This window comes from Misgurnus anguillicaudatus, unplaced genomic scaffold (assembly GCF_027580225.2).
Source record: "Misgurnus anguillicaudatus unplaced genomic scaffold, ASM2758022v2 HiC_scaffold_29, whole genome shotgun sequence".
Taxonomy (NCBI): domain Eukaryota; kingdom Metazoa; phylum Chordata; class Actinopteri; order Cypriniformes; family Cobitidae; genus Misgurnus; species Misgurnus anguillicaudatus.
In genome coordinates, this window is record NW_027395279.1 from 6,269,393 (window position 1) to 6,413,571 (window position 144,179).

Consider the following 144,179-nt stretch of genomic DNA (forward strand, 5'->3'; position numbering starts at 1 on the left):
ACCCCAAACACCCAAACAATGAGGCAAAATATTGGTTCCAGACAAAAGGATTGAGGTAATGGAGTGTCCAGCTCAATCTCCTGATCTCAACCCCATTGAAAACTTCTGGGGTTACAATAAAAATGCAGTTTGTGATGCAAAACCTAAAAATTGACAGGAACTGTGGATCCTGGGCTGAAATATTTGGTGCCAGAAGTTGGTTGACTCGATTTGACACAGATGCAGTTATCAACAACAATGGTTATGCAACTAAATATTAGTAATTTAATAGCTTAAAGTGATGTTAAATCTGTGTCTAAAGAGAAAAATATTGAAACTGCTATTTTTTTAACAGCTTAATATTCATTTCTTTGATTCCATTTAAAAGAACAAGACAGACTTGATAAATTAGTTATGCTTTGAATGTGTAATGTTTTCAATACATTTGAAATAAGGAAATAAACTATAACAACATGTTTTGCAACACAAAAAATCTCTTATGATTTGTATAGTCACACCATGTACAAATAACAAGATCATATGAGACACAGCCATCTTTTAACAGTATACATACTGGAAACTATATTCTCAGAAGGTGAAGCACTGCTACTGCGGAGTGATTTGCACAACTCTGACCAAACTCTCTGCCCCTCACCAGGGGGCTTCTCGGGTGCTGCGAGCAAATCACTCCGCCCAAGAAGCAGTGTCTCATATGACCTTGTTATTTGTACACGGTGTGACTATACAAATAACAACACATAATTAGGAAAATGTTTGTGTTATTTTGTCACTTATTGGGAGCAGTATGCTAGCTGGAGCCATTTACCTCCAGTCTTTGTGCTAAGCTAAGCTAGCGGGGGCTGCTTCAGAGAGAGTTACAGCACGCACGGAGATGAGAAAGGTATATATGGACTTATCTAACTCTGGGGGATATGGTGAATAAGCTAAATTCCCAAAATGTTTTGCAGTGATAGTAATCCAGTAACTGTAAAGGGCTCGTTATAGTCGTTCGTAGGTCCTACGGCGTAGGTTCCGAGTCGGTTTTCATTTATACTTTTGCGTCATCGTCCGCATCGACGTGCAAACACGCGCGCAGGCCGCTGGTAGGCAGTAACCACGCGTGTAACCACAGTAGCAGCACGAACGCCAAAGAAGAAGAAACTTTGCAAGTTAAGCCACAAACGAAAAAGAAACAGCTACTTGTTGTGTATGATTTGATAAGACCAATGATGGATGTAAAAAACAGCGACTTTTGTTGCAGTTTGAGTTAAATCACTCCTCAACTTGTTTTCACCATCGCAAACGGAAATACCTATGACGCAGTTTTTTACCTGACGGGAGGGGTTCTGGTGGACCAATCACAGTGCTTGCGGTCCGCGTAGAACTGACGCACTGTTAAAAATTTTGCGAGGTGCGCGTCAGGCTACGCAGAGCTATGCACAGGCTACAGCGTAGAACCTACGCATGACTATAACTCGCCCTTAATTTATTCATTTGTGACAAGAGTATGCAGCAAACCTATCTTTTTTAATACATAAAATTAATACAATATTGCATTTTTTATTTGTTACAAATAAATGTAAACTGCTATAAAAAAATATATATTTTCACCTACTGATACTTCCGTAAAAAAAAACGTTTTAAGTGTCTTCTTTAAAATAAGACCAAATTTAGGCTTCTAGACAAGAAAAATGCCAGAGGTATATTAATTTGAAAGTGTATATTATCTTTTCACCACCCCCACTCAAAAAGGGCTGCGCCGGTTAAAGGGTTAAGGTTATTTTTACTTCTGAAACTTTTTTTACACTCATGGTTTGTGAACAGTTTCTCTCTGATGTGAATACTTGTATGTATGTTAAGGCTACTTTTATCTCTGAAACTCTTTCCACACAAATCACATGTATAATGTTTCTCTCCAGTGTGAATTCTAAAATGTTTCTTAAGCGTATCTGAGGTTGTAAACCAGTTTCCACACTCATGGCACGCGTGTGGTTTCTCTCCGGTGTGAATTCTTGCGTGTCTCGTAAGGCCACTTGAAGATATAAAACTCTTTCCACACAGATTACATGTGTAAAGTTTCTCTCCAGTGTGAATTCTCATGTGTGTCTTAAGGCTAAATTCAACTGTGAAACTCTTTCCACACAGAATACATGTGAATGGTTTCTCTCCGGTGTGAAATCTCAAATGTTTCTTAAGGGTACCTGAGGTTGTAAACCGGTTTCCACACTCATGGCACGCGTGTGGTTTCTCTCCGGTGTGAATTCTTGTGTGTCTCGTAAGGTCACCTGAAGATTTAAAACTCTTTCCACACTGAAGACATGTGTAAGGTTTCTCTCCAGTGTGAATTCTCATATGTGTCTTAAGGCTAAATTCAACTGCGAAACTCTTTCCACACAGTGGACACTTGTAAGGTTTCTCTCCAGTGTGAGTTCTCATGTGAATCTCAAGTTTACTTTTAACTCTAAAACTCTTTTCACACAGATGACATGTGAATGGCTTCTCCTCGCTGTGAGTCTTCTTGTGATCCTCAGGGCGTCCATCTTTACTGAAACTCTTTTCACACTTTATGTCTTTTGTTCTGAGAGTTCCTTTCTGTGAAACATTATGGTTTATTTTTACAATCTGATGTTTCTCATCCACTTCATCGTGACTCTCCTTTTTCACTTCTATCATGTCTAAAATGAAGACAGTAAAGAGTTACAATTAATAAACCAGAGTGACAAAACACTTTTAAGATTGTATGACAAAAGCAGCGTGTCATGTATCTGTTGTGTGTTATCTTTCATGTGAAGTACATTATGTCATTTTTATTGTCAATTTCTGCTCTTGTAGTTTAACTGTAGTAGAGCATTGCATGGAGAACACAGTCATTCAATCCACTGAAGGTTGCTTTGAATACATTTTTTTACCAGGGGCCCGTTCTTTGTACGTCGCTTATTACATCCGAGATGTTTAGATCTCGCTAATTATGATCTCGCTTATTTGGTTGTTGGAACACAGTATGGCAGGATTGAATTATCTGAGATCACTGCGCACCCATTTTTTAACCCCTGCAGTCTGAGAGCTATTGATGGAAGGTAGTGAACTTTTTGTGTGACTGAATTTAAAAACCCAGTTAAAGCTACTTTAGTACACAAATCACCATAAATAAATGTAACATTTTCTGTAAAAATATAATCTTGATATCTTTACTATGATTGTCTAAGATTGAAATTAATGATTGTAATTAAAATTTGATGCTCTTAAAGTACTTTAAGACTCTTTAAAAAACAGTTAAATGCTATTTTGTCTGTTTGTAATAGCAACTTAAAAAGCAGAATAAAAAACACAGGGGGTAGTCCTGCATCTTCATATAATGTGCTGGCAGGAGTAATGTCTCTAAACTGACAATGATTTAAAGATAAAACAGATAGAAATTACTAAACGAAAACCCTTTCATGCATGACATTGTAAGCTACTTGACAATCTAAAGACAAAATTAAAATATGAGATTATTTTATTCTAATGAAAATTATTTCACACTGAGTAATAGTCTTTATTGTACATAACATCTATTAGTGCTGGGTATGATTGATTGCTGTTTTTATTAAGGAAAATTCAAACAAATTTAAAATGAATGTGATCAGCATGTTTGTCTTCTCATTCGTTTAATAATAATAATAATCAAAACACATGTTACACAAAAACAAGTTGCACAAGTTCAGAAAAAGAATATTTGTTATATTATATATTTTTTAAATAACATCGCTAAAAGATTTAATTAATCTATCCTTTTTTTATTATGTGTTGAATTTGAAAAGCTCTTTATATTAATCATGCATCTTACGCAGATTGCGCTCGTATAATGGAGAATACGCGACTGCGTCAGACTTTCCTTATCACATCCTCTTAAAAAGGTGCAAACTAATCTTGTTTACATTAAATAAGCCTGCTCCCAGGCAGGTTGACAGCAAGTCTAGCAACAGGTCTAGGATGAGCTTCGAAGAACCAAATAATCCAAGATCATGCCAAATCGTCAACAATCAAATCCAGCTAACCGAGTTAGCGACATACGAAGAACGGGCCCCTGATGTTTCAATCTAATTCTACTGAAACTATTATGGATGCAGAAAGTTATCATCTCATGGATTTATGTTTCTCAATACCAATATTTTACGATTATTCTTAATCCATGAATAATAAAGATTGAAAAACAGACACCAACCTATTTGTTCTTCGGTTCCTCCATCTTTATTCTGCACGGTTGTGGATCTTTCATCTTCTCGAGCTCCTCTGAGATTTCAGTTGTCACACATGAAGTGATTTCTCTGTGTGTTATTGGTGGATAGTTGTAGGAGGAGCTTCACTGAAAGTCTCAATCACTTTATGGGTGTGGCTGGAAATTTAGAAAGACTTTGTCAGTAAAACATTCATAGAGAGATCTGTTTCAGGATTTAATGTTTATGTCAGATACACTGTTAAAAACTTAAACTTATCCCTAGTCAAGATAAAAAATAAAACAAATTAAATGACTTGTTGATTATAAGTTAATTAAGAATTTAAGTGCAAAAGGTGTAAATATTCATCTACTTATTTCTTTAACTGTATCATAAGAGAATCTGAATATGTGAAAAGTCTTAGACACCAAAATTAATGTAACAATGTTTCATAAAACAACTTTAAAGTGTAATCAAATTGAAGTTGTTTTTAGTCATAAAATTGAATGTGAAACATTCTAGATTTCAAAACTTGTTTTTACACCTGTGTGAACACGAGATGAACCGACATACGTTTAATGAAAGGCACCAAGTCATAAAACAGTTCATTAAATGTATTCTAGCAGGATCTATTTGTTTCACGTGTTTTAAACTTTAGCGTATCAAAATTGATTTAAAATTTCACCAGAGATGTAAAGTAATGAAGTACTTTTACTCACTATTCCTGCACTATATCAACGTGTATGAAATGTAGTGGCTTTTAAAGTATTGTGTTATATTATTATATATTATAAAACGGTTAGTTCCAATCCTTGATTCTGATTGGTCAATAGGTGTACTTTATTCACAATAAAACACTGCTATGACCGCTTCACCCAACGGTTCTATTTAATATCACTGCGCCCTCGGCAACACCCTTAGCAACACATAAACATATAATGAGACAAAGTCTGAGAACAGTTTGTTGTTTTTATTTGAGCTTCAATGTTGTTGTTTGCATTCAGGGACTATTTTTTCTAGCGGAAGGAATGCTTTTATTGATTTAACTTCATGAAAGTTGCACTAATATTTTTTTTACTTTAATATTGTGTGGTAACCGTTTTATAAAAGCAATAAGGTACTCGAGGCAAGTGCTGTATCGTGAATAAGTAACGGCTGAAGGGGTTGCAGGCACTCCGCTTCGCGTCGTGCCTAACAACGCCCTTCAGCCGTTACTTATTCACGATACAGCACAGCCTCTCGTACCTTATTGCTTAAGTAAAGTAAAAGTAAAACGCAAAATAGATACTTGAAAATATCCTTTTAAAAGCAATAGTAAGTTACATCTGCATTTTACAAGCCTCATCCTATTCAAATCACAAACATTTGTGTAGCTCTTATCCTCCAAACTTACATGAAACAGTCCGAAGAAATAACAAACAACCTCCTCGGGGTAAAAATACAGGCTGTACTTCTGATTGCAGCAAGATTCTATTTTTAAACACTCAAAGAAACGCTAAAATCGCGTATTTTCTCCCCATACATTTCTATCCCCATACATTTCTATCGTCTTGGCTCGTCTTCTTTTGTGGGTTTACTGGCGGGTTGCAAACCAACTTTAAAGGTGCACACCGCCACCTACTGTACTGGAGTGTGACAATGATAATCTGCATGATACTGGTGGTTATCTATTACAGTTTTTCTCAACTGCTAAAACACAAGTTCTGAAACCTTGCTCCATTTTCTGAAAACATTAAACACAAAACCATCTTCAAACACTATTTGCAAAACCTCTGATTCCTCTTGAAAAATGAAACTTTCACCCCAAAACAGTTTTACCGTGTTCAAAATCAAACACTGTTCTCAATCCATAAACAAAGTAATCATAATGATATACAGTGAGTAAAGACTACACCAAAAAATAGAAAACACATTGTTGAAAACATATAGCTCTCCAGGAGAAGTACATTTTACAGTTTAATTGCCATTGACTGGACAAACTGCAAATGCATTAATACAATCAAGCAGATGATTATGTACAATTGTCTGCTGTTTTCTACATTTTCTATTTTAATTTTCAATTGAATTTTCATGAAAATACATTATACTGGTTTCTGTTGAATAGTCTCACATTTAGGAATTAGTTCATCGTGCAGGACATGTCATGCAAAATTGTGTTCATATGTGTCATAATCTGTTACTGTATGCATGAATCATGTATTATATGTTTTTTTTTAATGTGAACTAAATTGATAAATTCCTGTCAAGTGAATCCTGAAATTTGGAATATTTTTTGTAATTTTTTTATTTGTACTGTAAACATTTTTTTTTCAAATTATGTGTAATTTGTTTATAGAAAGAAAGGTGAAAATGTAAACTCATCCACAGTTTACATAAAAAAATACTGACACATTTTGTACACGTGTACACTTGGTATATTGACAGCATGGCAACATTTCGACTGTCTTGTTCATGAACAATGACACAAGGACTTGCCATTTTGATGGGACTGACATGTTCAATGATGTGAAAATGAACTTTTGAGAGATGATCTAATGATTTTTATCCTTATTTTTACAGTACTGTACCCTGCATCCAAACAGGGTAACATCACATCATTTGAAACAGGTTAAATCCATTTTGAGTGGTTGTGTTTAATCAATGACATGTGCTCTATTTGTATTTGATTGTTGCCGCTTGTGTTTAGCAATATGCATGACATGTGCATTGAGTGCAGATTGTGTTTCGAAAATAAGTATGTGTTTGGAGTTTTGCTAAAAAGTCTAAGTGAGAAGAATCTCAAATTGTGTTTTATCATGTGAAATGTTTTAAGGTACAGTATTGACAACAGACTGCACAATTAGATAAATGAGTTCAGGCAACTGAAAACTTTGTTCAGCCAATGGGTTTTAGTATTTTAGCAATTGAGAAAAACTGTAATTAACGCAGTGTTTTTTAATAACCTCATCATTGCTATTATATTAACATATCTGTTTTTGTCCCTTTATTTAAAATATTACCCATTGTGAATTCTGTAATACCTACAGGATGTCTTGTTCTTCTCTAATATATGATATTCTTTCCTGCTGATACCTCATGCTCCACTGTATTGTGTTTACCTATTTACCTATCCTCAATCCATTGAAGAGCCAGTTTCTGCAGTGTACACTGACGTTGCATTATTTAATCTCCCTTTGTTTCCATACTTAAACTCTTGGACATAAAAGGTTGCACCAGTGACCCCTGAGTTTTTTGACCCATCGGTATAAATGTGAAAAGATGAATAATGAACAGTTTTGATTTGTTCTATTGCCATTGATTTTATATCCCCTCCATTTTCTCCCTTTTGCATTTTTTCATGTATTGTGAGGTTTATTTGTGGTTCACTAAAAAACCAAAGCAGAATTGTTGATATTGTGATAGTTGGTCCATACTTTCTTATATCCAGGTTAATTTCTTTTGCCTATGGTTTTCCATGAAAAATCTGATCCCTTTATCTGTCTAGTTTTCCAAATTTCTTCTAGAATTTTTCTAGCTAAATTATCTTTATTATGATCCATTTAATTAATCCAATATGCCATATACAATGCACCCATAGTCTAATATGGAACGAAACAGAGCATAATAAACTCCCATCAATGCTTGTCTATCTGCTCCCCACTCCTGCCCAACCTCATATCTCATTAGGCTAAGAACCTGGTTATACTTCTTTTCAATATGTTCTATATGACTTTTCATATTTATTTACAGTCCATCCATAGGCCTAAATACAAAAAAAACTTTTTGCAGTAGATGTCTATATAAATATACCTGCACATTTGGGTCTATTTTCTTCCCAGTGATAAACTGACAGCAAGATTTTGAAATACAAAATTTACAACCTCACTCAAGTGCCCAACTGTTCAACATTCACTATTGCTTTTTTATTTTTTTGAACAATAAAACCACAATCAGTATATGTCAAACGTCACGTGACCATAAAAACTGTGTCGATCGCTTTCGGTTGCTTACGTTCTGGTGAGGGAAGTTTACAGTTGCTTTGAAGAACCGGACTCCACTCGTTCACTCTCTCCTGCGTGTTTGTGCTCCTCTTATCCTCAAACAAGGTCAGAGCAAGCGTCCTCTTTTTAAAGTTTCTGCTAATATGACAGTTAACAGCAAAATAGTGCTCACGCTTAAATATTTGATTGACAAGACAGCTTACTCTGTGGTTGCTTAGCAGTATAAAAATGAAAAAAGGCAGTGTGTCGCGCCTTGCGTTTCCAAGCGTTTCCAAGCGTTTAAAGCGCTTTTGGTGTGATTAGCCCCTTATTCTGTGTAATTGCAAAGTTTTGTCAGTGAGCCTTCATTAAAAAACATCCATTAGAATGAGTATTGTGTTCTACAAAGGTGGGATGGTTTAGTAATGTTAAGAAAGACAATGTCTGGCCATATGACAATGTCCACAGACTACTGGTTGTTTGGCAAGTTGTTAGGGTCACTGTTAAGGCCAAATGAGTTCAATTTAAGCTGATAATAGTTAGTTTTACTGGCGTTTTACGCAGCAGATGCTATGAAAACCATGTTTTGCCACTCAACAGGGCAAGCTCCGGCGTGGTCATGTGGAAAAGTTACGTTGTTGCATACCCTGAGTTACTCATGTAACTGAAGGGTGTGTGTTTTATATTTTTTCTTAATGCATTATAATGGTATGGTTTTTTAAGGAATGTGATGCTGATGTATGTGTGACGGTTGGAAAACATGGCTTTCAAATAGTTGTTTTAACAATGGTACTTATCTCCTAATAGCTAGCTTGTACAACCTAATAAATAAATAAATTAATGAATAAATTAAAACCTTTTTTTTCGTCAACACTTCAAAGCATGGTAAATCTCATTAATACTCTTTAGTAATATGCTGAAACTTTGAATTGGTTTTCGATTGAGTCTTAACTGCCAAATATGGCCGGCTTGCAATTTTGGCCTCTTCCCATGACCTTAAAATAGTATGTCATACAGAACCGTTTGCCACTGTACGTTAGTATTAACGACGGCAGTGGGGCCTCTGGCCTTAGTCAAACGAGTTCTGTTTCCGTTTCTAAAATCATCAACTATATGTAATACACTTAACCAGCAATAGTTAGCCTGTCCGGAACCTAGCTGACTAAAACCACACTACTGTGTGACACTTGTTTTCTATGTGAACGGCCCCTACGCTAATAAGATTTTGTTTCTCTCTCCCTGTCTCGTCCTTGATCCCGAGGACGAGACAAACAGATCCAGTTCCGGTACATGTGAAAGTCGGCACACAACTGATCTACTAGCTGTTCTTCAACGTGATGTCCAGCTGATGCCTGACCAAAGACCACCGGCAGAACCCGCTTAATCTCCGCTTAATCTCCGCTTAATCCCCTTCCTTTTCAATGTGTATATATATATACCTCCCAAGGGTTTTTTCCTCCTATGACTTTTTTTTACTTCCCCGGCTAAAATTCCGGGGTTTTTTTCTCCTAGGGGGTTTTTCAACCCGGGGAGGCAGCCTTTTTGGGCTTAACTTCTATACGTTACATTAGTAATACGTTTGCTTATAATGTTGATTTATAGCCGTAGCAAATGTAACTGCTTGTGCTATCGTTTATTATGCTGTGCTATCTGTCGATTTTCTGTGCTTTTCACTGCATCTATTATGTAAAGCTGCTTTGATACAATTACCAAATTGTGAAAAGCGCTATATAAATAAAATTGAATTGAATTGAATTGAATTGTGAGTTTTTTGGAGCAGTTTTCTCTTGTCCAAAATAAAAATTATGATTACAGCACAGCAGTGTCAATCTGTGTTTTAATTCTGCTTTTGGTTCTTTATCATCTGTTCTCTGAGTCTAATTTGTGGAATGAACCTCAAGGGCCAAAAAACTAAATCTGCTTAATGTTGGATGTCGACAAATCACGTTTGAGTCTTAACACAGAACCAGACAAACCTGACTGATGAGTTATCAGACACAATAATGTTTCCAAAGAACTTAGAAAATAATTTCACACGGGTTAAAGATAATAAGTTACATTGAATGCTCTGAATAATAAACATATTTGTGACCTGAATAACTAAGACCACCTTTACACCTGCATTGGTGTAAAGATTCAGGTGTGTCAGGTTACCCAATCTCAGGTGTAAATATGATAAAACTGTTTTATATTTAAATCACAAAAATCACATCTGAGAAAGGCTCTATAGTACTTCATTGCTGCTGAAAATATAAATTTGTCCTGATGAGTGAGGCAGTAAAGGACCACCACCCACTTACCTGTCAGTCAATCACTGAGCAAAAACATTTAACCATTTAATCAGAAACAGAGCATTTACAAGATTGTGGGCCCTATTTTAACGATCTAAGCGCATGGTCTAAAAGGGTGTGTCCAAACCATTTTTGCTTTTTTACATATCAAAGAACTGTGGTCATATAATCACTATACTAAAATACTTTATTGATAAAGGGATAGTTCACCCAAAAACGCTCTCTCTCAGGGGTTTTAAAGCTCCCGTGAAGACACGGAGAGAGAGAGAAAGTCTGAATGCTAAGACTTTGTACTGATACCTGCCCCTCCAACGCTAAGCAAAGAAACGGTCTGTGTCGGCCGGGGAAGTATGGAGACATGAACTCGCCGCTTTCTTGGGTACAATGAAGTAAGGGCTGTAAAACCCTGACCTCATCTTGGCTGAATGGAGCGGCTCAATCGCGTCCTTCACCACTAGGACAGCAATCTCTGCACGTAGTACGTGCGCGTTGGGGGCTATCACCATAGTGAAGCTCACAAATTTGGGGGGAGCCGGGCAGGTTGAGGCGGCGAAATAGTGGAAAGGGCTGGGCTCCGACGTGGCATGATGGTCAGCTTTTGGGCGGCCGAGAACTTTGTATGAGGCTCTCGACCACATAGCCGAAATGGCTGGTCTAGGAAACCGGAGCATTCAAAAGACGATCCTTGTCGACCTCCTTCATGCCCGCAAGACACAGCAAAAGATGACATTCCTGGACCACCAAGGGTGGACATCGCACGTCTGACAGCTTGTGTGGTGACCTTGGTCACACGTGGTGCCAGGTCAGTGACCGCACAGTGTCTGAAAGACTGCCGAATCGTGACCTCTCTTGTGCAGGTCCCTCCGTGCCCTAGCCTGGAGAATCTGCAGAAACGCCATGGCATGTAGGGCAGAAGCCTCCTCCCCACAAGACTCGTGGCCCGTGACGGAAGGGTGTCTGGTCCCTTGGGATGCCAACGTAACCCTTTAGCAGCTCCACCGTCAAGAGAGGTCAGAGGAGATGGCTGAATGGTCGGTTCCGGGAGAAAAACTGTTTTTCAATGGCCGCGTCAACCATCATGATCCTTGGGAAAGAGAGGTACAGGTGGGAGCTGTCTTTGCGGTCCCCAAAACCAATCATTGACGTGAGATGGATCGGTGGGAGAAGAGCTCTTCACTCCAGTCGACCGTCTGCGCAGTCCAAGCGAACATGGCCGGCATCTTGGAGTCGAACATGGGCTCCGAATCCCTACCAGCAGGAGGGAGCAGATCCGAGTCGCCATGCAATATAGACGCCCCCCTCTCTCCGATGCTGGGACAGACACAGAATCCTCGTGAGGACCGATAGAGAATGAGAGCGACGTAGAAAACGCGCCACCAGTTTTCAACAGGACCTCTGGCTATGGATCAGGGTGCTGAGAGCCACTCGACAAACCAGCAGACTGATTCACCACTGTTATATGGAGATCTTCTTTCTGGAGTTTTGCCACCGCACCTTTAACTGGGCTCCACCACAGAGGGGGGGGGGTGATGTTCCCGGATGCACGAAACCCTTCTCCACAAATCTAAGAGGGTCATGTTCACGCGTGCGGAACACTAACCCTCCATGAACCCTCAGACACGAGAGACAACAATCGTGGCCATATCGGTGAACCATACATCTGCCACATCCAGAATTACACGGACAAAATTACATCTTTAAAAAGACGCACTCGCTGTGACACGAGAGAATGGCTGTCTTTAAAAGACACAAATTCAACTCGTGCTGCTCTTTTAAGGAAATCACTCTTTAATGCTGTGCTGAGTTGATGAAGCACACAGGGGATTGCAACGTGCACACTCAGACTCAAGTTTAAAACGGAAGGTAAATAGGTGGAAGTCTGCGCGCCTCCGCTGAAGTGCTCTTTCTCCAACAACCCCAGCATGCAGCGTATCCAACGAGCAGAGAGAGAGCTTCTCAATAGCAGATGATCTGCCGGCTTTCGAAGCGAAAAATAGTGATTTGATATTCGCACCTGCCTCTTGTTAAATACTCGCATGGCGGTGCGGCGCCGGATGCAAATACCTGCATGCCAAGTTCATTGGCGTTTTTAAAAGTAGATTCCAATTCGTCGGTCACAACGTGACGTCGTAGTGACCGACTGAAAGGGAACTCATGAAACTAAAGGCTGTGTGTTTTATATTTTCTCTTTTTGGTTATGCACTATAATGAGATTGTTTCTAAAGGAATTTGATGCTGATGTATGTGTGACGGTTGGAAAACATGATGTCTGTATGTTGTTGAGTTTCTTTGCAGCAGTTTTTCTCTTGTCTAAAATAAAATTATGATTACAGCACAGCGGTGTCGATCTGTGTTTTAATTCTGCTTTTGGTTCTTTATCATCTGTTCTCTGAATCTATTGTGGAATGAACCTCAAGGGCCAAAAACTAAATCTGCTTATGATGGATGTCAACAAATCACATTTGAGTCTTAACACAGAACCAGACAAACCTGACTGATGAGTTATCAGACACAATAATGTTTCCAAGGAACTTATAAAATAACTTCACACGTGTTAAAGATAATAAGTTACATTGAATGCGCTGAATAATGAACATATTTGTGACCTGAATAACTAAGACCATTTACACCTGCACTGGGGTAAAGATTCAGGTGTGTCAGGTTCCCCAATCTCAGGTGTAAATATGATAAAATTGTTTTATATTTAACATACTGAGAAGGGCTCTATAGTACTTAATTGCTGCTGAAAATATAAATTTGTCCTGATGAGTGAGGCAGTAAAGGACCGCCACCCACTTACCTGTCAGTCAATCACTGAGCAAAAACATTTAACCATTTAATCAGAAACAGAGCATTTACAAGATTGTGGGCCCTATTTTAACAATCTAGCGCATGATCTAAAAGTGTCCAAACCATTTTTGCTTTTTTACATATCAAAGAACTGTGGTCATATAATCACTATACTAAAATACTTTATTGATAAAGGGATAGTTCACCCAAAAATGAAAATAATGTCATTAATGATTCACCCTCTTGTCATTCCAAACCTGTAAGACCTCCATTCATCTCTGTTTTAGATTTAGTCTGATAGCTTGCTGACCCTTCATTGAACATGTATGAACGTATACTGTCCGTGTCCAGAAAGGTAATAAAAACATCATCAAAGTAGTCCAGGTGACATCAGTGGGTTAGTTAGAATATGTTGAAGCATCGAAAATACATTTTGGTCCAAAAATAACAAAAAATATGACTTTATTCAGCATTGTCTTCTCTTCCAGGTCTGTTGTGAACCGCGTGCACGATACTATAGTGACGCTGCTGATGTACTATGCTGCTGACGTGTTATCTGCTGCGCCCAAGCTTTTTTTGCGCTCGAGCTTCGTTTACAGTCTGAGGGACACTGTAAGTTTGAAGAAAAAAAATCGTCAGCAGCGTTGTATATCAACAGAGTCACTGTGCACGTGCATTTGCAACAGACCCGGAAGAGAAGACAATTCTGAATAAAGTTTGTTTTTGTAATTTTTGAGCCAAAATGTATTTTCAAGTTTAGATATTTACAAAACTCATGCATGTCTTTTGCAAAACACTAAACACAATCCGCAAAAGTTAAACACAGTTATTGTCAAGTAAACACAACATAAGATTGTGCTTTTGAGTCAACTCAATACGGATGTGTTTTAAACTGCGGTTCATCGACTGGCCGCTAGAGGCTAGCTCCAAAAGGCAGTAAATTCCGACATCAGGCACCGCCTACTTTAAGCTTCAAAAACGATCTTCAGAAATCGTCCATCTTTTTTTACAGTCTATTGTCAAAACAGATACAGGATGGTAAAAGGTCGGAAGACCAAATCCTATCCAGATAGGAAATGTTTTCCGTCTTGTTTACAGAAATGTTTCGCGATGTCCAGCTGGGATTAGAACACAACGCATCTATTTCCGCTAATATCTGATTCATGAACGACTCATTTTAATTTTAATTAACGATTGAAACTACTGATTAGTACAACACTGAAATCATGAGATGTCTGTCAATCAGTCACTCAAAGCCAAATAATTACAGCTTTTTTTGCAAAGAGGGCAAGAAATGATAACAGCGAGAGTGACAGGTATTTGTGTCGTATAAATTTATGACCTATTTATAATGTGGTGGAGGTTGTAAAACTCTTTATTGGTATCTAAAATGCTTCTCATTTTATTATCTACACAAAGAAGGATAAAAGAGAAACCAGAGAGTATGTGCTCATATACAACATGTGTTTTGTTATCACATTTATTTTTAAAATAATCTGTAAAATAGTTGCACACTTAAATACACTTTGTCATTATCTGTCCTGAGCTTCTACTTTTAAAGATACAGTATGTATTAATTTAGTTAATAACAAAACCAGCAGTAATCCTGCATTCTATTAATTATGCAATGTAATAAATTTGTTTATACATTCATAGTCTTACAAATTCGACCGGCCCTTTAAGAGCAACCATAATGCTGATGTGGCCCGGGATGAAATTGAGTTTGACACCCCTGAGGAAGAGTATGAGGAAGATGTGATGGATGAGGAGTGTGAGAAAATGTGGTGGATAAAAAAGAAGAGTATGAATAAGAGGTGGTGGATGAAGAGGAAGAGTATGAGGAAGATGTGGTGGATGAAGAGGAAGTGTATGAATAAGAGGTGGTGGATGTAGAGGATAAGTATGAGAAAAATGTGGTGAATGAAAAGAAAGAGTATGAGAAAGAGGTGATGAATAAAGAAGAATAAGATTCTTTCATGAGGATTCATGACTGCAGACATAAAAAAATGTGCAGAATGATGGGTGGAGCCACGTAAACACTTCAGGTGTATAAGATCATAAGTGAAAGTTTTTGTTCAATCATCTGTCAAACTCTCATGAACTGAATTTATTGAGATACTTTAGATGATTCTGAACAAACCTCATTTTGAGCTGAAGGTAAGAATGATGAATTAACTGAGCCTGTTTAACATTAGTGTTAAAGTTTAATACTATTACAAATGATGATGAAGATTGGAATCACTGTATGTGTCCATTGTGAAAAACATGTTTGCATTACAGGAAGATAAGAAAAGACTATATTTTTCTGAGGAGGTAGTAGAAAGATTTCATTACATGAATATGCGCTTTTGTGTTTAGCAAGCAAACCTTTAAATTGTTTGCTCATTTATCGTAAAGCTCTGTACTGTATGTGTAGCCTGGTCCCACTGTTAATACGTAACTTGAAAAAACAAGTTTTTGTTTGTTTAATAGATGCTGAAGCATACAGTGTTGGTGTTTTGATAGCTACAAATGTGAAACATTTACAAATCTTTCATACCATAACAACTGCTGTATAATTTCCCTTTAACCATTTAATATATATATATATATATATATATATATATATATATATATATATATATATATATATATATATATATGTATATATATTAAACAGACAGAGAAGCGTAATCACAATAATTTATTTATTGTGAAATTTCGAAAGCAGACGATGTGTTGCAGCCACAGTCCTCTCTGGAGTTTATAAAGTAACAGAGAAGTATAAAAGTTATTAATCCACAAATATGTTATTTCAGCTTCTCTCTGTCAAGGCGCACATTTCAAATTTCAAAAGTACCTCGAGTAAAAGGTGGCAATGTCCAGATGTCGCAAATCTGTGATGTAGTACACAAGATCCAATGAGCGTTTGATATCCCTGCTGTAAAACAATGTGTGTCGTAAAGCATCTTGAGGCAATTTATTTGAATTTGAATTTATAGGAAACATCAAACATGATATTTGACATTACGGTCACTGATGAGAATTGACATCAAGATCGCTGAATAAATTGCTGAATTACTGTTCCTTGCAATCGTATACAATTTAAAGATGTGGATTACAGCAAATGAATAAAATGAACATCTTTTGTGTATTGGTGTAATTATTGTTGCATAGGAGAAAGCACATTTTGTGTGTCATGGGAAACAAACTAAATATTGCCAATTGGTTAAATAACAGAAATGTTATTCATTTTAAAGTTTTAAAGTGTAGTATTTAATGGGGTGGTTTCCCGGACAGGGATTAGACTAGTCCTAGACTAAAACATTTTTAAGAGCTGTCCAAATTAAAAACAACTTGCACTGGCATACCTTAAAATACATCACTGCCCTTTGCTTTGTCTCAAAATACACACAGGTAATGTTTTTAGTAAGGCATGTTTGTTAAAACTAGTTATATTTCCTGATTAAACTAAGGCCTAGTCCTGGATTAAGCTAATCCCTGTCCGGGAAACCGCCCCTATATTGTGTAATTCTCTGAAAGTCATTAGATAAATTATGAATAGTAATACGTAAAAAACAATGGCTTCTCTTCTGAAATTTGTGTTTGTCTGAAAACATTTATTTTTTGTTTTGTTATATTTTTAACAGTTTTGGAGTGATGGGGTTCATTTGTGTGACTCTGATGATTATTATTGGAATCATAGATATAAAAGCAGGTAAATATTCACACATTACAACAAACCAATGGGAGGAAGTTGTGACTTAGTGGTTAGAGAGTCTGGCTTGTAGCCTGATGGTTGCTGGTTCAGTTCCATGGCCAGCAGGAAATGATTGAGGTGCAGAAATTACAGAATGCTTATAATGATCATTGTTCTAGACAAGGCCTATTTAATTAGGCTCATAGGGTTGAAACCCTATTTTATTTGTATGGAATTTTATTTTTATAATTTTTCTTCATCCGTGAAACAGATCGTGCAGACCAAACAGTTAGGCCTAGAGACTTGAGACTTGGCCAAATGGTAGGTCTCATTTGTGCGGAAAGTTGACAGAGTGTCACCCCAATCAGCCTATAGGGGGCGCTACAGCGATGGCAAACGTGTTGATGCTCATAACTTCCACAATTCTTGTCCGATTTCATTTCCGTCATGAAAAATGTTCCGCTATTTTCGATTTTGTCGAAAAAATAAAAACGAACTAGTCCTAGTTTTTTTGCTCGATCGGAATCGTTTCAGTGCTAAAATGTTTCTTGGAGTTCGAATATCAATAATTATTAAAAAAAGTTTAACTTTCGACTCACAGTCGACATGCTACGCCCAAACGTCTGAATTGTGCGCAGCCACTTGGACTTTATTGGCTATAACTGTGGACAGAAATGAAGTATCAACATGACACTTTGTACTTGTGATGAAAGTCATACCCTGAGGTTGCGTGGCTCATTTTGTCACAGCGCCACCTAGTGGTCAGACGAATCATTTAAATGCTTATAACTTAGGCTGAGTTTGACGTATTTTCATGCGACTTTTTTCCTTAGAGTTTTGAATTGTTGCCGAGTCCAACGATACCAAACATGCCAGGTTTCGCCTTACAGTTAGCCCTGTGCAGCAAATAACACAACGCAAATAACTCCCCAAGGGTTATTCCGATCGACTCTAAACGACCATAGGAAGAATAATGCATTACCTTCTGAACAAAAAGTTCTATTGGTGTTATGTTAAAATTTCCATCAGAAATGGCAGATATTCCCCCCCCCAAAAAAACCCAAAAATTACATTAATTTTTTTTGTGTTTTTTAGATATAAATACTTATAACTCGGCAACAAAATGACATTTTTTCACCAAATTTGATACGCTGATGTCTGAGGCAATACAAAAAAATGTATGCCTGCACCACTAGTTGGCCTCATAATTGAACAAAACCTTTGAGATTGAGTAAGCCCAATGGTCATACAACTGTTTCTTTACTAAAGTGAATAGCCGTGATACTAGCTAGATGTAACACACTCATGACCTGAGGTTGCATGCATGAGTTTGTCATAGCGCCACCTAGTGGTTATTTGTTATTTTCACTTAAAAATATTGCAACCTTACATCTAAAATCATGAGTCATCATGGATTATGCCTTTCATGGCTTGGAGTATAATCATTGGTGGATTGCAATTCACTCCAAAGCAACCAATGAGAATATCCTAGCAACCATTTAGCAAGAGCTGTATCTCTGTATCAGAACATCGTAGAGACATGGGGTTCAGCTCTTTTGACTCATTAACACTATTTTAACATTTTGTGACCTGAGTTTTGCCACTGCAAGCACCACAAACATTTCCTTCAGTGTTCTGTTTGTCAATGTTCTGTGATAAGAGGGGGAGACATTTCACTGAATGATAGCACATTTTTTGCTGATAACTTTGAACATGTGTGTTTGGTAGCTTATTTTTCATCATTTATTTTTTACAATGCAGCAAATCTACACGGGCATGCCCTTAAAGGTCTTAAGGTCCCAAATCGCTTGAACCCAGGTAATCGCTGCTTGCAGATATATTTTTCACTCTTTTGACTCATTAACACTATTTAAAAAAACTTTTGACCCGAGTTTTGCCACTGCAAGCCAGGGGCGTAGGCAGAAATTGTATTTTGGGCGGGCTGGGGCAAAAGTGAGTGGGCCTATAGTTTATATTAGAATAAAATTACTTGAATAATAATTAAACCTTAGAGTAGAAAAAAAAGAATAGACAAACTGCAAAGCAGTGACATCTTTACTTTGCAATTTTCGGCAAAGGAAATAATAAAACACTGTCTAAACATGTTCAACCAACACAGAGCTCAATAAAGGCTGGAGAAACCAGGCCAGCATAGACAATAAACTGTCTTATTCAGGCTAATCAGCAGTGCAAAAACAGTTCACCTGAAATAAAGTAGGCTAAAAGTAACAGAAAATTGAAAAAATGAAAACTCTCAGCAGAGCACGGTTTGAAATAAATAAACTCATAGCAACTCATTTAAATTAAACAATGTAAGTTAACCTATAAGGCGTACATCTATACACAACACACTACTTAGTTAAATCACTTCAGGAGCAAAAATAAGGAAACGAGTTAAACAACAGGCCTACCTTTGTTGTTTTCATTCTACAAAACAAGATGCAAGCGGTTTAATGTTGAAAACAGAAATGATCTCATTATAGGGAATGTTAATGTACGTCACCGCAGTGTTGCATTATGGGACGTGGGCGCCATGTTTAGAGGCACCGCGCGACCGCTATGCCATTTAATTGTGGGCATGTTAAGCTAAAACTAGGTAAAATTAAAGAAGAACGGAAGAAATCGAGAAGTTGAAAGAAAAAGAGAAGGGACCCTATCGGGAGAAACTAAATGCTACTGCCAAAAAACTTTATTTGGACAAATAAACAACATAGATCCATATGATTTAGCAGCCCAAGACTGGATTACGGATCCAGACGCACCACCTCCGCTTACATATCTGGTCAATTACCTTGTTTTTGCAGGACTTTATTTACACTTTGCAGGAGTTTAAGAGCTATAAATCCCTTCAAGCTTATAGTAAGGTGACACTTCTTCTTTTGGAGTCACCAGCTATTTACTGACAATGTGTTAATACCTACGTATCTTAATGATTCTATAAAATAATTTCTCCGTTGTATTCTGTGCGATGAATCAACCTTAGAGTAGTGCCGCCCTGGCCCATTACTGGCTACGCCCCTGCTGTAAGCACCACAAACATTTCCTTCAGTGTTCTGTTTGTCAATGTTCTGTGATAAGTGGGGGAGACATTTCACTGAATGATAGCAACTTTTTTGCTGATAACTTTGAACCAGGGGCGTAGCCAGTAATGGGCCAGGGCGGCACTGGCCCGCCCACTTAACTCCCTGGCCCGCCCAGGAAAGTTTCATCAAAATACACTTTTAGTTTATTTTTATTATTCAAATGTATTTAAGAAAATATATTAATATAAACCTGATTTATCGTTGACTGGTGTGTGTTTAATTTGCTTTCTAAATAAAATGGAATTGTTGAAGCAAGTTGTAGGAAGCCGCCGGAACGTAATTGGTTGCTAGGGGTTCTTCTGACAGGTACTGTAGACTTTGTGGAAGCGGCGGGCTTAGGCAGCCAGCCAGCTAACTTTGCTAACTGCGTTTTTTAGCTAATATTATTAACATTGCCACAATAATGGCTAAAGTTTCTTTAATGTGTTATTTAAAAACGCAAGTGTTGAGGAAGAAGATACGCCACTGCCTCCATCTGCCGAGTCCTACCAGCGCAGTTCTTCAGACTCATTAACCCACAAGAAGGCTAGTCAGGCACTGGTTGTGCCGGTTGCCGCTTGCTCCCTGGCGGCAGTTCCAGTGCTCTCTCCCGGTCAGCCTGACACAGGTTTACCCGCCGATCTAACGGCAATTGATAAACCACCCTCACAACCCAATTTGAATCCATGACTCGATTACTCGCCTCAAAAACCTGTGCCTTTTGTTTTTTGAGAAAAAAGTCTGTGACTCTTTGGAATATAGGGAATGTGGAGTTGACGTCACGCGGTGTTGCATTATGTGTAATCCGCCATATTTGCAGGCACGCGTCCTATCCCGCTGTATTTGAGTTCATGTGTTGGAGGTTGTTTTTGTATTTTCTGTCGAGATTTTAATAAACTTCGATATGTTTGGTCAGTTCTGCTCGATCAAGCAGGTCAAGCGATCGTTCAGGGAGGAAACTGAACAACGGAATACGTTTTTCCAGCTTTTATTCGTGGAAAAAACAAAGGAAGCCGGTGCAGGAGCTGACGAAAAGACGCCGGATCGCGTGGTTTGCCTGCTGCAATCAGGAGAAAAACCTTTACTTTTCAAAAAAAATCCCTGCATCAGCGAGAGTGTGTTCGCTGCATTTTCAGTCATTCAGTAATTTGTGATTAATAAAAGCAGAACCACTTAAATTGTCTTGTTTTTATGCTAACACTGTCAAACTAACTTGCAAATGTAAGTTATTGATTGATTCATTCATTTATTTCTGATCACCCTAACCACATGAGTTATAAAAATAAATATTTAGACAATTTTGACGATTGTAACACATATTTTTTATTAAATGCAACTGCTCAAACCCACTGCTTGTGACTCTTTAAATAACAACGTTAGCTAAATATTTAGCATTTTGTTTGTTTTAATAACTTGGCCAAAACAGAAGTGCCATCTTTTGAACATGTGTTGATTCATCGCACAGAATACAACGGAGAAATTATTTTATAGAATCATTAAGATACGTAGGTATTAACACATTGTCAGTAAATAGCTGGTGACTCCAAAAGAAGAAGTGTCACCTTACTATAAGCTTGAAGGGATTTATAGCTCTTAAACTCCTGCAAAGTGTAAATAAAGTCCTGCAAAAACAAGGTAATTGACCAGATATGTAAGCGGAGGTGGTGCGTCTGGATCCGTAATCCAGTCTTGGGCTGCTAAATCATATGGATCTATGTTGTTTATTTGTCCAAATAAAGTTTTTTGGCAGTAGCATTTAGTTTCTCCCGATAGGGTCCCTTCTCTTTTTCTTTCAACTTCTCGATTTCTTCCGTTCTTCTTTAATTTTACCTAGTTTTAGCTTAACATGCCCACAATTAAATGGCATAGCGGTCGCGCGGTGCCTCTAAACATGGCGCCCACGTCCCATATTGCAACACTGCGGTGACGTACATTAACATTCCCTATAATGAGATCATTTCTGTTTTCAACATTAAACCGCTTGCATCTTGTTTTGTAGAATGAAAACAACAAAGGTAGGCCTGTTGTTTAACTCGTTTCCTTATTTTTGCTCCTGAAGTGATTTAACTAAGTAGTGTGTTGTGTATAGATGTACGCCTTATAGGTTAACTTACATTGTTTAATTTAAATGAGTTGCTATGAGTTTATTTATTTCAAACCGTGCTCTGCTGAGAGTTTTCATTTTTTCAATTTTCTGTTACTTTTAGCCTACTTTATTTCAGGTGAACTGTTTTTGCACTGCTAATTAGCCTGAATAAGACAGTTTATTGTCTATGCTGGCCTGGTTTCTCCAGCCTTTATTGAGCTCTGTGTTGGTTGAACATGTTTAGACAGTGTTTTATTATTTCCTTTGCCGAAAATTGCAAAGTAAAGATGTCACTGCTTTGCAGTTTGTCTATTCTTTTTTTTCTACTCTAAGGTTTAATTATTATTCAAGTAATTTTATTCTAATATAAACTATAGGCCCACTCACTTTTGCCCCGGCCCGCCCAAAATAGAATTTCTGCCTACGCCCCTGCTTTGAACACGTGTGTTTGGTAGCTTATTTTTCATCATTTATTTTGAACAATGCAGCAAATATACACAGGCAAGCCCCTAAGGATCTTAAGGTCCCAAATCGCTTGAACCCAGGTAATCGCTGCTTGCAGCTATATTTTTGCATATTGTTTTTTTTAGGAATAAATTTAACATGCTGAAACCACCCAAAACATCAGCAGTTCAGATCTGTTTTCTGTCTGTTACAGATCAGTTTGATGTTGTGGGACCTGTAGCTCCTCTCCTCGCTATAGTTGGTGAAGATGTGATTCTGCCCTGTTCTCTCAAACCCCAAATCAGTGCTGTAAACATGAGAGTCGAGTGGTTTAGACTCGATCTCAAAGTAGTTCATCTCTATGAAGATCATGAAGACAAAAACACAAATCAGCTTCAGTCGTACAGAGGAAGAACTGAAGTGTTTAAAGATGAACTACAGAAAGGAAACACATCACTCAAACTCTCAAGAGTTCAGATCTCTGATGAAGGATTTTATACGTGTTCCATTCAGTCCAAAACTTGGTATGATGACATCACTTTTGATCTCAAAGTTAAAGGTGAGCAAACCACAGAAAACTAAAATTAAAGTCCCACTGTGGGGTGGGGAAAATCAGGTTTTTATTGTTGTTTATACAATATGCCTATGTGGTGTTTTTTTTAAAGCAATAAGCCCCAAGAAGCAGTGGCTTACCGGTAACACTTTACAATAACAGTACATGAATAATCATGTACTAATACAAAGACGCTATTCTTTCTAAATTTAAATCAGTGTTAGCCTACAGAAGATGGTTATTGTGTGAACTGGCTTGTCTTATTATCGAAATGCACATAAAGTATCTGTCTTGTGTTCTTGTTCGTCTTTTAAGCCATTATTACCCCTTCCAAATGTCTTCACAATTTTTACATTTGTCCCTCTCCTTTAATAATACCCATGCTGGTCCATGCTGGTTTTTCAGCAGGGCTGTGAGACTGTGGGCGAGCCCCCTGCTGTCATTCAAACGCGAGCGGGAGTAATTATGAGTTTATATGGACGCGAACTAATATTATCTCCGCTTAATCTCTGCTTAATCCCCTTATCCGTTTATATGTGTATATATATGTTTATATATCTCCCAAGGGTTTTTCCCTCCTAGGACTTTTTTTTATTTCCTCGGCTAAAAAGCCAGTGTTTTTTTCTCCTAGGGGGTTTTTTAACCCGGGGAGGCAGCCTTCTTGGGCTTAACTTAGCTTCCTCTTCTAGACGTTAAATTAGTAATACGCTCGCTTATAATGTTGAGTCATAGCCGCAGCAAATTTAACTGCTTATCCTATCGTGTATTATGTTGTGCTATCTGTCGCTTTTCTGTGCTTTTCACCGTTTCTATTAATGTAAAGCTGCTTTGAAACAATTAACAATTGTGAAAAGCGCTATATAAATAAAATTGAATTGAATTGAATTATGTCGGAGTCGCTGCTTGTTTAGCAAGTAAACATGCTGCACAGTGTTTTGTACGTGTATATGTAAGAACATTCTCTGAATTATCAGAGCAATTCGTGAAATAAGATTGCGCAACTTTCACGCCCTTTCAAAATGAAACTACGGAGATCAGCCGCTTTAATTTTATCAATGAAAGGCTAAAAATAGCGCTGCTCACCGTGTGTTCGCGCCAGAAGTCAGAAAAGACGTAAAACATTGTGTTCAGTACCTCAGATTAGATAAATGGGGCGGAGAGAAGGAGGTCCACATGTGGCTCCACATGTGTGTTTACACTACAAAAGCAATCCGATCGAAAGTGTTTTTGACTATCTTTGAATGCGGTTGAAAGTGGTCGAAAGTGGACGAGCTCAAAAAGTTTTAAACACCGTTTACACCTGGCATTAACGTCGTCCACTTGTGATCCGATCGATTAAACCGCATGTTGCCAAGTGTAAACAGGCTCTCTGTTTCTCAATGAATTGGGTGCGACGCGAAGCTGTCACATTGTATCCTTCCATGTTTCTGAACTTAAGCAGAGTTTTACCATTAGAGGTCTTCACGGAGGACGCGGTTTATCTTTTGAAATGGTCAGTCGGGTCCAGGTCGGTCCTAGTTTAATTACTTCGCATCTCAAGTCTGATTAATATTGTGTGGAAAACTCTAGTCGATTGGAGAAGGGCAAGATGATCAAATCTGCTGTTAAGTTCACTGCTTATAGTGTCAACGATAACATAAAACACTCTTTGTTTGAAATTGAGTTGGACGTCCGCGTCTTGGTCATTTGGTTCGCCAGTGTATAATTCATCATGAAATGATTTGCCTTTTCTGTTGCGTTTCTGTACAAACTCTGTGGAAGAATCAAACTCTGTCGCTAAAAGACGAGCAACAGACACAGCCTTTTCAAACCCATCCTCTCTGTACTGGGAGATTAACTTTTTTCAGTTTGTCAATCAACAAAATAGCTGTATCTAGCGAAATCTCGGCAGACTGCATGGCGATGCTGGCGCATGTGATTTCTGTCAGCATGTCATTCCAAATAACAAGACACTCCATAAACTCCATAGTATGTATTTCATTAGACAGAGCATGTGCCTCTGAAGAAATGTTGCCATCTTTACACTCTTGCTCAAGGCTTTCCAAAGCGCCAAGTACGCCACCGAGCTGATACCTCAGAGCTTTAACCGAGTCCAGCTTTGCTTCCCATTTCGTATCGCTAAGGGGTTTCAATGTTATGTCAATGAACCGTTTCACTGAATGTCCCAGCATTTCACTGATGATGCAAATATAGTGTACAATCTTTGGACAGTTCAGAAAAAAATTCAAACAGGCTATTTTGGAAGAGGCAACATCGCATAATAGCAAATTGAGACTGTGACTCGCACATGGCATAAACAATGCATTTGAATTTTTTCTAGAATCAAAGCCTGTACCCCTTGATGAATCTCTCGCATATTTGATCTATTATCATAACTCTGGCCCTGACAATTCAGAAGGTCAAGCCCTAAGTTTTCCAGAGTTGCAATTAAACTCTTCGGAATGTTTTGCATATTAGACTCAAAGGTTGTGGCCTCCCTCTCGTTAACCTGTAGTCCGGTTCTTTTGAGATCAACTCCGCTCATTCTGTAAATGTCTTGAATGCTGTTCTGTTTCTTCCATGCAGATTTTCAGTTGTTTGTCGCTAATCTGCTGCCCTCCCACAGTGCTAACATCCTAACTGAGACAATCGCGATTGTCATATATTTCCTGCCTGTTCCCGCCGACCTCACCAATATTTGGTTTATTTTTCAAAAAGACACAATTTTTAAGAGAGTTTTTAAATTTTTTTTATCTCTTTATCCTGACTTTTTTGATTTTTCGTTTTTGGGCGCCTGACAAATGCTTCTTTCGGTCCAACGTTACATTTTGTGTCAACGTCATGGTGCTGGTTGAAGAGGGTCACGCTCATGCAGCACTTTAATTAACAATAGTTTAATTTTATTTACAGGGAATTTATTTTATTTCACCACAGTGTTATTATTTAGAATATATGTATGTATGTACGATTAAAAAAAAAACTAATTGGAAAAATTTTAATTGATGATTGTGGGGCCCCCTAGCATTCTCTTGGGCCCATATGCCTTGCATACTCTGCACCATTGCCTCATTGTCACTTTATTAATATATGTTAAGATTTCTGACTCAATAATGACAATGTATTTGCACACACATGTGTGACCCGTCATGGAAACCAGTGACACAAGTCGGCAGCACAAGTTTCGAGATAATGAGAAACTTTTTTTTTCAAAATTTGTGATTTTCGTTTTATTGCAGAATTTGTTAGTTGAGATCCCGAAGAAGCCTCTCCATGTTTGAGATAGCAGTTTTTGTATATTTAAAAGCGTACATTTTGCGGTTGAAATAGGCTTGTTTTTCCGGAGATTCTAGCGTGCAGAGGGGGGCGTCATTGTCTGTGTGTATTTACTTACTGGATAAGTGGCTTGTGTTTTCACCCCCGTTATAAAAATCTTTGGAACACAGTTTAAGATGTTTTAACATTAGATTTAGTCGAGAGCTATGTCTCCTCCATTGAAAATCTATGTACAGTTTCCATGTCTATTTCCACATCTCTAAAGGACTTCACATTTTCGACGGCGGTGTTTGGATTTCCTTTTATACTACCTCCTTTGAAGGCGGGTTCATGTGTTTAATGGAACGTAAATTACCGGAGTTTAATCTCATATACCCTTACATGTTACGATGTAAATAGTCATCAGATTGTATATTATATTCTATTACCAGATGGTCATGCGAAATCTGATGGAAACAATAGACTATATATCTATATTTCATGGATTATACGCATTTGTGGACAAAAAATGGTCATTGGATGATTCACACATCTCACACGTCATCATCTTCCTTTATTACAACATGTTACAGTATTTGCTTAGGTTTTTATATGCTATGGAATAAAACCCTCATGTAAGTTATATATCTATGATGAAAATGTCGAATTTGATTAAAGGAGGCATTTTAAACATCCAAAAAACAGTAACTAACATGTTTATGATCCTGTGAGCGCAACTTATCAAACAAGCTAAGCGCTAATGATTCAAGAGCAGGTAAATATTCACACATTACAACCAACCCATGGGGGGAAAGTTGTTACTTAGTGAATAGAGAGTCTGGCTTGTAACCTGATGGTTACTGGTTCAGTTCCATGATTAATGTGCAGATATTACAAAATGCATATAATGGTCATTTTCTAGACAAGGCATATTTATTTTGGTATATTGTTTTTTAAGAATAAATTTAACATGATGAAACCATCAAAAACCTCAGCAGATTTCAGATCTGTTTTCTGTCTCTTACAGGTCAGTTTGATGTTGTTGGACCTGCAGCTCCTCTCCTCGCTAGAGTTGGTGAAGATGTGATTCTGCCCTGTTCTCTCAAACCCCAAATCAGTGCTGTAAACATGAGAGTCGAGTGGTTTAGACTTGATCTCAAAGTAGTTCATCTCTATGAAAAACATAAAGATAAAAACACAAATCAGCTTCAGTCATACAGAGGAAGAACTGAATTGTTTAAAGATGAACTACAGAAAGGAAACACATCACTCAAACTCTCAAGAGTTCAGTTCTCCGATGAAGGATACTATACGTGTTTCATTCAGTCCAAAACCTGGTATGATGACATCACTTTTGATCTCAAAGTTGAAGGTAAGCAAACCACTAAAACTAAAATTAAAGTCCCACTGTGGGGAAAATCAGTATTTTATTGTTTTTTATACAGTATGTCTATGTGGTGTTTTTAATATGTTTTAAGACAAGCCATGTGAAAATTCATCATTCAACACCACTGCTGAGCATGGGTGTTGTAATGCACATTTGGTCCCCCTTCCCAAATTCCCAAATAACCCCCCCCCCCCCGAAAAATGTTGTGTTAGCTCCATGAATGTACAAGGATTCTTGATTGTTTTAGTCTCCTTTAAATTTTTATATACAGCATGACTTTGACTGTACCCCCCCTTTTGATAGCGTTTAGCCCATCTGTGCAATATATAAGGTAGCGGAGCTAGAAGGGGTGTCCAAATTTAATGCTAATTTCATTCCCTGTTAATCAACGCATTTGTTTCAATGTGAGGCAGCACAGCACATTATTAAAAACAAATATTAAGAGAATGTTAACATTCGTTGCAATTTTTACATAATGATTTTATTGTAGGCTTGAAGAAGAGGGTGCATATTTGTCTTTCTCTGGACTGATTAAAGTCCATGTTTATAGATTGGGCTTTTTCTCTTTATACTGTTTTACAACAAAACTCCATGCCATGTTTTTATTTTTGAAGTTATTTTTTTGTATGAAGATGAAGACTGTATTGGACTGGACACCCGCCATGAACTTGAAAACGCAACAAGCATCGTGTGCGCGTCACAGTCAACAGTTCCGACCCAACAATAGCTCACGCACAGAGCTAAATACCCTTCGAGATGAGCCACAGATCAAGTTATAAAAATCCACATGGGTGGCTTTGTAATTAGCAGACAACAAGTGTAAAAAGAAGTAGATAAACGTATGCTTTCATTGTCAGTTGTGCTCCTTTATATGTCTGGCAACCCGAAAGGGGGGGACCGTCTCCAATATTTTGAATTTAGACTGCGATACCAAGGCTAAAATACTTTTTTGCCAAATAATAAAATAATTTAGTGTTAAGTGTTAATTCATAGAATTTAGATTTCCTTAATAACTATTACTAATGATAAAATAATGCAGCTAACACTAGATGTTTTGTTTCATTTAACAGACAGTAAATTACACTTTAAAAAACATTGGGTTAAAAATAACGCAATTTGGCCCATCAAAATCCAAACTGGGTTGTTTTAAGCCCAATGACTGTGTAAATATAGGACAGAGTGTGCGCTGGGCTAACTTGACCCATCAAGTTGGGTTGTTAGTTTTAACCTATTGGTTTTGTTTTAAGGATAGTTTCATTTTTATTTAAACTATGGGTTAATTTTACTTTATAGAGTATTTTTTTATTTTTTACTTTATTTCAGTAAAAAAAATTACTTTATTGCAGGTGTCAAATGCAACGCATTAGAAACACATGCCAACATGCTATCCTCTTTACTTTTTTCTTAATAACATTACATTTGCTGTAAAACAGTTTACCTCAATCAAACCTATATAAGAACTAAAACGAAAACACAATAAAAATACATCTATAAACATTTATTTCACCAAAAAACAAACATTTAGTGTATTCTCTTGAGAAGTGCTGACTGGAGTCTGTAATGATGATGGTCCAAATAGCCTGCTGCAGATAACTTAACAGTGGGGTTGATTGGACTCAGTTGAGGTGCAGGATAAGCAACTTTTAACTTTTTACCTGCACACAAGATGTTCAGAAATGTATCGCGAGAGCTGCTTAAGCAGGTTATGCAATGGATAAAAACTTTATTTTTAATTATCTATAATTATCTGCTATTACAAAGCAGATTATGTACGTTTACATGTGATTAATCGCATCACGCGACCATAATGACCATAGCCGTGCATGTAATAACTTTTTATGTCATGTAAACTGGACTGTTGTTACACATTTGCTTTTTCTAGTAAACAGTAATGGTTTTATGGATAAATATATTAATACCAACCATGTTTATCCACATAAATCTGTCTGTGTAAAACCGCAGCCTCTCCACACCTGAAGTGAATTCAAACAGCACCAGCATTTGGGTTGATGCGTCACGGGCGGGGTGCAATCATTCAACTGTCAGTGAAAACAACCCAAATATTAACCCAACTGAATGGGTTACACCAAACTACCCAAACAACAACCTAGTCTATCTAGTAGTCTAGAGTTTTTTCACATAAAACAATATATTGATTTAGAAATTGTAAGACACTTTTTGTTTAGAGGTGTCGTATGCGAGAAGGATTAATTGACAGCTGAGCAACAAAAGGCTTGCATAATGAGCTGCATAATGAGCCTTTAGGCAGGAATCTGAGAGTGAACTACAGTAAAGAATGTGAGGAAAAATGTATACATGTTTATTTGAGGTTTATTAAAAAGTTAACAATATAATCAAAATAGAAATGAAGGTCAAAGTGGGACATTTTTAGTTTATTTGGAAACAAACCCTATTCAAAAACTTAACTTGTATAAACTAAGAAACTGATAAACAACAGATCTGTAAACTTCATGTGGCTCATGTTACCATATAACTTTATGTCCAAAAAGTGTGAATATGTTTTTCCACTTTATAGTATGTAGTGATGAGAGGGATGCAGACCTGCAAGAGAATTATAAACAGCTGTTAGCATAAATTGTCCACAGAAATACCCTTACACACATGATGTGTAAATATCACTGATAGGACTACATTCAGATAAACTATCATGTACCTAAACTAAATTCAGAACATCTCAGATAAACATCTGCAGTGATTAGTTTTATAAAAATCTGTTTTCAGATGCCCATCGCCTGATCGTCTAGATTCTGTTTTTAACACGTTTCTGTAAGCGCGTATGAACTTTAAAAACACAATGCATATGATGTCCATGTGCACGAGCTCGCGCCTCCGCGTAAACAACGCGGCACTTGTAAAAAACAGTGTCGCGTGTAAAGCGCAATGTATGGATTTGCGTTGCATGTAAACAATATATGGAATCATATTACAGCACACACTTAAAAGATCCTGCAGTGCAGCCTTACTGAAAGTTGCCATGAAGGATACGAAAGTGAATTACTGTGTCTAACACTGTACGGGATGTAACAGTTATCCGCCATTAAGTGACTTCACGTGTCCTTGTTTGTAAACAATGTGAAAGTTTTTCTATCCGAAAAGTGCAGTCTGCTGAGGTCACTTATGTAGGCTGAACTGCACAAGCCATAAGCATATTACATGATAGCAAATATAAATGACATACAGTTACTTCAGGAATCCTCCTCCATTGCGTATTCCATTGTTCTTCTTCTTAGGTAGCTCAATGTCCAGAAATAAATGAAGATATTCCTTACATGTGTGTATAAAGTTAATCATCCAAACATGCGGTAAAGTCTTTAAATCTGATAAAACTTTACGCTTTGGTTGTCATTGTTTGAACTGTTCGTCTGTTCATTATCACCGCATTAGAGATAATGAAGTCAGCCAGGAAAAACAGTACTCTCTTTACTTCAATGCAGATTATATAAACAGGAAATATTTGTTTTCGATTATATTTAGCTTGTTTAAAAGTAGACATTTCAGGCTTTTTTTGGACATGTATATCATGTTTGTGTGATGAGTATTCACTGAGTTTCAATTGATTTTTATAACGTGTTTTGAGAGACAGCTGGCGGAGACAGAAATGTCTGGATGCGCACCCTGTTTATTTTCTTTATTTGACAAAAACACAAAGATCTGTTGTTATTGTGAATGTACACAAACTAAAGAAGACCCTTCACAGTTTTAAATTATGTCAAACACGTAAGTGTATGATTATTAATGATGGAGTATTTTAAGTTGATTCTGCCATGATAAGGAGAAAACACGTCAAAACGCAGCGCCATGAAACTGTACAGCTGTGTTTAAAGACAGGGGTCTGTTTTAAGATGATCATATTTAACATCAAGAACGTTTGACAGTCTCAGTTCTGCTGTACAGTTTTGTTGTAGTGAAACATCATTTGCACAGTATTTGAGCTAAACTATACTGTATCTTTATTATTGTTTATATTTATGATCAAATATTAAGATATTTTTGATTCTTAACAATCAGCCATTTTATAAACAAAACAAACACAACAGTTTTGTTTTACAGGTGAATTGTTTAGGTCTGGGAAGACACCAGTGATCTGGATTTTATTTGCTGTTTTGATCGTGGTAATCGCTGTTTTAATCTACTGTTGCAAAGGTAACATTCACATTTGTTTTTCTATATATCTGTTACAATTGTTTAAACATTAGGAATGCTGTGTACAATTCATATTAAAGTTTTTGAATAAATGATTTTAGTATTTTTTAACTAGTATAATTGGCTGTATTCTTGCTTAAAATTTTAACATGATTAACATTTTTGTTACAAGTTCTCAATAATTTAAGTTTAAAAAACATTTTCCCCCTTATTTCAGTTTTTTATTTCGGTTTTTATAAGTAATCATCTCATACGTTTGTTCTGTAATTTCAGATATCCCTTCATCAATGTAGTTAACAGACTTATTTTTATATATGTACATCACATAAAAATGATAAAAAATGTTTTAGCAAATACCATTCACTTAAGCATACTATATCAGTGTTTTATGTAAGCAATAAGGTACACTGTAAAAAAAATCCGTTGAATTCGCAGCTGGGTTGCCGGTAAATTACCATAGAATTAAATACATGTTTTTTCCTGGCAACATTTTGTTCAAAGTTAAATGAACATAAAACATTTACAAGTTTTTGTCTTTACAGAGTAAAACTAAAAAAAACAGCATCAAGCAAAACATGCTGGGAAAAAAAATCTGAAGCAAAAAAACAGAAAAAGGTTGATGATGATTTCTGGTTCCCAGAATGCTTTGCATGAGGCTGTTATTGTATTGTTTTATTCTGTAAAGATAAAGACTTGTTAATATTTAAAATGTATTTAACTTTAAAAAAACTCTTGCCAGTAAATAACATAAATTTAAATCTACGGTAAATTACCGGCAACCCAGCTGCAATAACATTGTAATTTCTACTGAATTTTTTTACAGTGTACGAGAGGCTGTGCTGTATCGTGAATAAGTAACGGCTGAAGGGCCGCTTCGCGTCGTGCCTAACAACGCCCTTCAGCCGTTACTTATTCACGATACAGCACTTGCCTCGAGTACCTTATTGCTTTTATAAAACGGTTACCACACAATATTAAAGTAAAAAAAAATTAGTGCAACTTTCATGAAGTTAAATCAATAAAAGCATTCCTTCCGCTAGAAAAAATAGTCCCTGACTGCGAACAACAACATGAAAGCTCAAATAAAAACAACAAACTGTTCTCAGACTTTGTCTCATTATATGCTTATGTGTTGCTAAGGGTGTTGCTAAGGGCGCAGTGATATTAAATAGAACCGTTGGGTGAAGCGGTCATAGCAGTGTTTTATCGTAAATAAAGCACACCTATTGACCAATCAGAATCAAGGATTGGAACTAACTATAAATTTAAGCTACAGAAATTAGATTTTATTTATTTTTAATTAAATACAGTTAATTGCTGTTATTGGTTGCAGTGCTTGCTTCAAATGACACAAACATATATTGTTAAAATCTATGTAAAGATCAATAAGCAATACATTTCAACAAAATAGATTTAACCAGATATTATAAAATTTTCACAGTTTTCATTAACACATTTTTTTTTATAAACATTTGTACAACATAAGTGCACAATTTCATTTAAAAGACCACAAGGAGGTTAAAAGAATAAACAGAACTCAAAATAACAAAAGACAGGATTAACTTAACTCATTCCCCGCCAGCCTTTTTCTAAGAGTTGCCTGCCAGCATTTTTTTTGTAATTTTCACAAAAGTTTCAAAATGCCTTCCAGGAAAATGTTCTTCTATAAATATATAAACATACAATACATCGTATAAAAGAACAGATCATCTGCTTTCACCCAAACAAACAAAATGATGAAAAATTTTCGTCCTATCTTCATTTGTTCTCTTTTTATAACCTCTTAAATATGAGTAGGTTTCTTAAAAAAATATCAAATTTTGAGCATAAAGCTGAGGTAAATGGCTTTTGATAGAGATCACATTCATAACGATTATCAAAACATATATAACATTTTCTATGCTGTTGAAATGAGTTCAGCTTTTTAGGTAGTTTTAGTTTGTTAGGTAAGTACGCCACCAAGTGGATAATAGCAAAATTTAGATTACCATAGAAAACCCAATGCTGATCTCTTGAACACCTGTCCTACGTACACAAACACTTAGTTGCAATATTTATCAGCTTGTAAAAACCCGTCAGGCTTTCATTTTTTTGAACTGTTATGTTGATCCTTTAAACTTATCAGTGAAATAAGGCATTGATGGTAAGGATTACGCTATATGTACAAGTTCTGAGTCTATGAGATGCTTTGTACATATAATTATATTTCCTGATCATATTGCAATGTGATTGCTCTGAGGTATAATATAGTGTTTTTCTGATGGTTTAATAAAGTCTGTTAAAGTCTCTTTTTCTCTCTCTCTCACTCTCATTAGGCAAGTGTTGTTGAGCTCCTCCAACACCGTCGGCACCCAGATATGGCGGAGCAACTGGCACCAGGCCTTAGTTGTTTAATTCTTGAAAACTTATGTTAGTCTGGGCACCCATATGTTATTATATAGTGTTAGTATTGTATCAACCTCATTACTGTATTTTATATTCACTTCACTGTTGATGGTGAAAAGATCTGTATACAGTCATGCCAATAGACAGCAACATACATTTACATGAGTTGTTCCCTTTCAAAAGCTACTCTCAATGCTGCGCTGCTAAGCGCTATGGGGAAACACCTTTATCGTTGACCCGCTGAATATAGTGTGCAAACACGTCAATGAAATTGACCCGGAGGTATTATAGCCTCGGTTGATGATGACATCAAAGCGCACGTGACGCGAGGCTATAAATAAATGAACACCAGCTGTGTCTCGTCAGGTCCTTTGTTTTCAGACCGCTACTGATGTGTGTGTGCATAACATTGAACAATCTCTCTTACCTTTTGAACTCCACTCGAGATCTTTGTTAGGAGTTAGTTTCCAACGAGATAGAGTGCAGAGTTTTCTCTCTTTCCGATATCAGAAGAGTTTAAGCTAAAAGATGAGTAAGAAGAGCCACAAGAGCCACAAGCAGTCTAAGTTGTGTGTTTGTTCTCGCGCTATCGCTAAGGACGACACACACACTTACTGCTTTGTGTGTTTGGGGGAGGAGCATGCGGTCACGGCTTTACAAACAGATGAGTGCGAGCATTGCGAGTCATTTTCCATCAAGATGCTTCGTGCTCGCCGTGATTACTTTATATCCGCACCTAAAAACTTAAAATCATGGGGCTCCCAGATGGATTTGGCTGACGAGCAAGAGACGGGCGAGTCCTCTTCTTTTGCTTTGTCACCAGATCCATGTATTCCTTCACATGATCCCGAAGCGCACTCCGGTGCCTCTTCGGTTCATGTGGGGGATGATAACGATGATGATGATGATTTCTCTCTCGGTTCTGCGGATTTTGATAAGCCAGCCTCCGAGCGTTCCTCGCGCGATCATGGGTCGGTCGAGGAGCTTCTCGAGGTGGTAACCCGTGCGGTGGCCAGATTACAGATTGACTGGCCTCGCGAGCCAGAGACACCCAAACGAAGCAAATTAGGCGATAGGTTTCTGTCTACTGACAAAGGGGAGAGGACGAAACATGAGCCTCTCCCCTTCTTTGAAGATCTCCACGGTGAGCTAAATAAATCGTGGAAGAGACCATACACTTCGCGTGTTTTCGTGCCTTCGACGTCGGTTTATTCGACTATCGTGGGTGCGAAGACGCGCGGGTATACAGAGATGCCTCAGGTTGAAGAGACGCTCGCGAGTTATCTCTCGCCTGGCTCGGCATCGTCTTTGAAAAAACCTATCCTGCCCACGAAGCCGTGTAGAATAACTTCATCATTGGTAGGGAAAGCTTATCAAGCTGCGGGTCAGGCTGGTGCTGCGCTGCATACGATGGCGGTATTACAGGCGTACCAGGCTGATTTATTAAAAGATTTGAGTGGGGGCGAGACCATTGATAGAGAGGCATTCGATGAATTACGCAGGGCTACAGATCTGTCTCTCCGTGCTACCAAGCAAACGGCTCGCGCTATCGGCCGTTCAATGTCTGCTTTGGTTAGCACGGAGAGGCACTTATGGTTAAATCTGTCTGGAATAAAAGAGAAAGATAGAGTGTTTCTCTTAGATGCCCCTGTTTCCCCATCGGGTCTGTTTGGTGATGCGGTTGATTCTGTGGTCACTAAATTTACAGAAGTTAAAAAGCATGAGGAGGCTTTTACGCAGTTTTTGCCTTGCCGCACACAAAGGGAGGGGTTATCTGTCACGGTATCCCGACCTCTTCCCGGTCCCTCGAGACCCAGGGACGCAAAGAAAGAGAGCGTGGCGAGTCGTGCTCCCCCGCGAAGAGCTTGGGGATCGACTCGCCGCCCTCAACAGCCCCCCAGAGCAGACCTCAGGACTGTTATTAACAGGAAAAAGCAGTCCTGACGGTTGCATTCACTCGCTAGAGCTCACTCACGGGTCGGGGCGTATCATATTACATCCGATCGCCCCGTCTCGCTGCCCTTACGAAACCTCTCCACCTCCGCCGCCTCTGGGTTTGCGGGGGGAGGCGGTTTCCAGCCAAATGTTAAAGGCCCCCTGTTCTCCCAGCCAAGTGTTAAAGGCCCCCTGTTCTCCCATTCCCAATCAGAAAGCAGGTCTTTTAACATCCCCCCAAGACAAAGTATTGAAACTAATACCATTATCAGAAAGTCTGGCAGCGTGGAAACTTCTGCCAGGTATTTCTGGTTGGGTAATAAGCACAGTACACTTAGGATACAGAATCCAGTTTATTCGTCGTCCTCCGCGTTTCAACGGCGTGATATTCACTTCCGTGAGACCGGAGCGAACACAAATACTGTTGCAAGAGATTCAATCTCTGTTGATGAAAGGGGCCATAGAACACGTTCCCCTCCCAGAGAGAGAGTCAGGTTATTACAGCAGATACTTCCTGGTTCCCAAAAAGGATGGGGGGTTGCGTCCAATCTTAGATCTTCGAGCTTTAAACAAAGCAGTGAAAGCTCTCAAGTTCAAGATGCTAACGGTCAAGACGGTTGTGGCACAAATTCAACATTACGATTGGTTTGTCACAATCGACTTAAAGGATGCATATTTTCACATAGAAATATTGCCACAACACAGGAAGTTCCTGAGGTTCGCTTTTGCAGGCGAAGCATACCAGTTTCGGGTTCTTCCATTCGGCCTAGCCTTATCACCCCGCACATACACAAAATGCATGGATGCAGCACTGGCTCCGTTGAGACTCCGGGGAATCCGCATTTTAAATTACATAGACGATTGGCTAATACTAGCGAGATCACGAGAAGTGGCGCTCCAACACAGGGATGTTGTGTTAGCACATCTGCTTTCTCTAGGGTTGAGGCTCAACGCCAAGAAAAGCGTTCTTTCTCCTGCCCAGAGAACGACTTATCTGGGGATAGTTTGGGATTCGATTACGATGCGGGCACATCTGTCTCCCGCACGAATCGCGACCATTCAACATTCCCTGAGCAGACTCAGGCTAGGCCAGGACCTCACTGTAAAACAGTATCAACGGATCTTAGGACTCATGGCGTCGGCATCCACGGTGATTCCTTTGGGGCTGTTGCACATGAGGCCATTTCAGTTGTGGCTCAGAGCCAAAGGGTTTCATCCAAGGGCCAACCCTCAAAGGCTAATAAAAGTGACGCGCCGCGGGCTTCGTGCACTGACTATGTGGATAAGACCCCGGTTTCTTGCCTTGGGTCCCACACTAGGGGCGACTTGTCGTCGCAGGTTGCTAACGACAGACGCCTCCCTGACAGGCTGGGGTGCGATCTTAGATGGTCGTCCAGCTCAAGGGGAATGGGAGGGTCATCAGCTCAGTTGGCACATCAATTGCCTGGAGCTGATGGCTGTATTTCTGGCCCTGAAATATTTTCTCCCTCAACTGAGAGGCTGTCATGTCCTAGTGCGGGTGGACAACACAGCGACAGTCTCGTACATAAATCACCAGGGAGGTCTGCGCTCGCGCAATTTGAACAGGTTAGCGAGGCAGATTTTTCTCTGGGCTCAGGACAAGATCCTGTCGCTCAGAGCAGTGTACATACCGGGGAACCTGAATGTGGAAGCGGATTTACTTTCCAGACAGACGTTATTGACTGGGGAATGGAGACTCCACCCAGACATAGTTTCTCAGATATGGACCAGATTTTACAGAGCGGAAGTGGACCTCTTCGCCTCTTTTCAGACAGCGCAATGTCCCCTCTACTTCTCTCTGAGTCCCCCAGCCCCCCTGGGTCTGGACGCAATGGCGCACACATGGCCCAACAAGCGCCTATATGCATTCCCCCCAGTTGCACTGCTCCCACAGGTGCTAGCCAGAGTTCGCCAACAAGGTTCTTGCCTCTTACTGATAGCACCACGTTGGCCGAACAGAGTATGGTTCTCGGAGATGATATCTCTCCTCAACGGCTCGCCGTGGGCGATTCCGGAGAGGAGGGACCTTCTGTCTCAGGCGGGGGGCACGATATTTCATCCCAGGCCCGACCTGTGGAATCTTCATGTTTGGCCCCTGAAGGGTACCAACTGAGGGGCACAGGGCTGTCACCTGATGTTATTGAGACCATTTTAAGTGCTAGGGCCTCCGGCACTAGGAAGTGTTATGCCCTTAAATGGGGTGTCTTTGAAGCTTGGTGCACGGCACATAATGCAGATCCTGTTAACTGCCAGATTGCTACAGTTCTGAGTTTTCTGCAGGAAAAGTTGTCAGCGGGCTTATCCCCAACCACTCTTAGAGTATATGTGGCCGCTTTGTCGGCTTGCCACGCTTTAGTGGACGAGGCGCCGCTCGGGAGGCATCCACTGCTCGCTCGCTTTATTCGAGGGGCGAAACGATTGAGGCCTCCAACAAGAACTAAGATTCCCTCTTGGGACCTGGCTATAGTCCTTGAGGGTCTGGTTCTGATGAGAAATATGTTTTTTGTGTACACAGAAAAAGTCTTATATCTTTGAGTTCAGCTCATAAAAATGGGGGCAAAAACAAAAGTGTTGTGTTTATATTTTTGTTCAGTCTATATATATATATATATATATATATATATATATATATATATATATATATATATATATATATATATATATATATATATATATATATAATTGCCAGATCTTCATAATCTTTTAACCGTACTTAATTTTTTAAGTTGATGTTAAATACATAAAAGATTAATTTATAAATAAAATAAGCAATTCTTAACATGTTAAAAACGAAAAAGATTTGTTCTTTGGTAAGCCGATACTTTGAAAAATGCTTTTCCTTTAGGAATGTTTACAATCATCCTGCATTTATGAGATGCAAAGGGGGGTTTGAAAGGATAATAAGCAGAAATTGCGTGGGCCAATCAAAACGTCCTCCTCTTCTCGGCTTTGGCACAGAGGTCTGCCATAAAAGCTGCTGGTCAGTTGTCTTATCTGATTGAACTGGACACCTGTTTATGTTAACCCACCAAAATCAACTCCAAATGTAGCAATAGGGGAGGGGTCTGGAATGCTTTGTTGTACACTGTCCACTACATATATAAGTTATTTATTATCAGACCCGTGGTTGTCAGATTGGTTTCTTTTTATAAAACCATTGTGAAGAAAGTACCCTTTAAATTTCAAGTTAAGCGCTTTCTTGTGGTTTTTCTATGGGAGGAAAACGCTTAATGTGTGTTTATATTCTCATCCGCTTGGCTTTAACTGTTACCTAAATTATACGTTATTTATAAGGTGTATACTGAGTTTTATCTTTCACATTTGTTAAACTACGTCAAGCATTTTAGAAAGTCCCATCTGAACACAAGGAGCTGACAGGAACTTCCAGGAACTCTTGAGAAGCTTCATGAACTGACATTGCTTAAAAAAACTGTTTCATTGGAGTGAATGGAGATGACGCGACGCTCTTCCTAAAGGACACTGATCCTTTCTAACCAAAACCTACAAAATCATCTTAAGAAGTGCGACTTTCCTGTAGGCCTGTATTAAAAACATCCAATAGGGGCATTGTTTCTGTGGAAATGTGTCTGTGTTTTTTAAATAGAGGTGAAAATTTAATCAATATTATTGACTCTCTTCTCTGTACTGTAAATTAACACAGGCAACCCTTACGAAAATTGACCCTCATAAGCCCCAATTTTCCTGTTTACATTAGAGGTTCGCGGGGTCAAAATGACCCCAGAAATTGAAAGAGTGATTGTAAAAAATATATACATTTTTTATGTTACAAATAATATACATTTTTTTTTACTTCCCATCTATACATAAATGCTGTGTTTAGGAAGGTATGAAGTACTTTTGTACCTGTTTACCCCTAAATTCCTCAACTACACCATTTGCTTGCATGTAAAATATAATTTTTTTATTAAAAATTCACATAAATTATGATCTAAATTTGATTTAAATTGTTTTGAGATATTGATCTAGATCAGGGCTATTCAAATCACCCTGGAGAACCAAAGCAGAGTTTAGCTCCAACCCTGATCAAACACGCCTGAGCAAGCTAATCAAGGTCTTCATGATCACTAGACAATCACAGGTGGTTAAGTTGGATTAGGGTTGGAGCTAAACTATGTAGTGCTCGGCCCTCCAGGGTAAGATTTGAATAGCCCAGGGGCCATTTCAGTAAGGAGGTTCAACCAACTCCGAGTTTAAACTTGAATTCTGAGTTGAATTACTCTGAGATGGGAAACGCTGAGTTATTGGTTAGAGGATCCTCTATAAAAGTACATGACATTTTAGTCACTAGGCGTCTCGGCACCTAAGTATTAATTTCATATTAGCTTTACAAGTCATTTCAATTTACTGTTTTACATTTTTAGTTGAAAGTTTAGTGTAATATACAAAAAATATAAAGTATATAAAGTAAGTTAAAATGGTTTGCACTGGCAATTTGATTTGATTTAAAGAGAGCTACTTTTTTACAGTGCATAATAAAAATCAATGCCATGAATGAATATACTAAAAGAACTAATGAGATAGTTAAACAGGGGAGGAGACTGACAGAAACTCAGAGTTTACCAAATAAAACCTGCTCCAGACCAGATTAGGTTCAGAGAGTAAGTTACCATGGAAACAGTTACCTCTCCTTTTGAAACAGGCTTGACTTACCCCGCTGTCTTAGGTTTAACCTACCTCCAATTTTAAAAAGGAAAAGAGTTTCCCTCATTTCAGGGTTAACATACTCAGAGTTTTCACTTAACTACCTTTCTGAAACGGGCCCCTGATCTAGATGTTATGTGTTGAACTTGTCTATCTGCTGGTTAGAAAAAACATAAAAGAATTACAGTTTGGGAAATAAATCATTTTGACCAGCAGAGGGCCATAGAGACCCATTAATTTCACTGGATGTGGCTAAAGGCTCACATTACAACTTTAGTGATACATTTTGTGAATTTGTGTATATATAAACATTAGAAAGGACATTAAAAATAAATGTATTTTTTTCTACTAGAATTTATTCTGTTTTTACAAAATGCCACAGAAATTTGACTGAATGTAAGTGTGTGTGTGTGTGCACCTGTGTGAGCATTAGAGCCCACCACTTTACATATTTGTTCTGTATCTATGGCTGTTTTTTGCCAAATTCTATAAAATGCTCTCTGTGGCAGTCATATCTTTGTGTGTGTGTGTGTGTGTGTGTGTGTGTTTAACATAAAACAATGTGTTAAACATCAACACATCCTTTCCCCCCAAAAAAAGTGCAGATGGGAGAGGTAATATCTGCAGGTTATTTACTAAAAGCACAAATTAAATAACACAGGTGCAACAGCTCATTTCCATAATGACCAACGCAATCTACTGAAAAGCAGTGCAAATTAGTTCAGGACCACAGACATCACAGTGGACAATTTGGGGTGTGTAATCTCAGCTAAAGAAGCCATAGTACACTGAAAAGAACTGGAGGACAACAGTTTAGAAGAAGGTTTGAAACACCTGCTATTGAGTAGGGAACCCTCTGGGTCCTGGGGGGTCACTGTCCTGCAGAGTTTAGTACCAATCCAATCAAACAAAATGTTATTTAACTCTGGCCCTCCAGGACCAGAGTTCCCCACCCCTGTCCTAGTGACTCATATTTACTTTAGGAAATAATAAATAACTTGGCTTGAAAAACAATATTTTTGAATAATATGTTCCTCTGGCATTCCAAATAAACTGTTTCATGTTAAAACAGTCATCTGCATTGTTTCACACACTCTCTCCTTACGCAGCCATTTCAAGAGCAAAGTAATTTAAGACTTGCTTTTTTTGGCATAACACAGTCATAGCACAAACACAAACATTAGTAAATCATTTAAATTGCCAATTTGCTTCTGAAAGGGAAACCCCTAGAAATGCATATGCAATAAGATCAGTCGCAAAAATAACTAAACCACACCTTTTCATTGCTTATTATCCACTGTGCGTCTTTAGTAAATCCAGATACTTTTATTATACATTTTATTTTTTTATTTGTCCTTAAGAGAGAGAGGAGGGACGGCTCTCACGTCTCATTGCATTCACAGGTCGAGAAAGTTTTAACAGCACTATGAACTGATAGCAATATATGGACTTTAAACGTATCAGCCACACCTACTTTACACTCTTCAATGCTTTTAACAGATTATATCTCTACTTCATGATATTATATAATATATATACTTCACAAAAACCTTCATGACTTGTCTTTCGGTGTGAATATGGCACTCCTTCAGGATTACAGCACAGCTGTGTTGATCTGGGTTTAAATCCTGCTTTTGGTTCTTTACCATCCGTTCTGTGGGCCTAACTCAAGAAATGAACCTTCAGGGCGAAAACCATTGTCACTACTAGGAAATCTGCTAATGCTGGATGTCAACAAACCATATTTGAGTCTCTGTGAGGTGAGTTAACACAGAACCAGACAAATCTGATTGATAAGATAACAGACACAATACTGTTTTCAAGGAACTTATACAACTATTTCACACGGGTTAAAGATCTTAAGTTACAATGAATGCTCTGAATCATGAACATATTTGGAGTATCTGAAGATGAACTGAATCTAACTCCAGCTGTGGACTTTACCCTGAATCCATTACCACACAAAATGTTTACAGTAAAAAGGTTTGATATCTGTGGCACTGAAAATGAAACAGCCACTGTCAAGATATCTGAATTTAAATAAAGAAAATGTAAGACCGCACACAATCTTCTGAAAAATTCTTCATTTACTTTATGCCAAATATAATTAATGTTATTTTTATATATGCTAGTCTGGTGTTTTCTGTCTAGTCTAGTCTAGTCTGGTGTTTTCAGTCTAGTCTAGTCTGGTGTTTTCTGTCTAGTCTAGTCTAGTCTAGCACCATCTCGCGGCCCCCAGAACCCCTGCTATAGAAACCCTGAAAGCTTAAAGATTTCAGTCATGAAATCACATGGAGAGAAAATTAACTCAGCTTCCTGTCTATCAGAACGATGGGAGGAGCTGTGTGAGCACTTTAGGTGTAGATCATAAGTGAAAGTAAAATTAAACACGGGCGGTTCTAGGATTTCATTCGTAGGAGTGCATAATTAGCCCTCAGTGATGGTGTGACAAGAGCATTGCGATGCCTTTTTTTGAATTTGGAAAAGTATTATTATATTTATTGGTATTTATATATTAAATTCATATACAAAAACTACTCTTCTATACAGTTCCAAGCCCTCGTGTTTTTTATTTATTTATCTTAAGTCAAAAATTAAAACAATTACACCATTGTTGTATCAATGACCAAAACTCTTAAACAGCTATAAAGGTATAAAGTTATTCATTACTATTATTTATTATTGCATCAAAATTTATACTATATGTTTAGTCAAAGTTTACCGTAGGAATACTACCAATTTATATGAAAACTGACTATTTTCTCATCATACATTATATAAATCATATATTTTACTTTCCAGTTAAATCTGAACATACTGTAGCATGCATAACCTGATTCTAAATATGACTGAAATAAATTATACATGACTCATTTAGTTCCTGATTAAAAAAATTAAAGAACAACATAAGTGTAAGTAAATAATGTAATGATGTTTATTTTAGGGGCTAATAACCTTTATCATGACTATGAAACTTAACTTCACTTTATTCATCACCTCTTACCTGTCTCTCACCCCTTCAGTCTCTCTTTTTCTCCACCTGTTTGCTCTCCATGTACTTTTCAGCATTTAATAATGTTATATATCCATTTATAAAAAGCAAACATAACTAAATGTTGCTTATAGGTAATATATCGGATTTGTGTATACCATATACAACATTTGTGAGTGCACTAGGTTACATGTGTGTGTGTTGATGACGGTTGTTTACAGACATTTTGTGGGGTTAACTTAGAAAATATAAATTAATGGCAAATTTCTCAATGGCACATTCAAAAACGTTATTGTTAGCAGCATATTATTGACAGAAAAACTAGAAAAAGGCAAAAAATATAGACCTTGTATTTCAAAATGTGTCTTTATGGAGGTAAACGGAAACGCATTTGCTTCAGTTTGCAAAGCATGAGCAAGTAATCTTGATGTAACAAGGGGGTGCTTACACAAAGCAAGGGAGAGCAAGAGAATCAAATGCAGAGAAGTTTATTTAAATCCACTTAGACAGGCAAACACATCCAAAAGAGTAATCCACAAGCGTAATCCAAAGTACAGGCAAAGGGCCGAAACCATGAACAAGAATACATGAAAACAAGAAACTAAATACAATGACTATTGTTAGATCAGGTGTCCACACCACAAACAAAATAAAAAAAGGATCCAGCCCCAGACGCCAGATTACGTCAGAAAATATATATTTACTTGTTTAACAGGCTACTGTCAGTTAAAAGGTTGATCAATTGTTGCTAGAGGAGAGCACAAGCAGAGGACATGATCAAATAAAACAGAGTTTTATTGATGGACAGCTTGCATATGTCTCAATGTTCAAACCTCGTTCAACCCATGTTTAACAAGCATGAATTCAACAATACCAAAATGCTTATTTGCAACATCCCACAAACCTTGAGCTTCCATAAACATTCTCTTTATCTATCTCTGTTTACCCTACTGAAAAATCCAGCTAAAACCAGCTTCCTACACTAGCAAAACCAGCTTAAACCAAGCTGGGGACCAGCTAAAACCAGCTCACCAGCTTATGCTGGTCTTAGCTGGATTTTTCAGTAGGGTACAGAGAGACAGGACAGCTCATGAAACCTCACAAATGTGAGACAACTATTAGACTGAACAACAATGAAATCAATAAGACATATGAAATATAGAAATGTAATGAATGAATGACTGAATGAATAATATAAGAAAATCTGAAAATAAAATGAATAAATGAACTAATAAATGAAAAGACAATATAAATGAATGATAAAAATGATAATAATGAAATGGATAATAATAAAACTAATATTGAATAATCAAATAAATATTTATATGGATGATTATAAAATGATTATGATGATAAATGATTAGGAATAAACTGAAAAACACAATAATAAAAACATTTTGCACATAAAGTTCTAAGGTAGGATCCCTCACTATGAACTCTAAAGATTGCAGCTATTACACTAAACAGTACTTAGCAATGAGTGAGAGTGACTGAACAGGCTTTATACAAACAAACAGGAAGATAAGAGAGACATGACATAATTTCAAAATAAAAGACCAAACCAAACAGAACACAAGACAAAACCCTTACAGAACCCCCCCCCCCCTAAAGGGCAACTCCTGGAGCCAACAAAACACAAGACAAAATTCATAAATACATAAAGTCCAATAACAGAGTCCATGGGTGAGCCAGGACCTTGAGGCAGAGGCATGGCCAAGCAGGAGAGCAGAGGTGGTCCCGGACCGTGAAGCACAGACTTTCCTGGGTAATGAGGTTCAGACGGGCCTGGGTCGTGTGGCCAGGACGGACCATGATCACGGGCCAGAAGAGGACCATGATCACGGGGCAGCAGAGGACCTGAATCATGGGGCAAATGTCGACCTGGATCGTGAGGCAGATATGGACGATTAGACACCTCTTCCACGTCCTCGCCTTCTACATGCATCTGGGTAATACCCCCCCCAAAAAAATACTAAGGGGAGTTCCAGCCATCATGGGAACAGGCACCGAAGGTATTTGAAACCAGGGTGGCGCTGGTGGTGCTGTGGACCTGGAGACAGAAATAGCAGAAAGAGAGGCTGGCATAGCAAAGTTATTAGACAATATATACATAAATACAATAAATTCCATAAGTACATGAATGTCCATCTTGGGCCAGGCAAAGAGTTCATAGAGTTCATGATCGGCCATCTCGAAATAGGCAGAGAGTTCAGGGTTGGCCATCTTAAACAGGGCAAAAAGTTCAGAGTTTACCATCTTAGGCAGGGCAAAGAGTCTATAGGAGTCATGCACGGCCATTTGTTAAGGGCAGAAAGTCTATGGAGCTTGGGAATGACCATGCTAGCGGACCTACAGGATACAGGGAATTCAGGGGTAACCATCTTGGCCTCTATATGAAATTCAGGAAACTTAGAAACAGGCCTTATGGTCATGACAGGAAATTCAGGAAAGTTAGGCTCAGCAGACTTGGTTGAGACAAAAAGTTCAGGGGACTCGGGTGAACCAGGCAAACCAGGCGATTCAGGCAAGCTAGGTGATTCAGGTGAGCCAGGCTATTCAGACAAGCCAGGCAATTTAGGCGAGCCAGGCATTTCACTAGTGACAGAACGTGCATGAGGCTCAGGTTCGGACCTTCTAGTCGTGATTGCAAATGCAGGAGACACAAGTTTGGACCTTCTAGCCATGACAGGAGGTGTATCAAATGACTTGGATGATTCAGTTTCAGGGGCTTGAGAAACATCACAGGAAACAGAAGAGCAGAAAGCAGATCACACACACCAGAGGCCCATGGCAAATACAGGAAGCACAGAATTCAAAGAACATACCTCTGTTGCCATAGGGACTATTGAACTGGACATAACTGGACTTGAATCCTACCTGTCCGTACAGACATCAACTGGGTATCTAGCACATTTGACATCAACTGTTGGGTCTTTGTATGAACTGGAAAGGTTGGTGAGGCAGCCATTTTGTGAAGTGGCTGAGGTGCGGCGGACATTTTGTGTACAGGCTCGGGTGCCGTAGCCATCTTGAGATCAGGTGTGGACTTCTTTGAGTAGGGTGTCTTTCTGATTGCCATATTGGACATAGACACAGGCATGGTGGTGGCCATCTTGGTAACAGAAACAGGCATGGTGGCGGCTATCTTGGCAGCAGAGACAGGCTTGGCTTGAACTGGCTTTTGCAAAACAATCATGATTTTAGCTGGCTGTGGTAAAACAGATGTAACATGATCTTTGGTTTACCAGACATGACTTGCATGTTTTTAGGTTTGGTAGCTACTGTGGGATTACGGTTCTCTTCATCAACAGCACCCACAGTGAAGGGAGAGCCACATAACCACAAAGCACGGTCTATGTACATTTCTAAAGTCCAAAGTGGTGTATTGAGTGGCATTGAATGGGAAATAATGTGATTGAGTTCACAATAGAAAATGTCTTTCAGAAAAGAGTCTTTAAAGGCTACCTGATGCTGTAGTTCACAGAATTCCTTCACATAATTCTAGGCCTGTTACCTTGGCATAGACAAACCAGTAGATATGCAGGATTCATGTTGCCTGTATGAATAAACGATCCTCCTCTGGATTCTGGTTAAGGCTAAGTATTCTGTAACAAGGGGCTGCTACACAAAGCGAGGGAGAGCGAGAGAATCCAAATGCAGAGAAGTTTATTAAAATCCACGTAGGCAGGCAAACACATCCAAAAGGGTAATCCACAAGCGTAATCCAAAGTACAGGCAAAGGGTCAAAACCATGAACAAGAATACATGAAAACAAGATACAATGACTATGAACGCTTAAGATTGCAGCTGTTACACTAAAAAATACTTAGCAGTGAGTGAGAGTGACTGAACGGCTTTATACAAAGAAGTGAAGTGAGACATGACATAATTTCAAAATAAAAGACCAAACCAAATAGAACACAAGACAAAACCCATACACTTGATTATACATGCGGGAAAACTATTGCCTTATTTAAGATGGCAAATTTTCTTATATTTTGCAGACATGAATATATTCTTACAGGCTAGCAAACAATTAAAAAAATACCTTCTATGAGCTTCTACGCGTGATATTTTATGAAAAAATGATTTTCAGTTTGCAGCCTCCGGGTGACGCGCAGCACAGCCTCTACTCCGCTGTATACTCTAATGTACTTCACTGGCTGTTACCACGCATGCGCAGAAAAGCAAAATAAATTAAATGGCTCATAAACTCATAATTTTTTTCATCAAAATGTCCTGCATTTTGTGTTATTTTCATTATTATTATCAAATACATCATTAAAAAAAACTTCTGAAAAATATTTTTAATAGGTTGATACGCTTACTAATTTTAAGGTGGCTAAGATGACAGACAGGGTGGCTGAAGCCCCCCTAAAAAAGGGTATAGAACTTTCCCCTAAACAAGTTTATGTTTGTGATGTTTTAATGAAGCTCCAAAGTGTCTTAATGTTTTTACTTTAATAACATCTTATGTTAAGAAATTGCACTGTAAAAAAATCCGTAGAAATTACAATGGTATTGCAGCTTGATTGCCGGTAAATTACCGTAGATTTAAATTTATGTTATTTACTGGCAAGAGTTTGTTCAAAGTTGAATACATTTTAAATATTAACAAGTCTTTATCTTTGCAGAATAAAACTCTACAATAACAGCCTCATGCAAAGCATTCTGGGAACCAGAAATCATCATCAAACTTTTTCTGTTTTTTGCTTCAGATTTTGTTTCCCAGAATGTTTTGCTTGATGCTGTTTTTCTAGTTTTTTATGTAAAGACAAATACTTGTAAATGTTTAATGTTCATTTAACTTTGAACAAAATGTTGCCAGTAAAAAACATACATTTAAATCTACGGTAAGTTACCGGCAACCCAGCTGCAAATTTCTACAGAATTTTTTTACAGTGTGTGAGAGAAGATGGATGATATTAAGAATCTAATATGAGAGTGATTGACCAAAGTTTTTTTTTTTTAGGAGGTAGAGAAAGATTTCATAACAAGACATTCCTATATGTGCTTTTCTGTATTTAGTGTGTCAGACCTTCTTTATTTTTATTGCTCATTTATGTTTAATTTATTGTAACCCACTGTGTATATATGTGTGTGTGTGTGTGTGTGTGTGTGTGTGTGTGTGTGTGTGTGTGTGTGTACCTGGTAATTATCACGTTGTGGGGACCAATTGTCCCCACAAAGATAGGAATACCAGTGTTTTGTGACCTTGTGGGGACATTTTGATGTCCCCATGAGGAAACAAGCTTATAAATCAAACAAAATGATGTTTCTTGAAAATGTGAAGTAGTAGAAGGGTTTCTGTGATGGTTGGGGTTAGGGAATGGGGTATGTTAGGGGAATAGAATATACAGTTTGTACGGTATAAAATGCATTACGTCTATGGAATGTCCCCACAAAACATGGAAACCAGAACGTGTGTGTGTGTGTGTGTGTGTGTGTGTGTGTGTGTGTGTGTGTGTGCGCGCGCGATTGAGCATGTCTTTTCTACCAGGCCTAATTTTCTGTGTTGACATTTTCAGATTTATTTTGGATGCATTGATTTTTTGGTACAAAAAAGGAAAAAAAATATATTTTTTGCATTTCCCATTCATTTTCAATTGGGGTCATTTTTACCCCGAAAGGGACTATTTAAGTGACATTTTTTTACGCCTCTTTAGAACAAACGAATCAAGCCCAGTTTTTTATATGAATCTTGACAGATAATCTGGAAAAGTCACAAAATGTTATTCCACTGAGATGAAGGGAACCATGTTTTTAAACTAGAGAAAAGTGGCTTGGGGGTAAGATTGACCCCAAGGGTCTTATTAGGATTAACAATCTCCAAACAATTGATTATTCCTTAAAATCTGTATCTTCGTCTGATACAGGCTCAAACATACAAGATCTGTTTACTTATGTGAGCTACTGACATGAACCTCATCCTCGTTGTGTAACAGCCAATCAGAGCAAAGCTCAAAATTATTATTCATGACCCTTCTAAATAGGGCAATAATAGACCATTTCATTCAAAGGAGAAATCCTAGGGTTGTAAATGGACATGTTAAACCTTTTCTGGATATAAAGTTACATACCTTCTATGTAAATATCAGAGAACAATTTAACAGATTATTTTAATGCATTCTTAGTCACTTTTAATCTGTTTTATTATAAGAAAATGTTATTGTAGGTATAAAGATGAAATTTGTGTTTGCCCATAAAATTTTATTTTTTATTTTGTCATGTTTTTGAGAAGCTGTGTTTTGGAGTGATGGAGTTCATTTGTGTGACTCTGATGATTATTATTGGAATCACAGATTCAACAGCAGGTAAATATTCACACATTATTACAAACTCATGGGGGGTAGTTGTGGCTTAGTGCTTAGAAAGTCTGGCTTGTAATCCCAAAGTTGCCGGTTAGAGTCCCAAGACTGGCAGAAAACGAGTTATTGTTATAATGGTCATCAATATGCTATTCATTTTTTCGAATTAATTGTTTCTTTAGGAACAATTTTAATAAGATAAAATCACCTAAAACAGCAGATTTCAGACCTGTTTTCTGTCTCTTACAGATCAGTTTGCTGTTGTTGGACCTGTAGATCCTCTCATCATTGTATCTGGTGAAGATGTGATTCTGCCCTGTTCTCTCAAACCCAACATCAGTGCTGTAGACATGAGAGTCGAGTGGTTTAGACTTGATCTCAAAGACTCAGTAGTTCATCTCTATGAAGATCATAAAGACAGAAACACAAATCAGCTTCAGTCGTACAGAGAAAGAACTGAAGTGTTTAAAGATGAACTACAGAAAGGAAACACATCACTTAAACTCTCAAGAGTTCAGATCTCTGATGAAGGACTTTATAAGTGTTTTATTCAGTCCAAAACCAAATATGATGACATCACTGTTGATCTCAAAGTTGAAGGTGAACAAACCACTGATAATTAATATTGAACGGGATTTATTTTTCTTGTAAGTGATGTTCAGTATTGGTTTTAGTGCTTGTATGTTGTCATAATCCCAACAAGCCAAAAGAAAAACAAGTTTGTAAAATAATCACTAAATGAATGTTGTTTTCATGTTTTTGTTGTGTGTAGTTGTAGGAAGTCCTCCACTCATCACTGTAGATGGATTTGATGTTTCTGGTGGACTTCATCTTCAGTGTGAATCTAAAGGTTGGTACCCTGAACCTGAACTTGTGTGGCTGGACAGTGAAGGAGTCACTTTGACATCTGAAACTACAGACAAACAGAGAGACACAGATGGATTCAGAGTGAAACACATGATCACTGTATATAACAGAGACAGTAAATATCACTGTAGAGTCAAACTGAGACGTCACATGATGGAGACTGAGATTATTACATCAAGTAAGTACACACACACTGATTCTGAGTATGTTGTTTATTTTGTCTCATGATGATTTAATGCTGTAGATTACATGAAAACATTCATAATTTAAGTGAATGTAATCAATGATATTAGATAAAGAGGGTGATGGAACCCCAGAGAAACACAAGGAGGCCAGTGGAAATTTTAAATAAATGCATAGGTTAATATTTGTGATACTTTTCTTTAACAATTTCAATGGCAATATAATTTATATAATATAATGCATACTGCATTTCCACACAGTTTAAATAAGTGTTTATACATAACTGTGACAATGTATTGCTTTTTTAAATACAGAGGTCCTTTTAAGAATATCATATTTGGGTTTATATCAGTTCTGTTGTACAGTTTTGTTGTAATGAAACAGATTTGCATTGCATTTGAACAAACCGGTAAACATAAACACATTTATTGATGTTTATATTTCTAATGAAACAGTAAGTGACTGTAAACAGTGAGCCTATTATCTTAACATGAGTGTTTTGTTTTACAGGTAAAATGTTTAACTCTTGGAGGTCATCAGTGATCTTGATTTCAGTTGGATCTGTGTTGATTGTGATCACTGCAGTATTGATCATTATGTGGATTTATAGACACAGAGGTAACATTCATGTTTGTTTTGCTATATTTAATATAATGTATTTCCATATGTACTGTATGTGTAGCCTATTCACCTTATTTTTCACGACAACAAGGGCGGCACCATTGCGCTCATTTTGTCAACGTTCTTCCGGCCGCATAGATGATGAGCAGCTGAGGCAGTAGGTGAAGGCGACGCGTTAAACTTAAAAAGCTCACTCAAGCGCCTTTATGTTTGTTTCTTACCAATTTTAACGGACGGGAAGCTGACTGAGGAACACCCTTATCCCAAGTAATGGTTCGACTACGATGTTCCGGTAACTTTAAACCACGGCGGGTGTTGAAAAGGTGACCAGTTTCAGGTAAGCTATCTTAGCTAACTATGTGCTCGTTCGCCTAAAGTTAGATTTGTGAAGTCCGTTCTACAAATACACTTAAGATCAGTAAAGTTAGTTTATAAAAAGCAACTATTTTGAATGGTTGTAATTGTCCACCTATATTTTGATATTTACGATAATACAAAGAGATATTATAGTACATTACATTATTACAGTAGCCCACGTGATTCCTACAAGTTACTGAGATTTCAGATGCTAGAATGTCAGTTCATTTCTCATTCAGATATTAATAATGACCTATTTAACAACGTATTATTTAACATTGAAGTTAAAGGTTGTGTGTATAATGTTACTGTCTCTTTTTAATGCATCTCTCTTACACACTGTTCTGTTTAAGTATGGGTGACATTTATATATTAATTCTCATGATGCAAGTTTACTTTAAATACTAACATAAAAATGTTTATGGTTATATTGTTTTCACAGATGCATTGATGTGTAGTGATGCAGTGGACAACTGTGAGGATGATAGAATCAACATGTTCCTAAACTGTGATGTAGAAACACAATGAGAGGATCCATCCGTCTCTGACCACAACTACACTTTAAAATCACAACTCAACCTGAAGCAACCTACATCTGATATGGGAAAACAATGGTGCAGTTTCCCTGACAGGGCTTATCCTGGTCCCAGGCTAAAATGCATATTTGAGCTACAATAATTTAAAAACACCTTTTACTGACATACCTCAACATATATGAGTGTCATTGTTTTGTCACAAGATGCGCACCAGTTTTGTTTTTTTGTAGGGTTTGTTTGTAAAAACTAAAATGTCCTAATATAATTAAATCCTAGTCCTGTAAACCCTGTCAGAGAAACTGCTTCAATGTGTTGAGCTGGCACAAATGTACATATCTCTGCTGAGAACCATCTTTGGTTCAGCTTTACAGAGGGTTGATATTGCATCCATTACACAGTCACCAAGCACTTTACCAGTACACACACCAACAGCTTCCAGATAAACACTTGGGATCAGCTCCTGATGACTCCGATAAAGCTGTGTCTTAATTTATTGCAGGGTGGTCTTGCTTTACCTGTTGTAAAGTTACATTAAACCTTCATATGTGATCAGATGTCATGCAGTGATATTAAACATTTACAGTGTGATCAGATGTTGTGCATTTATTTTAAACCTTTACAATGTGATCAGATGTTGTGCATTTATATTAAACATTTACAGTGTGATCAGATGTTGTGCATTTATATTAAACATTTACAGTGTGATCAGATGTTGTGCATTTATATTAAACCTTTACAATGTGATCAGATGTTGTGCATTTATATTAAACATTTACAGTGTGATCAGATGTTGTGCATTTATATTAAACATTTACAGTGTGATCAGATGTTGTGCATTTATTTTAAACCTTTACAATGTGATCAGATGTTGTGCATTTATATTAAACATTTACAGTGTGATCAGATGTTGTGCATTTATATTAAACATTTACAGTGTGATCAGATGTTGTGCAGTTATATTAAACATTCACAGTGTGATCAGATGTTGTGCATTTATATTAAACCTTTACAATGTGATCAGATGTTGTGCAATTATATTAAACCTTTACAATATGATCAGATGTTGTGCAGTTATATTAAACATTTACTATGTGATCAGATGTTGTGCAATTATATTAAACCTTTACAATGAGATCAGATGTTGTGCAATTATATTAAACCTTTACAATGAGATCAGATGTTGTGCATTTATATTAAACCTTTACAATGAGATCAGATGTTGTGCAGTTATATTAAACATTTACTATGTGATCAGATGTAACCTGCCATGCATTTATATAAACCTTTACAGTGTGATCAGATATTATGTGTAAGGAATTTCTTAAACCATATGTGAGCTTTGTAGATTCCACTTAAAAGGATTTAAGTCTCCTGATTTGAAGGAATAAGTGTTGGCAAGTTTGCAAATGAATTCTATCATGGTACCACATAAAAACGAAATAGTTATTGGACTGGCTAAGGTGCACATTTGCTTTAAAAAAGATGAAATCACTGTGTAAATATTGGTAGGCATAATAATTTCCAATGCTGATCCATCAACTCCTGACAGGACGAGGTAATATGTCCCATAGGTTACTTGCCGCGGCCGCTTCATATCGTCTAACCACGAGACGATTGATGGGACGATATAAGACTATCCGAGCGTCTTATGAAGTTTTCTCCGTGCTCCTAATTTAAAACATTAACAGCAGTAGCGATATTTGTCATTTGGCTAAAGTTATAGTGAACTACAAACAATCTTCTAACCCCCAAACTAACCACCGAATGCACTGTGCCATATTAGCAGCGGAAGTCGGTTGACAAAATGCGGAAGAGCGAAGAATTAAAAAGGGGCGTGGCGGAATAAGGTGAATAGTAGGCATAAATCTAAGTAAATAAACTAACATTAGTTGTAAAGAAGAAGACAGGCCATAACCTGATACTGAGCATCACAGTTCATTAATAGTTACTTAATAGTTATTCCTCCTGAAGCGGAATTAGTAGTTACTTAATCGTAGTTCTTCAGGAGGCATGACTGAATTGAATAGTTACTTAACATAATTAAAAACTGCTATGACATACTGATTCATCATATTCCTTAGTAGTTAATAGTAGTGACTTGAGTGTTAATGAAGACCTAATGATTAATTCTGCAGTAATTCCTTATTAGTTATACAGTAAGTAAGATACAGTATTCTAAAGTGTTACCACTTTATCCACCTGCACTGTAAATGTTTACACAAACATCTGTGTGTCTGTTGTGTGATTTAAGTTTAGATGATCAGATCAAATTCTGATAAACAACATAACAAACATAAAATCATTCATTAAAACATGACCAAATATTTTATGTTGTTAATGTGTTGTGTTATTTTATTTGTTATGTTTTTTTCTTTACCTCATGAACTCTCTAGAACGTGAGACACTTTCACTGAAAGAGAAGAGGACTGTAGAAAGTGGTGAGATTATTTTCAATGTCTTTATCAAATGATTCATTATTAGACAAACCTTTTATGACATTTTGTGTCATATCATATGTAATTAAAATAAATTCATTAGATTTTACTGTAATGTTTTAATCTTATTCTCAATTTTAAATATATTTGTGACCCGTCACGGAAACCAGTGAAACAAGTCGGCAGCACAACTTTCGAAATAATGAGAAAGAAGTTTTTTTTTTAATTGTTTGTCATGACTCCTGGGTGATCGGTGGCTGTGTGTGGGTATGTGTTCGTTTGTTTACCTTTTGGTGATGGTTCCTCATGTTCACTAGCCTCGCCCACTTGTTTGGTAATGTTCACCGGTGGTGTCTGTGGATTATACATTTCCCAGTCCGTCTTACCCACCTTCAGTCGAGTGTGCGTCATACCCTCTGTCGTGTGGAGGTGTTCGCGCTGTCTGTCATCGGCTGTGTGTGGGTTTCTCTCCGGTCAAGATCAGTGTGGATTATCAGTCCTCAGGTTTTGACTCACTCTCTCCTTCAGTCGTGTGTGAGTTAGTACAATATACAAATTGTATCCCAAATGTTGTTTGATTGGCACACAAGTGATAAAATGGGAGAGTGGATAGTGCTTTTAGCTCTCATGCGTAGATCTTAGGATCGAACCCGGGAAATGCATGCGCTACGTCATCATATTAAAATGCTTTTTGTTGTTGTTGTTGTTTTAACATCTGTTTGACAACTACATGAGCTTTTAGGCTCACAATTGTCGATAACTATAGGCTATTCGGGTCTATTTAATAAAAAAAAAATGGAATAGAGATATACCAAATAAACAATAAGAGATTCATAAAATATATCAAGCCATAATATGCCACATTGTTTCGTATAAAGATATTTATTCAAATATATAACTTGTTCTGTGTTGATAAACTCATTCAGCTTCTTTTTTTACATATAATTTCTCCAGCCTTTGAAAAAATTCTCACACAAGGGACATTTGTTGCTGACATGCATTTTTTTGTAAGTAGCCTAACTGTTACATACAAATGAGGAAAAATTACTTCTTTTCAGTAATTTATAGTATTTGATCTTGGCAAAAACGCATCTATTAGGTATTGTCAGATTTGTTTCCTACCCTGACCGTTTAAGATTCGACGCGGATTCGACAGGTACGCCACATTTCGAAACACTTGTGAAATGCACCGCTTCGTTTAGCCATAGTCACGTGACTTAGGTGTTTCGAATCACTTCATCACGTGACATGGGTGTTTCGAATCACATTTCGGAGCAGTGTTTCGAAACATCTACGCTTCGGGATCTCGACACAGTGTCGAAACGTCAGTTTCACGAGTTCACACTTACAAATAATTCAGAACAGAGTTATTAATATGCGTATTTGGCGTGCTGTCCGAGGAGAGGGCTCCAAGCTCATTAATGGACTGAGCCCGGAGCGCTTCCTGGCGGGGAGAGGGTTCCGGGCTCAGCCTTAGGCCCGAACCCAGAACAATCCCCCCTGTTCTGGTTAGTAAGGTTACTTAGGCAATCGTGCGGAGAAGGGGAGGTGGAGGGATGCTGAAACTATCGAGGAATGAGGGTGAGTTGGTTTCCAGTCTATATAGGTTCTGTTGATGCCAATCAGGTGGATACCTGATTACTGATTGTCAACAGCTGGTCGTAGTTGAGGTGATTAGGTTGATTATTTGAACGTGTTCCTCCCGAACTTTGTTAATAAAAACATCATTTCACGAGTTCACACTTACAAATAATTCAGAACAGAGTTATTAATATGCGTATTTGGCGTGCTGTCCGAGGAGAGGGCTCCGAGCTCATTAATGGACTGAGCCCGGAGCGCATCCTGGCGGGGAGAGGGTTCCGGGCTCAGCCTTAGGCCCGAACCCAGAACAATCCCCCAAAAGATCGCAAACTAGCATCGGACAGCAGCCGGGAACTGTGTGTGTCCCCCCAAAAAATTGCTGAATGTAAAGTGGGAGGTAACGGGGCTCCTGCTGGATCGTAGAAAACATCACTGCTGTGACAGTTGGAAATTGTGAAAAGCAGGGCTTCTGCGGGAGCAGAGAAAACAGCACCACTGCGGCGGTGGAGAAACAGGGCTCCTGCGGGAGCAGGGGAGACATCACTGCTGTGGCAGTGGGGAAATTGTAAGAGCAGGGCTCCTGCGGGAGCAGTGGAAACTGTGGGAGCAGAGGAGACAGCACCGCTGTGGTGGTGGAGAAATAGAGCTCCTGCGGGAGCAGAGATTGTGAAAAGCAGGGCTCCTGCGGGAGCATGGAAAGTGACACTGCTGTGGCAGTGGAGATAGTGAGAAGGCATGGCTCCTGCGGGAGCAGTGGAAAACTGTGGGAGCAGAGGAGACAGCACCGCTGTGGCGGTGGAAAAATAGAGCTCCTGCGGGAGCAGAGATTGTGAAAAGCAGGGCTCCTGCGGGAGCAGGGAAAGTGACACTGCTGTGGCAGTGGAGATTGTGAGAAGGCATGGCTCCTGCGGGAGCAGAGGGAATAGTACCGCTGCGGCGGTTGGGAAAAACAGGGCTCCTGCGGGAGCAGAGATTGTGAAAAGCAGGGCTCCTGCGGGAGCAGGGAAAGTGACACTGCTGTTGCAGTTGCAGTGGAGATTGTGAAAGGTGGGGCTCCTGCGGGAGCAGTACAGACATCACTGCTGCGGCAGTTGAGAAATTGTGAAAATTAGGGCTCCTGCGGGAGCAGGGGAAACATCACTGCTGTGGTAGTGGAGAATTGTGAAATATAGGGCTCCTGCGGGAGCAGAGGAGACAGTACTGCGATGGTAGTAGAGATTAGTGGAAAGCAGGGCTCCTGCGGGAGCAGAGGAAATGGCACCACTGTGAAAACAGGTTCCTGCGAGGGCAGGGGAAACATCACTGCTGCGGCAGTGGAGGAAAAATTGTGGAAAGCAGGGCTCCTGCGGGAGCAGAGGAAACATCACTGCTGTGGCAGTGGAGGTTAGTAAAAGCGGTGCTCCTGCGGAGCAGAGGAAACAACATTGCTGCGGCGATGGAGAGACAGGCATCTGCAAGAGGCAGGGGAAACATCACTGCTGCGGCAGTGGAAACAGGCTCCTGCGGGAGCAGAGGAAAACATCACTGCGATGGCAGTGGAGGTTAGTGAAAGCAGGGCTCCTGCGGGAGCAGAGGAAACAACACCGCTGCGGCGGTGGAAACAGGGCTCCTGCGGGAGCAGAGGAAAGTCACTGCTGCGGCAGTGGAGAGTAGGGCTTCTGCGGAAGCAGGGGAAACATCACTGCTATTGCAGTGGGGATTAGTAAAAGCAGGGCTCCTGCGGGAGCAGAGAAAATGGCACCGCTGCAGCAATGGAGAACAGATCTCCTGCGGGAGATGGTAAAAACACCACTACTGCGGCAGTGGATTTTAGTAAAAAGCTGGCTCCTGCGGGAGCAGAGGGAAAATCAATGCTGTGGCAGTGGAGAGAGTCTTATAGTTTGTGTTGTCCTGGAGCTGGTGGGATCCGCTGATGAGGGTTCGTTGGGTTTCTCTGATGTGGGAGCGGTTTGATGTTAGAGCAGAGGAAAACATCACTGCTGTGGCGGTGGAGAAATTGTGGAAGGGAGGGCTCTAGCGGGAGCAGAGGGAAACCACTTCCATAGCAGTGGAGGTTAGTAGAGTGCAGGGGAAAAGGGGGGGGGGGGCTCCTGCGGGAGCAGAGGAAACATCACTGCTGCGGCAGTGGATAAAGTCTGATAGTTTATGTGGTCTTGGAGCTAATGGGATGGAGCTGGTGGGATCTGCTGATGAAGGTTCATTGAGCTTCTCTGATGTTGGAGCGATTCAATCGAATGTAGGTTTTGGAGAAGAGGTCTGCTGGGAAGCCAGATATGAGTAGGACAGATTTAAGGTGTTTTGGAACCGGAAGCGTGTAACCTGGCGATTTGAGTCAGGGTTTGATGTGGATCTAGCCTGGGAGTCGCTGGAATGTAGATATGCTAGGAGAGTCTGGTATGGTTGAATTGGTGTTTGGAAGTTGAAGATGTCAATGGAATGGCCTTTTCTCACTTGGTCTGTCTTGCTTTGTTTGATGGAATAAGAAATGGTATCGTTGTCCGGAAGTGATAGATCTGAAAACTGTTGGGTGATTATTTGGATTGAAGTTGCAAGTGATGGCCAGAATGAACATTGCGTAGAGTATGAGGGCGGTGTTAGTGGAGTGGTAACATCGACAGAGGGTGGAGATCCATATGGTGAGTATTTCTAAGGTTACTGGCTGTCTTGCATCAGGACGGGTGGGTTCTTTGGATTCCTAATGAGCGTGGATGTCTGGGTGCTAGCTATTACTGGAGAGGGTAAGCCGAAAAAGAAGTTTGTGGAAAATTTTGAATTCCACTTAGGTATCCTATAATGGAGCTGGCTTTGAGGTTCTTGTGGTGATTGAGGTAGGATATGAATGAGATGGTGAGTAGGGACAAAATCAGGAAAAACAGGTTGTAAGAAGAGTAGAAGGTCTTGAAGCTCTTTCAAGGGGTTGGGTAGGTTTGTAGGATTCTGGGGGATACAGCTTGGAGGATGGTATCTAAAGAGGCATTTAAGGTGGGGGTTTCAAGTGAAAATGCACTGGTTCCAATTTCCTTGGCTAATTCAGAATTTCAATTTTTACTTTAATTGTGACATGCTGATACATGCTTTGCCCGATTTCAATTTTATTTCTAAGAACTATGATTGATGGCAATAGGCTACAAACAAAATTTGCTTCTTTAAAAGAACATTATTTATCAATAAATAATTTATTTAAAATTGCTCTTTCATCCATGTTGAATTAAATGACATGATCTTTTATTTGAAAAGATCTCAAATAAAGTGCTCGTAAGTTTAGTCAGGCTCAGTGACGTTATTTATCAGCCGCATTAAATGTCCAAATATCAGTTGGACGGCTGTGGTTAGAAGTATAGTTCTATGGTTAGTATAACATGTAGACTTGGGTAGATCATGCTTTTAAACAAATAAGAAAGCAGCATGCAGTGATTTCTATAACCGTAATCTAAATATAAACAAAGTCTGTTTCATGTCTTATAGGTTGTAAACAGAATTGAAGCGCTGTTTTTGGAAAACTGCGCATAACAACGAGCTTTAAGACCCTGGGGAATCCCTGGAATGAGTGACGTAGAAGGAAACTTGCGAATGAAAGACGAATCTTGGATTTAAACAACAGAGAACTAAAACGTGACAACAAAAGCTTTAGATGTGATGCATGTAGTTTACAGCAATAATAGGAAATTAAATCGATCTGAACAGATTAATTTGTCTTAACATAATTTACTTTATTGTTGAGACAACATAGTTCAGCGATGGATGTGCGACAAAGTTGCTATGTTTTCGGGAAATAGTCATGACAAGCCAGCTGGCCTCTCCAACTATCCACGGTATGGTGGTTTAGCAGCGCGTTATGCCATTGCTCGGGAAAAGCACCCCAGAGCAGGGTACGCACACGAGCCAGCTTAACAACATCAATGTGTCAACTGCAGCGCGGGGCAGGAATCAATATGGGCTCGGGTTGTGTTCCTCATCGCTAATTTTACATTCATTTTACCCCCCATGGGCAATGCTGAAGTCATTGTTTCAAACTGTACACCGTTCAAGATTGTCATTATTTTTAACTCTTATAAGACAGGGGTACACCTTCGTGTAGTCTTGGGTAAAATGTGTCTTATATTTTCGCTTTTGGGGCGCTCCTGTTTCTAGGTTATTCGGTTCGGGAGAAGCAATAAAAGCCTTCCCACACTGACAATTTATTGGTTGATTTTCCGAAACAGACCAATCTGAATACTCTCTGTGTAACATCCCCTTAATGAGGCACACACAGCCGCAAGGTCTCCCTCTCTGCCGTGCGCATATTCACATAGCTTTTCAAAAACCGGGACATTCAGTGTCCCGGGAGAGTTGATAAATTTCCCGGAACAGGTTAAATTTATCACAAACCAGTCACACAAAGATCGTTGAATTTGTTATTTAATTGGCTACATGTTTTGTCTATCAATATTTTTTATGAAGTCATTGGCTGATGGAGGAACGAGCGAGCGATTGGTTACATCCCTAAAGGACGTCACGATTTCAACAGCGCTGTTTGGATTATCTATAATACTACCTCTCTATTTTTAAATACAAACTGAAGGCGGGTTCATGTGTTTACCGGAACCTAAAGTGTAATCTCATGTACAGTGTTACAGCATAAATAGTCCTCAGATTGAATATTATATTCTATTGCCAGACGTTCATGCGAAATCTGATGTAAACAACAGACTATAAATGAAGAGTTTGGTTCCAAAACGCAATAAACGCCATTTAAAATGAATCAGTATTATATCAGGTCAGTATTAAAAAGTCAATTCTTTATTTTACGCAAAATCCAATATACGCCGTGTTATTCTGTCATCTTTTCTCCCTTTTTTCCCAAAATGCAATAAATGCCACTCCTCCTTTTCTACAGAATGCCATAAATCCGCTCCACAGATTACAGCGCACCATTCCACGCAATGTAAACAAACAATGGCGGGCCGTTGAGTACACGGAATCTAGTTTTCCTCATCTACTTTGTACTTCGTGATCAACAAACAAACAAAAACAAAATAATACTTTAATAGCATTGATAAACCTGTGATGGTTTTCTGTGACGGGAAAGAAACGTAAGCCATCAACATCTAATCATTTACGCAAGAGGCACTCGGAGACTGTGCTTATTGTTTGCCCGGGCCGACAGCATCAAGTTTCTCTCATGCTAACACATTGACCCCAGGGGATCTTATGAAAAAGTTTCCATAATTTAACTTAAAATCAACGAAAATCAAGCAGGACCAAAACATTTTACAGCTGATCGCTGTGAAAAACGTTAAGCGACGACGTCAAGTATAACCGCAGCAATAACCGTGTCATTAATATCTACAAAGTAAGTGTTTTTGATTAATGACATTAATGTTTAAAGGTGACATAGAATGATTGAACGGAGTATTTATCCTTGTTCTGTGATGTGACAGGTAGACAAAAATTTTTTTGTTTGTGTCTGTAATGCCTTAGAAGCTTCCTAAAAACCTCTCTCGGATAGCTCTATTAGGGTGGGGGATTTCAAACAAGTGGTTTTGCACCTATTTGGCTCCCCCTACTGGCTTAACTTGCAATCTCATTACTGATTGGCTGACTTTGCTGCCCCTCAAAAAATGTAGCCAATTATTTTAAAGTGGATGGGCAGTTAGATGCCTGTGATGTCATAAGCATCAGTTTTTCAGATAAGGCTGTTTTCTGGCTGACATTTCTAAAAGAGGAATTTCTATGAGACTGAGATATTTAGCATGTTTAGCACTTTTTGTATGTTTGTGAATGTGGGTAGACTACCATTATTCAACAAAGACAAGGTAAAAATGGTTTTTCATTCTCTGTCCCCTTTAAATTTTTAATTAGTGTGTACAATTAGTCAACTAAATGAATATAACATGGCAAAGATGAATGCACATTTATATAGGCGATTGATTCAATAGATTTATAGCATTTTGAATAAAAACTTGTCATGGATTTATTGCATTTTGTGGAAAAGATAATCCGTTTTTATAATAAATCTTTGAAAATCAACTTATGGATTTAAATTTTTTATGTTGTTATAACCTAAAGATGCTATGTGAAAGTTTGTAACAGAAAACAGTGGTTTTCATCTTGTCACTTTCTTGGTATAGAAAACACGTTTTTACCGAAATTTGTCAAAATGGATTTATTGCGTTTTGGAACCAAACTCTTCTTATCTGTATTTCACGGATTATACGCATTTGTGGACAAAAATGGTCATTGGATGATTCACACATCTGAAACTGGATTCGACCTATGATCAACACAAAGGTATAAAGTCCTGTTTATTTTTTGCATGTTGTCATCCAGACTTCTGTCACAAAATACCACATATGATGCTAGAGCATCTGTATCTCAAAATGGCTTTACAGGGGGTATGGCTCAGCTAAATGAGATGTAAATGAGCCCTATTGTACGGTGGCCCTGAAGTGCAAATCACAACAACAAATTACTAAACAACAACAACAAATTAAAAAACACCACAACAAATTAAAAAACACTGCAACAAATTAAAAAACAACAAGAAATTAAAAAAACACTACAGCAAATTAAAAAACAAATACAAAATAAAAAACACAACAGCAAGTTAAAAGAACACTACAGCAAATTAAAAAACACAATTACAAATTAAAAACACTACAACAAATTAAAAACACAACTACAAATTAAAAAAACCCTACAACAAAATAAAAAAACATAACAAAATAAAAAACACAACAGCAAGTTAAAAAACACTACAACAAATTAAAAAACACTACAACAAAATAAAAAACCATAACAAAATAAAAAACACAACAGCAAGTTAAAAAACACTACAACAAATTAAAAACACAACTACAAATTAAAAAACACTACAGCAAAATAAAAAACCATAACAAAATAAAAAACACAATAGCAAGTTAAAAAAAACACTACAACAAATTAAAAAACACTACAACAAAATAAAAAACAACTACAAAATAAAAACACTACAACAAATTAAAAAACACTACAACAAATAAAAAACACAACTACAAATTAAAAACACAACTACAAATTAAAAACACAACTAAATTAACCTACCGGAAGAGGTAGGTACCAGTGGGCAACATAAGACATCGCTGATTGGACGACACTGGAGTTCGGCTTTTGAACCGGAAGTTATTCTTCCTGTAGCGCATGGTTTGGAGAGGAGGAAGGACAGCAAAATGTTTTGCCCAAACTGCGGAAAAGAACTGGTTGAGCCATCCCCGAACTTTTGCAGCGGCTGTGGCAAAAGGCTTAAAGAAATATCTACCATCGGAGACACCCAACAACCTTCGAGTAAGTTAACAACAATAGTGTAATGCTTACGTTGCTTGTGGATGTAACGTTAGCTTACTACTATCGTTAGCGGTTTCCAGAACGTACCCTTAGCCAGCCCCAGCAGCTGCTACATTTGGGTCATCTGTAACATTCATGTTTGAAAAAATGCGCTACAGGACGAATAACTTCCGGTTCAAAAGCCGAACTGCAGTGTCGTCCAATCAGCGATGTCTCATGTTGCCCACTGGTACCTACCTCTTCCGGTAGGTTAATGTAGTTGTGTTTTTTAATTTGTAGTTGTGTTTTTAATTTGTTGTTGTGTTTTTTAATTTGTAGTTGTGTTTTTTAATTTGTTGTAGTGTTTTTTATTTTGTAGTTGTTTTTTATTTTGTTATAGCGTTTTTTATTTTGTTGTAGTGTTTTTTTTAACTTGCTGTTGTGTTTTTTATTTTGTTATGTTTTTTATTTTGTTGTAGTGTTTTTTAATTTGTAATTGTGTTTTTAATTTGTTGTAGTGTTTTTTTTACTTGTTGTTGTGTTTTTTATTTTGTATTCGTTTTTTATTTTGTTGTAGTGGTTTTTAATTTGCTGTAGTGGTTTTTAATTTGCTGTAGTGTTTTTTTAATTTGTTGTTGTTTTTTTAATTTGTTGCAATGTTTTTTTAATTTGTTGTTGTTTAGTAATTTGTTGTTGTGGTTTGCACTTCAGGGCCACCGTACTATTGTCTCCCCCAATTTATCCGCTTTGACTTTTTTGAGTTCCTACATTCAAATGGCCACAACTTCTCCAAATATTATCAGATTTCCATGTGTTACACATCGTTGGAAAGCTTAGAGACCACACTTTCAGAATCTATGAATAACTCAAAATGCCCTAGATCCGACTTGTGTCCCTACTTTCTGTGATAAGTCACATTTTGTTATGATCTCTGTTTAACTCTTTACTGTCTGTCTGTTTTTAGTAAAATCACTGTTAAGAAAATATGCAGGTAAGTTAAAGTTTGATGACATCATTAAAGTGTTATAGATCTACAGCTGTAAGATGAGACTGTATGTGCTTTTATTGACACCTTGAATTTGTTTGTTATCCTCTTTATATTTTTCATCTGTGTTCATTTGTTGTTATATATTGTTCAGGTTTGTCTTGTTTTTTTTTTTCAGTAAATTTTCTGTATGTATTGTGTTTATGTTTGTTTATTTCTCTGTAAAGTGATGATGTGTTCTAGAAAGACACAAACTAATAATACTATTATCATCATTATTACAACATTCATCTGTAAAGCAGAAATCTCAATATTTTAACAGTGAATGTGACTCTGGATCCTGATTCAGCTCATCCACATCTCATTGTGTCTGATGATGGGAAACAAGTGAGATATGAAGAACAATCAGAAACAGTGAAGGATGAAGATCAAAAATCAAATAACAAGTTTGATGAACGTTTCTGTGTTCTTGGAAATGAAGGATTCACCTCAGGTTGTTTTTACTATGAGGTGCAGGTGAAGGAGTTAAGTGTTTGGGCTGTGGGTGTGGCCAGAGAAACTGTTAAGAGGAAAGGTGGGATCTGGATGAATCCTGAGAATGGATACTGGATGGCTGGTTTGAGAAACGGAAAGTATCGGGCTAGTGAGGGTTCATACGTTTCTCTTTCCCTGAGTGTGGCACCTCAGAGAGTCGGGGTGTTTGTGGATTATGAGGAGGGTCGAGTCTCTTTTTATGATGTGGAGTCTATGTGTCACATCTACACTTTTACCAATCAATCTTTTAATGAGAAACTATATCCTGTTTTTTCTTTAAGTTGTATTTTTACAGGAAACTCCTCAAAAGGACCACTTGTCATTTGCAGTGATCTTTCAAAAGATCTGATAAATATCTGATCTAAAAATAGAACCCCCCCCCCAAAATATATAACATACACTCACCTAAAGGATTATTAGGAACCCTTGTGAAAAATTAGCATACTTAAGTGTATTGAAAGCATACTTTTTGTGTGCTTAAAATAATAAAAGTATACTTTTTGAAAAGTGCACTTGCTGATAATATAATATAATATAAATTAAAGACCACTTAAGCGTACTTAAATGGAATACACTTTAATGACACTATTTATTAACACACTTAAGTGCACTTTTTACAACTGCACTTTGTAATAATATGTATTTAATTTTAACTTATAGTAAGTACACTTTCATCACAATATTTCACTAACACACTTAAGGACACTTTTTAAAAATGCACTTTGTAATAATATCTAATTAATTTGAACTTATAGTAAGTAGACTTTCATCATAATATTTCACTAACACACTTAAGGACACTTTTTAAAAATGCACTGTGTAATAATATCTATATAATTTTTAATTATATTAAGTACACTTTCATCATAATATTTATAAACACACTTAAGTGCACTTTTAAAAATGCACTTTGTAATAATATCTAATTAATTTGAACTTATAGTAAGTACACTTTCATCACAATATTTCACTAACACACTTAAGGACACTTTTAAAAATGCACTTTTTAATACTGTCTAATTAAGCTTAACTTATAGTAAGTAAACTTTCATCACAATATTTCTTAACATACTTAAGTACACTTTTTAAAAATGCACTTTGTCTAATTTAGTTTTACTTAAATGTAACCCTGGTTAAATAATTAAATATAATTATTTTAAAAGTGTGCTTAAATATAATAGAGACTATTCATACATCTACATTTATTTTATAAATGAGGAAATACATGTGAATAATTCAATCTGAATTATAAATCTGAAATGAGTAAAAGTGTTTAATTGTAAGCTCCGCCCCTTTTTTGCTTTCGGATCGCGTCTCAGTTCAGAGGAGAGATGCAGAGCGACAGAGACACTCGATCTAACGCGAGAGTGTTTAATTTGATTAAATATGACTCCTAACTTCATATAAACTGAAGAAATCAGAATTTAACTTGCATATATTCAATGATACAGCGTGACTGTGTGGATTGAGCACTTTTTGAGCTTTCATTTTGACCTGGTGAGTTTGTTACAATTACCAATGTTATAATTAGCCGTAAAAACGAATGTCAACCCTTTAAATGTCATATCATTTTATTTGTTTAATCCATACGAGACAAAATGGTGTTATATTGTGATGTTATATGGGTTGGATTGTTCATTGCAGTGTGATTATGTAAAACCACATGGTGCGTTGTGTTCACTGCTGTTCGCTGACGCCATTTTGGTTGCACGTGCCTGTGAAAGACAAAAAGAGAGAGAAACACGTGAATGTAGGGCTGCACGATAAATCGCATGTGTTTGTCACGCACATCACGTCAGTAATGCCGGTTCCTTGATTAGTATTAAATCGCCAACAGCTGCTTTCAGATGGCGCGACATTAACTGCACAGAGCCGTAGTTCCCTGACAAGCTGGGCCATATCGCATAGGCCTACATATCGCAGGCGATACGTCCGCGATAATTAATGCGAAATTGCCCCGATTGTCAGTGAACTACGGCTCTGTGTAGTTAAAGTTGCTCCATCTGAAAACAGCTGATGGCGATTTAATACTAATCAAGGAACCAGCATTACTGACGTGATGTGCGTGACAAACACATGCGATTTATCGTGCAGCCCTAAATTGGACAGGTATTTGTCTAAATTGTCATTTATTATGATGATGGCACTTATGTATGTATTTTATTTGTTTCCTGTATTATGTACAATTGTAAATCATTATTGATACATAATATTGAATGTTTTTTCCTTTCGTATGAACATTCCTTGAGCTGGATTTTCCTAATTGATGGCGAGCCACCCATTTCGACCTGATTGGATCACGAATCTAGAGGAAAGGACAATTTTCTATTTTAAATATTTTTCTTCAGACAAGTAAGAGGATACATTTCAGAAACTGTTTCCTTATTTTGTTTGTTTACTTTATTGAACTGAAACATTTCAGAAGCACAATTCTGATCATTTAAGACTGATCAATACTCCAATTGGTAAGAACTTTGAACTTGAATACTGATTTCAGTGTATTACATATATAATTTGTACCATCTTTGTACATTGATTGTGACTGTGATTTCTGTAAATGAGAAGTAATTTAGAGGGTGCACCCATAGTATATATAGTAAATTGCATTGTTGTTTACTATTTTTGTGATTAAGGAAAGAAAAATAAAAAGAGAGATTTCTCAAAACTCAAAGTAAAATAATTTATTAATCAACTTACCTTCTGTCTCTGCTTGTTGTTCACTATCACTGCTACCCCCTCCTTCGTACCGTGCACCCTTCTGATCTTCTTATTATTCCTGGTCCATAAGTAAGTGAGTTAATACCCGCTACATAAAGAAAGTACACTTTCATGGCAATTTTTCTAAACACATTTAATAAATGATTATTAGACTGATGTCATATACCAAAGACTTGTTAATTTAAAGTTCATGCAGTTCTTTTTTAGTTGTCTGTTAAAATGTTAAAAAAATAATAACTTCGAGTTTATTTTTTTCTAAGGGATGTAATTATTCAATATTGATAGTTGTTTGATTCCAATTTAACAATTTAAAATGATTTTGTTTTTGTTTTGGACATATACAACTCATAATTAATTTATTAAATGTACTTTTGCAAAACAAAAAATCTGATTCATAATTTGACTACCAAACTGTTTTATTGTCAGTGTAAGCATTGTGGTTTTTGTTTGTTTGCAATGCATTAAACTGAAATGAATACATATTTAATAAACTAGATTTGTTTTTCAGTATTTTGAGAAGTACATATTTCACATACAATAGAAGTAGTTAAAGTTCATACTGTAGAAAGATGCATTGAAATCACTTCACTGCACTGAAATCACAGTTCAACTGATTGAATTTAATTTTATATATTTGAATTTATTTGGCAAACTTGTATTTGAAACATTACATTTAATGAGTAATGTACTGTTAATATACAAAATTAACTTATATAAATATATAAATTAACTTATTTTTAATTTCACATTAATTGCTTGACATTAGATTGAACAGTGCACTTTAAGTATATTTTAAAAACACAAGAAGCAATTATGAAAGTATATATAAAGTACCAATTAAGTTGTTCCAAAAAAATCACTCTTAATGGCAACTTATTACATTTTATTTCAACAACTTATCATGTATTTGAAATTAATTTAATTTAATGTGCATTCAGTGCGCTGAAACCATTGCATTCAATTCACACTTAAGAGTATTGTAAAGAGACATTAAAGTGCATTTTAAATCACATTAATTGCATGTTATTATATTGTGTAGGCACTTTAAGTATATTTTAAAAACACTAGAAGCAATTATGAAAGTAGATATAAAGTTTTAATAAAGTACCAATTAAGTTGTTCCAAAAAATCACTCTTAATGGCAACTTATTACATTTTATTTCAACTTAATATATGATATATGTGAAATTAATTACACTTAATGTGCATTCAGTGTGCCGAAAAGATTGCATTTAATTCACACTTAAGTGTATATACTTAAAGTGTATTATTTATGTAATAAGTACACTTTATAAAAGTACACTTAAGCACACTTTTTTCACAAGGGAACACCTGTTCAATTTCTCATTAATGCAATAATCTATTTAACCAATCACATGGCAGTTGCTTCAATGCCTTAAGGGGTATGGTCCTGGTCAAGGCAATCTCCTGAACTCCAAACTGAATGTCCGAATTGGAATGAAAGGTGATTTAAGCAATTTTGAGAGTGGTGTAATGGTGTGTGGGATGTTTTCTTGGCACACTTTAGGCCCCTAAGTGCCAATTTTCCGTGCAAATACAGTGAGAAATAAACATCTATATAGACAGAGTCTATCTATATAGATATATCAATATATTCATGCAATATTTTTTATCAAAAGTGACTTACAGTGCATTACAATTTGTGTGTGTGTTTGTCAACAGTATGCTTTGATATTATATGATATTATATATTGCATTGTGAGAATAAGATATTATTAGGTTTACAGTTCAATTCAATTCAATTCAATTCAATTTTATTTATATAGCGCTTTTCACAAGTGTTAATTGTTGCAAAGCAGCTTTACATGAGAAGATGTAGAGGAGAACACAGAAAATCAATAGATAATATAAGAAGTAGAGAAAGCGGTTAAACCGTACAAGCGAGCATATTAATAATGTAACGTATACAGTAAAGTGCTAAGTTAAGCCAAAGTTGGCTGACTCTCCCTGGGACTAAAAACCCTCTAGGAAAAAAAAAACCCAATGGGAAAAAGTCCTAGAAGGACAAAAACCCTTGGGAGGAATTAATATATATATATATATATATATATATATATATATATATATATAGAAACGGTAGGGATAGGAGGCGGGTAAGCGAATTAAACTGGTTTAGCCGGTGGTCGTTGGTCGGGCATCGGCTGGTCATCACGTTGAAGGACAGCCAGTGGATCAGTAATGCAATGATCTTCACAGCAACCGGAACTGGGTCTGTTTGTCTCATGGTCCTCGTGGTTGAGGACGAGACAGGGAGAGAAAAACAGAATTCTATTAGCGTAGGGGCCGTTCGCATGCAATGCAAGTGTCAAACATTATAGTGGTTCAAGTCGGCTCGGTTCCAGACAGGCTAACTATTGCGGCAATAGTATATTACCCATATGAGGTATGTGAGTGCTTTGTTCTAGACAAACTAACTACTGCGGGAAATGTACATTTACTGGACATTTTATGTGAATGCTTTGTTAAAGAAGAATGTCTTAAGTTTAGATTTAAATTGATTGACTGTGTCTGATACTCGAACATTATTTGGTAAATCATTCCAGAGCTTAGGGGCTAAGTAGGAAAAGGATCTACCTTGTGCAGCCGCTACTTTTTCCGCTGTCGGACTGCTACCCCAGCTAACATAAGGCCAGCGGCAGAGTTTTGCACATCGTTTTTTAGCAGACCACCAGTGGCAGCCGCAGAGGTCAGAGGTCTGCTGTCGGACCACTGGTTTATATCGGTACTGTTTGCTAGCTGCCCACGGTCAGTCCGTGGTTCATAATACTTTAATCAAGCTTTTTATTGTCAGTAAACAGAATAAATATCCAAATACATATACATTTATCAGATGCACGTATAACCAATGTGACTTACAAATAAAAACAGCCAGTTTACACAGTTTACACTTTTCTGTACCCATGCAAAGTTATTAGTGATTTTACCATAATTTGCAGTAAAACTTGGTAAATATAAAATCAACCATAGATTTACCACAATAACAAAGAATAAACATTCTCTTAAAACAGCATAGGTTTACTTTATTTTATTGTCCACGTAGTGGAAATTTGTCTCTGACTTCACATGCATCAATACAACAACACATAACACATAAAAATACAATAAAAAGAGAAAATAGAAAAACAAACACACATCAATCATTACCATTTAAAATCTTGACAGCATTTGGCACAAAGGATAATTGGTAAACCTTCCTAATTACTCGTGGTTGCCTATAACGTCTTCCCGACGGCATCAGTTGGAACTTGCTATGAAAAGGCTATCTTTAAGGCCTTTTCCTTACTTTTTCCACGATACAGATCACTCAAGTGTCTCTGTGTCTTGCCAATTATCTTGCTTGCCTCAATCACAATCTTGGAAAGTCAACCTTTACTCACGACAGTAGGTTGCCATACCATGATGTCATATTAAAAGCCAAAATACTTTCCACAAAATTTTTATAGACCATTTCATGTATAATCTTGCTCACACCAAAGTGATTCAACCTCCTAATTAAATGTAATCTCTGGTGGGCCTTCTTGCAGATGCTATCAGTGTTTTCTAAAAAAATTAAGTTGGGCATTAATATATGTCCCCAAATACTTAAAATTACTGACAAATTCTATTGGATTTCCATTTAAAACTACAGGTCCCAACCCCAAAATATTACGCTTGTCTCCAGTTATTACCAACTCCTTTGTCTTATTTATGTTTATCACCACTGCACTCGACTGGCACCATTCAAAAAGTGCTTCAGCATGTTCATAATATGCAGAAGCACTACCAGCATCTCCTACTTTCATAAGGCCCACAAGTGCCATATCATCGGCATATTTGAGGAGACTAAACCCCTCATTGTTTATCTTATACTCATTAATATACAAAGAAAATAATATTGGTGTATGCAATTTCATGTTCTTCAAGGGTAATGTTTTCATATAAGGGAATATCAGAACAGATCCTGTCAACCTCGGTGCTACATTCACCAGTGTCAAATCTGCCAAAAAATACATTTAGTTCATTAGCAAAAGATACATTATGAAAGTGAGTGGGGTTCGTTTTCTTTCCCTTCCTTCCCATCATCACATTCAGTCCCTCCCAAGCTTGCTTTACATTACCCTTAAAGAATTTACTTTCAATTTTATTTTTATATTCTAGTTTAGCACTTTAAATTTTCCCCCTAAGTTGTCTATTTTTCTCTCTAACTAATTCCTTATCCCCCGTCGAAAAGGCTACCTTCCTCTCATTAAGGCATACTTTTAAATCTTTTGTAAACCAATTCTTATTGTTTGGGTATATGCTAATGGTTTTAGTTTCAACACAGTTGCTCTCACAAAAATTTACATAGGAGGTAATACTTTCAGTAATATCATGAACATTGTAATTAGCATTAAAAAAACAATTGCCAGTCCGTCTGTTCAAAACAGTCTCTCAGTTGTTCTTTACTCTGTTCAGTCCACAAATGCACTTGTTTCACAGTCGGTTTCTCTCGTTTAATCTTAGCCCGATATCTGGGAAATAAATGTACAATATTGTGGTCCGACTTCCCCAAAGGGGGGTGACAGATGGCTTTGTATCCTTCGGTAATATTGCCATAACATTTATCCAAGATACGCAAGAGTCTTGCTTAGGTTAATAGTACTACATTATAGTAAGCACAAACTTTACAATAATTAAAAAAATATAGCTGCAAGCAGTGATACCGGAGTCAAGCCAAACATGGCAAAAAATGATTCATACATGATGACTGTCATGATTTAAGATCTAAGTTTGCATTAGTTTTATGAAAAAAATTGCAGGTCATGACTGTGATGGCACATACCAAATTTAGTGTAAATACGATAAAGCGATACGGAGATATAGCCTTAAATTACTTGACCACTACGGGGCACTGATCAAAACAGATGGGGACTCAGGTCTTGATTGTGATGACACACACCAACTTTGGTGTAAATATGATAGAGATGCAGAGATATAGCTTCAAATCTCTTCGCCACTAGGGGGCGCCAAAACGTTTACAAGTCCTCTCAGAACATGTTGCTGATGAACCATACCAAGTTTCATGACAATACGCAATTGCGTTTCTGAAACACTTGAACTTAAAGAAAAAATTCAAAATGGCCGACACACAAAATGGCCGACCAAAAACCATTTGGTATCGTTTGACTCGGCATGCCTCACGAAATCTAACAAGACCACTCTCATAATTTTACATTCAAGTTTGCAGTAGTTATAAGAAAAAATAGACATTTTTTATATCTCGTGACCAGTAGGGGGCAGTGTGACGAAATGGTGCATGCACCCTTACATCATCACTGTTATGACATATACCAAGTCTCATATTAATATGCAAAAGTTTTGCGAAGATACAGGCTCAAAAACATTTTGGCGTGCTCGCCCTCGCATTCTTTGATGCGTTATACGACAACGGAAAGGTCTAACGAAAAGCTTTTGATAACTTTTTGTCTAGAGTGTCTCTAGATGATGCGTACCAAAAATCAAACCAATTAAACAAGCGCTCTAGGATGAGTTCGAAAAAGTAGGTGTTCAATATAATTCAAAATGGTCGACAGGAAGTAGGTTTGACTCAGACATATTTGGTACAGTCGGACTCAGCATGAGCCAAGGAATCAATAGAGTGAAGTCTCATGTCAGTGTGGCAAATGAATCAAATGCAATAAAGATTTTAAACAATTTCTTTACATATCCTGACCACTAGGTGGCGCTGTCCTAAAGATTTATAGGTGCGCTCAGAACATGTCACTGATGAACCATGACAAATTTCGTAGCGATGCGTCATTCTGTTTATGAAATACTGAACTTAATGAGAAAATTCAAAATGGCTGACACCCAAAATGGCCGACCAAAACCCGTTTTTTATCGTTTGACTCGGCATGCCTCAAGGAATCTAACAAGACCACCTTCATGATTTTAGACTCAAGTTTGAAGTAGTTATAAGCAAAAATAGGCATTTTTCGAATCTCGTGACCACTAGGTGGCGCTGTGACGAAACGTTGCAGACATCCTCAGGTCATGACTGTAATGACATATACCAAGTTTTGTGTCGATACACAAAAGTTTTGCGAAGATACGGCCTCACGTCCGTTTTGGCGTGCTCGCCGCCATATATGTTGTCATTGTATACGAGAACGCATTGGTCTATCAAAAAGCTTTTTATAACTTTTTGTCTGGGGTGTCTCTAGATGCTACATACCAAATGACATGTAAATCGGACAAGCCCTCTAGGAGGAGTTCGAAAAAGTAGGTTTTACGGAAAATTCAAAATGGCGGAAAGATATGCATGACAGAAATGACATCAATGTGTGCAATTGAATCATCATGAGCAAAGGATTCAGAGGGAACAAGAATTTAGTGTATAGGACACACGGGTCAGAAGTTATGAGCATGAACATAAGTGGATTTTTGGACTGTTGGTGGCGCTAGAGGGTTTGAGTTAGACACACCAATATTGCTATAGTAACTTCTATGACTGTCCTCTACATGTGTGCCAAATTTCATAACTTTCCTACGTACGGTTCTATGGGCTGCCATTGACTTCATTGGCGGAATAACGAGGAAGAAGAATAATAATAGGAAAACCATCAATAACAATAGGTGTCTACGCCACTTCGTGGCTTGACCCCTAAATATGGTTACCATGGTTTCACTCCAGCATTACTATACTACTACTATAGTAGAACCACGGTAACACAACCTTAGTTTGAAAAATGATCTGCAGTTTTACCAAAGTAAAACCATGATAGGGTATGTTGTTCTTCACAATACATGTCATATTTAGAAAATGCATGTTTCAAGGTTACAAAAAATCCCTTAATCAGCCCGAGGTGAGTGTGACACACTGAGGAGCATATTCTGGAAACAAATCAATATTCATATCACAACAGCTCTAATATAATACAAGTCAGGTGTTAAAGCCATATTTAGTTAAAGGAATAGTCTACTCATTTTCAATATTAAAATATGTTATTACCTTAACTAAGAAGAGTTGATACATCCCTCTATCATCTGTGTGCGTGCACGTAAGCGCTGGAGCGCGCTGCGACACTTTGATAGCATTTAGCTTAGCCCCATTCATTCAATGGTACCATTTGGAGATAAAGTTAGAAGTGACCAAACACATCAACGTTTTTCCTATTTAAGACGAGTAGTTATACAAGCAAGTTTGGTGGTACAAAATAAAATGTAGCGCTTTTCTAAGCGGATTTAAAAGAGGAACTATATTTTATGGCCTAATAGCACTTTTGGGAGTACTTCGACTCGGCGCAGTAGCACCCTCCCTCTCCCATTATGAGAGTGAGAAGGGGAGCGGACTTTTCAGGCGAGTCGAAGTACTCCCAAAAGTGCTATTACGCCATAAAATATAGTTCCTCTTTTAAATCCGCTTAGAAAAGCGCTACGTTTTATTTTGTACCACCAAACGTGCTCGTATAACTACTCGTCTTAAATAGGAAAAACGTTGATGTGTTTGGTCACTGCTAACTTTATCTCTGAATGGTACCATTGAATGAATGGGGCTAAGCTAAATGCTATCGAAGCGTCGCAGCGCGCTCCAGCGCTTACGTGCACGCACACAGATGATAGAGAGATGTATCAACAATTCTTAGTTAAGGTAATAACATATTTTAATATTGAAAATGAGTAGACTATTCCTTTAACAGACAGTTATTATTATAGGGTAAGTTAGCAGGATTTAAACTCACTTTGTTTTGTAACAATGTCTGTAATATGTAAATGAACAATATTTGCATTATGCAAAACATCAATAAATAAATAGAAATAAATCAGTAAAATTAACTAATGAATAAAGAGTAAAAAATGTTGTTCAAATATAGGCATCTATTGTATTTGTAACAATATAAAGTTGGTTGAAAATCTGCAGAGTTGCGCTTGGTGCAGTAATTACAATATATGAAGAGTTTCATTGCAAAACGAGATAACCACCGTTTTTTTAATTGTTCAGAAATCTCGTTTTTTGGTTGTGCATTCCAATTAATTTCAATGCAACTGCAGTGGGTTTGTTTTGATTTAAACCTTCATAACTTAAAAAATATAGCTAAGTAGCACCATAAAACAAAATAATAACATGATAACATAATAATAAACATGTTTTGACAAAAATGTAAAAAAAATGGATTTATCTCGTTTTGCAACGAAACTCTTCATATTACATTTGGCAGTTGTATATGTCCATCTATAGTTCCCATTATATAATGTCTTAGATCACCACACAAAAAGCAGCATTTGTATTATCTATTCACAAATTCCCTACCTTAATTTCTCCTGCAGATCGTCTTTCATCTTTTAATTCTCCGTTTGTTTTGTTGTTGTGGCTGGCAGCCAGCAGGAGCTACTTGGCGCTTCCGTGACGTCAAAGGTTTGGGGATATCAAGTTACGTTGCGCAAGTTACGTTGCGGAAGTTACGTTGCCACATAGGCCTACGTAATTTAACCATATCAAAGAACGTAATTAAATGTAAAAATATATATTCCCAAATATTTAATATATATGCTACAGGGAATTAGACGCAACATATCCGTTTTTTAATTTTGTTTTTAATGACCCGCCCCAACCCGCCCTGCATTAAAGTTACAATTTCTTTACCCGCCCCAACCCGACCCGCGGGTTACCCACGGGGCCCGCGGGTTACCCCTCGTTCAGACAGCCAACGACAAGCAGTAGCAGAGGGACGCGATCTCATTCATTTCAATGGAAACCTGGCGACTTCCGGCGACACGAGCGACAGTGACCATTGGCGACTGTAAAATCTCTTTTTCAACCACTGGTTGGATTGCTGAAGGCTACAGGTTGCTGGTCAAGACAACGATATCTCAAGAAATGTAGGTTTGTTTATTGAGTAAGAAATGTGTGGTTCTGAAACAGATTAATAAAGTACAAACATGAATATGTAAATATTACAACGGTTAAATAATCAACTAGTAAACAGATTAATAATGAATAACAACTAAAACACTACAACTCTGCATTTATACTATAATTATAACTACTTATATTATAAACTTAAACACAAACACATAGAAAGTGTGTTATTTATGTGCATGCACAGTTCACGTGCTCGTCTCTGCCGTGCACGTGCAATGGCGCTGCTATTATGCAAAACTTAGAGCGCATGTGCGTTGTTAACATGTAAAGAAGCATTTATGATTTTAAATGAATAAATATACACATATACACATAACAAGAATGCTAACCGGATGAAGTAATAGTTGATTGGATATCATCCAATCATATTATCATCGAATAATAGTTAGAGTGTAAACATCTGCATGTTATCACACCAATCATAACTATAATATGTAAACGTCCTATAAAGTTACTTATATACATATATCTAATTACTTACATCGTGATGCACGCACACATATACATAATCAATAAACACTTCAATAATTTGGCACTTAATCCACCTGTTTCGGTCTATAAACTATCTACAACGTGCAGCCAACTCCGCTATACGGTTCTCTCTCCCGCTCCGTAACCTAGCAACCCCAGTGCGAACTTTTGGAACAGTCCATTTCTGATGAAACGATAGGGGTGTTTGGGAAAGTCCATATATTTAGCATTTAGTTTCTACAGCCGCCCCCAAATTCACCTTGTGAATTTGATTCATAAAAGTGGCTCATCTTTCTATCAGTCCAGGATGGGAGTTAATCATGGATAGGGGGCAGACATACTAACTTGGCTACAGGTCGGGTGTAAGTTTTGTCTTTCACCTGTATCTCTGCCGATCTAATTCTCTTATCAGTTCCAGGATGTACCTGAACAACCTTTCCCACCGGTAACAAAGCACGTGGCAATTGCTGGTCTATGATCATAACGGTATCTCCAATCTGCAGATCAGTTCCTCCTCTTTTCCATTTCTGCCTAATCTGAAGGTTTGGTAGGTAGTGACGAATAAAGTGTCTCCAAAAGTGATCAGCGAGGAGCTGACTATGCTTCCATCTTCTACGGCTCAAGAGTTCAGAATCATGGTATGTGACTTGAGGTAATGAGGCATCCCGCCGCCCCATCAACAAGAGGTTTGGAGTTACTTGGTCTGGATCCGCAATGTCAGAAGAGGTGTAGGCAATGGGTTTGGAGTTGAGAATACCTTCTATTTCTATAAGGACGGTTCTCAGTACTTCTTCACTGACCGTCTGGGCACCAAGTGTGACTTGAAGCGCTGCCTTTAGAGAACGTATTTCTCTCTCCCAGCATCCTCCGAAGTGAGGTGCACTGGGTGGGTTAAAGAGAAATCTTATCTGCTGGCTGGCGAGGTGATCTTGTAACTCAGGATGAAGAGCCATAAACGATTCTCTTAGTTCTCTTTCTCCTCCTCTGAAATTGGTACCCTGGTCTGCCAAAAGCTCAAAGGGTTTGCCGCGTCTGGCTATGAATCTCCGTAGGGCCATCAAGAAGGAATCTGTGTCCATACTGGTAAGTATATCAATATGGACTGCCCGTGAGGTCATGCATTTAAAAATGAATCCCCATCTCTTTTCATTCCTACGTCCCACTTTTATAGTGTAAGGTCCGAAACAGTCTACACCCGTGGAATAAAATACTGGTTGATGGATCCTTAATCTGGCCTGAGGAAGATCTGCCATTTTGGGAGGGTGTGGTTGTCCCCGCCATCTTTGACACTCTGTGCATTGCCGTTGGTGACTTTTGACTGCTGCTCGTCCCCGTAACACCCAGTACTCTTTTTTCGAAGCTCAGCAAACACCCTGTCTGGCCCTGGGTGATGCAATTGATTGTCATATTCTTTGATTATTAGTTTGGTAATTGGGTGGCGTGAGTCAAGGACGATAGGATGAATGGCATCTTCTTCCAGTTGGCTTTATTGACGGAGGCGGCCACCAACACGTATAAGTTCTATGACATCATCGAATTCAGAAGCTAAGCATAACAATCGACTATGTTTTGGCAAGGGTTTGTTTGCTCTTAAGCATGACAGTTCCTCTGCGAAGGAGTCAGTTTGAATCTTAGGAAGAGCTGCCAGCTCTGCTCTTTTATAGTCATCTGCTGTTGGTGTATTGTCATGTTGAATATAGGCTTTCAGCAAATCTGTATAGGTTGAGTACTGCTGCAGGTCTGGGGTAGGCACAGTGGAAGTTGTTAAACCACAAAAGGCTGACTTTCTTAGTTCGTTGTCATGATTAGTGGTGGTTAGCGGCAGCATCTCTGGCCAGCTATGAGATGTTTGGCTAAGAAATTTGGGCCCACTGTACCATCTGCTTTCACGGCCTATGTCACGGATAGATCTACCTTTCGTGATGTCATCTGCAGGGTTGTCCTGTGAAGGCACATACCTCCAGGTATCAGACTCCGTGAGCTCCTGTATTTCAGCCACTCTGGTGCCTACAAACACTTTGAATCGGCAATATTTTGACAGAAGCCAGTTAAGCACAGTTGTGGAATCAGACCACAGAGTAATGCTTTGGATAGGCAAAGTTAGCTCTGTTCTCAAAACTTTTGCAAGTTGTGCGCCAGTCAGAGCTGCGCATAGCTCCAAGCGAGGAATGGTTTGCTGTTTCTTAGGAGCTACACGGGATCGGGCGGTGACAAAGGCTACTTCCACTCTACCCTGGTCTTCCGTCCGCAGGTATGCTACGGAGCCGAAAGCTTGCTCTGAAGCATCACAGAAAATATGAATCTGCCTTACACTATTATGATGATCGAGCTCTTTGCTACAGTAACACCTCGGCCAGTTGATGTTCTGTAATTCGTCCAGCTCGTTCACCCAGGCTTTCCATGAGCTTAACAGTTCCTCAGGCAATCTAGGGTCATCCCACTCTCTTTTCTTATCCCATAATCTCTGCACAATTACTTTGGCTCGTGTAGTAAATGGAGCCAATGGGGTCATACTGGCTGGCTAGAACATGGTAGATGCTCCGCATTGTAGGTGGGGAGTGGTCAAGGTTGCGAGGTTTATATGACAAGGTGTCTGATAAACAGTGCCAGTGCAAACCAAGAGTTGACTCCTGTGCGTTCTGATGACCTTCACTAAGCCACTGAATGCTGCTTTGGGATTGAACGTCAGTTGGTAAGTGACTGATGACTGATGGATCATTGCTCGCCCACTGCCTTAAGTCAAAGCCTCCCGAGCTTAAGAGGCTGCGGAGTCTGTTTACTAGGTCTTTGGCCATTTCACTGGAGACGAAGCTTTGAAGGCAGTTGTCAACATAAAAAGATTTCTCCACGGAAACCTGTGTGTCTATGGACTCACTGTGATCCTGAACATGCTTCTGTAAAGCAAATGTAACACAGCAGGGACTGCATGTAGTTCCAAAGGGAAGCACTTGCCATTCATATACCTCTGGCGGTTTATTTTTCTGTAAATCTCTCCATAGGAATCGCAGCAGCGGCTTGTCTTCAGGCAGAAGGCGCACCTGATGGAACATACCAAGAATGTTGCTGCTAACTGCAATGGAATGTTCTCTGAAATGTAGTAGAACTGCCAGGAGAGAAGGACTGAGTGTTGGACCAGGTAGCAAGAACTCGTTTAAGTTTTGGCCTTTGTATGTGAATGAACAGTTGAATACGACCCTGTTCTTTCCATTATGCTCTACCATATGGTGTGGTATGTACCAAGTTTCCTTGGACTGTTTCACCTGTTCAGGGTTGAGTTTCATGATGTAGCCGGCTTTCTGTAACCTGACTATCTCTTCCTGGTATGCTGCTGCTTGATCAGGTTTTCTTTCCAACCGATTTTCAATTCCCCGTAATTGTGGCAGTACAGCTTCTTTGGGTGCATGAAGGAATGGCATGTTCTTAACACGTAGCAGAGGGGTTGCATATCGCTGGACTCCATCAACGTCTACTCTCACTGTTTTGTCTTGGAGTAGCTGTATGGACTCCTGGTCTTGTCGTGACCTTGTTAGTACTTTCTCACTCTGAAATGGGAGGATGTCCATTTTCCACAGTTTCTCCACATCAGCATACAGGCTGTCAATGGGTCGCAGGCTAGTGAAGAGACAATGCTGTGGGGAAAATCTGGTTGTTATATCTTGTGCTGGACCCTGTAATGCCCATCCCAAGTGTGTTCTCACAGCAGCAGGGCCACCCGGTGGGCCTAGTCTGACTGGTTCTATGGGTGTTATGAGGTGAGGGCAGTCAGAACCAATAAGAATCACAGGTTTCACATTGTGAAAATGCTGAAGCGGCAGACCTGCAAGGTGTTTGTATCTTTTCTGAAGTACCTTGACTGGGTGGGTGTGCTCTGCTAGTCCCAGGCTGTCAGCTGTAAAGGCACTCCGAATCCTGAAAACCTTACGAGGGTTATCCATTGAAGACACTGTGAATGTTACAGCCGTCCCATGAATGGTCTGTGTCTCTTGCCTGACTGTGCGAAGGGCTAAGTCCTCTGGCTGTCCCTTCAGTTTTAGCTTCTGTACTGCATCATTTAGGATAATGGTTCGCTCTGACCCATCATCAAGTACAGCATAAGCCTCCATAGCTTTGTTGCCATTTCTGAGCAAAACTTTGGTCACTTTTAACAGAATCTTGTTGTCACAGGTGGGACGATCAACATATAATACTGCACTGGTCGGAACAGATTCTTCTGTTTCTCTACCTTTCTCATTTACATCATGTAGTGCAACCAAGTGCTTTCTGTTACAGGTTTGACAGAGAACTTTCAGAGTGCAGTAAGCTGCTTGGTGACCGCGTCCACAGCGCCAGCATCTATTCTGGCTCCTAATCCATGTCACTTTCTGTTCTTTGCTGAGTAACTTCAAGCTCTCACAGTTATTCAGGTAATGTCTTTTGTTATCACAGTATGCACAGTAAGCATTCACCCATTCTCTCTTAGCAGCAGTTGGTCTCTGTTGATCAGCTGGTGATACTGAAGCAGCCTTTGGTTTCTCTGTTCCAAGGAAAATGGCAGTAGGTTTGCGGTTTTGCTTATACTCTTTCCTCATTTCCTTTCTCTGAACCGATGACACTTGTTTGAGTTGCGAGCGGTAATCAGTGTGGTCTTCCTGAACCTGAAGCTCGTACTCAAGCCATTCGGCGAAGTCCAGTAATGTAGGAATGGTAACTCCCAGAGGATGTATGTACCTCTTAAAACTGGACCTGAGGTCATGTGGTAGTTTGCTCATAAGTCTGGAAACATGTGATCCACACTCCAGCTCAGTCATTCCATTCTGGCCTAGTTGTTCCAGCATACTAACCAATGAGCGTACATGGAGTCCAAACAGCCGAAAAGCTATCACATCACCGCTACGAATGTTTGGTCCATCCATCAGATCTGCAATGCGTTGTAAGGCTAACTGGTGGGGTTTACTGTACATTTTGTTTAGTGCTGTCATGGTATTAGTAAAAGGAAACCTTGAATTACTGTATGAATCTGACACAAGAAGTGCCTCCTCCAGCTTCAGGTGGTCAGTAAGTATCTGAAATTTAAAATGCTCGGTTGCATCCTCAGGCAGAATGTTCTCAAGGGCTATTCTTAGTCTAGAGAATTGTCTAGGATCAGCAGATGTTAGAAAGGGTATGGTTGGGCAGGGCCCTTGTATGTTTTCTCCTGTGTAAATGAAGGCTGGCTGACATCTTGAGTCTTATTTGGATGAGCAGGTGGCATTTGCTCATGTACTGGAGTCTCAAACTTTGACTGATGATATGAGATGTGCTGAGAAGATGGGGGATATCTGGGTTGAAACGGGCTGCTGTGTCGTACTCGCGATTGTACTCTTTCGTGAGCAAAGGGAGAAATGTCTAAATTCCTGAAGTCCTCAGTTAAGTCAGTGTACTCGTCCTTTTGAACTGGGTGCAGTGCTCTCATGGAAGCAGGTGGTGGCGCTCTTGTCCGTGGAGCTGGCACTGGATGATATGAGTATGAGGTCTCTGGACTAGCCACTGGAATGAAGGATGCGGGTGGTGGTATTACTGACTGAGCTCTCTGTTCTGCTTTCAGGCTTTGTAGCTCCTGATGTAACATGGCATTCTGCATTCGCATCTCCTGTAATGCCGACATAATCAATGGCAGCTGACTAGTTTGACGACGTAAATCAGCGCAATCATTCTGCACTGTACGTAACATAGCTTTAAGCTCGACATCTTCTCCTTGTTCATCAGACGCATACCACTCATCTTCTAATTTCCATTTCTCATACTCTGCCACCTGACTAATAGGCGAAGTCGATCTGGAATTATCTGCATTGCTTGGGGGCTGTACTCTGCTTCGCCCTGTCATAGGGAGTGACTGTAGATGCTGTAATGGATCACCAAGCTCATAATCTACCAAATGAGCTGGGGGTTTAACTTGTCGTCGTGGACGTACAACAGGTGCTTCTTTCCTTGGTTGAGACATCTCTGTAGCCAGTCAGCATCCGGCTCGAAGGACCATGTAAAATCTCTTTTTCAACCACTGGTTGGATTGCTGAAGGCTACAGGTTGCTGGTCAAGACAACAATATCTCATGAAATGTAGGTTTGTTTATTGAATAAGAAATGTGTGGTTCTGAAACAGATTAATAAAGTACAAACATGAATATGTAAATATTACAACGGTTAAATAATCAACTAGTAAACAGATTATTAATGAATAACAACTAAAACACTACAACTCTGCATTTATACTATAATTATAACTACTTATATTATAAACTTAAACACAAACACATAGAAAGTGTGTTATTTATGTGCATGCACAGTTCACGTGCTCGTCTCTGCCGTGCACGTGCAATGGCGCTGCTATTATGCAAAACTTAGAGCGCATGTGCGTTGTTAACATGTAAAGAAGCATTTATGATTTTAAATGAATAAATATACACATATACACATAACAAGAATGCTAACCGGATGAAGTAATAGTTGATTGGATATCATCGAATCATATTATCATCGAATAATAGTTAGAGTGTAAACATCTGCATGTTATCACACCAATCATAACTATAATATGTAAACGTCCTATAAAGTTACTTATATACATATATCTAATTACTTACATCGTGATGCACGCACACGTATACATAATCAATAAACACTTCAATAATTTGGCACTTAATCCACCTGTTTCGGTCTATAAACTATCTACAACGTGCAGCCAACTCCGCTATACGGTTCTCTCTCCCGCTCCGTAACCTAGCAACCCCAGTGCGAACTTTTGGAACAGTCCATTTCTGATGAAACGATAGGGGTGTTTGGGAAAGTCCATATATTTAGCATTTAGTTTCTACAGCGACCGTATGGGCGTGTCCAGCGACGCGAGAAAGTTAAGAAAAGTTTAACTTTATGCAAATGTTGAGCGACTTTCGGGAGCGACTACCAATAAGAACGAAGCAGTGGAGTTCACGTCATCCTTCTCTCGTCAGTTACTGGAGTGGATGGTACTCATTTGTTTATGACAAGCAGATTTAGAAACGCCTCATTGAAAGAGACAAGCGACACACAGCGATAATGTCATTGGCTGTCTGAACGAGGGGTTACGAGACGACCCGCGCATCACTAGTGTACAGATGTGGCCCTTAAAAATGTGCGTCTCTGAGAGCAGAATGCCGCGAGTACTTCCGAAATTCTGCGAGATCCCGCAGAAGGGGGGTTCGGTGGGGGATGCAGGAAATACAAAAACCTGTAGATGGCAGTCGTGTTTCATGTAGGCCATACTGACGACAATTTGTGTGCTTGACTTCATGCTGAGCGTATACTCTATGATATTGAAGTAACATGACACGGATTTTCTGTGTTTAGGAGATGCTCTTTGATGTCATACAAATGCAGGCTTTTTTGGCAAACATTTCGTTGGCGAAGTTTTCTTTGCCAGTTACATAAACAGTGACATATTCTTCATAAAATTTTTACTCAAACGCGCATCATTTGTCTTATTTTTTTCTGTGTACTTACAGTAGAAGAGACGTGATATATGATAACTGTCTTATAACAAAATAACTTGCGAAGACCTTTGAAGAGACCGAGCGCATTTACGCAATATCATTAACTAATTTATCTAATTTTACATTTAGTTCATTTTTGCATCTGAACGTTTAATAGCTTTAACATGGTTGTGTTGCGCTTTTCTGCATTACTGAACAGTAGGAATATAAGTAGAAATATAAGAAAATATAAGTTAAGCGTGTTGTGTGTATTTCCTAATTATAAGCCTTTGGGAAATTGCACCAAATCTAAACGTGCATAAAAACATAAACATGTCATTTAAATAAGCGAAAAATCTTTTTTATGAGCTCAAAATTTTGAATATAATGTGCTATTGCAAAAAATTGCCCATCTCTAAAGGAGAATATTCATCTTTAAAGTTGAAGAAACCAAAAAGTAATGTACTGATAAGCATTCGTCAAACATAAATAAATAAATATATATATTAGGGATGTGCCCGAAGCCGAATACGTTATTCGCAAGGGCACGGATAATGGCTTTAAAACGAATAACGAATTCATCCGAATAACAGAAAAAATATTCGGCCAGACATCATAACGTGTTTACTGGAACAGCTAAATTATAAAGCCCTTAAAGCACGTATAATATGTGTGTGAAGTGAATGAGTGTAATCTATAAAATTACATGAATGACAATTTCTGCGCGTCCCTTATTTGGAAACACGAGATGTTTTGGAATTAGTTTTAAAACGCTGCTAATATCAAACGTCTTTTAATCCAACTGTAAAAATTACCCTTTTAGTTTATTTTATTTTATTTAATTACATAAGACCAGAACCCCTTGATAAAATGCTGCACTCTGATAATAAAATATTCGTTAATAACTCCGTGTCTCTATGACTTCGGTCATCTTTTAATTATTTCAAGTTAAAGCCAGCTTCATTGTCAAGGTGAATATAAAATTAACAAGTAAATAGATAAAAAATATGAAAATGTAACATTTAAAACATTTTGTAAAAGCAAAATTTATACTGAAGATTATTATGACATGAATTGCAATTAACATAAAAAAGTTAGATAAATTGTAATTGTAAATAACAACTGAAACATTTATATTACATCTTTCTAATTACCTTATTGTTTAAAATCATTTTGCTTGTTTTGAACTAAGTCAAAACTGACTTTAAATAATAGAGCTGTTATTTGAAATTATAAACGAATATCTGATTATTTATTAATTTAGATGAAGATTAATGAGAAAGTTTTTTAAACAATTCGTTCTGTTCGCGCAAACGTTGTAGGCTATGGACATATTTAATAATGAGCTTAACAAGTTTGTTGTAATGCTTAATATGCTTTCGTAAATTCTTTCCAAAACAGATGTTTTTTTACTATTCTGTCAGTGCAGGTACTTGCGTGTCTGTGCGTTGCGTTTCGGATCTGTCAGTCAGCCCGAGTCTTGTTGATCTTAATAACTTTTTAACATAAATCAGTCCCGAACTTTATCTCTGTTAATAACTATTTAAACATCAAGCAAGTCCTGCATTTTATTTTCAAATTCCTGCATGTTTTTAAACCGAAACCAAGATGTCTGACATGACACGCATCTTAGTATTAATCATTTCACTCTCAGAAAACGTATTAGATGTTTAATTAATAGAGTATTAGAAAACATCCCACTCATTTAGACAGAACGGGTCATATATGTAATGTGCTGAAAGACACAATAAACGCTTAAAGCGCTCTCAAATTCAACGCACATAGGCACAAGCTGTATGAGGCTTTGAAAATGAGAAGTTTGTTTTCCATGGCTATTATTAATAAGAATCAAGTTATTTGTCTTTTTGATAAAAAAAATCTAATATTATTTTTAATAAATATTTACAGTTATTTAAGTTATAATTATAATAAAAGCAAAAATTCATTTAAAATTGTAAAACAAATTTAATGCTACCTTTACTTACAAATTCAGAAAATATTTTTACAGTGAATAAATAAAACGACATGAAGGGAGTTAATTCCAAAATGTAATTATTGCACATGGTTAAGCTGCTAGTTTTAGCAGCTACCAGTGACAATTAAAAACCACCCACCCCCAGGTCTGCCAATTCTTTGCCACCCCCAATGCTATTTAAACAAAGGAACTGCAAGAGAATCAAAAGAAAACCGGTTTTTCAAGTATTCACCAGCGTGTGGCGTTTTATTTCCCACCCTTGCAGTTCCTTTGTTTAAATGCAAATCTAGGCCTAGTACATGCGTTGTAAGTTATTTTAAATGAATGTTTATAACTTATAAAATTAAGTGGATATCGCGTAACGTAATTTGACATATGTTGATATAACCTGGGCTCTCAAGTCCCACGCATTCGCCATGAGACACGCGCATTTCTGTGAGTTCACGGTCACACGCCAAACCGTGTAAGCTATTTCTCACGCTGAGAAGTAAAATAGAACTTTTCCTAATAAAGGATGTGCTGGTATACACAGAGCATTCCTGTCGAGTTTAGCAGTACGGTTCTTAGGTGTGGTCAACTTTACGCAGCGCCGCAAGAGCCGACAAGCAGATGACATCAGAGTACCGCGAGAAATAAGGCAGAGGAGGTTGGTTTCAATCGCTCTCGCGGTACTCTGATGTCATCCACTCATGTTTGAGTCTGTATCAGATAAAAATACAGATTTTGAGGAACAAGTTATTGTTTGGAGATTGTCAATGGACGTTTCTTAGTGGTAAGTTTGTTTTTTCAGTATGGACCAAAACGCCAAATGCATAAAATAAAAATAGTTAATATTAATAAAATAGTTAATATAAAAGTAATATTGTAATGTCTTGGCATGATATGTTTTCTAAAATGTTTAAAAATGAACAAATCAGTTGTGCCAAACTACACAGATATGTTTTTTTTAATGAAACATTTTCAGTGGTTTCAGTGCCTCCTGGTGGGGTTGAACCGCTGGTTCAGTTTACCCCATCTGGTTCACTTTGCCCCACAGCCACCATTTTGGGAAAACTGCCTAGTTTAGTAATTCAGGCTAATCTTTAGCTAAATCATTCACATGGTTTTATACATTAGCCTATCACCAATATTTATGGTATAAATAATTAGACCTGAATAAATCTACTTTGACATAGCAACCTGGTATGTATACATTTTACTTTGATAGGATTTTTTGTAAAAAAAAAAAATCACTTTAATCATAACTCTTTAATTTTTCCTTCCCTTTAACATAGCCAAACAGAAATTATGGTTGCTACCTGTATTTGTGGTCACACGGCTACAAATCTGGTTGCCTAGATAAAGGGGGTGGGTTAACTTACCCACTGGCTTATTTTGACCCACTCTAGTGTGCATGAAAAGAGGTGTATCCGTACTACGAAACTCCTGTAAACACCACTGATTTTCGGAAGTATCTACTGGTTCCACTGAGGGTAAACTACTAATTCCACCAAGTTAGGAAACTCCCGTAATGATACCAATTCGGATGTATCTTGCTGAGGGGATATCCCCGTGGAATATGCAGCGATTTGTTGCCATGGCAAGTAATCCCATTGAAGATTTTGGCAGAGGCCACTTTCACACCTACAGAGGTACTGGAATTTCACACCTTTGCACAATTCTAGTGTCCCCATTGGTGTTTAATCTTAACACTGATTGGTTGCTTTTAAAACCCCCTCCCAAAACTCTGACAACTATTGGGACACAACTTTGAAACTTTCCAGTTGAGATGATTTGATTGGTTACACTTTGTTTTAAGCCCTCATAGCTTAGTGACTTGATTGGTTATTTGCCTGCTATGCAGATAGACTACAACTCTCCCCCCACACTATATACTACTATAAATCCCCAAAACCCTTAAAAAAATTAAAACTTGAATTGAGTTTGAAATGTTCATTTAATAAAAAACTGAACAATCCACAATTGTCACAATCACAAAATAATATAATACACAAATATTAAAAGTTGCATACATAAACAATACAATTTAAACTCATAAATATACAGACAGAGAAAGCAATTTTAGAGTAAATAAAACAAAATAAAAGCAACAATGAAAACTACATTCAAAGCAGTACAATGTAATGTAGCAGTGGCGGCTCGTGACTGCTCATCCGAGGGTTGCAAATTCAAAATAAGTGTTCAGAGTGTCATTCATGTGTGTTGCTTGTGTTTTTAAAATATGTGTTTGTTGCTTCAAAGAACACACAAAACACATATTTTGAAATTGGGAACCACACAAATGACGGGCTATATACATTCAATTCAATTTTATTTATATAGCGCTTTTCACAAGTGTTAATTGTTGCAAAGCAGCTTTACATGAGAAGATGTAGAGGAGAACACAGAAAATCAATAGATAATATAAGAAGTAGAGAAAGCGGTTAAACCGTACAAGCGAGCATATTAATAATGTAACGTATACAGTTGTAAGGTTTTGTTCTGTGTTTTCTTGTATTCTGTGTATTTTTGTATTTTGGACTTTTATTTTGACATCCTGTTCTGTTCTGGCTTTTATTTTGAAATACATCCTGCCATGTTTCACTTCACACTTCCTGTCTGTTTGTATAAAGCCACTTCCTGTACTCCAGTTCAATGCTGATTATTACATCGCCATCCTGTCTGTATTCTGCCTGTATTTCTGAATCTGTTATCTGTAAATCTGTTTTTGTATCTGTTCCTGTTTTTGACCTGTGCCTGTTATTTTGGATTTTGCCTGTACTGCCGCCTGCCCTGACACATTGCCTGTATTTGGATTCTGATTTTGGATTTACCCTTTGGATTTGTTTGCTGGCCCTTTATGGGATTTTACAATTAAACACCTTTTGCATATGGATTCTCATCTCACTCGCTTTCTTTAAAGCACCCGTTACAGAATAATCAGCCATAACCCGGAATCCAGCGAAGGTTTGTAATCTCCCACCAGCACCATGAAACCCATTTTTGCCCTGCTTGCACTACGCCAGAACCACCGTCCCATTGAGGAATATGTGAGTGATTTTTTGGACTTGAGTAATCAGGTACATTTTGACGAGGACACTTTAAAACCCATTTTTTATAATGCTCTTGATGAGTGGTTACGTCTGTGTATGCCACGTGATATGTCTGCCTGGTCCCTGGAGAGTTATATTGACTTTGCCCTGTTGTTGTGTGGCTCTCCCTTCACGGTGGGGGTTGCGGATAGCAAACCAGAGGCTATTCCCAACACGCCACACCATGTCCTGCCTGTTATGCCCACACCTGTACCCGTTATGCCTGCTCTGTCTATGCCTGTTAACAAAATGGCCGCCACCATGCTTGCTCCCAAAATGGCTGCCATCCTGCCTGTCCCTAAAATGGCCGCCACCCTGCCTGTTCCCAAAATGGCCGCCATCCTACCTGTCTCTGCACCTGCACCTGTTCTCGAGAGAGCTGTTACCATTCCTGCACCTGTGCTTCAGAGGGCCATCGTCACCACCACACCTGCAATCATGAGGGCTACTACTCACCCAGCACCTATCATCAAGATGGCCGCCCTGCCTGAACCAACCGCCACAGAGGTATGCCTCATTGACTGTGACATTCTTGAATTTGCTATGGCCCTGTGGTGCGTTTGGTCTGCCTTCTGTTTGTTTGTTCCCGAGGTTCCTCAAGACCCTGAATCTGACCTGCCCGTCTCATCTGACCTGCCCGTCTCATCTGACCTGCCCGTCTCATCTGACCTGCCCGTCTCATCTGACCTGCCCGTCTCATCTGACCTGCCCGTCTCATCTGACCTGCCCGTGTCATCTGACCTGCCCGTCTCATCTGACCCGCCCGTCTCATCTGATCCGCCCGACTCATCTGATCCGCCCGACTCATCTGATCCGCCCGACTCATCTGATCCGCCCGACTCATCTGATCCGCCCGACTCATCTGATCCGCCCGACTCATCTGATCCGCCCGACTCATCTGATCCGCCCGACTCATCTGATCCGCCCGACTCATCTGATCCGCCCGACTCATCTGATCCGCCCGACTCATGTGATCCGCCCGACTCATCTGATCCGCTCGACTCATCTGATTCACCTGATCCGCCTGATTCGCCTGACCTGCCTGATTCGCCTGACCCGCCTGATTCGCCTGACCCGCCTGATTCGCCTGATTCGCCTGACCCGCCTGATTCGCCTGACCCGCCTGATTCGCCTGACCCGCCTGATTCGCCTGACCCGCCTGATTCACCTGTCCTGTCTGAATCATCTAATTCATCTGACTTGCCTGATTCATCTGACTCGCTCGCTTCATCTGATTCGTCTGTCCTGCCTGATTCACCTGTCTCATCTGATTCGTCTGTTCTGCCCGATTCACCTGTCCCGTCTGATTCATCTGATTCGTCTGTCCTGCCTGATTCACCTGTCCTGCCTGATTCACCTGTCCCATCTGATTCGTCTGTCTCACCTGATTCACATGATTCGTCTGGCTCACCTGGCTCACCTGTCTTATCTGACTCACCTGGCTCATCTGATTCACCTGGCTCACCTGATTCATCTGGTGCACCATCTGAAATATCGCCACCCTGGGCTGTGGAAGCTTTCCCAAGTTTTTTTTGGGGGGGGTAGTACCCGGACACAGGAAGGAGGCAGAGGACACCGAGGCGGAGACCGAAGTGGACTCTGATCCTTCCTCTCCTTGTGTTCCAGTTCTATTCCTACCCCATGATCTAGCACCATGTCTGCCCATTGATCCTACACCATGTCTGCCCCTTGATCTTGCTCCAAGCCTGCCCCATGACCCAGGTCCAAGCCTGCCCCATGACCCAGGTCCTAGCCTGCCCCATGACCCAGGTCCTAGCCTGCCCCATGACCCAGGTCCTAGCCTGCCCCATGACCCAGGTCCTAGCCTGCCCCATGACCCAGGTCCTAGCCTGCCCCATGACCCAGGTCCTAGCCTGCCCCATGACCCAGGTCCTAGCCTGCCCCATGACCCAGGTCCTAGCCTGCCCCATGACCCAGGTCCTAGCCTGCCCCATGACCCAGGTCCTAGCCTGCCCCATGACCCAGGTCCTAGCCTGCCCCATGACCCAGGTCCTAGCCTGCCCCATGACCCAGGTCCTAGCCTGCCCCATGACCCAGGCCCGCATCTGCCCCATGTTCCTGGACCATCCTGGCCCGCCCGCCCACCCTCTATTGGACTTTATTATGTGTATGTTGGGCTCCGGGAGTCGCCCTTTAGAGGGGGGGTTCTGTAAGGTTTTGTTCTGTGTTTTCTTGTATTCTGTGTATTTTTGTATTTTGGACTTTTATTTTGACATCCTGTTCTGTTCTGGCTTTTATTTTGAAATACATCCTGCCATGTTTCACTTCACACTTCCTGTCTGTTTGTATAAAGCCACTTCCTGTACTCCAGTTCAATGCTGATTATTACATCGCCATCCTGTCTGTATTCTGCCTGTATTTCTGAATCTGTTATCTGTAAATCTGTTTTTGTATCTGTTCCTGTTTTTGACCTGTGCCTGTTATTTTGGATTTTGCCTGTACTGCCGCCTGCCCTGACACATTGCCTGTATTTGGATTCTGATTTTGGATTTACCCTTTGGATTTGTTTGCTGGCCCTTTATGGGATTTTACAATTAAACACCTTTTGCATATGGATTCTCATCTCACTCGCTTTCTTTAAAGCACCCGTTACAACAGTAAAGTGCTAAGTTAAGCCAAAGTTGGCTGACTCTCCCTGGGATTAAAAACCCTCTAGGAAAAAAAACCCAATGGGAAAAATTCCTAGAAGGACAAAAACCCTTGGGAGGAATTAATATATATTTATATATATATAGAAACGGTAGGGATAGGAGGCGGGTAAGCGAATTAAACTGGTTTAGCCGGTGGTCGTTGGTCGGGCATTGGCTGGTCATCACGTTGAAGGACAGCCAGTAGATCAGTGGTGCGATGACCTTCACAGCAACAGGAACTGGGTCTGTTTGTCTCATGGTCCTCGTGGTTGAGGACGAGACAGGGAGAGAAAAACAGAATTCTATTAGCGTAGGGGCCGTTCGCCTGCAATGCAAGTGTCAAACATTATAGTGGTTCAAGTCGGCTCGGTTCCAGACAGGCTAACTATTGCGGCAATAGTATATTACCCATATGAGGTATGTGAGTGCTTTGTTCTAGACAAACTAACTACTGCAGGAAATGTACATTTACTGGACATTTTATGTGAATGCTTTGTTAAAGAAGAATGTCTTAAGTTTAGATTTAAATTGATCGACTGTGTCTGATACTCGGACATTATTTGGTAAATCATTCCAGAGCTTAGGGGCTAAGTAGGAAAATGATATACCACCTTTAGACCCTTTTGATATTCTAGGGATAATTAAGTGACCAGAATTTTGTGAGCGCAGTTTACGTAATGGATTGTATTCTGATAGTAGTTCTTTAATATACGAGGGCGCTAGGCCATTTAAGGCTTTGTAGGTGATTAGTAATATTTTAAATTGTATGCGATATTTAACTTGTAGCCAGTGTAAAGATGCCAGAATTGGACTGATGTGGTCATACTTTTTAGATCGAGTAAGCACTCTTGCGGCGGCGTTTTGAACCAGCTGTAGCTTGTTTACCTGATTTGCATGGCATCCCCCGAGTAACGAGTTACAATAGTCTATTCTAGAGGTCATAAAAGCATGTATAAGCTTTTCTGCGTCTGATGCAGACAGCATATGGCGTATTTTTGAGATATTTCTAAGATGGAAGAATGCTGTGCGGCAGATGTTGGCGATATGACTATCAAAAGATAGATTGCTGTCTTGTCACATGTTGTGACAAACTTTGCATCGAGTGCTCACAAAAAAAGAAGTCACCAGCTGCCACTGTAATGTAGTAAATATCTAAATAAAATGAACAACAACTATATTGATCTTGCTCTTAAGAAATCAGTCCTACACTGCAAAAAAATATTTTCTTACATAGTATTTTTGTCTTGTTTTCAGTAGAAATATTATTTAAATTAAAATGCTTTTTCTTGAGAAACAAAATGACCCAAGAAAATAAGTCTAGTTTTAGACAAAATAAATAAAAATACACACACACACACACACACACACACACACACACACACACACACACACACACACACACACACACACACACACACACACACACACATTAAGTGAATTTGTGCTTAACAAGTAAAAATATCTGCCAATAGTGTGATAAAAAAATGTTAAGTTTTCTTTTTTCTTAAAAACTTAAATTGACATCATCTAATTTTTCAACCTTCATAATTAATTTTCAAGACCCTTGTGATAGTACATCGACTTTAAATAGGTTGAATGACATGTCTACCATAGCCTGACGGGGTCTGTATCACTTTTACTCGTATTTTAAAACTTAGGGTTTCTGGTAGTAACCAGAGCACAAAAAAAACTACAAAATTCGACTGCTTTACGGCATACGTCACTTCCTCCACACAATTTGTTTTTAACGTGAATTTTGCTGGAGGCTACTTAAGGAGTGTAGAGAGCAGTTTCTATTATGTGACTCTGTGGCACCGTGCAAGTGTCACAGACCTATGACACGGGTGACCCGGGTTCGATTCCCCTTTAAGGCAAATTTTTATATAAACTGTATGATTCATACATAAATGCGATGTTCTTTATAAATTACGGCGATTATATTGCATATAGTTCCCTGTATTCAGATGCTGTGTTCACGTATTTACCTTTCTTTTACTGTGTCTATGATATTTACATACAATCCATGTTGCTATAGCACTCAAACTTGCTCACAGTGTAAAACCAAATCCTATTCATTCACCAATCAGATCCGAGCGTTTCTCTCTTCTCTCTTCCTCATTTGCTGCGTTCCGCTGTCACTCGCGTGACGTATTACAAAGCGGCAGACCTAAACGCATCGGTTTACTTGGATTTGGAGCGATTTTCACACAAAAAAGAGGAATAACGAGCGCCATTGCGGAAAATCCTGGTGGCGAGGGAGAGAGGCAAGGAAATACGTCTGGTCGTTTCTGAATTGGAAGGCTGCAGCCTCCGGAGGTCAAATATGCAGGCTGCACACGTCATCAAGCCTGGTTTATTAAGGTAAACTGAGTATTACATTCGCAAGTCATAAGCATACTGCAACAATTTACGATTAACTAAGTATAATAGTCAACTTTGTAATTGTTAATATTGTGAAATAAGACAGTCTTGATGACGTATACAGCTTAGAAATACGACATCCGGAGGCTGCAACCTTCAGATTGAGAAATGGCTTCTGCCACGACGAGTTCCTCATCAGAAAGTTGTAACATGACTGCGTTTCTCCCTGTTGTCTCAAAATGTTGATCGTTTAGCATTTTAAATGTTTAGTTTTTAGTTTAGTTTTAAGGTTGGCCAGTTCCTTTCCTTTGCGACAGTGCTGCGGCGCTTGTGGGCTCTAGGGGCGCTAGAAGTGAAAAATACGTGTCTAGCACCCCCTAGTGGCCAAAAAGTTTCATGGTGTCCCTTTAATTAAAACACAATTTTCTCACCCCATTGTTAGATATTTTTTTCTTGTTTAGGCACAAATTATCTTAAATTGTATATTTTTGTCTAAAAACTAGACATATTTTCTAAGGTAATTTTGCTCATCAAGAAAATACATCTTGATTTAAGAATTTTTAGTTTTTCTACTGAAAACAAGATAAAAAGTGTTAGAAAGTGATTTTTTTTGCAGTGTAGAATCAATCACAGAGCTCTGACTTGGAATTATTCAAACATTTCTCACTGTAACACTGTAATTTCTCACATTTAAGAAAACCAGTTGCATTAAACCATTCAAGATTTAAAACACATAGATTTGAGTACTGTGAACTTAAACAAATTAAGTCACATGCAGTTAAGCACTTATATTTAAGTTCACACTACCTAAATATAAGTGCATAATTGCACAAGACTTAAGTTCACAGTACTCAAATGTATGTTTTTTAAAGGTAAACCGATTTAAGGCAACAGATTTCCTTAAATGGTTTGAGTTAAGTTAACTGTTAGGTTTTACATTGTAAAGCATATACTTGTCAGCAAAGATAACGTTGATGCACCCTCATCTGGACAGACATCTCTTTGGAGCCCTTTGGAAATATAAACATACATATAAGTATTTGGCATAATATTAATACACATATACATATACAGATACACACGCACACACACACACACGCACACACACACACACACACACACACACACACACACACACACACACACACACACACACACACACACACACACACACACACACACACACACACACACACACACACGACAAATCAAATGACATAAAGTTGTACATTTTAGAAAGTTTACATTGAACTGTACAAAGATACAACAATATATGATCAAAGAACTTCATAATGTCCATCTTCTTACTTGATTTTCTGTGTTGATGTCCTCAGAGTCTCTGTGACGTTCTGCAGCTTCATTATAGTAGACTACTTCAATATAGTTGTCTATCAAACACAGAATAAAAATAGAATCACATACATCATAACACATCTATTTACTATTTAACCTCTTTGATTTAATAATTTCATTATTAAACTTACATCATTTTGGCCAGATTGCAGTGACATCAATTTCTTCAGTGTCTGGATCGGTCTGATGTTTTAGCTTCCACTGTTACTTCATTATATTTCTCTGTCAAACACAGAATTAAAAATCAAAATCACATACATCATAACACATCTGTTTACTATTTAACCTGTTTTTTTTTTAATTGAATGAATAAACTTACATCATCTTCACACAGAAACCTCTTCAGCGTCCACAAAGTTGACCACAGTGTACATGACCTCTGTAAACACAAACATGGATAGACTTCATATTTAAAAAGATGAAGAACAGCAAACACATTACGTTAAAATATATTATGACTCCAAGCTTCTTTACAATTAGCATTTAGGTTCTCTCAAAGTGAAGCTGGCTTTGTTACAAATCAATAGGTATTAAAACCGTCTTGAAAAATAAGCAGCATCTACCAGCACTAAAGCAATGAGCTTTTAAACAACAAAAGATCGTCTGTATCATTTAAAATAGCAGAGAGACACTTGCTAGCTGCTAACATTTCAAACACACAAGTTACTGTTGTTTTGTTTGTTTTAAGCAAAGAACGTCTCATCTTGGCTTCTTTAAAGTTTTGTTTTTAAAAATGTAAACATCGAATTGATTCTTTTAACAGCCCGGTTTGAATGTTACTTCGCGTATTTTTAACCTCATGTTTACCGCTGTGTACCATGTATACCCTTAATGTTTTACTGTTTGTGCTTTAAATTCAAACAGTTCTAGTATAAAGACAAAAACGAATCATAGTAAATAACATAATATGAACAAATAGGCATCCGATCAGCGCGATGCAGACAAACTAATTAAATCAAACTTACCTTACTGTTGATGTGCAAGCAAACAAAGAGTAGTCCAGACTCCAGGCTGTAACGGTTTGCGATTTTGAATTTTCCCGTCAAGCCCATAGGTCAAGCAGTCGCACCTGAAGGGTGGGGCAGATGAGTGGGTGCAGGTGCATTCTGGGAAATGTAGTCCTTTTCTTTGGCGTTGTCACTGCTTGTAGCATATGCTGCTGTAGATGTAAACTACGATTTCCAAGATGCATTGGATGCACTACAATCATTCCAGCCCAAGTTTGATTGATCCTCTGCTCGCACTTTATTATAAGGTGTGTTCGAGATCATCTGGCGCTGCGCAGACCGATCGGCGAGGTTTGCCGCTTGCAGTCGAGGGAGGAACTGAAGACGGAGCCGTCAAGCCGGACACCTGCTGCTTGCCGTAGTGACGTGTGCGCCGTGTTTCCTTGTTGTTAATCGCGAATGAAGTGAATTAGATGCTGCATTTGACTTTTAGTAAAAAGTTGCAACCAGAAACATTTTATATCGAATATTTTAATTGCTGCTTATACTGAATACCCGAAAATAACGGGAAACAAGCATATATTATTAAAATACCAATAGAGTTTGTTATTTTCATTTTTATGTTATTAACATATTTAAGGATATTAAAGTGTTTTTTCCTGTTTTAAAACATGAATTTATAATGTTTATTAGTGAAACTAAAGGTTGGATTAAACTTGAAACGCACGTGATCGTACTTGGATCGTTGTCATCAATGAGGCGACCAATCAAGTAAAGCTGTTACGTCATCACAACTCCGGGCAGCCGCTCTGGAGAAGCTGCACCGGCTGAGCTAGCCGGCTACTCTCGAAACGCTCTCGCGGTACTTAAAAACCATATGACACAGTCACGTAACCCTCGTTCCCTGAAGGAAGGGAACGGAGACGTCACGTCGTGACCGACGAATTGGGAACCGCTCCGCGGTGGCAAATCTACTTCGAGAAGCTATTAAAAAGGCCAATGAAATTGGCATGCAGATTATTTGCACCTGCTGCGCTGCCCAGCCGCGCGGGTATATAATGAGAGGCAGGTGCAGTAATCAAATCAGCTTTTTTCGCTGAGAAGCCGGCAAAATAAAGGGGCCGGCCGACTCAGCAGTGGAACAGCAACTGTGGCGACGGGACGTGACGTCTCCGTTCCCTTCCTTCAGGGAACGAGGGTTACATACGTAACCGAGACGTTCCCTTTCAGTCGGTCACTACGACGTCACGTCGTGACCGACGAATTGGGAATCCCTACCAAAGCGCCACTGGAGCTGACCCTTCCAGTGCCTGCGTAAAACCTTCCGTCTTCACTTTACGAGAGGCGGAACCTGGGCTTACAGCAGAAGGCCGGTCACTACTTGTTCCTAAACCCACGATAGTGAACTAGGCAAACTGGGAAGCGAATCCAGCCTGGGCGGAACTAGGAGACGCTGCGGAGCCAACCCAGAGGAGATTGTACGAATGGGTGGCGAAAAATAGCCCATAGGTCTATGACGTGACTCTCATAACTATATTTATACTAGAGAGAGAGCAGAGCGGGCTATGCAAGGGACAACGTGGCAGATTAGCTCCACGGAAATACGCGCATAGGACACCTCACGGGGGCGCTATATGGGGGCCTAGCCAAACACAGGTTTTCAGGAATACAGCTAACGAGAGGCTGACAGCCGATGCTCCGCAACATCGACTGAAAAGGCGATGGAGGAAAGGCAAAACCTTATTTTGTGACGTTTTGACCTTATGGCCTTCCATATTGGCACAGTCGTTCAACACCAAAACGGAGGCTGCAAGCCGACACAGGAGCCGACTCTGAGTGTTTCTACCGGTTTGAGGAGAGAACACGAGAGGATACCGGCTCAATACGAACACTGTAAAATCTGGTGAACGTGTTAGGTGTCGCCCAGCCAGCCGCTCTACAAATGTCTGCTAGCGAGAAACCACGAGCAAATGCCCAAGATGATGCCACACTTCTAGTAGAGTGGGCTCTCAAATTAAAGGGGCAAGGGACACCCTGCTTTTCATACGCGAGGGCGATAATGTCTACAATCCAATGAGACATCCTCTGCTTAGTGACAGCCTTCCCTTTCTGCTGACCACCGTAACAGACAAAGAGCTTCTCTGAGGTTCTAAAGCTTTGAGTTCGGTCCACATATACACGCAAAGCGCGCACAGGGCATAACAAAGCCATGGCTGGGTCTGCTTCCTCCTGGGGCAGAGCTTGTAAGTTCACCACTTGATCCTTAAAAGGAGTGGTGGGAACTTTGGGCACGTAGCCGGGCCTGGGTCTCAATGTTACGCTGATATTAGCGGGCCCGAACTGAAGGCACGAATCGTTGACCGAGAATGCATGAAGATCCCCTATCCGTTTAACCGAAGCCAGTGCAAGAAGAGTTAAAGTTTTCATTGTGAGAAATTTGATACTCACAGAATGCAGAGGCTCGAATGGGGCAAGCTGGAGTGTTTTCAGCACCATGGACAAGTCCCACGGAGGAATAGAGGGCGGACGAGAAGGATTCAGCCTTCGTGCACCTCTTAAGAATTTAATAACTAGATCGTGCTGACCCACAGATTTACCGTTTATCGGTGAGTGGTGCGCGGATATTGCCGCGATATCTACTTTAATGGTAGAAGGTGACAGCCTCTTCTCCAGATGATGCTGAAGATACGAAAGCACGACTCTAATAGAGCATTCTCGGGGGTCCTCTGACTGTGAAGCACACCAAACAACGAACAGGTTCCATTTAAGCTTATAAGCCTGTCTAGTAGACTGCGCTCGCGCCGCAAAAATAGTGTTAGATACCACTTGCGGTAAATCATTTAGAACCTCCGCGTCCCGTCCAGCGACCACACATGAAGGTTCCATAGATCGGGACGCGGGTGCCATAATGTGCCCCCTTCTTGAGAAAGAAGGTCCTTCTTCAGGGGAATCTTCCAGGGAGGGGCTGTCGCGAGGAGCGCGAGTTCTGGAAACCAATTCCTGGTTGCCCAAAACGGCGCGACTAAGAGAATGCGCTCCTCGTCCTCCCTGACTTTGCACAGTGTTTGCGCAATGAGGCTCACTGGGGGGAAGGCGTATTTGCGTAAACCCTGCGGCCAGCTGTGTGCCAGTGCATCCACCCCGAGAGTTCCCTCGTTCAGTGAATAGAACAGGCGACAATGTGTCGTTTCTGGGGAGGCAAACAGATCTACCTGTGCTTTGCCGAAACGTTTCCAAATTAGCTGAACCGTCTGGGGGTGGAGCCGCCATTCGCCAGGACGCGCCGCTCATGAGAGCGCATCTGCCGCTGTATTGAGCGACCCTGGGATGTGAATGGCACGAAGAGACCTCAGATTCTTCTGACTCCAAAGGAGGAGATGACGGGCGAGATGCGACAGGTGACGAGAGCGCAAACCGCCTTGGCAATTGATATACGCAACAGTCGCAATGTTGTCGGTGCGAATTAATACATCCTTGTCTCGAAGCTCGTTGCTGAAACGAATGAGAGCGAGATGCACAGCCAACAACTCGAGGCAATTTATATGCCAGCGTCTCTGGAATGTCGTCCAGACACCCGAAACTGCATGCCCGTCGTACGTGGCTCCCCATCCCGTGTTGGAGGCATCCGTGTACACAATGGCATGCCTGGAGACCTGTTTTAATGATACCCCTGCTCTGAGGAATGACGGGTCTAACCACGGAGTGAAATGGAGACGGCACGTCGGTGTGATCGTTACGCGGTGCGCGCCGGTGAGCCACGCTCTCCTCGGGATTCGGTCGTGAAGCCAACGCTGAAGCGGTCTCATATGGAGCAGCCCGAGCGGTGTCACGGCCGCTGCTGCCGCCATATGACCCAGGAGCTTCTGAAATTGTTTCAGAGGGACTGCGCTCTTGCCATTGAATGAATTTAGACAAGTCAGAATGGATTGCACACGCGCTTCTGTTAGACGTGCGGTTAAATTGACCGAATCCAGTTCCATACCGAGAAAAGAGATCCTCTGCGTTGGGCAAAGTTTGCTCTTTTCCCAGTTGACCTGAAGACCGAGACGGGCGAGGTGTTTTAACACACGGTCCGTATGATCGCAAAGCATCTGACGGGACTGGGCTATTATTAACTAATCGTCGAGATACGCTAGAATGCGCACACCGTTCTCTCTCAGGGGTTTTAATGCCCCCTCGACTACTTTCGTGAATACACGGGGAGAGAGAGAAAGCCCGAACGGTAAGACTTTGTACTGATATGCCCGCCCCTCGAACGCGAAGCGGAGAAACGGCCTGTGTCGAGGAAGTATCGAGACATGAAAGTACGCGTCCTTCAGATCGATGGCTGCGAACCAATCGTTTGGACGAATGCATTGAAATATGCTCTTGTGCGTCAGCATTTTGAATGGCAATTTGTGAAGCGCTCGATTCAGTAAACGCAGGTCCAGGATCGGTCGCAACCCGCCGCTTTTCTTGGGTACAATGAAATAAGGGCTGTAATACCCAGATTTCATCTCGGCTGGAGGGATGGGTTCGATCGCATCTTTCGCCAAAAGAACAGCGATCTCGGCACGGAGAACATGCGCGTCGGCATTTTTCACCGTAGTAAACCGAATGCCCGCAAATTTGGGAGGGCGCCGGGCGAATTGAATCGCGTAGCCGAGACGAATCGTGCGTAAAAGCCATCTCGACGGGCTGGGAAGCGCTTCCCACGCCCCCAGATACCGAGCGAGGGGAATTAACGGCACGATCGGAGTACCCGCGGCGAGGGGAGCGAATGTAACGGTTGCTGCGCTCTCTGTGATAACAGCAACGGAGGTGTTGTGAGGTGTGCCACTCACCTTTTTCCCCTGATGGGGGGCAGAGCTGGGGAGATCTCGATGTAGAAGACTCACCCGTCGTGACACACCCGGTGGCGAAAGAGGAGGAGGAGGACATAGGGCTTTGTGCCCGTCCGTAGCTCTCACGCTCCTCTGAAGACCTGGAGAAGGAAGAGGAATTCGCTCTTTTTGTGGTTTTGTGGGTGCCGGCTGAAAAGCCGGCGGAACAGAAAAAACTGAAACCAAGGATTCCCCACCCGGCCCTCCTCCGGTGGGGGGAGTGGTGCCTTCACCATCTCCCGTAGAGCGATCCCCCCCATCTCCAGGTCGCCCGTCTCAGGGTCGTTTAGCCTTACGTTTTCCACCTCTCTTGGCAGGCTGCTGAGCGGGCGGGGCGGGCTGCTGGCGGCCGGTTCCTCGCTTCCTAGAAGAAGTGCCCCGATGAGGAACGGGGGCGGCCGCCGCAGGACGCCCTCGGCGAGAGGCAGACTGAGGTGTCGACGTCGAAGGGGCAGATGGACGTTTCCGACGCGGCAGGATCTTCGCAATGGCCTCAGTCTGTTTCTGAGCGGTGGAAACCGCCTGTGCAAAGTTTTCCACCCTCTCGCCGAACAGGCCGGCCTGGGACACCGGAGCATCTAGGAGCTTAATACGGTCCTGCTCCCGCATGTCGGCCAGGCACAGCCAGAGATGGCGGTCCTGAACCACCAAAGTGGACATCGCACGTCCGACCGCCCGTGCGGTGACCTTAGTGGCTCTGAGCGCCAAGTCAGTAGCCGCACGGAGCTCTTTAAATGCGGCCGAATCGTGACCACCCTCGTCCAGGTCACGCAGTGCCTTAGCCTGGTGTACCTGAAGTAATGCCATGGCATGGATGGCAGAGGCCGCTTCCCCACAAGCACGGTAGGCAGATCCTGTTAGTGCAGAGGAGTACCTACATGCCCGCAAGGGGAGGGTCGGCCGATCTCGCCAATGGGAAGAGGACCCGGCCGGACACAGTTGCATCGCGACGGGACGCTCAACCGGGGGGAGATCGGTGTACCCTCTAGCGGCCCCGCCGTCGAGGGTGGTGAGGGGTGAGGGCTGATACGGCCGCTTCCGGGAGGAAAAAGGATTTTTCCACGACCGTGTCAGTTCCTCATGAACCTCGGGGAAGAAAGGCACTGGTGGCTGGGTCTGCTCTGTTCTAGCAGACCCGAAGTACCAATCATCTAGGCGGGATGGCTCGGGTGGAGATGGTTGACGCCACTCCACCCCGACCGTACCCGCCGCCCGAGCGAGCATGGCCGTCATCTCGGGGTCGAGCGCAGCGCCCCCTAACCGTCCCGAAGGAGGCAGAGGGTCAGACTCAACGTCCGAGAGAGACGGCCCCCCCCTCCGATGCTGCGGACGAAACAGAATCCCGTGTGGTGCCAGCGGTCCCCGAGGGCAACGTAGAACACGCGCTCCCGGTTTCCATTGGCACCTCCGGCTGTGGATCAGGGTGCTGAACTTCACTGCCACCGTCGATGGACTTATTCAGCACCGTGATGCGCAAGTCGTCCTTCGCAAGCATCACGGCCGCCTTCTTAGCGCCGGATGGCTTGGAAGGGGGGCGGCGGTCCCGGAGGTACGCCACCCGACTGCGCAGATCCACCACAGTCATGTTCAGACAAACCTGACATGTACTGTCGCGAAACGCTGCCTCCGCATGCTCAAGCCCCAAGCATGAGAGGCAACGATCGTGGCCGTCACGAGGATTCATGTACAGCCCGCATCCGGACGAAGCACACGGTCGGAATGTCATCCTGAAAAGGACGCCACCCGACCTGTGACACGAGAGAACGGCTGCCTTTACAAAGGCACAAGTTCAAGCTCGTGTTTGTCTTTTAGGGAATTCACTCTTTAGATGTAATGCGTGAGTTGATGAAGCACGCAGGGGAGAGGCAACGACACACTCAAATAAAATCAAAAAATAGAAATTAAAGAGGTGGAACAAATGCGAGTCTCCGCTGAGGTGCTGTCTGTCCTACCAACTTCGACACACACAGAGGTCCCAGAAAGGATTGCTTCTCAAGAGCAGAATGCTGCCGGCTTCGAAGCGAAAAAGCTGATTTGATTACTGCACCTGCCTCTCATTATATACCCGCGCGGCTGGGCAGCGCAGCAGGTGCAAATAATCTGCATGCCAATTTCATTGGCCTTTTTAATAGCTTCTCGAAGTAGATTTGCCACCGCAGAGCGGTTCCCAATTCGTCGGTCACGACGTGACGTCGTAGTGACCGACTGAAAGGGAAATAAAAAAATATTTCTATAAAGTTTATAACGTTGACAAAACATGTTTAGTTGACAAACATGTTAACAGTTATTTTGAATGATGCTCAGATTTTCTTAAATATAAAATCTTTGTGAATCAGCACTTATTGATGAAATACAAAACTCTTTAAACATGCCTCAGGAATTATCTCTGGGTTTAGTGGATTAACTGCTCATCATTGGAAACATTGAACGTAGACCTAAATGAATTCTTACTTAAATATAAGTAAATATAAACTAATGCTGAGTTGAGACATGTAACTTACTGAACTTACTTAATTACAACATGAACTCAAATAAATTTATTGTAAATGAATGCATTAACAATGAAAAACATGTCATGTTAATGATGACTCTTCATTAGTTGATGATAGTATATGCCTTAACTCAGCATTAGTTCATGTTTAAGCTTTAAATGGCCTAGCACCCTCATATCTTAGAGAATTACTATCAGAATACAATCCATCACGCACACTACGGTCGCAAAATTCTGGTCTCTTGATTATCCCTAGACTATCAAAAGTGTCTAAAAGTGGAAGGTCATTTTCCTACTTAGCCCCTAAGCTCTGGAATGATTTACCAACCGATGTCCGAGAATCAGACACAGTCGATAATTTTAAATCTAGACTTAAAACTTTTCTCTTCAACAAAGCATTCGCATAATTTGTCTAGTAAAAGTACTTAACTCGAAATAGTTATCTGTACGGAACAAAGCACTCGCGGTCATAACACAGATCAACCAAATAAATAAATAAAAATCTTATCTTAACCTATAGTCGGATTGCGATTTTGGAACTTTCGTGTTCTTGTGAATAGTATGCCATACAAACCCGTTTGCCACTGAACCTGCATTAACGACGACAGTGGGGCCTCCAGCCTTAGTCAAACGGGTTGGCACGTATGGTTGGGTTGTGATTTTGGCGCTTTCTTTGTATTGCAAATAGTATGCCATACAGACCCGTTTGCCACTGAACCTGCATTAACGACGACAGTGGGGCTTTTGGCCTTAGTCAGACGGGTTGGCACGTATGGTTGGGTTGTGATTTTGGCGCTTTCTTTCTATTGCGAATAGTATGCCATACAGACCCGTTTGCCACTGAACCTGCATTAACGACGACAGTGGGGCCTCCAGCCTTAGTCAAACGGGTTGACACGTATGGTCAGGTTGCGATGTTGGCGTTTTTTCGTGATCTTGTAAATAGTATGCAATATAGACCCATTTGCCACTGAACCTGCATTAACGACGACAGTGGGGTTACAGGCCTTAGTCAAACGGGTCGACAAGTTTCATTTTTTCTAGTTACCATATATACCATCGCAGTGGGCCCCCAATTTGCAAAATCCTCAACTGTGGATAATATAATTATGCTGCAATAGTTAGTCTGTCTGAAACTAAGCTGATTCAACCACATCACTGTGTGACACTTGCATTACATGTGAACGGCCCCTACGCTAATATGATTTTGTTTTTCTCTCCCTGTCTCGTCCCTGGGTCCCATTGACCCTGAGGACAATGGGACAAACAGACCCAGTTCCGGTAGATGTGAAAGTCGGCACACCTCTGATCTACTGGTCGTCCTTCAATGTGATGCCCAGCTGATGCCTGACCAACGACCACCGGCAGGACCCGCTTAATATCCGCTTAATCTCTGCTTAATCTCTGCTTAAGCTCCTTATCCGTTAATATGTGTGTATATACATGTATATCTCCCAAGGGTTTTTCCCTCCTAGGACTTTTATTTTTATTTCCTCGGCTAAACAACCCGGGGTTTTTGTTTTTTTTCTCCTAGGGGGTTTTTTACCCCGGGGAGGTAGCCTGCTTGGGCTTAACTTAGCTTCTTCTTCTCGACGTTACATTAGTAATATGCTCGCTCATAATGTCGCGTCATAGCCGCAGCAAATTTGACTGCTTATGCTATTGTGTATTATGTTATGCTATCTGTCGTTTTTCTGTGCTTTTACTGCTTTTATTAATGTAAAGCTGCTTTGAAACAATTGAGTATTGTGAAAAGCGCTATATAAATAAAATTGAATTGAATTGAATTGAATTAAAAATACATGTATGTCTTTTATCATTGTGATATATGGACCCATATTATATTATAAAGTCGCCATCTCTTTTATTTAAATTGATTGATTGAAACAAACAAACATGATAATATGTGGTCTGACTTTGTACAAGCATGCATTATCATATGCTAACAGTTACCTCCTCAGATAGACTACACATTGATTGGTGCCCGACAGGCCCGGATTGGCCATAGGGAGAACCGGGAGGATTCCCGGTGGGCCGGTCTGTTTTTTTGACCACGAGGGCCGGTGTTGTCATGCCACCGCGTATTTGCGGGTGAGAGATGTCCCCGCCGCTTTGCACAAGTTGATTGTGTCCCGAATCCCGACCACTTATTGGAAGAATTCTTGCATTAGGGTTCATTGACATCTGAAACGCATGGGAAACGCAGGACGTGCCGCTGTCTTCTGGTTTTTAAAGCGCTTACTTGAACACGAGTTTTGTTTCAGACGCGTCTATATTGAGTGCGCTTGCCGGCCGCGCGTCTATATTTAAAATAAACTTGAGCGCGTCTTTTGAGTGCGCTTGCCGGCCGCGCGTCTATTATATTTAAAATAAACTTGAGCGCGTCTTTTGAGTGCGCTTGCCGGCTGCGCGTCTATTATATTTAAAATAAACTTGAGCGCGTCTTTTGAGTGCGCTTGCCGGCCGCGCGTCTATATTTTAAATAAACTTCAGCGCCTCTTTTGAGTGCGCTTGCCGGCCGCGCGTCTATTATATTTAAAATAAACTTGAGCCCATCTTTTGAGTGCGCTTGCCGGCCACGCGTCTATTATATTTAAAATAAACTTGAGCGCGTCTTTTGAGTGCGCTTGCCGGCCACGCGTCTATTATATTTAAAATAAACTTGAGCGCGTCTTTTGAGTGCGCTTGTCGGCCGCGCGTCTATTATATTTAAAATAAACTTGAGCGCGTCTTTTGAGTGCGCTTGCCGGCCGTGCGTCTATTATATTTTAAATAAACTTGAGCGCGTCTTTTGAGTGCGCTTGCCGGCCGCGCGTCTATATTTTAAATAAACTTCAGCGCCTCTTTTGAGTGCGCTTGCCGGCCGCGCGTCTATTATATTTAAAATAAACTTGAGCCCATCTTTTGAGTGCGCTTGCCGGCCGCGCGTCTATTATATTTAAAATAAACTTGAGCGCGTCTTTTGAGTGCGCTTGCCGGCCGCGCGTCTATTATATTTAAAATAAACTTGAGCGCGTCTTTTGAGTGCGCTTGCCGGCCGCGCGTCTATTATATTTTAAATAAACTTGAGCGCGTCTTTTGAGTGCGCTTGCCGGCCGCGCGTCTATATTTTAAATAAACTTCAGCGCCTCTTTTGAGTGTGCTTGCCGGCCGCGCGTCTATTATATTTAAAATAAACTTGAGCCCGTCTTTTGAGTGCGCTTGCCGGCCGCGCGTCTATTATATTTAAAATAAACTTGAGCGCGTCTTTTGAGTGCGCTTGCCGGCCGCGCGTCTATATTTTAAATAAACTTGAGCGCGTCTTTTGAGTGTGCTTGCCGGCCGCGCGTCTATTATATTTTAAATAAACTTGAGCGCGTCTTTTGAGTGCGCTTCCCGGCCGCGCGTCTATTATATTTTAAATAAACTTGAGCGCGTCTTAATACAAACGGGCTGGCCTCTAAAAGGAAAATAATTTACAAAACGTATTTTTTATCCAAGTCATAGATGAATTCTCTATTAATAGTCATTATTCATCGTTTATTGCAAGAGGAACAAAAATCTATTTGATGCAAAACTCATTAGTTTATTTGAAAAAAGTAGTTTCAAAAGTATATCCATGATGTTTTCTTTTTTTTAAACACAATGTAGGCCTACCTTAGCCTACGTTATTTAGCAATAGACATGATCTAAGTACTAAAAAAATAAGATAAAGATTTTTTCCATTTCTTTCCAATGCATACTTGATAAATCTTGCTTGTGTATATCAGGGGTTTCCAAACGTTATCAACCCAACAGTTAATCTCAAGACTCACCATTTTTTAGAAATAGAAATATAGAGGAAAACACAAACACATTTGTTTCCTTTAGTTTTTGAATAAGTTTACTTTAGTAATATTATGGTCTTATGGTAGGGCTGCATGATTATGGCAAAAATTATAATTGTTTACTGCATTTGCACGGAATATGAAATTATATATTTGAAAAATACAGTGAATTGCAAGGCTGCAGAGAACAGTGCACTACTGCAGACTTATACTAAAGATATTATTTTAATATTCAGTCGTAAACTAAAGTGGGCCGGCCTAAGGCATGAAACTCCAGGGCTGAAAATGAGTCCCACTCCGGCCCTGGTGCCCGAACATTTTCCTTACAAGGGCCAAACCTGACTGAGGGCTGTGGGCCAAAATTTAATTGTGATGTGTTATATTAAAATTAAAGTTGCTCTGATAACCCCTAATTTATAATTTTCTAATATTTTAAAAATGAATAAGCAAACATTACTCTGTTTATTCATAACTAATGCAGTTTTATTTTCCAAGGCTTTTTGTAAAAAAAAGAAATCATTTTGCCAATCAATTTTAAATATCCTTTTCTCTAAGTGCCACTGCCAAAACCTCTTCATTTTTAGCCTGTAGTACCCGAGTTCATTAAGTTTTGTGGTGCATTTAATACACCTTCAAGTATGCATGAAACATAAACAAATTCACTTTAATCCCTTGCAAAAATACAACAAAAAATGATACATTTTAGAAAATGTTTAATTAAAAATATGAAAATCTGCGCCAATGACTTTTATTCTTTTTCCTTATCTCACGTGGCATGATGGGCCAAATTAAAGGTCTATTGTGGGCCAACTTTGGGCACCTCTGGATTAGAAGTACAGTAGCTGACAGGTATCTGCAGATATGTTTACCCAAGTTTGTCAGTCAGTATCACCGAACATGTTTTGCATTCACATGTGAAAGACAGTCTTTTAGATTATGGACCTGTCTATTGATATTTTTGTTTCTATTTTAAAAGATTTAATGAAATGTTAGGGTAGAATTATAATAACAATAGAAACAGTGAACTTCAAATCATGAGACATCAGCAAAATCAAGCAGCTTTACATTTCACTGACTAATTTATCAACATCCTAGCTAGCAAAAATGTGTTACATGATGTCATTTGAACGGCTTCTTTTAAACGATGTATGCAGCATTGAGAGAAACGTGCACAATATTCTGACCTAGGGCAGTTGGAGACATGTTTTCAAAGTGTTAGAAATAAATATTCTGAAATAAAAAATTTTGCATTTCTCTTGAGTCAGAGACATAATTTTCACACATTAAAATTGTAATTGTGTCCATTGAATTTTTGTTATTTTGAATGATGCTAAGTTTCTTAAATAGACTATTAAAATTATATTAATAATAAACGTATTTAGAAAACAGTTTTTATGTACCACAATACTGTATGTGCTGTCTTAAAGAGACATGGAGGCTGTTTACACTTGGTATTAAGATGTGTTTTCATCGATCGGATCACAAGTGGACGAGAGAGACACATTACGTTTACACCTGGTATTTAAATCCGTCTCTTTTGTCCACTTTCGACCGCTTCTGTGCTGAATACTATGAGGGGGTGGTCTGTGAGACGGTGGGCGAGTCTCTCTGCTGTCATTCAAACCCGAGCGGGAGTAATTATAAGTTTATATGGACGCAAACTAATATTATGTCGGAGTGCACTGCTTGTTTAGCAAGTAAACATGCTGCACAGTGTTTTGTACATAAGTATGTAAGAGCTTTCTTTGAATTTTCAGCGCAATTGATGAAATAGGATCGCGCAACTTTCACACGCTTTCAAAACGAAACTACGGAGATCAGCCGCTCAGTTTTATCAATGAAAAGCTAAAAATAGCACTGTTCACCGAATGTTCACGCCAGACGTCAAAAAAGACGTAAAACTTGTGTTTAATACCTCAGATTAGATAAATGGGCGGAGAGAAGGCGGTCGCGTGTGGCTGTTCGAACGCATTCAATCACATGTCCGTTCCGCAACTCCAAAGCGATCCGATCGAAAGTGGTTTCGACCACCTCTGGATGTGGTTGAAAGTGGTCGAAAGTGGACGAGCTCAAAACGTTTTGAACACCGTTTACACCTGGCATTAACGTCGTCCACTTGTGATCCGATCGACGAAAACACATGTTAATGCCAAGTGTAAACAGCCTCATAGTTAACCCCCCACCCCACCCCACTCAGCTCTGAAAACAAAGACACCTCTACCTGTGGGTCATTAACATATAAAAAGCCCTTCACACCTCACACCCACCTCTCCTCACAACCAGCTGTAAGGATTCCTGGAAACTTCCACCATTTCCTATATACATCCACAAATGTAAAGTTTCTGGATGTTTCACAAGTTTACTTTGGTGTATTACCTTTCCAAGCACTCTGCCTCAAAAATCTGGCAAACCTAAAGTTTAGCAGGGATTTCCCATCCCGTATTTGTCCGTATACAGCTCTTTTCATGCATTTTCATGCAGTGTCTCCCCTACTTGGTTTGAGAAACGGCCATTGTTTACAGAAGCCGGAGCGCGAGCTACAAACTACAGAGCGAGTGCGCGGGTGCACAATGGTGAAAGAGCAACACACGATGTAAATAACTAAACCAGTGTTCGCAGTACAGACACTTTATATTTTAGCGTACTGCGTACCTTCACTTTCTTTTGCGTGTGTAACCGAGTGGCACTCTTACATCCGACTACGCCACCGGGCTTATCCCCGGAAATCGTTAGACACAGAACCTCAGGTTCAATAATCAATAAATACAAAAACAGAGACGTGACCTTCAAGTTCAACAATTTTATTGTTTATCATTAATAAAATTTCACTAAAATAGATCAGGATTTTCCTACTTTATTCACAATAATTTAAAAATAAACATTCAATTTAAAAGGGGTAAATGTCAGTTCAAATATTAAAATATAACCCACCAGTTATAGTTCCAGGTTAACCAGACCTGCGCGAAGGAGAAAAGGGCATCAAGGGACAGGAACCCACCGCCTCGAGCACACACACGTGATGCAAATCACACGTTTAAATAAAAGTGCAGTGAACAATGCAAATAATTCTACACACTAAACTCAACATCCATGCAGTGCAGGACACCTCATACCACAGGCAGTGGGGAAAACCCAGATGACCCCAAAGAGAAAGAACTCCACGCGGGCTGGCTCCTAAAACACAGAAGAGTTGATTAAATTCTCCCCGAGTCACAGTGCTTGAGGTCTTGGCGGTTGGTACAATACATACAAAACAAAATCAAAATAATAAATTAATGAAATGATTGGTTTCCAAAACAATCAATGTATAATAATAAATTAATAGAATGAGTAATTTCCAAAACAATCAATATATAATCAACTCAAATAACACAATTTAATCCTAAGCAAAACAGCAGGGCCTAAGAATCAGAGGTCCATGTGTACAAAGTTCCACAATGGAAAATCTGTTAAACAAAACAGAAAAACAAACCACATTTAATCAATTACATTAACATTAAATATAAATTACCATAAAATAAAAACAATCATAATATCAAACCCACAATATCATACACATACATTTCCATAATCAATTCATTAAACCACACAATGTTATCATGAATTACTATACTCGACCTACCCCTTTAACCTACACATACCTATACGGTAATCCGCAAGTGGAATGAAAGCTCTGCACCTAAATCGCGTCCCACTCAAGTCAGTCAAAATGCTATGTAATGCAGCTCGTTGTTTGCACTTAGCCACAGCCCACAAGCTCTTTCAAATTGGAAGCTAACTTCCTGCAATTTACACAACATAGAGCAGGTAAAGACCCAAAATAACCATACAGCCATTTATAGCCTTAAAACCAATGCCATACCTTCCTACCTTGCTTCAGGATCATAACACTGAAATATGACATCCGTGCCTTGCACCAAACAGCTCATGCGCTCGCACAGCAGCTCCCGTTCTGCAATTAATGCAACAAACTACATAAAGACTAAACGTCTCTATACAGACGCTTACAGCGTTAATCCGAATATCATGTTCCTACCTCACTATGGCGCTTCAGGATCACAAACACCAACCGGAAGAAACAGAACAGTCAACACAGCAGGAAGTGACGCACCCTGACAGCCTTTACGCTATTTATAGACAACACGGAACACGTATACCCCGCCCCATCATTATCACTCGGTCACACGTGCCACCACTTCTCATGTTGCTGGTACTCTGCTGTAAAGAGTCAAAGGCCGTTTCTATGTGGCGCTGCGCAGACAGTTCGGCACCGAAGACATCAAAGTACCGCGAGAGCAAGTCGAAATGTTACAAATGGTCCGACTTTACCTTTGCTCTCGCAGTACTCTGATGTCATAAGCCGACCAGTCAGCGGCGCACCATTTAAAGTCGAACACACAAAGCGTCAAGGTCTGGGCCCGGTTTCCCAAAAACATCGTAAGGCTAAGTAGATCGTAAAAACGATTGTACGAATCATCTTAGAATTACGGACCGTTTCGCAAAAGCTTCATAACTTAGCACTTGAAAATCATCGTAGATCTACGAGTGGTCCGGAGTAGTCGTTAATAGAGTTACAAGGTCACCTGCAGGAGGACAACCAACAAATTGCACTCCAGCAATGACGATAATGTAATGTTTTAAATGTATATTTATTTATTTATTGGGTTCTTCATTGTTTATTTGTTTAAATTACTTTAATATAATATATTTAAAATTAAAATGAGAAATCAAATTTAAACGACTAAACATAAATTAATAAAGAAGTAAAACATATTTGGTAAATTTTGGTAAAAGTTGGTACTAGCAAATTGATAAATGGTTCCTACCAATTTGCTTCTATTAATCTAAAGTAAAAATAATTGTTTTGAAGTGAAATGGCATCTGATTAAGGAAACCAAATAAATATGTACGGTACAATGTAATAATCCATAATAATAAAAAACATAGATAATAAAAACAAATAATAATAATAATCTAAACTATTTCATAAAACGCAGAAGGCATTTCGCAGTGGGAGAAGTCCTAACTAAATACGGAAAAGAATATTTCAGTAGGCACAAATTTTTAAAACATTTAAATAATTTTAAACCAATAATTGTTTAATGACTCAACTTTATAATAGGCCTATTTACTCATTAAACAATAATGGAAAATATTATAAAAAAACATTAGTGCACATCAGCTGAAGATCATTAGCCTAAACAAGCTTCTGCTACAAATTCGAGTCTTTCTATAGGTGACATTTCAGCACTTGACAAACGGATAGCGACTCGTAAGTAGCACATAAAACCAGTGCCGGCGCCAGCCGAGCGCTGATGAGGGGGCGTCTTAAATACCAAAGGGGGCGATCACACAAAATGCATTTAATTCCCCAAGCTAGAAAATACATATAGCTTTGGTACGTCCCTTAAGCTTTAACGTGTTATAATTTAACATCTCTGTAATACAACCACAAAAACTACAGCTATAGTGAGCAACGTACATGATCTAAACACTTTTACTATATACAACAACAAAAAAGCATACATAACGTTACTTAACATTACAACACTGCTCATTTGAAGTTCAGACCCAGAGGTAGTTTCTTTTTAATCCATTTCGACCGTCCATTATGAAATTAGTTAATGCAATATAATTAGTTAATGAAATTATGAAATGTTCGTACTTCGTGTTTGCTTTCCGTAGTGCAAATAATTTTTACGTAATGGTGGGGGACAGTGTTTGCAAATGGTTTCTAGCGCAAAAACGGGCCAAACGCAACATTTTATCAAAATTTTGGTTCAATTTGATCATTTAACGTAGTTATTTTAACTGCCACAAGTAATGCACCATAAGCTAGCGATTAAACACCAGCAGATGGAGAACCACAATAGCAAAATGACAATAACTCGTTTACACATTTAGCTATGCTTTAGGATAGGCTAATTCAAATACCTATTCGTTAATTATAAATTCAATGTCTGTTTTTTTTCTATTAATATTAATAATAATACACGTATTTTACTTCTGATAAACAGGTGTGTGTGAGAGAGAGATCGTATGCTTACCTTTAACGTTAAATGCAGAACAATAATAGGTTGGTTGTACTTTAAGTTGCAAGGATGCTGAAGAACATAAACATCTGAACTTTTCAAAACTATGTACAGTCTGGCTGAAGTTCATGGTGCCAGAATTGACATGACAGCCGAACTTTGGTTCTGTGCACCTGAAATGCTCCGATAATAATCCATGCCAGGGCATTAATTGACGTGTGATAATCCGGAGTCCGGTTTGCAGAATTTCAGTGCTATTTTACATATATATCCATTGCTACAGGGCAGGCCCGGGTCACTCTCCCACTCCTTTCTGTAACTTTTGATATACTTTCGCACTTCGACATCTTGATTTCCCGCTGAGACTGACGCGGGCTCATTGTCGACGTGCGTCAAGCCGTCAACACAAAAGGCTTGTGCAAATCCATGCGGCGCTGCAAGAACCGACAGCCGGATGACGTCAAAGTACAGCGAGAACTATTCAAGAAATCATGCAAAGTGTAATTTCGTCTCGCTCTCGCGGCGCTTTGACGTCATCATCTCACAGTTCTAGTGGCGCCGCTTGAAGTGTAACAAGCCATGGAGTGGGCGTGTGTTTATTAATGTCACGATAGAATACATGCACACTTGATTTTATGGTTTTGTTAAATAATTAGACTTTAAAATTCACTTTAGGAAGACAATACACAAGGCAAATGTGATTTTTAAATAAAATATTATCATTACAATAAAATCCCATTCAACATTATTGGTGGTCTGAGGGGGCGAGATAGTGCCGGTGAGGGGGCGACGCCCCCTCACGCCCCCTCGTGGCGCCGGCCCTGCATAAAACTCAGCTGCGAGCGATCGTTTAACGTGCATCTTTGGGAAACGCACGTACATGAACAACGAATGTTCGTTAAGTAGGTCGTAGAAACCGCTCTTAAGTGCTAAGTTCAATCATTATCGGGAAACCCAGCTCTGGAGGAAAAGCATATGCCCGGAACCCACGCACGCAGATACCCTCAGAAAACGGCAGATTCATTAACCCTCACCCACATGTGCATGTTTGTAAGTAGTAGAAGCCAGCGTGATGTTTGCTGTGACAGTTTTTAATAAAAATATAAAAAAATCAATTGATATTTGACATCTATTAACAATAATATATTTATATACAAATTAAAGTTATATGGTCATGACTTGCACATTGTGTGTTGCTTTAGTTTACTATAAAGTGCTCATTTGGTTTGGTGTATTTTGAGTGTGGCAGTCATTCTATTAGCCCCAATCAATCACAAATCATCGCTTCTCCTATTTCTTAGTAGGTGAACTGAATCTAATCTGCTGTCATCTGCAGTTATATTTACAGAGACCAGTATTCATTAGATTTTAAGAAGTTTTTTGCCACTGTAAAACGAAATAAAAAAGATATCATATGATATACCGAATGACCATGTAAAAATGTGTTTTCTTGTTCGCTCCACGGGTTTAAACGCCGTTTTTTTCTAAAGAATAATGTTTAAACTTTATTGGTGGTGGTTGAAAATAATTTATATTGCAGAATAATTTATATTGCATTTTAGCGCAATATAATCATATTGTTATTCTTAATATAAGAGAATACTAATATTTTTTTTACAACACTTTTAACTTTAAAACATACATATAAAGATGCTTAGTACAATAGCTTTGCTTCTGACAACAAGTTTCTGTAATAAATCAGTAAATCAATCACAAAATGTGTTGACAGTGCAGAATAAAATGCTTGTCAATTCAAACAAAGCTGAAAGGTGTATAAAACCGCTTGAATTAACAATATCTGAACTGTGCTCTTTTGCATACCTCTACTTTTCTCATGTCTTTCTTTATACCACCTTTATCTCTTTAAAATATTGCTACTTTTAGAAAAAATTTGTTTGCATTTTTCTGTATACTGCACACTTTATTTGCATCAACTATACCTATAATAACATTTTCTACGTTTTTCTTTCAATAAAGATAAACATATTTATTATTGTCTTAACTTAAAACTTTGTTTTTTTAATTTATAAATTAGATTATATATAAATAAGTTTTGAAAAGTGTTAAATGCGAATGTCTGAGATAAGATATCTGGAAGGAGACGCGGCGTGTTTGTCTATATAGCCACATGTTATTAAATTTATTATTTTACTCACACATTTCACAAAGTACAAATTGTAGGTGTAAATATTCATAAACTCAACACTTCGGGGGTGTTTCTTTACGTAAAAGGAGCAGTTTCTCTGTTCGCTAATTTATTAGCTGTAGTATAGGCTACATATAAAGTAAATTTAAAAAAAAAATGTATGTTCTATTTTAGTCATTTATATCTGACCAACTAAAAAATACATAAGTGACATTAAGAGATTTTATAAAGTTACTTTAATCCATTATTTTAGTGATATTTACAAAGCCCCTGGATATTTTTACAGATATGAATTACGGCTGAAAGGATTTAAAAAAAATCACCACACTGCCTAAATGCGCAAAAAAGGTATTATTAAAGGTATTATAAATATAAATATGTAAAACTAAATAAAGATATCATATGCCAACTGTACAGTATGCATAGGCCTATGTTTTCTTGTTTGCTCTGCGTGGGTTTAAACACTGTTTTTCTAAAGAATAATTTTTAAACTTTATTGGTGGTGGTTGAGAAGAATTCCTCTTTCCATATGTAAAGCATTTTAGCGCAATATACATGTGTCATATTATTGTTCTTAATATATAAGAATACTAATATATTTTTACAACATTTTGTAACTTTAAAACATGTATTTTTTATACCACATTAATCTCTTTAAAATATTGATACTTTTAGAAAAACTGACATAATTATAAATATTATGAACAAACAATGAAACTGTGTAAAAATTCGACAACACAAATAATTAAGATATTCATTGTAAATAGAGTTAAGTGTATTAGGCTAAATTTTCTGTTGCACTTAGTATAAATGCATTGCACACACAGTCATCTTATTAGTTGTATGCGCTGTTATGCTGACAAGAAGGGGTTGACGTCACTTTGCTGTTTTAATAGCAATGTTAAATATTCGGCAATGCCCTTATTAACTTCTGGAAAAAACCGCAATGACAACGCATATACAAATTGAGTTTTTTTATGCGCCACCTGGTGGATTTTCTGTGAAGCGAAACACATTAAGGGAAAAGGGAAAGTAGCCCCCCCGAAAACACTTGCAGAATTTTGCGGGACTCCGCGAGACGATTTGGCGAATGCCGCGGGAGAAAACGCTCATTTTTAAAGGCTACATCTGTATACTGATGAACCAAAACAGAAAAGCAAAATGAGAAGGATTAGGATTGCTGCTGTTAATATTATTTCAAGCAAAAGCTCATTTGCACTTTTTATTATTTCATTACTGGAGAACAAGGTCAAAAGATCTGTTAGTGTATGTCAGGGCTATTCAATTGGCGACCCGCGGGCCAAACCCGGCCCCCAAGGTAGGGACTATTTTAGACTATTTTAATTCTTGCTTTAAATCCATTTCATGTGCAGCTTAGTATATACATATATATGTTAAATGTTTGATATTACAGATTTTATGTTGTTTATTTCTGTTTCATGCCTATTGTTGGTTATAGTATAGGAAAAAATTGTTGCGCTCTCAATAAACTATATATTTCTTCAGGTGCTTAGAACCAAGAAGGATATGTAGAATGAGGTAGAAAAATGGCTGACCGCACACTGAATCCAAAAAGACCCAAAAGGTCTAGAAAGTAAATTTTTTTTATTAAAGTGCATAGTGCAAAAATGTGAATTAAAAACAGAGAAACCTGAGCAAACCTTTCAGTAGCTTGCTATCCTCAGTGCTCAATGTACAACAAACAAGCACCCTCTTAAAAAGACAGACACTTACGGCGCATTCACACGGGGCGTAAGCGTTAACGCTTAACGGAAGGCTTGTCTGAAGCGTGGCCAACAGCCAATCACAGTGGCTGCTACACATGCTCCGTTCTTCCACAAACGTAATTGGCTGGCTCTGTCTAGGTAATTTGCATAAGGCGATCTGATTGGCTGACGCACGCGTTCCCGCTTGAAAAGTTGAGAAATGTTCAACTTCTGCCGTGAGCAACGGCACTGACGCGGCGCCGACGGATCCACAATTCAGTTCGGCAACGCATGACATCACCCATTAAAAGTGAATGGGAAGCGTTAACGCTGACGCCCCATGTGAATGCGCCGTTAGAGGCCATCAGAGGGTGCTTGTTTGTTGTGCATTGAGCACTGAGGATAGCAAGCTGCTGAAACGTTTGATCAGGTTTCTCTGTTTTTAATTCACATTTTTGCACTATGCACTTTAATAAAAAAATTACTTTCTAGACCTTTTGAGTCTTTTTGGATTCAGTGTGCGGTCAGCCGTTTTTCTACCTCATTCTATTGTTGGTTATAGAAAGAATTAATTTAACTAAGGGGGGAATATGTGTATATGTGTCCTTATTTTAATGTACCACTAGATGGGGACTCAAGCTTCTTGATTGAGATATAAAGTAAGTGTGAGAAAAGGGAATAGAGAATTTCCAAACTCCTGACCAAAGGTAAAAATTATAAATTTTTACCAGTATTGGTTCCCTTTCACACCACACTGATTGCTCTTGTCTGACCCAGTTAAAATAAACATAAATGTAGTCACGTGATAACTGCGTTCAGTCCCGACAAAATGCTGTGAAGCTGAGAAAGCCATGCTATGTGTTCTTTTTTAAATGTTTCTGGAGCCTGATGAAATCGTTATAAATACATGTTTAATGCTGTAAAATACTCTCAATGTTACAGACAATGCACTTGCCGTCCAGAATGAAAGACAACATTCCAACTTGGACCCATTGTGTGAACTGTCTCATGGTTTTTTACATGTTGCTGCTGATTGGACTGCAGTTCTGACACATCCACCAAACAAGATGCACATTAAGTTAAATGTAGTACACATAGTTCAACCCAGAAACCTAGTTGCACAACTGGAAGTCCAAAAAGCTGGGCGATCATGTGTTTCATGGAGACTTTAGTAAGTTCCTGGAAGCTCATAGTGAGCCACTGAAATACACTGAGTTAAAAGCAAAGAAATGATTTTTCTTAATTAATAGTCAATAAATTATTTACAATATTTATATATCACACTAATCAGAGGCGGACACTACTTGAGTACTTTGAGTAAATTTTCCAAGCATCTGTGCTTTATCAGAGTGTTTGCCTTGTGAAAAAATTTACTTTACTTTACTAAAAAATGTTCACATACATTCTAAAGCATAGAATCATATTGGGTATTTTTTATATACACTGAAAAAAACAACTTGTAAAATTTACTTAAAAAAATCCTCGTAACAATTTTCACGACCTTTTTTTAAGTAAAATGTACTGCTTTTTTATAACTAAAACTTACCTACTAAAATCAAATAAAATTTACTTAAAATTGCGTGATAAAACATATGTTAAATAATTAATTAAATGTTACTTAATTATTTTATTTAGAAGTTAGATTTATTTTAATCGTTTAGGTAAAGTCTATTAGGTTTTTTTGAAAAGTGAAGCATTGCTGTCCTAATAATATTAAATAAATCGTATTTTCTGTTCGTTATTTTCTTTAACATATGTCTATGGACCCAGTTATTTTTAGTGTTATAAATGGCATTATAACACAAAATTCATGACTGACAACAAGTCAGTCATTGAATAACCTTGATTCTGAACAGAAACGCACACAAACTGTGTTTCTGACATGCTTTATCAGCACTGTGGAGAGAATTACAATACAACGTTCTGAACAGGCTTCATGTAAAGAAACACTGATCACATAAACGGTGACTTCACAAAATTATTATTTAATTACAACAAAACAACATCAATATATAAGAGCTTAAACTAGGGCTGGGTGGTATGACGGTATATTTCGTTACCGCGGAATAAAATGTCAAACGTAACAGATTTTTCTATTCCGTCTATTCCGCGGAATGCAAATAAGTGGGCGTGGCTAACGCTGCCCTCACGCTTGTTAGACTTAGTGTGACGGAGAAACAAGTAAAATAATTCACTCATAAAAAATAAACGAGTTATTTCTGTAATTTTTGCAGCGAGACTCTCGCTCGCTCTCTTTCTCTCTCTCTCTCTTTCTCTCTCTTTCTCTCTCTCTCACTCTTGCTCTCTCTCCCTCTCTCTGTCTGTGCTTGTGCAGCAACCGGCCGGTCTCTCGAGTGCAGAGGTCTTTAGGCACACGCAAGGAGCTGCGACGCCTAATAAAAGGTTCTTCTCAAACATAATGCTAATAGTTGTAATGTTTTAACTTTAAGCAAGCTAAGACAAAACTCGTGTTTATATCAATGACACGTGCGCTGCTGGAGCGATGTAGTTTGACGCGCCATTTGCTTATACAAATATATTTGATCGGAAAGACGAGAAAGAGATGCAAATGTTAAGGTCTTATAGTAAGTAAAGGGCGTCAAGACCTTAAAACAGACTTCATGTGTCACGGTAGGAAAATCCATTGTTTTCCTCCGTGTCATGTTTGTGTGTGTGTGTTGTTCACTTACCCCTGCCATGTGCTCGTTAGAGCAATCCCATTCACCTGTGTGTTGATTGTCTCGCTCCAGCTGTTCATCATTACATCATCTCCATATATACTCACCTGACTTTCTGTTCCCTGCCAGATTCTTATGTTTGCTCAGTCTCCGTGTTGCTTGGTTGTTTCGTGTGCTTCGGATTACGTGTTTCAGTTGGATGTGTATTGTCGTCGTCGTCTTCGTGTGGATGTTCCGTGTCAGCCTGGATTTCACCACTGCTCACCACTCCACCAACGTCGCACTCAAAACATCAACTTCCACAGTAGTCATCGTCACCATTGCCCACCACAACACCGGACTGGATTACTTCCGCATTGACTCAGAATACTCTCTCTTTGTTTACATTTAATAAACATTGTTTATATTTCACCTGCATTTGCTTCCGCCTCATACGTATCATTACAGAAGAATCTGGCCAACATGGAAGCAGCAGGTGGTCAACCGATCTCCGTGTTGGAGGAGTTTCTCCAGCGATATCTGGCTCGTATGGATCATCAGGATAAAACCATCGAAGATATGCGGAAGGCCGTCCAGGTAATGGTGGCGAAGGTTTCCGAGCTCTCTCAGCGATCTCCGGACATCACGCCTCCCACTGCGCCACCCATGCCGCCCGCACCATCTTCACCTCCAGGGGGTAGCTTCACCCCGGAACCGAGACTTCCTATCCCGGAGAAGTACGCTGGCGAGCCCAACTATTGCCGTACTTTTCTCTCTCATTGTTCTTTACACTTCACCCAACAGCCCCGGTCGTTCTTTCTCGAGGAGACGAAGGTGGCGTTTACACTCTCACTACTAACAGGCAAGGCTGCCCTCTGGGGGACGGCGGTATGGGAAAACAAAGACAGCTGTTGTTCCTCGTTCGCCTCGCTTGCGGAAGAGATGAGGAGGGTTTTCGATCGCTCCGTCGCCGGGAGGGAGGCCGCCCGTCTCCTCACGGATCTCCAGCAGGGGGAGCGGTCGGTCTCGGACTATGCCATCGAGTTCCGTACCCTGGCGGCGGAGTGCAGGTGGAACGAGGAAGCGCAGTGGGATCATTTCCTGCATGGGTTGGCGGATCGGATCCATCGAGAGATCATTACGGCGGAGTTACTGAAGTCGCTTAACGGGTTGGTGGATTTGGCGATCCGGGTTGACGCACGCCTTTCCACCGCTGCCAAGAGGAAGACTCAAGGTCCATCCCTACGTCAAGCGGAGTCTACGGATCCGTCCAACGAAGTTTCCGCCGGTGGTCTCTCAGATCCGGAACCCATGCAGGTGGGTCGAGCTCGGTTACCCCGGGAGGAAGCGGCGGAGATCCCTGGGACTTTGTATGTACTGTGGCGAGCCGGGTCACCAATGTCAGAGGTGCCCGGTAAAAGACCAAGCCCGATAGTAAGACAGAGGCTACTATCGGGCGGGATCTCCGCACAGAAGACCTCTACAACATCCACTCTCCTTCCGGTGAGACTACGGTGGTCCACTATGTCGCACTCAGGGCACGCACTTCTGGATTCGGGGGCGGAGGGCAACTTCATCGACAGCTCACTTGCACGTAAGCTCAAGTTACCTTTCACTCCACTCACCCACCAGATTGCGCCCTTCGCCCTCAATGGACATCAGTTACCCACTATCAAGTACACCACAGCACCCATCACACTCATCACTTCTGGAAACCACACTGAGACTATTTCATTTTTTATTACTGACACTGCTCTCTCCCCCATAGTTCTTGGACACCCTTGGCTTCATTCCCATAACCCAAGAATTGACTGGAAACTGGGTTCTGTTACCAGCTGGAGCGAGGAGTGTCATAAGTCCTGTCTTGTCTCTGCTTGTGTTTCTGTTTCTGAGTCTGTGTTTCAGGGGAAAGCAGTGGATTTGTCTAACGTGCCCGCGGAGTACCACGACCTGAAGGAGGTGTTCAGTAAGTCGCGGGCTGATTCTCTTCCTCCTCATCGTCCCTATGACTGTGCGATAGATTTATTGCCAGGTACGTTTCCGCCTAAGGGCAAGTTATACTCTCTGTCCGTTCCGGAGATGGAGGCCATGGAGAAATACATTTCTGATTCTCTGGCAACGGGGTTCATTCGCCCTTCCTCTTCTCCAGCGGGGGCGGGGTTCTTTTTTATGGGGAAGAAGGACGGATCCTTGCGACCTTGTATTGACTACCGAGGGTTGAACAACATCACGGTAAAGAATACTTATCCTTTACCGTTGATGTCTTCAGCCTTCGAGAGGTTGCAGGGAGCGTCCGTCTTCACTAAATTGGACTTACGTAATGCATATCATTTGGTTCGCATCAGGAAGGGGGATGAATGGAAGACTGCGTTTAACACCCCTCGTGGCCATTTTGAGTATTGCGTGATGCCTTTCGGTCTCACGAACTCGCCGGCAGTCTTCCAAGCACTCGTTAATGACGTGTTGCGAGACATGGTAGATCAATTCATATATGTTTACCTGGATGACATATTGATTTTTTCTTCGTCTCTCCAGGAACATTTGCAACACGTACGACGAGTGCTTCTGCTGTTGCTAGAGAATGGACTTTTTGTCAAGGCGGAGAAATGCGTTTTTCATGCACAGTCTGTTTCTTTTTTAGGACACATAATTTCGACTGAGGGTGTTCGCATGGATCCTGAGAAAGTTAAGGCTGTGGTAGATTGGCCATCCCCAGAGTCTCGCAAGGCCCTGCAGAGATTTCTGGGGTTCGCCAATTTTTACCGGCGTTTCATTCGCAATTTCAGCCAACTAGCCGCACCTCTGACCGCTTTGACCTCCCCTGGTTTGACGTTCAGGTGGTCAGACGCAGCTGAGGCTGCGTTTGCCAAACTGAAAGGCTGCTTTGTTTCAGCTCCCATTCTCGTTACCCCTGATCGTTCACGTCAATTCATAGTGGAGGTCGACGCGTCAGAGGTGGGGGTAGGAGCAGTGTTGTCCCAGCGTGCATCCTCAGACGGAAAGGTTCATCCTTGCGCGTATTATTCTCATCGTTTATCTCCTGCGGAAGTTAACTATGACATTGGCAATCGAGAGTTGTTGGCGGTCAAGCTAGCACTGGAAGAATGGCGTCACTGGCTTGAAGGGTCAGGTGTACCTTTCATTGTATGGACGGACCATAAGAATCTCGAATACATTAGAACCGCCAAAAGACTTAACTCCAGGCAGGCTCGGTGGGCATTGTTTTTCGGTCGTTTCGATTTTACACTTTCTTACCGGCCGGGTTCCAAAAACATCAAACCCGATGCTTTATCCCGTCTTTTTGAGCGTTCCGATCGTACTGCTACTCCCGAGCCCATTTTACCGGAGAGAATCATTATCTCCGCGCTCAGATGGGAGGTCGAATCGAAGGTTTTGACAGCCTTAGAAGGGGTAATGCCCCCGGCTCGCTGCCCACCGAACCGTTTATTTGTGCCGGAAGGGTTACGGTCAGACGTCCTCCAGTGGGGTCATGGTTCCAGTGTTGCTTGTCACCCAGGGGTTAGTAGAACTAGGTTTCTAGTCAAGCAACGATTTTGGTGGCCTGGTATGGCTCGTGACGTCCACGACTTCGTCTTGGCTTGTTCGGTTTGTGCCGTTGGTAAGACTTCCAATCGTCCTCCAGATGGGTTACTTTTACCGCTGTCTGTCCCTTCGAGACCCTGGTCCCACATATCACTAGATTTCATTACCGCCCTCCCACCCTCTAAGGGTAATACGGTGATTTTGACCGTAGTGGACCGGTTCTCGAAGGCGACTCATTTCATTCCCTTGACCAAATTACCATCAGCCAAGGAAACAGCGGTAGCTGTCATTGACCACGTCTTCCGTATACATGGCCTCCCGACAGACGTGGTCTCTGACAGGGGTCCCCAGTTTGTGTCCAAATTTTGGCGAGAGTTCTGCAAATTGCTAGGGGCGACTGTTAGCCTTTCGTCCGGGTTTCATCCCCAGAGCAACGGTCAAACCGAGCGAGCCAATCAGGACATCGAAAGGGTGTTGCGATGTCTGGTTTCCAAGAATCCTTCGTCCTGGTGTCAGCAACTCTCAATTGTGGAGTACGCACACAATTCTCTGCCGGTGTCATCTACGGGCATGTCTCCATTTAAGTGTAGTTTAGGGTACCAACCACCTAATTTTGTCAGTACTGAATCCGAGGTGTCGGTCCCCTCCGCAAACGCACTAGTCCAGAGGTGTCACCGCACCTGGACCAGAGCTCGCAGAGCTCTGCTCCAGGCAAGGTCGCGCACCAAGGCTAAGGCCGATCGCCACCGGTCGAAGCCTCCCCGATACGTCGTCGGTCAAAGAGTGTGGCTTTCAACCCAGAATATTCCGAAGCTTTCCGTCTCGAATAAACTTGCTCCCAAATTTATTGGCCCGTTTTCTGTTACCAAGATCATTAATCCGGTAACAGTGCGTCTTAGCCTTCCTCCTGCGTACAGGAGGGTTCACCCCGTCTTTCACGTTTCCAAAATTAAACCGGTGATTTTTTCCCGTCTTAATCCGCCTGCCCCGGTTCCCCCTCCGCCTCGTATCGTTAATGGGGAGACCACATATTCGGTTAACCGTATTCTGGACTCCAGACGGAGGGGACGCGGATTTCAGTACTTGGTGGATTGGGAAGGTTATGGTCCCGAGGAGAGAAGGTTCCCGAGGGGCGTTCCTAGGGGAGGGGGTACTGTCACGGTAGGAAAATCCATTGTTTTCCTCCGTGTCATGTTTGTGTGTGTGTGTTGTCTCCGTGTTGCTTGGTTGTTCCGTGTGCATTGGATTACGTGTTTCAGTTTGGATGTGTATTGTCGTCGTCGTCTTCGTGTGGATGTTCCGTGTCAGCCTGGATTTCACCACTGCTCACCACTCCACCAACGTCGCACTCAAAACATCAACTTCCACCGTAGTCATCGTCACCATTGCCCACCACAACACCGGACTGGATTACTTCCGCATTGACTCAGAATACTCTCTCTTTGTTTACATTTAATAAACATTGTTTATATTTCACCTGCATTTGCTTCCGCCTCATACGTATCATTACATCATGATCATCACATCATAGCACCTGTCATATTTATAATATCTAAAGCTTCGTCTCTAATATAAGCTAGGTATTCATCCTGTCTGTAGGTTTTTGCATATATTTATACCTGTTCATTTTACATATTGCCTATTTTTAATGTAATGTATGCATCTGCTAAAGTTTTTGATTAAAATTTACTTAATTATTTTAGGACTATGTGCAGTGACTATAAAACAGTTAAATAATACAAGAAAATATCTAATAAGACTTACTATTCCCACACAGTTAATTTTTTATATGAATTAATTGTGTATTTATCATCATTTTACTTAGGAAAATCTAGTTCTCAATAAATGTTAATATTATTATGTAGAAATTATGAGAGTTAATCTAATAAATATTACTATACTAAAAAGTTCGTTTTTTCAGTGTAGCATATTAAAATTTAATACATAATTACATAAAAATTGTGTACGTTTAATTTCTTAAAAAACTAAAAAATAAATACTAGATGTTTAACGTACTTAAATAATAAATATAAACCAAAAACTTGAAATTATGAAATGTAGTGGAGTAAAAATTATGATAATATGCTTTGGAATGTATGTTTTCAAAAGAAAAACACTGATAAAATACGAATACATGTAATACTTTTATACAACAAAATACTTTTATGTAGAAAGTTAAAATACTTAAGTAGGGTTCGCCTCTGACACTACAGTGTGTAGTTCTATCAACAATATTTTTAGACAAATATGGGAGAATTAGTATGGTCAGCTGCTGGTAATGTGCCTTGTTAACGTGTTTTACACGGCCTTCAACAACAATGTATCACACTGTGTAGTATGTAAGCTTATAATGTGTTGATCAGGGCCGTGCAGAGACATTTTGAGGGGCAGTGGCCCAAACCAAAAAGGGGGCAAGGGGGGCACAATTTATATGGTTTTAACAATATGATGTGTTGTGCTGAAGCTTTGAATCCATGTTGGCAATTTTGAACAGCTTTTGCAGCCTCCCTTCCAACTCTGTCTTTTTTTTTAAAAAACATTGTTTTTTATTTTTTGTCGACAAAGTGTGCCAACAACAGCAAATTTGGTGTTATTTATATTAGATCTCATCGGGTACTCATTAGACAATCACTGTTATTCTAAAAATGTTTGCTAAGTTGTTAGCACTTTAAGAAGACAGAGAGCAAATCATCCACAGAAATACAAAAACATAGGAAAGCCGAGAGAGGTCATCCATATTTTTATTTTTGCTGCTTGTTTTCTCATGATCTCGAGATAACAAAAGTTGTTTTCTCGCTATCCAGACATAATAATCCAAATGCCATAATGTAATTTCCTGTCCATAATATTTCATTTATTTTGAAGTGAATATGGAGTCTTCGCCATTACCACGCGTAGCTAATTGTCGATAGACTTAATAAATAAATAAAGTTTGATGTTCGTGAATGTAGGGACCATCTCTAAAGTGCACTGTACACGTTTCTATCTTCAATAGTATTTAACAGGTTATTTGAATAAATATAAAACATCTAAAAAAAGTGTGCATTATAGTTGACAACCACGAACACTTTACAGTTGGTTTTGTGACTGTTTGTTGACTTTAAGTTATTCCATTTTAATGCTGTTTAAAGTAGAAACGTATATGGAGTACTTTAAAGACGGTCCCTAAATTCACCGTGCTATCAAATGGTCAATTATTGGCAAATCTGTTTAATCTTGAGCGAATCCCTGAAGTAAAATCTCATTTGTTCATCCATGCTAATTTGCTAAATATGCTTTTGCTGTCTAAAATGTATGTTCTATTGAGTACACGTAAGCTTTAATCACATCACAAGAATACAACATTTGTTATGTCGAGACCACGAGAAAACAGCAGCTTGTTTTCTCGTGATCTCGACATAACAAAAGTTGTATTCTTGTGATGTGATTAAAGCTAAAAGATAACGAGAAAATTAAGTAGTGATCACGAGAACACAAGCAAGCAAAAATAAATATAGAACACGACCTCTCTCGGCTTCAAACTACCAAATTACTAATTGAGCAGCTCAACAACTGAGGTAATATAATGAATCTACCTGTTAATACAACAAACTGTCATCTTCGCCCTTCAAAGAGTGGACACAGAATGTGAGAGATGCTGCGGAGCGGGCGGGAAATCACGAAGTGGATTACCAGAAACAGTGGATCTTTAGACGAGCGGTAACAGAACACTTTGACTGGGGTTGGCGAGAGGGGCACCTCAGCCGATTAGGGCAGAAGGGCAGTTGCTCTAGCCACCGGGCCACCCCCCTGTGCACGGCCCTGGTGTTGATCTACAATTGACTGTGTGCTGTATATCTTGTGCCTTTTTTATTTATAAATATATAAATATCAAGGTTAAAAAAGACTCATAAGGCACTTCTTTATTTAATTTTTTGTAAATTATATTAATACCACTGGCTCAGTGTCATTTTCTTTTTGCTGTTTTCTGATGGGACATGCCATTATCATTACTTTCAATTATTATTAATCCCTGAACTTATTAAACCACATATGAGATACTGTTTGAAAGCTTAGACTCTCTACTTGCTGCAGATATGCATCACTTTGACATATATTTTACTGTAAGAAGGTTATTTACACTTAATTTACACTATCACCCCCCCCCCCTCCAACATTTTTATATATGTTCACATATTTCATATTTTTGAAATATGACAAACATGGGCAAATGAAAGCTCTCACTCACAGGAACACGGTTTTGTTCTATTATCATCACATATCCAACAATCGTTGATTGAATAATGAGGTAAAAATTGGTCTTTTGTAAATTTACGTGAAACTTGAACGTGAACTGCCTTAGATAGCGCAGATAGCCAGAATACTACACCATCTTTTATCTTAGGTCCTACTTTACAAAATGAGTCCATTCATAGCATTTTCTTTGGTTGTGTGCATGAATAATCCCTTGTTATTTATTATATGTGCAAAACAAAACAAATTACTTTTATATGAAAAATGTATTTTGACTCCCTTCAGTAAAATATTAATAACTTTTGAATTCGACATGCTAAAGAGATCTTTTTTTTTGAGTGTTTACTGCCACAACAACAGAACAACCAGAAATGTCTGCAATATGCTAGAGTACACAGAACCAGAGTTATACACTTTCAAAGACAGTGTTTACAACACACACACAAAAAAAAAGAAAATTTGGTGGTTCAGCATATGAAAAACAACATAAATAATAACATTTGTCACAAACAGCAGCTTTTTATGTAACCTCAAAGGGGTTTCTGTAAAAAGGATATAAAGATATTGCATTTTTTCCACTGTACGTGGTTATGGGAACACTTCAAATGTTTTTAGGCAGAAATTAAATGCAAAAATTGTATTAATCCGACCTTGAAATTGGAATTTTTGAAAAATCTGCCCAGTATTTGGTAGTGTAAATTATTTCTTGAACTATGAGGTGTGAAAGGCCTTAAAGTTTAAACTCAGGTCTCAGGGTTTGTTCAGAAGAGTTTGGTTAGGATGGAGCTCTTTCTGTTCTTTACTTCTCTCCTATAGTATTTTTGCTTCACTTCTCATCCTGGAGTCTCTGCAGATCTGAATCTCACTCCAGCTGTGGGCTTCACATTGAATCTGTGTGCAATCAAACGGTTGTTTTTTGTGGTAATGAAAATTAAAACTGTCACTGTATTCATGATATCTGAAGCTAAATAATGAAAATGTCACAACACACAAAATCCTAATGCTTCTAAATTATTCTTTATTTACTTTCTGGTTAATATAATTCATGTTATTTCTTTTTAAAAAGAGGCTAAAATGAAACCTGAACATTTAGATGATTTGGTTTGAGATCCAACCTGATATTATCTGCTGGTTATGACCCTTAAAGCAGTAAAATATGACAACCCCATTCGAAATACAACAATTTCCTGTTAAACCCTAAAGATTTCAGTCCACACAGAAAGAGGAAGTGAATCCAGCTTCTTGTTTATCAGAATGATGGGGGTCATGTGAGCACTTCCAGTCTATAAGTTCACAAATGAAAGTAAAATGAATGAAGTTACTGCTTGATCCTTTTATACAAACCCACATGAACAGCATTTATTCAGACGCTTTAGAGGATTGTGAACAAACTTAATGCTGAGCTGAAGGTAAGAATGATGAATTTATCTGAGTCTGTCCATATGATTAGTATTGAATAAAAGATTACAGAGCATTACAGGAAGAACTTGTAAGAAAAGATGGAGAATCTTGAGAATCTAATATGATTGAACAAACGAAATATTTTTCTGAGGAGGTAGGGAAAGATTTTTTATTACAAGACTTGTAGTGTGTGTGTGTGTGTGTGTGTGTGTGTGTGTGTGTGTGTGTGTGTGTGTGTGTGTGTGTGTGTGTGTGTGTGTGTGTGTGTGTGTGTGTGTGTGTGTGTGTGTACTTGGTAATTATAACGTGGGGGAGCAAATATAACCACAAATATAAGAGTACCAGTAAATTTGTGACCTTGTGGTGAAATTTCGAGGTCCCCATGAGGAAACAAGCGTATAAATGTCCCCACAAAACATGGAAACTAGATTGTTATTAGTCATTTACATGTTAAAGGTGCAGTACAATGTAAAATGTTTTTACCTAGGCATAGATGAATAATACGAGTTGTGTACATGGTATTGGCATATTGTAAGCCTCAAACAGGATTGTTTTCTCTTTCTTATGTAAACCTTGTGCATGCAAAAGACTGCTGGAAAACAGACCAATCTTAACATAACACCAACTGTGACGTTTCATTTGTGACCCCAACAACCCAACATTAAATTACACATTAAATTAATTATGTTGTTACAATGCTAAAATAAAGTTGTAACTGCCAAGTTAGTGCTATATACTAGTTAATGCTATATGCTAATGTTAAGGCTGAAGTTCTACCCTGAATTTTTTTTAAATGTTGACTTTACTTAATTTTATTATGGCAAGAAGATGCACAAAATAAGATTTTTTTTTTTTTTAAGTTGAGTGTACTTATAGGGTTGGTTTCGCGGTCAGGGATTAGCTTAAAACGGGACTATGTCTTAGTTTAATTAGGAAATATAACTAATTTTAACAAACATGCCTTATTAAAAACATTACTTGTGTGCATTTTGAGGCAAATCAAAGGGCACTGATGTATTTTAAGATATGTCAGTTCAAGTTGTTTTCCGTTTGGACAGCTCTTACATTTGTTTTAGTCTAGGACTAAAACCGCCCCATAATGTATAAATTATGTGTACCTATATTTTAAGTAATTTCAGATTAATTATAGCTATTCATAATTGTAGCTAAACAATTTTGAGTAGAATTTACTCAATTTGTTTATGTTCAGTACACTTGAATTAATTATGTGCAACCAGATCAGTTTAATGGTTCATTAATATTCAGACAAATAAAGGAGGAGAATTGGGGAGGAGGAGGGATGCCAGATGAATCGTCAATGTAAGGCGTGGAGATTAACTTGCTTAAATAGGCTCTCAGGATGATTGACAGGACTGAATGTTTTAGGCTCCTTCCGAACCTACGTTAAGAACTTCATTTCACTAGTTCGCCTGCGCATTCAGTCTATTGAATGATGGTAAAATAAAATTTGGCTTGCTGTCCTCAGAGGAAGCTCGAACCCGAGACTCGGCTCGAGCCCCAAGTTCAGAAACCCCTCAAAAAGAACGTATATGAATATAATATGAGGACAACAAGCCAGGTGGATACCAGCGAGTAGTCTTTACAGTTAAACCTTTTCTTCACCCCAAAGATGTGTGAAATTATTTAACTATCTCCTCATTTAATAGATGCTGGCTTGTAATTCCTGAAAGAGATAATGAAAAGTGCGCGATCTGGGGCTCCTGCAGGAACAAAGGAGAAAACACTACTGCGGTAGTGTGAGCATGTTCAATTCACTGCTGCAGAATAGGGCTGTGGGAAATTTTCTATTTTAAAGTGCCCATATTATGAAAAACTCACTTTTTCTGGGTTTTGGGGTGTTATTTTGTGTCTCTGATGCTCCCACACGCATACAAACTTGGAAAAAATCCATCCATGCTGTTTTGAGTGAGATATAGATTTCTGAATGTCCTCTGCCTTGTGTCTCAGATTGCGCGAGTTCAAACTCAGCTCCGTTGTCACGTAACTAGCCATTTCGTCACATTCAGTTTGAATTTTTAAAAACAAAGTTTTAACGCGTGGTTATTGGAACCCGGAGTAATCTTATATACAGTGTGTTACGACGCAAATAGTCATCAGATTGTAGGCGATAAGACCTTCATGCGAAATCTGATGTAAACAACAGACTATGTATCTATATTTCACGGATTATACGCATTTGTGGACAAAAATGGTCATTGGATGTATTTTATTGGACTTTCATGGATCATTAACACATCTGAAACAGACTGGATTTGATTAGCGATCGTTGTATCAACACAAAGGGTAAGAAGTCACGTTATATTTTGCATGTTGTCATTTTCTGTCACAAAATACTACATTTATGATGCTAAAGGATCTGTATCTCAAAACAGAGATCATACATTGATGCTAATCCCGTAAATTATACCTTTTAAATGTATAGTGATGTTAAAATTGGTTGTAAACAGTAGGCTATATAGATATTTTTGCAGGCTAGATAGTTTACAGCGTGGTTTCGAAAGTTAAAAAAATATTTAACGCCTTTATTTTACAATTCTACAAGAACTAATAATAGTGCTTTGCCAAACTAAAAGTTTTTTGCCAAACTAACCGAGACCGGGCCTTACCGCCCCGGCTTTTCTGACGAGGCTAACCCCCGAGCCTCTTATAACTTTACGGTCCGGACCTCCGGCTAGCTTCTAGCAATTAGCACGCTGTCCACAAGCAGTATACATCCCCCGCCGGGTCTTAATTTCTGTAATTTGCAAAAATAATGCGTTTGAAAATGTTTTATAATGGGAATATGTTAGCATTGTCTAGGGAAACGAGTGTATTGTTGAGACTGCTACATCACAATTTACGCTGGAATATTTGTGTGTCATGATGAGTTTGACACACCGAGACCGGGCCTTACCGCCCCGGCTTTTCTGACGAGGCTAACCCCCGAGCCTCTTATAACTTTACGGTCCAGACCTCGCGTTAGCTTCTAGCAATTAGCATGCGGTCCACAAGCAGTATACATCCCCCGCCGGGTCTTAATTTCTGTAATTTGCGAAAATAATGCGTTTGAAAATGTTTTATAACGGGAATATGTTAGCATTGTCCAGGGAAACAAGTGTATTGTTGAAACTGCTACATCACAATTGACTCTGGAATCATTGTGTGTCATGAGTTTCTTCTCCTGTAGTGTACTTATTAGTGATACTTTTCTGCATGATTTGTCTGTTGGCAACATAAACCGTTAATAATAATAATATATAAAATAATAACAAAGTATGGTCTGTACTGCTCACGATATCACTATGCACGCGCACATGACGTTAGTAGTGGGGCGTGATCAAAGGAGCAGCAGCTCATAAATATGTAATGACTAGCTCAAAACGGCACAATCTGAAATGCCCTGAAACAGAGGCTCCTAGAGATGGGTAACAATCTTTTCCTACAAGCTATTTCGAGCAAACAACTTTTGAAACATGCTTTATGGAACTCATACACCTATTTAACTTGTGGAAAAGCAGTCATAAGATGGGCACTTTAACTCATGCGGGAGTTAATAAGAAGCGCGCGGCCTGAAGCTCCAGCGGGAGCGAAGATAAATTACTACTGCGGTAGTGAGAGCGTATTAAAAAATTACTGCTGCGGCAGTGAGCGGTTATACTGTGTATGGTTGGGAGAAATTGTATATATTTAAACTCCTGCGGGAGTTAATGTGAAGCGCGCGGCCCCAGGCTCCAACGGGAGTTAGGGTATAACTACTGCGGTAGTGAGATCGTATTCAAATCACTGCTGCTGCAGTAAGCGACTTATAGTGTAAGGTTGGGAGAAATTTTATATATTTTAACTCCTGCGGGAGTTAATGTGAAGCGCGTGGCCTGAGGCTCCAATGGGAGACAGGGTATAACTACTGCGGTAGTGTGAGCATATTAAAAGCGATTTATAAAGAATAAGGTTGTGAGAAATTTTATATTAACTCCTGAGGGAGCTAAATATAGAGCGCGCACCCTGAAGCTCCAGGGGGAGCGAGGGTGAATATTAGGCTAAAGAGCGTAAGGAGCGGAAAATAATCGTTGCTGAAGTATTGGCCAAATTATAGCTAATAAATGATGATGAATAGAGTAATGCGAGCTGAGCTTACTATGCTGCGGTCTGGAGGAAGTTAAGCACGAAGCCAATGGTTAAGGCGGAGCGCGGTACGGTACGGTGACTAATAAGATTCAAGTGCGCAACGGATAGTGTGCTTTAAGGTGTTTTTGGAACCAGTGTCTGGAGACGGGGTTGTTTTTATCGTCGATGAAGAGGGGGTCTGAGGGAGAGCGGATTTGGATACTGCGGTGAGCTAGAAATAAGGAAACTGCCTGGTAAGGATGGAGAGGGGAGGGGAGATTAAAGATGAAAATTGGATGACCGTGCATTAATTGATCTGTTTTGCTGCGCTTGATGTTAAAGCATATGGTGTCGTTGTCTAAAATTTCTAGGTCGGGGAAACTCAGATGGATCTGGGGATCGAAATTGAGTTACAAGTATACTCTGAGCATCTGAGAAAACCGAAAAAAGCGAGAATAAAGAGAGCTTTGAGGGTTCGGGTAGTGTTTTCGGAGTTGTATCCTGAACGGATAGTGTACAGGCATTTGCTTAGGACTTCGCGAGTAAGAGGTACGCGGGAGTTGGGGCAGCTGGGTTTGGATTTTTTAAAGCCTTTGATGAGGAGACCTATTTGGGGGCTGGCCGAAAATCAGTTTATGAAAGAAATGTATTCCGCTTAGGTAGACTTTAATGGTGCCGGGTTGAGACCATTTAATATGGTGTAGAATGGTGGTGAAGGAAGAAACTACTAGAATAGAAAAATCGGGAAAAAATAGCTGGTGATGAAAATGAAAAGATTTGAAACATTTCCAGGCGGTAAGATATGTCTGAAGTGTTCTGGGGCAAACTGCTTAAAGAATATTTTGGATGGAGAGGCTATGGAGATGCTGCAGGGGGTGGTTTACTGGAAAATCGTGTCTGAAAAGGGAGGTACTGGGGTGGGAGATGGGTCTGCTTGAGGAGCCAATGTCTTGAATTTCTGAAAGGCAAAATGGGAAAGTGAGTCAGTGATTTGATTTTTGAAACCTGGCACGTGTTCTGCTTAGATAATAAACTGGTTGCAGATGGAAGACCAAAATAAGCGTCTGAGAAAAGGCATGAGTTGCGGGGAGTTAGACCTGCCTTTGTTAATGGAAAAAACTGCGGGGAAATTATCACAATGAAATGTTATGTGGCTGCAACGACGATCAGGTATAATTCGAACAGTGCGGAGGAAAAGGCAGAATCCTCCAGTTTAGTGATTTCGGGGGGCCAGGTTGAAGCGAACCAACGACCTTGGTAATAACCCCCGAAACCAACTGAGGGGGCTGCGTCTTTGAAAAGGTGGATTTCGGAGGCTAATAGCGTGATATCATCATAGAAAAAGGTAAGCCCGTTCCATTGTTTAAGGAAAGCGTGCCAGAGGTTAAACCCCCAGGGGTCCAAAAATGCGGCGCCGCGTTTTGATGTGTTTTCTGCTTATCATAGCAGAATCAACTTAAAATACTCCAACATTAATAATCATACACATACGTGTTTGACATCATTTGAAACTCTGAAAGGTCCTCTTTAATTAATGTACATTCACAATAACAAGATATCTTTGTGTTTTTGTTAAATAAAGAAAATAAACAGGGTGTGCATTCTGACATTTCTGTCTCTGCCAGCTGTCTCTTAAAACGCGTTACAAAAATCAGTTGAAACTCTGCGAATACTCGTCACACAAACATGATACACATATCCAAAGAAACCCTGAAATGTCAATTAAACAAGCTAATTATAATCGAAAACAAATATTGCCTGTTTATATAATCTGCATTGAAGTAAAGAGAGTACTGTTTTTCCTGGCTGACTTCATTATCTTTAATGCGGTCATGCCCACAGGCGGTACCGCTGTTGACATGGTAATGAAGACATGAGCTGTTCAAACCATAACAAGCAAAGTGTAAAGTTTTATCAGATTTAAAGACTTTACCGCATGTTTGGATGATAAACTTTACACACACGTGAGGAATATCTTTATTTATGTCTGGACATTGAGGAAGAGAAGCTTTTATCTTAAAGTTACCTAAGAAGAAGAACAATGGAAGATGCAATGGCAGAGGATATATTCCTGAAGAAACTGTAAGTCATTTATCTTCATTTATATTTGCTATTATGGCTTGTGCAGTTCAGCCTACACAAGCGACCTCAGCAGACTGCATGCTTCGGGTTGAAAAACGTTCACATTGTTTACAAACGAGGACCATGATCGTCACGTAATGGCGGATCTACATCCGTGTTAGACATGCTGTGTAAGACACAGTTATTCACTTTCGTTTTCTTCATGGCAACTTTGAGTAAGGCTGCACTGCAAGATATTTTAAGTGTGTGCTGTAATATGATTCCATATATTGTTTACAATTCCATCCATTGCGCTTTACACGCGACACCGTTTTCATGAGCGCCGCATTGTTTTACGCGGAGACTCGCGCACTCGCCACTCGCCATATGCAATGTGTTTTTACACTGACAGAAAAGCGTTATAAACAGAAGCTAGACGATCGATGGGCATCTTAAAAAACAATCATCTGAAAACAGCTTTTTATATAACTAATCACTGCAGATGTTTATCTGAGATGTTCTGAATTTAGTCCAAATGTACATGATATTTTTTTCTGAATGTAGTGCTATCAGTGAAATTTACCCATCAGTTATATATGTAAGGGTATTTCTGTGGACAATTTATGCTAATAGCTGTTTATAACTCTCTTACAGGTCTGCATCCCTCTCATCAGTACAAAACTGTGAAGTGGAAAAACATATTCACACTTTTTGGGCATAAAGTTATATGTTAACATGAGCCACATGAAGTGTACAGCTCTGTTGTGTATCAGTTTCTTAGTTTATACAAGTTAAGTTTTTGAATAGGGTTTGTTTCCAAATAAACTGAAAATGTCCTACTGACCTTCATTTCTATGTTGATTATATTGTTAACTTCTTAATAAACCTCAAACAAACATGTATACATTTGTACTCAAATTCTTTACTGAAGTTCCCTCTCAAATTCCTGCCTCATTATGCAGCTCATTGTTTGCTAGCTGTCAATAAAGTGTCTTACAATTTCTATATCAATATCTTGTTTTATGTGAATGTGTCACGGAGTGACTTTTGAAGGGGTGGAACTGAAAGTGGTGGAAGATTAGTTCTGCCCGGATGTTATTCCCCGAACACCAGTCACTTCCGGGAACTCCGGGAGACCAAAATTTGGGCATTATCGGCAACAGGTGTGTCGCTGAGTGTAGCGATCATCGATTGGGTGATTTAGCAGGAAGGAGACGTATAAAGAGGGCATCGGAAACACAGGAAGAGGAAGTTGACTTCCAGCAGACACTGCGGGTAGAACGGAGCGATTGGGCGTTTGGAGAGGGAGTAAGACAGATGTTTTGGGCATTTGAAGACTCGCAAAGCGAATCAAAGTAGTGGGCAAACGAAAATATACAGGTTTGAGAAACGGAAACCTTGTGTTGAATGGAGAAACTTTGTAGATCTGTGTTACCTTTGTGAGAAGGTCATGTTCCCGAAGAGCTGTCAGAGGAACAGGTGTCACGTGGATATCGTTCTGCTGGCGGTGGTTGTGTGAATCGCTGAAGGAAAAGAGAGGAAGATAGCATCAACAGAGTTGTGAGTAAACTGTATGACCATCACGTTTAGGTATCATACCTTGAGTATGGAGTACCCGCAGTTTCTTTGAGTTGTGAAACAGTGTGTGAGCGGCCCCACTGTGGGAAGGATTAGTGGGCGAGCCAAACACCAGTTGGATTTGGAGGGCGTTATTTCGCTGTGGCTACGACGTCTCCCTTGGGCATTTGTTGTGTCAGCGGTTTCGATTCTTCCCTGGACAAACCCTTGGTCCAAACATCGAGTGCCGACCTTAAATTCACTAGAGTGTGTGAAGTGCAGTGGGTGAGTCTGTGTTTGACGTGTGTACACCTGAAGATTGCAGTGCTGTGCCGTGTTCCTGTTGTCTGCATTTACCCTTTAGGCCGAGAAGGAAATCCAGTTAAGAAGAACGCACTGTGCTAGCAGTGGCCATCTCTTGTATGTACGCCTGCTTATAACCCCTGACCCTTTTTCTCCCCCCACCCGGAGGTGGTGAGGCAACATCTCTAAGTAAGGCACACTGAATAGTGTTGGGAAGTATTGTCTGCTGTACGAAGTAACTTTTGTGTGATCTCTGTGTATGCTGACTTACTGTGGAGTCCTTCTAGAAGTTCGCCTCTGTCTAGATCTCTTGTCCCGTGGTTTAGAAGAGAGGAGAGGGAAGCATTCGACTCCGGTATTGTCTTCATACAGGCCTGGTGTAAACAACTGACCTGAACCCACCCGGTGTGGTGGCGGCGGCCTGGCCATGGTAGATCCGACGAGCAGCAGTGTTTGATCCACACCCTCCACCTACCCTTGTTCGAAGCAGAGAGGTGGTGTATCCTTCTCTCTAAATTCACAGAAGTTATGCATTGTGAGGTAATACTGTGAGTCTGTTTTCTACTAGCATTGCAGTGTCAAGTCAAAGGTTGTGAGTCATCGTGGGAATATCGTCAACGGTTAAAGGTGACCAAACGAACGTGGCCCGGGAAGTGTGATAAGGTAATGATCTTATAAGAGGACAAAAATCGTGCAGTGTATTCCGGGCTTTATCACACTGTGCGACATGTATCATTTAAACTCGGGTACGACAGGCATGTAGACTGTACGATGATGACACGGAAGCTTCGGCGGCTGCGTCACACGTTGCGCAACGTCACCAGCATGCGCTCGTGGTAAACAAATACCGGCGCGCAGGTCGTAGCAGCAAACACACTGTGCGGTGATCATGCCGAATTTCTGACACTGCCAGAAAACTATCGTAGGCTATCTTTGGACGCAAGACCGGGAAAACGGCCGTCTTTGAACCTCTCTCACTGTACGACATAGGACCACCGATGGAGAGCCACGATAACAGAAATCGCGACGATAGTTTCACGATGGATATCTTTCGTCTGGGACAGCCAATTATCGTGCAGTGTATTCCGGGCTTAAGCTGTGCTGACTTGAGTGAACAGTATTGAATGCTAGTGCTTTCCATATGTCCAGATGGTGTAAGCACTGAGAAATGTAGGGGTTTGTGTGTAGAGTTTTGCAGTAACAGTTCACCAAATCTGACTCATGTGGACCAATTCATTCAAATGAGAAATCCTAGGGTTGTAAATGGACATGTTAAACTTTTTCTGGATCATTTTTGCACTAAATGAAGCCACATACCTTCTATGTAAATATCACAGAACAATTTATAAGATTATTACAGTGCATTCTTTGGCATGTTATTGTAGGTATTAAGATGAAATTTGTGTTTGTCTATAAACATTTATTTTTTGTTTTGTCATGTTTTTAAAAAGCTGTGTTTTGGAGTGATGGAGTTCATTTGTGTGACTCTGATGATTATTATTGGAATCACAGACTCAACAGCAGGTAAATATTCACACATTATTACAAACTCATGGGGGAAGTTATGGCTTAGTTGTTAGAGAGTCTGGCTTGTAATCCCAAAGTTGCCGGTTAGATTTCTAAGACTGGCAGGAAACAACGAGTTATTGTTATAATGGTCATTAATATGCTATTAATTTTTTTGCATTAATTGTTTCTTTAGAGACAATTTGAACATGATAAAAGCACCTAAAACAGCAGATTTCAGACCCATTTTCTGTCTCTTACAGATCAGTTTGTTGTTGTTGGACCTGTAGATCCTCTCTTCATTGTATCTGGTGAAGATGTGATTCTGCCCTGTTCTCTCAAACCCAACATCAGTGCTGTAAACATGAGAGTCGAGTGGTTTAGACTTGATCTCAAAGACTCAGTAGTTCATCTCTATGAAGATCATGAAGACAAAAACACAAATCAGCTTCAGTCGTACAGAGGAAGAACTGAAGTGTTTAAAGATGAACTACAGAAAGGAAACACATCACTCAAACTCTCAAGAGTTCAGATCTCTGATGAAGGACTTTATAAGTGTTTAATTCAGTCCAAAACCAACTATGATGACATCACTGTTGATCTCAATGTTGAAGGTGAGCAAACCACTAAAAACTAACATTGAACAAGATTTATTTTTCTTATAAGTGATGTTCAGTGTTGGTTTTGGTGCAAAAGAAAAAGCTCATAGGCCGAAAATAATCACTAAATTAATATTTTCACACTTGTTATGTGTAGTTGTAGGAAGTCCTCCACTCATCACTGTAGATGGATTTGATGTTTCTGGTGGACTTCATCTTCAGTGTGAATCTAAAGGTTGGTACCCTGAACCTGAACTTGTGTGGCTGGACAGTGAAGGAGTCACTTTGACATCTGAAAATACAGACAAACAGAGAGAGACAGATGGATTCATAGTGAAACACATGATCACTGTATATAACAGAGATAGTAAATATCACTGTAGAGTCAGACTGAGACATCACATGATGGAGACTGAGATTATAACATCAAGTAAGTACACAAACACTGATTCTGAGTATGTGGTTTATTTTGTCTCATGATGATTTGATGCAGTAATACATGAAAATATTTATAATTCAAGTGAATATAATCAATGATATTAGATAAAGAGAGTTTTGTTTTACAGGTAAAATGTTTAACTCTTTGAGGTCATCAGTGATCTTGATTTCTGTTGGATCTGTGCTCGGTGTGATCGCTGGATTACTGATCGCTGTGTTCATCTATATATACAGAGGTAACATTCATGTTTGTTTTGTTATATTTATTATAATGTATGTACTGTATATAGTGTGACCAAATGTTAGTTAGATAAAAAAGAAATGTTGTTTTTGTCAGCATTGAGCATCTCATCAGATAGTGGAGTTCAGTGTGAAGTTTTTCAGGTTTAGATTCACTTCATCTTCAACTGAACACACAGTGATTTAAGATTTCACTTCTCATACTGTAGTGCTTAAAAGTCAAGAGTTTATATTTTTTCAGACAGTTTTATGTTCGGTGTGGTGTAAACTGAACTGCATACAGTAACCTGTAAAGACATCACAGTGTCAAGTGGGCAAATCAAATTAAAACCAAAAATAATCTTTATAAAATAATGTTGGATGTTTGTACATTAGTTGTTATGCCTGTAGTTGTTATGAAATAATTATATCAGGTTAATGTTTTTTTATTTTCAGAACAACAAGTAAAGGATCAGAGACTAAAGAGTGAAGATCAGAGACTAAAGAGTGAAGATCAGAGACTAAAGAGTGAAGATCAGAGACTAAAGAGTGAAGATCAGAGACTAAAGAGTGAAGATCAGAGACTAAAGAGTGAAGATCAGAGACTAAAGAGTGAAGATCAGAGACTAAAGAGTGAAGAGGAGAGACTACAGAGTGAAGATCAGAGACTAAAGAGTGAAGAGGAGAGACTACAGGGTGAAGATCAGAGACTAAAGAGTGAAGAGGAGAGACTACAGAGTGAAGATCAGAGACTAAAAAATGGTAATTTTGTCTGTTGGTTATTTATGTTATTAATTTATTGTTAATATAAAAACAGTTTTGATTCATTAAATATTAATAAATAACCATGTTATAATCACCTGTATTTAATTTAATTTGACAGTAATTCAGATACATAAACATTTAGCTTATTATTTTTGATAAAATAACATTGATGTTTCCATGTGTTTTATGTCTTTATTTAAAAACTGTGTTAAACATATTTACAGTGTTGAGTAATAAATGTGTGTGAATTACACTTAAAATGAAGTTTAATCAATGACACAAGACTGAAGACAAGAATCACTGCCCAGTGTGAACTTCAAGCTGTATTGTAATTGTATGAATTGTAGAAAGTAATAAAGAGTATTCCTCACAGTATTAATGTTCACAGTTCATAATAAGACAAACATCATGATTTAAAGCTGTTTGCTGTCTTAGGTCCTGGACTGTGTGTTGTCATTTACAGTAAACATTTATCAGGAGTTGTGCAGTCATCTGTACTTCAAGATTAACAGAAGAAGATAAAACAGTTTCTGTAGTGACCCATGAGTCCTGATCTCAACCTGACTGAGATACTTTAACATCATCTCAAATAAAATTACATCAGAAATCTCAGTAATATTGATGAAGATTAAGAGTTATGTAAAGAGGATCAGATGAGAAATGTTATTGACTCTTGTGTTGATCTGAAGCTGAAATAATCACTCAATACATGAAACACTCAGTGGATGTTACTGCTGATAAAAGAAAGAAACTCAGTCATTATGATCAAGAGTTCACAAACTTTATCCACCTGCACTGTAAATGTTTACACAAACATCTGTGTGTCTGTTGTGTGATTTAAGTTTAGATGATCAGATCAAATTCTGATAAACAACATAAATATAAAATCATTCATTAAAACATGACCAAATATTGAAATGTTTATGTTTGTACTTGTGTTTTTAATTTATCTGTTTTCTCTTTACAACGTGAACTCTCTAGAATTTCAAACACTTTCACTGAGAGAAAAGAGGACTGTAGGAAGTGGTGAGTTTATTTTCAATGTCTTTATTAAATGATTCATTATTAGACAAACTTGCATTTCATTAAATGTTTTGATCTTATTCTTAATCTTAAGTCTGTTATGTCTGTTAATCTGTTATGATCTCTGTTTAACTCTTTACTGTCTGTCTGTTTTTAGTGAAATCACTGTTAAGAAAATATGCAGGTAAGTTAAAGTGTGATGACATCATTAAAGTGTTATAGATCTACAGCTGTTAGATGAGACTGTATATGGTTTTATTGTCACATTGAATTTGTTTGTTATCCTCTTTATATTTTTCATCTGTTTTCATTTGTTGTCATATATTGTTCAGATTTGTTTTGTTTCGTTAATTTTCTCTATGCAGTGTGTTTATGTTTGTTTATTTCTCTGTAAAGTGATGTTGTGTTCTAGAAAGACACAAACTAATATTATTATCATCATTATTACAACATTCATCTGTAAAGCAGAAATCTCAATATTTTAACAGTGAATGTGACTCTGGATCCTGATTCAGCTCATCCAGATCTCATTGTGTCTGATGATGGGAAACAAGTGAGATATGAACAACAATCAAGAACAGTGAAGGATGGAGATCAAAAGTCAAATAACAAGTTTGATAAACGTGTCTGTGTTCTTGGAAATGAAGGATTCACTTCAGGGTGTTTTTACTATGAGGTGGAGGTGAAGGGGTTAAGTGATTGGTTTGTTGGTGTGGCCAGAGAATCTGTTGAGAGGAAGGGGTGGATCCTGCTGAATCCTGAGAGTGGATACTGGGTGGCTGGTTTGAGATACGGAGAGTATCAGGCTAGTGAGGGTCCATCTGTCTCTCTTTCCCTGAGTGTGGCACCTCAGAGAGTCAGGGTTTTTGTGGATTATGAGGAGGGTCGAGTCTCTTTTTATGATGTGGAGTCTATGTGTCATATCTACTGTTTTATTAATCAATCTTTTAAAGAGAAGCTACATCCGATCTTTTGGCATAATAACTTTGCACCACTCATCATCTGTGATCTCTGAGATTTAATCTTAATATAAAAATCCTCTCCTTAAGTTATTTTTGTAACTTAAAATGGTATTTTAAACAGGGATGTTTGTGTCATTTTCAGAAACATGTGATGATGAATATTGATGGTAGTTTTTTGTCCCCTAAGAGAAATTTGGGTAACACTTTATTTTACGACCCACAAAGTACCGCGTAATTAAACCGAATTTACACCGTACCTATTTGTAACAACAGGGTACCTCTACAGTACGTACTTGTTGGTATAAGGGAATAATATTTTAAGTTTGGGATAAGGGGGTAAGAATGTCATG

General features: G+C 39.3%; 5 protein-coding genes and 3 long non-coding RNA genes across 10 annotated transcripts in view; 5 read left to right on the forward strand and 3 right to left on the reverse strand.

Moving 5' to 3' along the window:
• Positions 1-1,498: 1,498 nt before the first annotated feature.
• LOC141362825 (uncharacterized) lies at positions 1,499-2,675 on the reverse strand. Its single transcript, XM_073865082.1, has one exon. It carries the CDS (start codon positions 2,650-2,652, stop codon positions 1,711-1,713), a length of 942 nt encoding a protein of 313 aa, XP_073721183.1. The 5' UTR covers positions 2,653-2,675; the 3' UTR covers positions 1,499-1,710.
• Positions 2,676-14,861: 12,186 nt separating this feature from the next.
• LOC129436681 (butyrophilin-like protein 2) lies at positions 14,862-34,372 on the forward strand. The gene is made up of 8 exons (XM_073865081.1): positions 14,862-15,372; positions 16,845-16,912; positions 18,656-18,712; positions 22,531-22,587; positions 22,701-23,045; positions 27,298-27,642; positions 31,729-31,821; positions 34,137-34,372. Exons 2-8 carry the CDS (start codon positions 16,855-16,857, stop codon positions 34,148-34,150), a joined length of 969 nt encoding a protein of 322 aa, XP_073721182.1. The 5' UTR covers positions 14,862-15,372; positions 16,845-16,854; the 3' UTR covers positions 34,151-34,372.
• Positions 34,373-34,734: 362 nt separating this feature from the next.
• Positions 34,735-38,333, forward strand: LOC141362755 (uncharacterized). Its single transcript, XM_073864971.1, has 2 exons — positions 34,735-35,778; positions 35,915-38,333. The coding sequence occupies exons 1-2, from the start codon at positions 34,735-34,737 to the stop codon at positions 38,273-38,275; spliced, it is 3,405 nt and encodes a 1,134-aa protein (XP_073721072.1). The 3' UTR covers positions 38,276-38,333.
• A 3,934-nt stretch (positions 38,334-42,267) lies between these two features.
• Positions 42,268-66,205, forward strand: LOC141362823 (butyrophilin subfamily 1 member A1-like). Of its 2 annotated transcripts, none has more exons than XM_073865076.1 (8): positions 42,268-42,584; positions 50,055-50,130; positions 50,374-50,724; positions 50,897-51,169; positions 51,685-51,792; positions 55,082-55,126; positions 64,950-64,976; positions 65,293-66,205. In XM_073865076.1, exons 1-8 carry the CDS (start codon positions 42,546-42,548, stop codon positions 65,862-65,864), a joined length of 1,491 nt encoding a protein of 496 aa, XP_073721177.1. In that variant the 5' UTR covers positions 42,268-42,545; the 3' UTR covers positions 65,865-66,205. The 2 variants fall into 2 exon arrangements, with proteins under 2 accessions (XP_073721177.1, XP_073721178.1); XM_073865077.1 differs by having other exon boundaries at positions 50,058-50,130.
• On the forward strand, positions 51,883-53,315 carry LOC141362831 (uncharacterized). The gene is made up of 2 exons (XR_012368416.1): positions 51,883-52,132; positions 52,595-53,315. It is a non-coding gene; the product is annotated as an uncharacterized lncRNA (long non-coding RNA).
• Positions 66,206-96,004: 29,799 nt separating the features above from the next.
• Positions 96,005-97,594, reverse strand: LOC129436009 (uncharacterized). Its single transcript, XR_012368415.1, has 5 exons — positions 97,434-97,594; positions 96,788-96,847; positions 96,600-96,690; positions 96,424-96,503; positions 96,005-96,125 (listed from the first exon to the last, which is right to left on the reverse strand). It is a non-coding gene; the product is annotated as an uncharacterized lncRNA (long non-coding RNA).
• Positions 97,595-111,309: 13,715 nt separating this feature from the next.
• Positions 111,310-112,761, reverse strand: LOC141362829 (uncharacterized). 2 transcript variants are annotated; one of them, XR_012368413.1, is made up of 4 exons: positions 112,611-112,761; positions 112,445-112,526; positions 112,216-112,356; positions 111,310-112,020 (listed from the first exon to the last, which is right to left on the reverse strand). It is a non-coding gene; the product is annotated as an uncharacterized lncRNA (long non-coding RNA). The 2 variants fall into 2 exon arrangements; XR_012368412.1 differs by having other exon boundaries at positions 111,310-112,356.
• A 17,328-nt stretch (positions 112,762-130,089) lies between these two features.
• Positions 130,090-144,179, forward strand: part of LOC129436710 (butyrophilin subfamily 2 member A1) — a 15,421-nt gene continuing 1,331 nt past the window's right edge. The window contains exons 1-9 of the mRNA XM_073864972.1: positions 130,090-130,300; positions 139,769-139,841; positions 140,087-140,437; positions 140,580-140,852; positions 140,989-141,096; positions 141,536-141,841; positions 142,805-142,870; positions 143,025-143,051; positions 143,356-144,179. The exon at positions 143,356-144,179 is cut by the window's right edge and continues 1,331 nt beyond it. Of these exons, the coding sequence (XP_073721073.1) occupies positions 139,784-139,841; positions 140,087-140,437; positions 140,580-140,852; positions 140,989-141,096; positions 141,536-141,841; positions 142,805-142,870; positions 143,025-143,051; positions 143,356-143,882 (1,716 nt within the window). The 5' untranslated portion in view covers positions 130,090-130,300; positions 139,769-139,783 and the 3' untranslated portion in view covers positions 143,883-144,179. The remainder of the gene's footprint in view (positions 130,301-139,768; positions 139,842-140,086; positions 140,438-140,579; positions 140,853-140,988; positions 141,097-141,535; positions 141,842-142,804; positions 142,871-143,024; positions 143,052-143,355) is intronic.

Excerpts from the sequence above, each read along its gene's own strand:
- LOC129436681 (XM_073865081.1), top strand. The coding sequence starts at position 16,855 with ATGGGGTTCATTTGTGTGACTCTGATGATTATTATTGGAATCATAGAT. Across the intron at positions 16,913-18,655 it reads AATCATAGATATAAAAGCAG|CAAATCTACACGGGCATGCC; the intron begins GTAAATATTCAC and ends TTTACAATGCAG. Across the intron at positions 27,643-31,728 it reads TTTTGATCTCAAAGTTGAAG|GTGAATTGTTTAGGTCTGGG; the intron begins GTAAGCAAACCA and ends TTTGTTTTACAG.
- LOC141362755 (XM_073864971.1), top strand. The coding sequence starts at position 34,735 with ATGAGTAAGAAGAGCCACAAGAGCCACAAGCAGTCTAAGTTGTGTGTT. Across the intron at positions 35,779-35,914 it reads GCCGTTCAATGTCTGCTTTG|AAGTTAAAAAGCATGAGGAG; the intron begins GTTAGCACGGAG and ends CTAAATTTACAG.
- LOC141362825 (XM_073865082.1), bottom strand. The coding sequence starts at position 2,652 with ATGATAGAAGTGAAAAAGGAGAGTCACGATGAAGTGGATGAGAAACAT.
- LOC141362823 (XM_073865076.1), top strand. The coding sequence starts at position 42,546 with ATGCTGGATGTCAACAAACCATATTTGAGTCTCTGTGAG. Across the intron at positions 50,131-50,373 it reads AATCACAGATTCAACAGCAG|ATCAGTTTGCTGTTGTTGGA; the intron begins GTAAATATTCAC and ends TGTCTCTTACAG. Across the intron at positions 64,977-65,292 it reads ACTGTTAAGAAAATATGCAG|TGAATGTGACTCTGGATCCT; the intron begins GTAAGTTAAAGT and ends ATATTTTAACAG.